Source organism: Phoxinus phoxinus (genome assembly GCF_949152265.1).
Source record: "Phoxinus phoxinus genome assembly, chromosome: 5".
Lineage (NCBI taxonomy): Eukaryota > Metazoa > Chordata > Actinopteri > Cypriniformes > Leuciscidae > Phoxinus > Phoxinus phoxinus.
The window spans coordinates 26,969,636-27,093,420 of record NC_136880.1 but is presented as its reverse complement, the minus strand read 5'-3'; the positions used below and the strand labels follow the sequence as shown (position 1 = coordinate 27,093,420).

Genomic DNA, 123,785 nt, shown 5'->3' with positions numbered 1-123,785 from the left:
TTCGTCTGTTGCAGTGTGATTTCTTCTGAGTATTTCTGACGAAATAAAACCTTTTACTTGCTTTTGCTTCCGTCCTGATTTGCATAACACTCCTGGCCTCAAGAAGTGCAGTAGCGACTGACGCTGGAGGCTGTGGTCTTTAGCATCCTTGTTAGCGCGCCTGCCTCCTAACGCCAGTTAGAAACTTGTCATCGCGTGTGCGAGTAAGACCAGTTTACCCAGCAAACACAGAACGTTGGCACAACCTTCTAACAACGTTTTAACAAAATGGCCAGAAGGTTGCTATAACTACGTTGGGTTGTGAAGGTTGTTACAGCGTTGTCACAATGTTGACATTAAACCACCGTTCAGGGCCATTGCTTAAGTTGTGTCTATGTCTTGACAACCACTGGACTACTTCATACTCGTCACTGCCCTGAAGATCGAAATCAGCCTTCTATAATTTTTACTATTTAAAGTGTACACTTGCAGGTGTTGATTATAATTAGGCTAATTTACTGATAGCCCCATTAAATAATAATAAGGATAAACTAAATTTAAAAAGTATTTAATTATCTAACATCTGACTAATTAAAAATTAACCTCAAAACATAAAATGCTAAACGGGGGCATTAAAAAAAATGTCAGAACGCCGTCTCTCAGTTGCTGAATGTCGCTCAACAACGTTGCTACAGCCCTGTCGCGTCTTAGAATTCTATGTTGTTACAATGTTGCGAGCACATAGACAGTGACGTTGCCATAGCAGAAATGCAACGTGCCACAGACGTTGCCACAGCGTAAATGTGTTTGCTGGGTATGTTTGTGTGAAATCTGTGAGCTCTTTTAAAACTGTTCAAACCAGGAAATAAACAAAGATTCTATACTATTTATAGGTTAAAATTGTGTATTAGTGACCATGTAAATTAATCTATACAAAAAGTCACGACATAGAAGCGTTTCAGTGGTTTTAGTGACTTTTGTACGGTGGCAGAGAGAGCTCAATGCGCTGCAACTAGGGCTGCACAATTGCTCACAATGAAACCACATGCGATTTGGCAAAGGCTGCGATTATTTTATGCACAGTTTGTCAGAGCAGCACGGCTGGATCAGTAGTAAATGCTGCTCCACCTGAATGCCAGAGGGCGCTCTCACGCAGACACCCCAAGTATGCCCCGCTGCAGATGTATGATAATGCACATCATTCCAGGAAATTCCTACCATTGTAGCTGAATAAACAGAAGATTAAAAAGCTTTGATTGATTAAACATGATGATTGAATAAACACACAACTGCCTTATTCTGTATAACAAGCCACATCATCTCACAAAAGGATGCTCAACTGTTGTTATGAAGTGAGTTTGGAGTAAAAGCATGTTATTAAATGTTGTCTTGTGTTGGAGAGGTTCATAAATGCTTCTCATGTTTGAAAAGATGTTTACAGAGCCACACATCAATGACAAGCTGTGCATAAAAAACAATCGCAGCCTTCGCGATTTCGAAATCGCGATAAGCCAAATCGGTTTAAGTGCGCTTACATGTAAATCGAGATTAATCGTGCAGCCCTAGCTGCAACTGAAGAAAACATGCAAATACTCAGAACACAACCAAATACAGAAACTCGCTGCAAAATAGTTGTCAGAAATACTAACAATGCACATACCATCATGGGAAAATAAACCAAAAAACTCACCTCTCTGGTGATCGACTACACCACTATCAAATAGACACTGAACAATAAGCATGTCCCAGCCAGGTTCGTCACTTGTTGGGGTCCCTTTGAAACATTTTCGTTGTGGTCTAGTGCTATTGTCAGCCAGTTTCTGTATTTGGTTGCATTGCGAGTATTTGCAGAACATTCTTAAACAGATATTTTCTTAATTTGCTGGTGTTTCTTCTGTTTGCATGCATGTGTTTGCTTCAGTTGCAGCGTGTCAAGCTCTTTCGCAGCACTTTGAGCTTTCTCGGCCACCATACTTTTGGCCTGCTATGGTCAATTTATGTGCTCCTGTCCTGCTTCTGTGTATGCATAAACATGTATTGGACTGTTGATACTAGTGGATTAAGGGTTTTGCAGCACAGTAAACCTCTCACCAAGTCCATCTAATAAAGCCTTAGAGATGCACCACAGAACAACATTTTGATTCAAGGATCGTTCTCAGTCAAAGACCAGCAACACCTGAGTCATTCACCATGCATGGCTGGGCGGTGAGAAACCTCTACTTGAAATCTGTAATTAAAAGAGTAGGCCAAGACAGAACTTATACTAATGTGGAATTATATATGAGAGATTTTGGGGGGGGGAAATGTAAATTCTTTGTCATCAAATATATATATATTTTTTTTTATAAAGTAATTAAAAGTAGTATTGATTAAATTTATTTTTTTGGCACTAGTAGCTCAGTTGTTTTTAAAATAATGTAGTAATGTTTTTCCATAACAAGATATGTTTTACAACACAGAACAGTACAGTACATCCCCATTTTGTGTGTGTGTTTGCACAAACAAGAGGAGCCAACACTGTAAAAAAAATAGAATAACATTTGTATCTTTTGTCAAATCAAATGCGATAACTAATGTGTGAAGATAACATACTATTTTGAGTTTCTGTTTATTAAACCATTCTTCTTCATTGTATTAACTCAAATTTTGAATTACAACGAACTCAAAATTTTAAGGTAAATTGCTTTTTTAAGTTAAACCAATTTTTTTTTTTTACAGTGAATTTGTTGTCTGATGACTGATGAATCAGTCACTACAGTGAATCAGTCTGATTTTGTTATATAAATTAAAGGAACACTCCACTTTTTTTGGAAATGGGCTCATTTTCCAAATCCCCTAGAGTTAAACAGTTGAGTTACCAGTTTCGAAACCATTCAGCCGATCTCCGTGTCTGGCGGTACAGTATCACTTTTAGCATAGCTTAGCATAGATCATTGAATCTGGTTAGACCGTTAGCATCTGTCTCAAAAAAATGACCAAAGAGTTTCGATATTTTTCCTATTTAAAACTTGACTTTTCTGTAGTTACATCGTATACTAAGACTAATGAAAAGATTTTCTAGGCCAATATGAATAGGAACTATCTCTCATTCCTGCGTAATAATCAAGGAACTGTGCTGCCGTACCAGCAGGCACAATGATATTACAAACTTAGTGCCCATCACATTGGAAGTTACCTAGCTAGGGACTATATTCAGGCACTGCGTAATATCACAGTTCCTTGATTAATACGCAGGAATGAGAGTATATTTCCTCGTTTTTAAGTGTTTTTTATTAATATTTAATGTAACTGCATGTGTGTTTCTTAAAATATCAATTTTGGCTCTGTTTTGTCCCCTCTCTCTAAAATGTACTTTACACACTCTCAGAATTAGCAAAAATCAATGAAGTAATGAGAAAAAAATATCCAAGAAAGTTTGAATGTGACCTTTATATTAAAAATAAGAAGTAAAAGAGCGTTTAGTACAAATCATAAAAGTGCCTGATAATGAAGACACACCCATTTTTGTCATTGCATTTGTTTGTTTGTATTTTATTTTATAATTATATAATCTTCCGATTTATATCCTTTAAAATAATAAGGTTCCCTAAAATATCTTGTAGTTAGCTACTTAGAACCATGTAATAAAGCTTTTGTACTTTTCAAAAGAATAGTTTGACTACTTGAAATGAAGCTTGGCAAGCAGCAGTTTAGTAGCCTAATCCAATCCTTTATTTGCACAGGTAATTATTCATAAAGTCTGATAATCATATATTGTGCAGTCTGCACTATGGGAGTGGGTAACTGTGGAAAGTAGAGGATGCAGGTGCCATTTGTATTCAAGTACCCTTAGGCAGATCTGTGAGCCATTCAGCATTGGGAAATGTCTGCTGCTAAGCATGAGCTCACCTGCCATGTATGAGTCGTAGTCCATCTACTAAAAACACATCCAACTGTCTTTCACCCTACCGACCAGGAAGCAGGCCTTGTGCACATTCAATTCACCTATGGCTGGCCATCAGCAGTCGATGCGGAGAAATAACAAGCTGATGAAAACACTCAGAAAGACAATCACGCATACGGCCACAGCAGCATTGCAGATGTTTCCTCGTACATGCTAAACAAAGGGGCTGAAACCAAAATAAGCAGGGGATCTCTGAAAGCTTAACCAACTGCACACTTCAGGAATGATAATTGCCCTTTAGACCAACGAAACGCCAACGAAACGCCTGGAATAGAGACCCACACTGGCACAGATCAATGCCAAATCACAAGGTGACCTTAGTGCATACAGTTAAACTCCTTTTGATATTCTGTCCGCATTGGGAAAAGGTCCCTTTTGAATTAATGATGGCATGTAACTAATGAAATGTCATCTTAAAGGGTCATCTCATCCATCAACATTACATGTTTGTGTATGTACATGCATATGCCCTCAAACTTTAAAGCATATTCGATGATCTCGATGTAATGCATTGGTGCATTATCATTGGGCCTTTCAAAAGACTGATAACATTTGCTGTACGTTCCAACATGGGCAGAACAGAGGATGTTTGATGATCTTTCCACATTCACATTCAACTGGTAGAGGTGGAAGACCATGTAAAGGCTCCTGAAACATTAGAGTCGGGCCATATATATATATATATATATATATATATATCACATTACTTTGAATTCATTGGCCTCAACATTTCTGAGACGATCGCTATGAGATTCCTGTGACATTTCATTTGTTCTCACAGTGGTGGGCAAGACTGTTAGAATTTTAAATGTGATTGATGTGCTCCAATCACCATAAAAATAGGAGCACAAATATAATGGAATACTGATGGACACAAAGCACATCCACCAAGGTCAGGAACTCCTCTCATTCTACTCCCACATTTTCAACGAGCGGCCGCTTACGAACCAAATGCAATTGCACTACATTAAAGCTGTACCCATAATCATCGCCTGCTGCCGTGCTTAAAATATTTATACATATTTGTAAAGGATATGATTTGTCAGCATGGGCAAATGGTTTAAATAGATGTACTTAGCATTTTAAATGGGATTATAATATCAGGGTGTATATTCTCTTTGTCAATCTTTCATATACCCATGAGGTCTTGCATATGTCACGAAAGCTTCATTTGCAAACATGAACAGTCTATTCACAGTAATGCATATGTAATGTTCTAATGGTTTTCAGTTTTCATTTTTTTTTTTTTTTTTATACATATCATTACTTAAGCTTATTATCATAGAGAGTAATTCATTGATCTGTCTTATATCTGGCACATAATATATGCTTGTTTAACCATCTAACATAATTCTTGACAATATTTATACAGCTGTGTAGATTTTTAGGGGTAATGTTCTGTTTTTTGTGTAATAATTGTTTTTTGTTAAAGTTCAACAAGGAGAGGAGCTCACAGACATAGGCCTACTAGTAGGGATTTCTTAAAAAAAAAAAAAAAAACTTTATACAAAGACCAAATGTTTTCAAATCGTCATCAGTGTTGTATCGTAACAGACAATAGCACACCTGATTGTTGAACTTTGACTTTTTTTTTTTTTATCTCCCAACTTTACTTTTCAGTATTTGGACATTTGCTTTTTGGCTGTTTTTGCTGTTTAACACTGACATTTTACAAGCTAAAATGTTATGGGGGCACAATTGCTTGAAATTAAAATTACTAGCTGACATTGTATGAGCCTAGCTCTTTGGAAGAGGAAATATATTTCAAGGACCTCTTTCTCATTTAGACCTTTTGCTTTCATCAAAGGGGGCTTGATGAAAACACCACAGATTCAAATGCATCCAGTATCGATTTTCTCAACTAGCCTATTTGCTTTATATGGGCAAATGCTTCTGCTTATCTCTCTACCTGCTGAAAGGGTGTATTTGTGCTGGACATTGAAGGAAAATTGCCAAGCATGAGGTTTAGATTTAATGCTTGTCGTTGAATGTTCTCCCTGCCTCTTGAGACAAAACACATTCTGTTTAATTAGTTTCAATCTGAGATTGTCTTGTCTTGTGTTTAAAAGTCACTACAAAACTGAGCTTGAAATGACAGACCTAGGTATTGATAAAATATTCTAGATTATAGTTTATTGTAATATATTAGTGGTATTTTTTTTATATTGATAATTGTATATTGGTGTTTATTTTTTAAGACATGGTTTGTGTAAAATAGTCTAGAAAATATATTTTATATAATTTATTATTGTGGTGATGAGACTAGTTTAGCGGCATTTTCATTGTATTTTAAGACCTAGGAATTTGTGCAAATTATACTGTATGCTAGAAAATATAGATATTGTGGTGATGAGATTATCATTAGTAGTATAGCCGCTGTATTTTTTAAGAACTAGGTATGTGCGCAAAATAAGCTACAAAAATAGTTTATGATGATTTTTAATAATGAATTACTCTCAGTAGTAGTAGTAGTAGGTTTAGTAATTATTGCTATGATGATTACAATTATTAAAATTGAAAGTAGTAGCTGAAAGTTTTATTTTGTTTTGTTTTATGGCAAAATCATATTTTTATTTTTTAGGCTAAATGCGCATCTGCTTATTGAGACCAATATACTGTCAGTGTAAGGACGAGAAATGCACAATAAAAAAGGAATTTCTCATCGCTAATAAGGATCGGCCTATTTCATTGTATCCTAAAACGCTAAAAGGAGGGACATAGGAAAAAGCACACTTGCAATTGGCCATAATGTTAAAATAAGAGGTTTTGGACTTTTGGTGTAGCATAGTTGTCTGTTTGAGCTCTCCTTCTTATATACAGTATATTCTTCTTAACACATACACTCCCAATAATTAAAACATTATCTATGATAATGAATAAACATTTGATTCTGAGCCATTTCCTCTGTGCCGTGGAAAAATATTCGGTAAGAGTTCAGTGTCTAGTGTTAATGAGGAATGGTGCTTCGCGTTTAACCCTAAACTGAGCCTCTAGGGACTTAACCGCACAAGTACTGGCTGCAGGATCTCTTATACTGGTATTCCCAATGGACAGTCACAACATCCCACCTTAAACCACTTCCAGCTGTTAGAAAAATGAAATAGACGTGATGTCATCATATAAGTCACACGCCACACAACTCTTGTGTAAAATGCTCTGATATTCCCAGGCCGCCCATGACCGGCCTCATAAATATTCATGTGGAGATGTGACATCTCATCAGCTTGCTGCTGAGGAACTGAATCTAGCTCTCATCTCTCTCAAATGCCCAGTTGCTGGTGGCTGGCAACTACAGCGCTTTTCAGATGCTAATACTGGATATATTTTGCTCACATCACAGACGGGTTGCTTCTGCATGTCAATCCACAAGCAATTTTAGGAGTAAATTGTTTTGATTATGGGAGCCAGTGCAATTTATCGGGTAGTTCTCTTTGAAGACTGGGACGTATTATAGAGAAAAACACAGCTTGATGTCACTGTTATTATACCAAGGTTATTACACCATAAATCGTTATGTTTTGCATTGTACTCAAAAAAAATTATATTGTTTGCAATTGACTAATTAAAAACGTTTAAACAATGACTATTGTAATCTGGTAAGTTGGTTTGTTGTTCATTAATAAAGAAAAAACAAAATGCATTGAAAACAATACATCATTTAAGATGTGGCAGAAAAAAAATCAAGTTAGTTGGTATCATGTGGTATAAGCATGAACAGCATGTATTTTTTTTAATTGAACAGCATGCATTTTAAATAAAAAAATATGAATGTCTTTACTGTCACTTTTGTTCAGTTTGATGCATCTTTGCTGAATAATTATTTGAACACATACAACAAGATGGTTAATGTACCTTTTAAACTTAGTCCTAAGGGTGTTTAACACTGCACTTATGCTGGAATGCGCCAACCACTAGTAGATGCCAGGGGTCATCAGTTGATGTAGGGGACACATCATCAATTGTGTACCTTTGCGTCATCAGGTGTTTCGGCCTTTTAAACATAATACACCCTCTGCAAAGGCAGGCCCACCCTTGCCTGATCAGGCCCGGGTGTGTGTGTCCATCATCTTGGGGCCCATCTGGGGTCTTTATGCTTGACCCAAAGCAACTGACTGTTGTGGTCTATTTATTTATGTATTTGAGCGCAGGGTGTATGTTGTGTTTATTTTTTCAGAAAAAATTTTGCCTGTGCATTCTGTGGTTTTAAGTAATCTGAAACTGAAAACTGACTAGCTGACATGGTCAAACACCTCAGCTCAGGGAAATATGTTATCTCTGGATGTTTAAAGATATTCTCGCTTTTCCCTAAATGGCTGAACAAATTAAGGAAACATATTAGGAATACATTTTGTTAGCATAATTTGCATATGGGTGTTTCTGTTTAAAGTGCTTTGACCTTTACAAAGTTGGTGAGGATTTTATTTATTTTTAAGGCCAAGGACATACATTTTGTTATGGGCTGAAGGGGCTTCTGACAATAAAATGGCTAATAAAGGTGAACAACTGAAGTTCAGAAAAGTCCGTCAAAGAAAATATTTTTATTCAAAGTGAAATGATCCCATACAAGCACCAGATAATTTTAAATGGCAAATGTTTTATATTATATTTTAACAACATCCTTCAGTTTGACATTCTTTCATTGTGTGAAACTACTACAATATGACCATTATCATTCCTATCAGTTATTCATTTCCAGTAGTTTCTCATGATGAATAGATATTATTATATTATTATTACCAAATACGAATAGTTGACCTTTGATAAATCAGTGTTCCCATGGAGACTTTCCCTAGAAGGAAGCTCATAACACTGTATTGTTATCTTTGAGTCTAATTTGTTATTTTGACTCCAATTTATTTATTTTTTTTTCAAAAAAATAAGAAGATTTGATCAGTATTCTAAATTACACATGAAATGGCAAGAAATGTCATGGGAAATTGACAACCTTTTGAAGGTGACTGACCTTATAGGGCAGATTGAGATAAATTGAGTTGTTACTGGTTCTTCTACAAGCCATTGGAACTGCATGTTTGGTTTATTTGCGGGCGGCGAGAGCTGAACCCATTTTTTCAACTGACCTAATTTATTTTTAGTTTGCATTATATATACTCCATAAGCATGCAAGCAAAATTAAACCAGGGACACAAGAGCTCTGTTCCAAAATATTTTGAGCTGCCTATACTTTGACAGCATTTTAAGACATTATAGGCACGCTTCAGTGTTCCAAAATGTAAGCAGCATATTATTTACTCTTTTAAGATATTTTGTTTTGGAATAATCGTATAGTCAATATCCTTAATGTATAAGATAATCCCAGAATGCACAGCAACGAGATCAGTGAAAAAATCCACAAAATGACAGACAAGGTAATTGAACAGAAATATAATTATTATGTCATCCAGTACCAAATAATATTGATATAATATGATTTTTTATTTTATTTTATTTTTACTATTTTACCCAATATTTATGTGTTATGCACAGTGTTGTTATTAACTAAAACTATTTTTTAAAGTATGCATTCGTTAATTTAAATAAAGCTGAAATATAACTATTTAAAAAACTTAAACAAAATTTATAAATGACAACTAACTATTAAATAATTGTTAGTTGAAGTACTAAAATTACTAAAACTAAACTGAAATAAAAATAATTTTAAGCCAAAATAAAAAAATATATAAAAATGACAAAAGCACACAACAAAATGTGTGCTTTAAAATAACAGTGGTCCTATGTATTTTATGTATCATGTTGTTAGCTAAGCAACATTCTAACTGCACACTATTAAACCAAAGACTTAAGATATAAAAAAACGGTACTCACATATATAAATGGGAGAAAGTGCAATGCGCAATATGGTGGAATAGACCTTTTTTAAAATCTTAGATTTTTAATGGGAATGAAAGCGAGGCTGTGGGGGAGTGTCATACACCTCTTCAGTGGGTTGTACTGTTATTTAATGGGTTTTTTGGGGGATTATTCTGCTGACGAAACACTGCAAAAATATCTTTCCATGAACAACATGAGCTGTGGAAAATCATAAGTGATAGCTTTACAGCTTATTTACGAGGTTGTTAATTGATGGCATTTGCTTTGTTAAAGACGTCAGCCTGCATAATTTCATCTTATTTTTTTAAAATAATCTTGTTTAAGAATTACTGGTGAAAACCTACCATAATGCTGTACAGAAAACTCAGCCAATCAGAGAGTCGAAAAAAGCAACACTCGCCAAAATATCTTGTTAGCTCCGCCCACTCCCATGAAGCACTGCGAATGGCAAAAACTAGTCGATCTCTCTCTTAAAATACTTAAATGTTTGCATACTGTACACACACACACACACATATATATATATATATATATATATTATTATTATTATTATTTTTATTTATTTTTTGCAATTAACTTAAAATAGATTGTGTATTGTATTTTGTGCACACACACACACACACACACACACACACACACACACACACACACACACACATATATATATATATATATTAACATACTCAACATTTGTAAATGAGTAGTTTTATGTTTTTAATTATGTGTTTAGTTAAGTGAAATTATGGACTTTGATTAGGCTTAGTTGGTCGTGAAGCTCAGTAGGTTTTGGAACAGAGCAAACATATTAGACTGACAAATAAAGTCATAACTCAAAGGAACATGATTTCACAAGCCAAAATGGATGCCATGTATGCTTCAGTCTGGAAACTTCCCCAGTGCTCAGATCCACCTAAGCCACTTTCCAGGATAAAAAGAGAAAAGCACCATAACAGGGCTTTAGAACATTGCAATGTTTTCCGGAGGGGTTGTATTTCCATTTCTATTTTCTCTTTTGAATTCATCCCACCAGGTGCTTGTTATATAACATACCAGGGATGCTGGGTCATTCGGGGCTACTCTCATGAAATATTGACTCCCACCTGACTTGAGTGGATATTTTTTACCTAACTTTGAAAACAAGCCAGAACATGTTAAAGTATATTATGCATATTTCATGCTGGTAATTTCAGCCTCCCTGTTGGAAGTTTTAGACTTCAAGACAGATTACGTGTAGCTCATATCAGAGTGCACAAGTACGCTGCTCAACAGTCCACTGGCATGTTTTGGTTTCCTATCAGACATTGTGATCATGTCGGACACAGTTTACTCTGGATTTGATGTGGATGCTTACAATTATGACAATCACACAATCTCAGACTTAAATATTAGACATCATGCATTACATATTCTACCGTTTGCAGACAGAATTCAAAATGCCTTTTTTATACAGATACAGAATGCTTTTAAACAGATATTCATATACTTGAATAATTAACGCTCGGGATTAAACATGTGAATGTCTTGCACAGTCTGTCGGTGGAAATTCCCCATTTGAAAATGATACTGAGCAATGTCACCGCTGCCTAGAAGGTGATGGTCTATCAAGTCAGTAGAGGGCCAAATGTCACCAAGAAAAAGTGTGACTTATAACACCCCTGCTCTTTTCAGATAAGTCTCAGGCAGGGAGGCAGGTAATTTAAACTTGCGGTCAAGCATGGCAATAACCTTTAGTATTATCAATGACACAAGTATTATTCACAAAGACAGACTGAGTGATGTCTGAGTGATGCACCTCCAGCATTATTAAAGCTGACTGAGTGTCCTCACTTTCATATCATACCAACACTGAAACTGAAGAGCTGGGGAGGATAAAGTCAAATAGATTTAAAAAGAAACACAAAAAGAGAAAGAGAAAGTTTTTGTTTAAACTAAAGTATGATGTTAGTTTTACAAACAGGATCCTAAGCAAACATGGATTCGTAATGACTTCTGGAGGGTCTCTCTTTTAAATTCTTTTAATAGCGTATACTATTCAAATTAAGTTAAGTACACTTGTTTAATAATGAAATTAGAGGCCTAATAAGAACCCTTCTCTAAATCATCAATAATTCCTCCACGAACGCTCAGCTTGATGTTTTTATCTTCATTCTCTTTTCCTCACTTATTTAAAGGTGCACTCTGTAATTATTTCCTCATTAAAAAAAGTTTTACCCCTGGAGTTAAAAAATAAATAAAAAAGTTAATACCATGTCTTGCATGAGGTGAAGACGGCTTTAAAAGCGGATTCATTTTAAATGGAGCGAGTTGCCTAATGGAAGTTGATAGGCTATTTACGTAAGATCGAATGACCAGCTGAATATTTATCCTTTTATCTTGGTATCCCCCTTTTTCTTTTTCTTTTTTCTTTAATTAAAAATGATAATGCATTTCTACAACATCATCAGTAGCTGAAAACTATTATTGGGTATGTGATGCTGCACATGAACAAAACAAACAAAAAATGAAAAGAAACAACAAAATTTGTATAGTTACTGTATTTTATATCATCATATCACTATTTTTTGTACTTGACTGCGTGTAATTGTCCCACATTAAAGTAAAGTGCGTTGGATGTGGCTGTAATGTTTGCCGTCAGTCATTTGCTGTTTTATTTGTCTATTTTCCTGCAACTATGTCAGCTCCCTAACAGTCTAATACTCTGAGAGTTAGTTATGTTGCAAATTAATGAGAGTTAGTTGACATGTAGTTGCAAAGTAACTTTTAGTTAGTAGAATGCCTAAAGTGGCATCAAAATAAAGTGTAACTTGGTAAAGTAACATTAAACAACACTGGACCCCATTCACATTCAATATATGCAATAAAAAGGAAAAAAGAAGAAGAAAGTCATACATGTTTGGAACAACATGAGGGTGGGTAAATAATGACAGACATGTCTTTTTTTGGGGGGGGGGGGGGGGGGTGAACTGTCCCTTCAAGAAGATGTTTCGAGGTGCTTCATACACAATATTTGAAGGATTACTCATGGCTTCAATATTTAAGGTAACAACACCAGCAGTGATCATAAAGCCATTTTTGGAGTGGAAAAAAGAAAGAAAAAAAATCACTCCTCTCTGGCAAAGAATGAAATGTTGATTCACAAATATGTAACGTGACAGAAAATTCTTTGAGAAATGCACTGTGAGAGAGAGAAAATCTGCTGAAGCAGAACAAATTAGGCAATTTTAAGTTCACTTGTCATGAAATTCTCTCAAGTTCACTTGTCATTTTATAGATATATTTGGTAATTTGCACAGTGGGAGACTCGATTGAATGGTTTGTGCAAATACTGCATGACTGTGTGCTCCTTTCATTACTCCCACTAACAGGTTAGGCCTCTGATCTTATTAAAGTAGTGAGGTATTCATAATAGTGTGCAGTGGTTCATGTGATACACTATTACAGTAAGTGAGCCTGAGTGAATAATTTCGGTCATCTATCTCCAGTATACAGTGTTTGTTCATATAGGTAACATTTTCATTAGGGTAAGCTCTTGTTTATATTGTGCTCGCTCACGGTGGTTTTAGACTTTTTTGAATGCCTAGATACAGTATACAGATACAGCAATACTGCATTCATGAAGTTTCACACCAGAGAAACTTCTACTTTTTGTCTGTTTTTCTCCATCTTATGTTACATACATCTGTAAAATGGATATTTTTAGAGTCAGTCCCAACTCATTTGTGCATGTTCTTGGTGGTTCATGCTGGTACGCAGCTGGCTACTGCATTGCAGCGTCACCGGACAGCCTCAAGCTGCATCTTTTACGGTCACAGAGGCGTTTGCGTGTGTCATAGTCACTTTTGTCCTATGGCTCTGTGGGACTGCGCATTAGGGCATTTCATTCTGTTTGCACTGTGGATTGCACACATCATTTTAATTATATTTCTCAATATGACTAACCATTTCTTTAGGGGTCTTCTTTTTAATTAGCAAAAATGAATGAGTACACCTTTTAAAGGGATAGTTCACCCAAAAATGAAAATTCTGTCAGTAATTACTCACCCTCATGTTGTTCCAACCCCGTAAGACTTTCGTTCATCTTCGGAACACAAATTAAGATATTTTTTGATGAAATCTGAGTGCTGTCTTACTCCTCCATAGGCTTCTTAAGGGATTTAAACTTGCTGGCCCAGAAAGTTATTAAAGACATCGTTAAAATAGTCCAAGTGACTACAGTGACTCAACCATATGTTTATCAAGCGACGAGAATGCTTTTTGTGCCCAAAAACAAACACAACTAACGACTTTATTCCACTATTCATTATATTCTCCATGGGCCTGAGTGTGTTTTCGCAGTATATCTGCGCAGCGCGTCTGTGTTGCACGTCACCACGTAGGCTCACTATTGGCCGACGCTGGTCATGTGTGTGATGCGTGTGACGTACAACACAGACGCACTGCGTAGATATAATACGCAAACACACTCAGGCCAATGGAGTGGTGGTAAAGTATGATTTCACTTTTCTAACTTAATGTAAGTTAGTGTGAAATATTGCGGTTTGAGCATAAACATCTGCAAAGTTACAACGCTCAAAGTTCAAAGCAAAGGAAGATATTTGCTTTTAAAGAAAAGGACTACAACAAACGGTTGGTAGGGACTACACGACATTCCTCCAGGGTTAGTGACATCAGCAACCCTAAAATTTACATAAACCCCGCCCCCGGGAACACCCAGTCCATGTTGAGAAGAGGAAAAGTTGTTGTATTAGAGTACATTTGTGAGTCAGCTCAAACTTCAGCATCCATCTTTTCACATGCAACAGAAAGTCACTCTGTGTGCATTTCACAACAGTTCCTATACGAGCGATTTATAGATTATCATGACAGAATATGCTAATTGAAGATATTTAACTCCACATCAGCAACATAAATTCATCAACTAACCAGTTAGAGACGTCCTGTTGCATTCTACATGTTGTCACTTCTTCTTGAGTCTCTCCATCTTTGTCTGACTCCGTTTTAACATTAAAGGAAGAACTGTATCTGTCATTTTAGTGTGTCTGTGTGAGGAAATGGAGCTGCTAACACACGCAAGCTCGTGAAACCCCGCCCTCTGCAGCAGCTCATTTGCATTTAAAGGGCCAGGCACAAAACGGTGCGTTTTTGCAAACCCTCAAAAAGTGACAACTTTAACATGCTTTATAAAAATATCTGTGGGGTATTTTGTGCTAAAACTTCACACATACACTCTGGGGACATCAGATATTTATTTTACATCTTGTGAAAATGGCATTTTACCAACCCTTTAATTTGTGTTCCGAAGATGAACGAAAGTCTTATGGGGTTGGAACAACATGAGGCTGAGTAATTACTGACAGAATTTTTGGGTGAACTAACCCTTTTAAGACAGAATGTTTCCTATAGTTAAACAAAAGAGTTACATATTTTACATTTACATATAGGCCTATACGCTTTTGTCCAAAGTGACAAACAGAACATTCTACTCATTCATTCCATTGTATGTGTATATGATAGATAGATATACAGACAGACAGACAGAAAATTATCTTGATGGACAAACCGTGCAAGTATCATAAACTTTTGATGATCACGGAGCTTTTTTCTCTCTCCAATAATCCAAAAGCCTACGGAAAAATCCTGTATGTTTTTTCTCGAGGGAACCAGTGTGATGCTAAATTATGTTTTATTAACCAAGTTGGGGAGGAGCAATTTCAGTTAATTAACACTAACACGAGTGCAGAGCATTCAGTTAATCAACGATAAGGGGTGTACAGCAGTCTTACCGCTGTTCGTTGACAGTTATCAGCATCCCTCTATCACCCTTTCTCTACACTTTTAGTTCTAACCACTTCTATACATGGGGGGAGTACTCTGGGTTCAGGACAAATTCCCAGCTCGGAGCGCTCCCCCCGGACAGCACGCCAAATCTCTAATTTGAAAAAGCTTTACTCCCTCTAATTATATGTAAGTGTGAACTCATGAAATGCCGGTTGGCTTACAAAGTGATGTCATACTTGCAACACTCTATATCAATGTCAATTCAGTATCAGCAGCTTTATTGCGTCTCTCAGGAGCTAATTACACCTCCTCCATCCCAAGCTCCTCCTCTGTCACGACACACACACAAAAGGTTGATAGTCCAAGCGCAGTTTATTAAAGGGTAATCCGTACTCACAAGCAGTCCAGGCAAGGGTCGAAATCCAAAAGGCAATCCAAAAACACAAGACATAAACAAGCAACAGGAACGGAAGTGTGGGGACAATATACAAGGATTCCACACCAAGTGATCAAACAGACAGGGTATAAATAGGCAGACACTAACAAGGTGAGTGGGAACAGCTGAGTGTGATAATGAGTCCGAAAAGGGTGATGGGGATTGTAGTCCAATAGTGACTGACACCTGTGGGGGAAAAGGACCTCTAGTGGCTACCCAGGGGACATCACCCAGACATTGTGACATAACCTCCCCTCTACGGAGCGGCTACCAGACGCTCCAAGACCCACAAAAAACAAACAAAACAAGAGTCCAGGCGGGAGGTGGAATGGTGGAGGATCAGGGGGAGGGATGGAGGGCCAGGACCATGAAGGGGAACAGGAACAAGGGGTGACGGTTTAGCCGGCGGCCAGGACGAAGCAGACAGTCCATCGGGCGGCCAGGGCGGTGAAGACCCCTCGGGCGACCAGAGCGGAGACGACCCCTCGGGCGACCAGGGCGGAGACGACCCCTCGGGCGGCCACGGCGGAGACCTTCCCTCGGGCGGCCAGGGCGGATCCGGCTGTGCAGGCGTCTGGGACGGGGCAGGTCCTTCGGGCGGCCATGGTGGAGACGACCAGGGCGAAGACGACCACTTGGGTGACCACGGCACAGGAACAGCAACAGCCACCGGCTCAGGAACAGCAACAGACACCACCGGCTCAGGAACATCAACAGACACCACCGGCTCAGGAACATCAACAGACACCACCGGCTCAGGAACAGCAACAGACACCTCCGGCTCAGGAACAGCGGCAGACGTGACGGGGCCGGCAGGGCGAGCAGCTCGGGCGGGGCCGGCAGAGCAGGATGCCTGGGCGGCGCGTCAGGGATGGCAGTCACCTCCGAGATGATCTCCGAGTTATGAGCCACCGGACAAGTCGTTGAGGAGACCTTTCTCCTCCTCCTCCGTCTCCGGACCACCGGACTCGGGACCACCAGAACTGGGACCACCGGACTCAGGACCACCGGAACTGGGACCACCGGATTTGGGACCACCGGAACTGGGATCACCGGACTCGGGACCACCGGAACAGGGATCACCGGAACAGGGACCACCGGACTCGGGACCACCGGGCTCGGGGCGGCGTCAGCATGGCGAGGCTCTGGTACATCCCACTGGCTCCGATGTATAAGGTAACTGGTAAAACCCCCAAAATCCAGGATTTCCAGTCCTTCCATCTCCCATTTAGGTAAAGGATCATCCAGGCAGCTGTTAAACAGATCCTTGAGGGTAGCATCAGTATAACCCATGCCTCTTAAAAGCATCCAAAATGACTGGGACAGGCAACCCACCGTCCGACCCTGCTGACGTAGGGCTGTTAAATTACTAAAACGCCCCCTCCTCTCCTTATAAGTGGTTGGGGGACAAATACGAAAACCCGTACTGCTGGATCTATCCATCTTGGTGGAATCCGACAAGGGTGATGGGGATTGTAGTCCAATAGTGACTGACACCTGTGGGGGAAAAGGACCTCTAGTGGCTACCCAGGGGACATCACCCAGACATTGTGACACTCTCGTCCTGTCAGGACTGGCCTCTGTTATTGCTGCTAGGTTGCTATACAATGCTAAGATATATGTACAATACAATGACAATTTTCAGAAAAGAATTACACTACGATGTCCAGAAATCTATTTCAATAGTACATTGGGTTTAATTTGTCATTTAATGAGATCTAATGATTAATGAGAACGAATAGAGAGTCTTCACAATGGCGATAGATTGAAGCACGTCCGAGTGAAGACTGTGCGCGAGCCACAAGATAAACCATGCCACTAATAGCAGCGGCAACGAGCTTAGCAGCTTGATTTAAAAAACAACCCATTTCTGTGTTTTGACAAACGAATGCCCTGCTAGTTAACTGGAGATGTTTTATTTATTTGTATTAGGTACATCCGTGCCGCGAGTTGTTTCAAAAAGTGTTGGGGAGTGGGGACAATATCGACCTTGGCAAAAACTCATATTGCTCCGCGTCCTGTCAACAATAGACGCTAGGTCAGGTGGTATTTGTAGCACAGGGGGCGGGACGTTTTACATTCTAGATAGCATTTGATTGGACAGAATATGTTATGAGAAGCTGAAGTCTGCGGTGACGTCATAAAAATCTGTGAACCATTTTAGCGGAAGTGAGGGACTGTAAGTTTTAATGCTTATATAAATTAGAATTTTGTCATTGGTTTGGAACACACCAGCTTATTCATAACCTTACGCATAACATATACTAAAAGCTAAAAAACTTCAATTTTTATTTGAGGGGGCCTTTAAGGTATTTTTATATTTCACATTAAGATGACCAAAACCAGCAACTTATAGAAAAGGACAACATTGACTCTATGTAAGTCTTATAGAACAGTTCAAAGTCTTGTCTAATGATCATAATTTTTTTGCAGTGTAGGCGCTGCTGTCCCTTACATAGTTCACAACATCCATATCTTATTTCTTAGAGACCCGTCACTGCTTTAAAGAGAGGTTTCTTTGAATATCTGCCACAAACTTCACTGCAACTTTGATCTTGTCAGTGCAGTAGATAATCTGTCAATAACGTGACTTTCTAAAACACAGCATGTTTGCTCAAATCTCATTTCAATTAAGCTATAGTGTTTATATCCTGCAGGCCTGTTTCATTGGCACATACCCCGAATCAATCAATGTTCGCACTTCAGGAAACACATTTTTCACAGCATACTTTTATTCCAGAGATTCCCATCCATGTCCATCAATATGTCACCATGAGGCTGAAGCCAGCTCTAATTAGCAGTAAAGCTTTAGCCGGGCTGTTGTTCCTGTCCTCGAGTGAAAGCCTCACATTAATGTCTCATCTTCATCTTGACACTTATGCCATGGTCTCCCACTATAATCAATGCATATAGTGAGTAGTTTATTCATGGAGGAAAGAAAAAAAATCCTATTTAAAAAATCAATGCATCCATTTGGGGGAAATATTTCATTTCATATTCAAACATTACGCTTTATTGTCTGCCACTCCAACACAATCTCATGGGAAAAGAGGTGGTGATAAAACTATTTTACAAGGTGATGATTTCACCTTCAGGTCATGGCCTAATGGTAGAGAGTCAGACTGCTAACCCTTAGGTTGTGGGTTCTATTCTCAATGCTGACAGGACCATGGCACATACAGTAACCTCAATTGCTCCCCGGGTGCCACAGCAAAAATGGCTGTCCACCACTTTTGGTATGTGTGTCCACGGTTTTTTCCTGTGTGTGTGTGTTCACTACTCAATACTTCTAATGCACTAACTTGGATGATCAGAGAACAAATTCCAAGTATGGCTTACCATACTTATCCTTCACATGCCACTTTCACTTTTGTATGGATTTGTCCGTTGTGAATCATATGGAAACATAATATTTTTAGACAAAAAAAAAGTAAGCATGATGGTCCACCGATGGTCCATGATGGTAAACAGATTATGTGCGAATAGAATTGTACAAATTCATACTACACCAATTCACCAAAACATAAAATAGATACGAAATGCCATGAGAATGTGTTGGCCACTCTGACCAAACAAAACAACGTGCACATTGTAATTACTTGCATGTATAACACTTTACTTGATACTTCCATGCAAAGTGTTTTACAGCAAGAGGGGAATCTGTGTGAACAGCATCCATGCAGTGGATTATCAGGAAGCCGTGATGATGAATTGAAACTAATGGGGGTAATTTGGCTGGAGGTTCTCGCTTGCTGGGATTTTAATTGGCACAGTTAGGACCTTAGTTTAACATCTTGTCTGAAGGACAGTGCCTTTTTATACACATATTTTATACAGTGTTTCTGTCAGAACTGGACCGTGATGCAGACTGGAGGGAGAACACCCCCTGCTGGACCCTAAAACACTTAAACGGGGTCTCCTATACTGATCAGGCTCAACCCTGCTGAACCCTTCAAGAGGTGTAGGGTGAATTGTTTTCCCACACAAACAATTAAATAGTGATTTATTTATTTTTTTAATAATAAATGCTAAGCTGCGATTCAGCTTAAGGAGAAATGTTTTATCCTGTTTTTGTAAAAAACAAAAAAGTGGAATATCAAATATTGAGCACTTATATATTTCTTTCTTTAAGTATCTCTTGCTTTTAATTACTGTAGGCTATAACAGTGTGACACTCAACTAGAAAAATTATGTTGTTCAACACAGATTTGGAATGGTCTCAAAAATCACGTAATACTTGTGAGGTAATACTGCCACCCAGAGTTCATCTGTGCTTATGCTGCCTTCTTCTATACTTTGTCATATAACATGTTATGCACTTTAAATGAAACCAGTAATTTTTGTTATGTAACTTGTTGCTCTGATATGACTTTAGACCTTGGCTGCTCTCCGTTCTGTGCGTACATATTGTTTATTGTTTATTTTTATTGATTTTATTGTTTTATTAATTCAAAAGGATACTGAAATTGAATAATAACTGAGACTGTCACATAAAACAACAAACAAACAAACTGGTTCTGAAATATTTTAAAAATGTTTTTGAAAGAAGTCTCTTTTGTTCTCCAAGGATGCATTTATTTGTTCAAAAAAATAGTGAAATAGAAATATAGTGTGCACATTATAATTACTTTTGAGTTCATTTGTGTCAGCTGTGTTTGATTAATTATGTCGTTTCAGTTTGTTATTTAAGATGCACCCTTGCCTGCGCTCAGTCACTGTTGTGTTAAGATGTGTTAGCACCGCAAGTTTGCCTGCTTTTTGAATTGGAATTAAACCTTTTGAGTTTTTGGAACCTGGTTCTTCTGTCTTCTTCAGATTACCTGCATACATCGTTACAACTTTGCTTGATACTTCCATTCAAAGTGTTCGACAGCAAGAGGGGACAGCATCCACAATGTACTAGACGTGTAGATTATCAGGAAGCTGTGTTGAATATATGTGGTACAGCTCATATATATATATATATATATAGTATATATTAATCTGTACAACATATTTGTTGGCATGACTCACAGTTTGGCTGCTCTCTGTTCCAGCGTGTCTTCATATTCCTGTTTTTGATGTTTTATTTTATTTTCACATGCAGACAAACTGCACAGTAAGCAACATGAAACAAAAGTTATAATTAAATAATAATGACTAAAAGAGCTACAAAGCTGAATGAGAGTAGGTCGATTCGCTGCTGCTTGTTATCTGTATACCTTATGAACACTAAGGGCCCTATTTTAACAATCTGAAACGCAAGTATCAAACGCGAAACGCAAGTAACTTTGTGGGCGGATCCCCGGGCGCTGTTGCTATTATACCGGCGGGGCGGGATAAATGACTCTTGCGCCCGACGCAAATCTAAAATGGGTTGGTCTGAAGTAGCTTCATTATTCATAGGTGTGGTTTGGGCGTGAAATAAACCAATCAGAGCGTCATCTCACATTCCCTTTAAGAGCAGGCGCGCTTGTTCCATGGCGGATTGCTATTATAACGGCGGATTTGCCAGCGCACGCCAGGAGCGGTTCACAGCCAAGGAGACCGACGTTCTCATCAGGGCCGTAAAAGACAGAGAAGTGACATTGTATGGGGATGGGAGAAACCCACCCAATTAAGCTTCGGTTAAACAGGCAAAATGTCGGTATTGTGTAAGATTTATGCCAATTTTTTTTCACATATTCATCGACACAACAATGATTTCCCTCGTGTGTTAATAAGTTTCCTTGTAATAATGTTGATTTGCAAAAATGAAAACTGCTGCGTCTGTTTAGATTATAGAATTAAAGTGTATGCGCGTTGTTCACACGCTACATAATGGCCAAGCATGCGCCCTTAAAATAGCATATGACTAACGCGCCACTGTCTTTAGGTTTTTCCTGGTCAGTGGGGGAATTGTTTTCTCAAACTGCAAAATAGCACCAGGGAGCGTTTGCGCCGGAACACGCCTCCTCTTTTCGCTGAACCGCCCCCGGGAGCGCAAGTTCACCGACGTGCGTCTGTGGAGGGAAAAGTCCGCTATGCGCGGGTCCAAAATAGGAATGATACATGCGTCAGTGTACAAGGTCAATTGCGCTGGGTGCAAGATATTGTGATTTATAAAAACAAACTTGACAGGAAAATTTGCACACCTGCATGGTGTGTTGCAAACTGACCCATGCGTACAAACGTTTTGGAGATGGAGCAGTTTGGCGACACCGATGGTGAGCTGGAGTTAAATGTCTTTTTGGTCACTTTTAGACAGAAAATCAAAAGACAATTATATATACAGAACGATAATGTCCGCACCAGCGAGCGCCTTGGGCCGTTTAGTGAAACTGACGCATAGCCTGACGGCAGATGAAGTAAATCCGTAAATCTTAATTATGAGTCCTAATCATACAATGCATGTTCACAATAACAGTTTAAATAAATAAAAGAATAATTTAAACAATTTTTTATTTCTGATATAAACATTTAGATCAAATATGCCATTCTAATTAATGGAGTTAAACACTTAATCTACATGAAATCATTACTGAAAAGTTACAAAAAATTAAGTCAGTAAATATAAATATTTGTTGTGGATGCAAATGCTTTTGAACAATTTTCCTCTGGAAAGCTGTGGTTTAATGTTTTAACTACAGAGATAATTGCTAATCATGATAATAGCAGATTGTCTGAGAAAATAGTTTCGTGCAAATAATGCACAACAAGGTCTATCTGTATCCATTAAAAATATAAATCAATAAAAATACTATTTGGTCAGTTGAAAAGATTGAGAAAAACTTTCTCTGAAATGTATTTTACTTTGATTTATTTTTTTCAAAAACAAGGCAAGGATAGGCTATAAATGATTTGTATTAATGTAATTTGATGCCACACTCGTAACTCACACAAACACAGCAAGTAGAGTTGAAGTCAAAATCACTTTTATTTGTCCTTTTTTACCATTTATATTGTGTTATCCTATTCTAAACAAATATGTTATGGTCTATTATTCATTATCAGTCCAAGAGTGAAATAAGTAAAATTTCAAACAACTAAATATATTTATATAAAGTAGCAGGAAAATAAAATTTTCCCACTTTTCCCACTCATTTTAAAAGTTGCTTTAACCTTCAGCATTTTACAAATTAATATTGTACAGTAAGTTCCAGTATATAGCATTGTGCTGGTAGCTGCAGTGTATATTGAAAGTTTGTGAAGGACACTTCATACAGCAAGCTGAAGTGTTTTATTTATGGAGCATCGTTTGAAAGAGAGTGAAGTCCATCCCACCTACAGCATCTCAATTACTGTATTTTTCCCTACCTACATGCTGTACAGCACAACTGTCATCCACAGATATTATAAATGATCCTCCTCTAAAAGGTTTCACCAAATGTTGCATTGCTTTGAAGTGGTCATTTGGATTTCAAGAGCAACACACAATACTGTACTCCACATAATCAGACATACAGTAGAGGTACAGTATGTTTGTGTAACCCATTAATGGAGATTACGCAACATGTGTCTTTGTACAGTAGACTTCTAGCTTTTAGTTTTACACATTCTGTAAGAAGAAGAAAATCTGCAAACCATGTAATGACATCTGCAAACCACAACATGACAATGCAATCTATAATTCGTTAAAGAAATTACATATTTCCATCAAAGCAACCACTCAAACACTCTATTGTGTGTGTGTGTGTATACAGTGTGTGTGTGTGTTATATTATACAGTTGCAATCCAAATTATTCAACCGGCAAGACATTTTGCTGCCAAGAGCAAAATTGTATCAGTAAACCATTATATAATGTTTATTAATACACATTTGAGTGATTCTGAGAACGTAAAGTTGATGAAACTGAAAAAACAAAAATCGATTGAAAATTGTCTCTTTATACATTCATATACAAAATTATTTAACCCTTAAAAGTCCAATTTTGTGCAGCATCTTTTATGTCTTATAACCTCCAAACGCTGCCTGTAAGTGCTTAGAAGCTTCTGTCACCTCTCTGCAATCTTGGCCCATTCCTTGCTTGAAAAAGCTTAGATCATTGATAATCTTTGGTTTCCACATTACAACGGCTTTCTTCAAATTCCACCAATATATGGCTTGATACTTCATAGAGTTCATGTTGTCCTTCATACAGTCAAGATTTCCACTTCCTGCAACAGCAAAGCACCCCTATAAAACTGGACCACCTCCATGTTTGACCATGGAGATGGTGTTCTTCTGCTTATAAGTTTTGCCTTTTTGCACCAGACATACCATTTGGTCAAAACACTAAAATATTCTTCCAGAACTCCACAGATCTATCCAAAGGATTTTTAGCTCAAGTCGGCCTTTTATGTTCTTGGTCAAGAGTGGCATTCAGCAAGATGTCCCAACATGAAGGCCATGCTTGTCTAGTGTTCTTCTTATGCTCTGCATGGAAATGTTTTTTCCTCCCTTCATCAGGTCACCTTGCAAGTCTTTGGCAGTAAATTTAGGTATTGTCTCAGTTTCTCTGATTAAACAGTTTATTCCCCTTTTTGAAATGATGTTTTCTTTCTTTAACACCCTCAAAGTTTTTCTGGTACAACAAAATTTAAACTTATGAATAAGGCTGCCAGCTGTGTATCTTTGAACTTTGTGTTTTGGAAATAGTATTGTAGCCATAGACTTTCTAATGTAATAAAGCAATGTGTTCTCTATAGCTTTTGTGAGAGCTCTTTAGACTTGGCCATATTTGCTACTCAGCTTTAGCACATGTATGTATGTGAAGCAGAACAAGCTAATTCAGTTTTGTTATAGAGTTTTCAAAGGCTTATGTGATTGTAATTATGTGGGATGGATATATGCACATGGTGGATAAAATGTAGAACTTTGTGTCAGGTATTTTTCAGAAATCTGCTCAGCTCTCCGCTGAGTTCTGTGGGAGCAGATTCTGCGTGGGCCTGTTGATCAGTTTAGCTGACCAATATTGTAGGCTGATCCACCTTCCTTACTGTACAGTCCATAAAGAACAAAGACAGTATTGCTTGTGAGTTCAGTTCAGTGAATCAAGCACCTTTTATATAATTTATACATGATGCCTCGTTCACACAGACAGTGATTTGATTGCTGAAGGTCAGGGATGCTCCGACCAGGATTTTTGCAGCTGATACCAACTTCTGATTTCTAGTCATCATGAGCTGATGCCGATCATTCAAGCTTTATGCAAGCTCTCTGTTGACTGTCACTGTTAACTTTTTTCCAGATAAAGTAATACCACAGATGTTGCCTTTGTTATATTATTTACAGTAATGTTGTAATTGTTGTTTTAATTACGAATAAATAAGCACAACAAATATGCATTGTACAATGAACATTTTGATAGGCCTTTAAAAACAGCTTACACAAAACACTATCAATATTAGGATACTTTGGCTTATATTAAAGAGCCTACAATACTTCAAAACATTGCAGCTCCGTTCCCTGATGGAAGGAACCAGATGTTGTGTAGAATGAGAAGCACTAGGGATTTCACTTGGGAGCCCAAACGGAATAGGCCAATGGAATTGGCATGTGGAATTTGTATGCCAGGCCTCCAAGCAAAAACAGCTACGCTCCTCACATCCTATCAATACCCAGGACAACTGGACAAACCCACATCAGGGGGACCCCCTCACCTCTACAAAGGGGTCACCTCTACTGATTTTTTAAAAGAAAGTTGTTGTTTTTTATGGCTGAGTAAACATGGTTGTTAACATTGAAAAGTGTTCTCCTTCTTATTGAGAAAGGAATACTATGGAGACCACATCTTACCCAAAGGGGAGAGGTTAATATGTGGAAAATATATCCTAAGGACTCACCAGTGGGGAGTACTAGATAGGCAAGAGAACCTGTGGGTGAGCTCCACCTGACGAGGGGTAGACTACCGGCCACAGCGACTGGTGACAGAGCTATCTTCGTCCAGGGGAAGACACTGGGCTCACTGGCTGGGAAACTGAACAGTGGAATAATACATGACATGGGATCACTGTTAAGAAACCAGTACATACGGAGCTCTAGCCAGATTACAAGGGCTCACCTGAAAAGGGGCATACCATGAGTAATGGGCCTGGTAGATGAGTTCGGCAGATGAACTCACTATCAAGCCTCTGTACTCACTACCAGGACTACCGTTTGTGTACTGAATGATGGAGAAGGGTGGTCCAAGGTTCACCATTCAAGGAAAACTCTAGCTGGTCCTAAAAACACACACATTATCACATCAGAGAGGGGAAAGGCACTAATGCAAGGACTACACCCAACCAGTTTGTCCAAGATTTACCTGTTATTACCTAAAACTCGAAACGGAACTGTTTCCATGCAGAGATGAAAAGTTTGGCTGTGATACCCCTAGTGGAGTGAGCTCTCACTCCCAATGGGCACGGTACACCTTGTGCCTGATAAGAATGGCATCCACAATCCAGTGAGCCATTCTTTATTTGGAGACATTCTTCCCCTTCTGCTGACCTCCGAAGCAGAAGTTCACTGCAGAAGTTCTGTTCAGATCACCTGTAGCTCTGCGTATGCTTGGTCTCTTCGGGCACATATCCAGACCGGGGTCTCAGGACAATGTGAGAGTCTGCCGGCCCTAATTCCAGACACAAATCACTAACAGAGAAGGCTTGTAGGTCCCCCACCCTCTTGATGGAGTGGCTGTCTTCATAGAGAGGGCACTAAGCTTAACTAATTGTTAAGGCTCAAATGGATCTTTCTGTAAGACCAAAATAAAGATCCCAAGAGGGGACGAGGTGAGGTCCTGGATGATTCCGCGATTTCTCAGCATGGGGACAGGAGAGATGTCAGTCAGTAAATGGGAATACAAAGTAACTTGGGCTACTTATTTGAAAAAGTACTCACATTACTCGTAATGAATTGCCCCAACACTGATTTTGACAATGAATCAGTTTTGTTGCTGCTTAAAATGAACATTATTCAGAAGAAAGCATTTGCAGAACAACTGCACAAAAATTGCACACTGAAAAAAATGAGTCGTTGGATCAAAGTAAAAAAATTACTTCAACTTGTTACAAGTAATTGGTTTACTTTATCTCAACTTAAAAAATTTTTTTTACTCAAATCACATTTCCATAGTCAACTGAAAGTAAAAATACTCTTTGTACCAAAGAGATTTGTTTAATTGCCACTAAATTTAAAAAAAACTTTTGGATTAACTTAATTTTTCACAATTTAAGAAAAGTTTCAGGTTTCATTTTTAGAAAATAAATACAAAACAAAATTATACATAACATGAAATATCACTGAATTTATGTTTGAAAAAAGAAGCCTTACACTCTGGAATCAAACATTTAATGGTTTATTTGTTGCAATCTTAAGACAAACTCACAAAACCCTGAATTTCCACTAAACATTTAGGCAATAATCAGTGCATGACAAAAAAAACAAAAACAACATTCAATAATAAAATAGTCAACAATGACATTTTGTAAAACAAAATCATCAATAATTTAACATACATTTGCAACAGTAAATCAAACAATGTCACATTGGACAAATGATTTTGCATTAAATTCAGCAACATTGTCAAGACTGAAGAATTCATAACGTGTAGTTTATAAAAGTTTTTGTTTAAAATAAAGTTCTTTATAGAACAAAAACATTAACAATTGACATTTCAGATGAATTGATTTCATTAAATTTAAGAGTAACTGTTAACACAGAAAACCTTAACTGTTAAAGGGGTCATGACATGTTTTTTTTAATTGTATTATTATGTTCCCTTAGGTGCAATTATAGTATTACTATAGTTTTTTTTACCAAAAACTTTTAAAATGTAGTGATTTATGACCTTTTCCCACCCTGTTTCTCATCCTCTGATTCAAACAGTCTGTTTTGGGGGTGTTTCCCCTTTAAGAGTTCAGTGTTAACGCCCACTGTTATGATTGGCTAACGTCAGTGCCTATGCATCAATATTAACGCCCCCAGCCAGAACGTTTGCGGATTCGGCGTAACTGTTTAATAGCGGGTGATGCATGCGAAGCGATGGCTCTGGCAATGATAAAACCTTATTATGTTTGAGCCAGAATCAGAGGAAAATGAACCATCACCACAACAACGAAGACTGGATCAGCCCGTGTCCACATGGAAAGTGAAACTATTTTGAATTAATAAAAAAAAATTAACCCGAGACACTTGAAAACGGATTATTGTTGCATAATTATCCAATAGCTTCATTTGCTAACAGTTTAACATTATTTAACTAATTCCAATGAAATGATAGGGTGTACCACGGACAAAAATGCATGCACAGACAGGCCATCTTAGAAGATGCAGCATTGATAAAGGCAACATTTTTAATTTTCTATCACATGTAGGCCTACTAGAAAGGCGACATATTTGCAAGATTCTCTTATACAAATGTGTTTATATTAGCCATGGTAAAAAGTAAGTTTGCGTCGTCGTTATTGAGCCCATAGTCGGCACGGACTTATCTTTGAGCAACCGTTTTCTGGCAAAGCCAAGCATCATATTGGGATTTTTTCCTCAAAACAGTCATCCTTAAATGTATAGAACACTGCCGTGACTGGGACGTCCGCAAAAAATAAAGTGCATCCATTTTTCCCTGACGACTGGATCTTTCAGCGTATTTAAAAAGTAGTTTAAAGTTTTAAATACATTACTTACAGTTTGCGTCGTCGTTGTTGAGCCCAGAATAGACGGCACGGACTTATCTTTGAGCAACAGTTTTCTGGCAAAGCTCAAAACAGTCATCCTTCAGAACAAACGCTTAAACTAATACTGCCGTGACTGAGACGTCCGCAAAAAATAAAGTGCATCCATTTTTCCCTGACGACTGGATCTTTCGCAGCGTATTCAAAGATGTTGTTTGTCCACAGCCAGGAACAGCACATCTGCGGCGTCGTAATCTCCCTGTACACAGACCCACTCGCTGTCCGTCCACTGAACACTTGTGAGGCGCGCGGCGCGCGGGCGCGACAACGATATACGAAGTGAGCGTAGTTGTCTTGCGCTTTAAGCGTAACTGTCTTCTGCTGGAGGCGGTCTATATGCAAACGCTGGTACGTCACTTCGTACCGTGACGTCACTTCTTACCATGGATCCAGAACGAGCTGTATTTAGAGCTTGATTAAATAAATGATTCGTTTATAATGGGGAGGACGTCTTAAGCTATGAAACTTGCAGGACGTTTTAATGGTACAAAGACCTCTTATGCCTGGTTCAGATTACACAATTTTTTTGTCGGTTACGATAGTCACTGTGTCAGATTACACGATTTTGAATCCTAAAATCTTGTCATGTCGTGGACAAGAAACATGTCAGACTACACGTTGCTTTCTGACCAGTCATCGCGTGCCGTCGCAGACATTCACTCGCACATATACTATGTCATATACACACGCACTCACTCTCACACGTATATACACACACACACACACACTGGGGTGAGGGACAGTCCCGAAGTTTGAAGCTTTGTCCCGCAAGTCATAAGCAGTGTCCCACATTTTAATTTTGTCTGCATCATTTTATTTAATCGTCCTTTTAAATTACAATTATACAAAAAAAAAGTTAATAAGAAAACACTGAACGTGCGCAGCCGTTATTATTGGTTCTAGCCAGAGCGGGAATTCGGGAAAACAAACACTGAGAAAAAAAAACAATTCTGCAATAGAAAAATGGATCTATCCGGAGCTCCCGAGAAGAAAAAGCGTCTTTGTTCGTAAGGAATGGGAGAAAAAAATATATACATGGTTAAAACCAGTTACAGGTGACCCTAAAAAAGGAGATTGCTGTGTAGCCACCGAAGTTTCACCATCACGCATGGAAAAGACACAAAAATAGGCTACTGAATCCGGTAAGAACGCATTTAATCTGTAGTCTTTCCTAATGGAATTTGTGTTTATTTGGAAATGTGCTTTTTAGCGATTGGATTATTATTTTCACTTAATTATTTAGATTGAATAGACCCGTGCTGTTAAAATGAGTTTTATATTAGGCTATTAGTGACGTTCACAGCGCCGGTCAGCGCCGTCATAGACTAACATTTTTATAAAGCTAGCAAAGACATCTAACGTTAATATAAAATCAATATTTATTCACCTATAATAATAGTAAGTTATCTCCCTCGTGTCCCGCGAAATCAGGTCTGACCTGCAACAGAGCAATATAGCCAGGTGGTCACCCTAGCACACACACTCACTAGCACACACTCTGTCTCGCTCGCTCACTCACTCACTCTCGTCGTGGAGGACCGAAAAAAAATCAAACATGCTAGTCTTTTTGTCGTGATGTCGTGAAGCATCGCAGACGCGACGTAGGTTGTCGCCCACTATGACACACTATACGAGATGAAACGATCAAATCTTGCGTCCCGACGCCCGTTGTCGTTTACGAATCCCCACGACACCCTGCGTCAAACGAATCGTGCCAAAATCGGGCTAAAATCGTGTAATCTGAACCAGGCATTATATACCAAAAGATCAAGGCAAATTTGGTTTCTCATGTCATGACCCCTTTAACACCGAAGTCCTTGCCCCAAAAAAGCAAACAGGTTTGGTTAGAAATTGGCATTGAATTTGTAATGGAACGTGGTCAATTTATATTTTGTACAAGCATGTACTTAGAAATAAGCTAAATGTGTATCTATTTACACACCTGAGAAATGTTAATTAAAATCTTCCCATAAAACGAAATCAATAACATTTCCGCTAATCAAGAACTACTTGTTCTGCACTGTAAAACAACGTGGTTTTCATACTGAGAAACCACAAAAAAAAAAAAAAAAAAAAAAGCATGCAGGTTCAGACTACTGGGTCTTAGAAGATTTTACTCCTGGAGCTTTGAGAAGAGGTTTTGCACCTTCCGCGACATCTGCCTGCTTTCTATGTCCATGATGATTTTTTGAATTGCCTCAAAGGTATATTTAAGTTGTTCAGGATACCTCAAGTTCAGGGCGTAAATGATGCCAAACATCATGACATAAGCAGACGCTACTGAGGACAATTCAGGCAAAATCTCCATACCATCAATGACAATGCTGCACTCCATGGGAGTGCTTAGACCATTTTCACGGAGCAGAAAGACCGCCATGGTGGCCTGTCCAAGTTCTCTTTGTGCTTCGTCTTTCTGGGCAATCTGAAAGACACACAAGCACAGAGAAAGTGAGAGACTGCAAGAGAAAGATTCAGTGTTTTTTTAAAGGAGTCATATAATGCCATTTTTGTACAAGTTAATATGATTCTTTAGGGCAGGGGTCACCAAACTCGGTCCTGGAGGGCCGGTGTCCTGCAGTTTAGCTCCAACCAGGTCCAACACACCTGTCTGAAAGTTTCTAGTATGCCTAGTGAGACCTTGATTAGCTGGTTCAGGTGTGTTTAATTGGGGTTGGAGCTAAACTCTGCAGGACAGCAGCCCTCCAGGACCGAGTTTGGTGACCCCTGCTTTAGGGTCTAAATGAAAAGTTTGTAATATACTTTAATTAAGAATTCTCATTAGTATTGTAAGAAAACACTCATTTTACCTGGTCAAAAACAGCTCTGTTTTCAGCACGCCATTATAGTGCATACCGTATGTCTTTAAATGATATTGAGCTTTGCTCACCCCGCCCAGTTTTGACAACACACATGGAGTGTTGCCTTGACAACAGTTGAGGGTATATTGTGGAGAAAGAATGGCAGCGGGAATCTGAGGATATCTTTGCAACCGTATCAATTTGAACAAGATGACGGCCCGAAGTTCAACAATTAAGTTCTCGAACAGGACGTTTCTGAATGGTTGGTTAACGTAATGTCACTTTGATCTATCTTTGTGTTTACTGGCAAGGTAGAGTAGTGAGATACGAACGCTATGCGTTTACTGATGTATACGTTAGTCCATTGACAGATTGATGTTACAGCTAATGGTCATTAAAAACCTTTTTCCGGTAAATGTAGGCTTGTAAATGCGTAACGTTATCTATGCAGTGTTAATCAGTAACTGTTATAAACCATCTACAAAAGTAAGCTTAGTGTAGTGTTACCACGTTAACTTTAACACCTGCGTACACAGTCTGTAATAACACAATAACCATAACGCGTTGTTCATTAGAAACATGGGATTATGAATTATATTGAGAACGTCGTACCGGTACATAAAAAACATGGTGTAATGTACCCTGAGTGTAAACAATAGCCGTATTCATCATGAAGCGTGCAAGCGAATCTTTGCAAAGATTAATATAAAGGTTAATAAAACGTTACACTCACGTCTTCTGGAGGTGCAGCAGGAACACAAATAACGTTAGTTGGTACAGATTATTTTTTCTTCTTAAAACCCCCTTTAAAGGGGTCATATAATGGTACATGCAGTTTTACAAGTTGATTGTACTGAAATGTGTGTTGGCAGTGCCTGCACACAACCATAAAATGATAAAAATCCATCCAGTGTTTTTTTAAATTAATCTCCTTATATGTTCGCCCCCCCTCTCAAATCAAGCCGTTCGACCTAGTGACGTGACATGGTCGGACGCCCATCCCATGATTGTTGATTGACAGCAGCGTTTCAACACAGACCCGCGTGCGTCATTGTTGATACTGGAGCACTGTCTATGAGCAGAATGCTTCTAAGCGAGATTTGCACACAAAAACAATCGGTTTCACCAACACTCAAAACCAAAATAAAGTGTTCTAACCAATCACTGACAGGGGGTGGGTGTTGTGAGCACACGACTTCAAGTGCAGCCATGCACGAGCGCAAAACCTCACAACACCCACCCCCTGTCGGTGATTGGTTAGAACACTTTATTTTGGTTTTGAGTGTTGGTGAAACCGATTGTTTTTGTGTGCAGATCTCAGAGCCTAGGCTGCCTAAAGAGACGCGTTTTTTGACGGCCTGCCTATGGGGCGGGCAGCTAGCGGACCGTTAGGAAAGATTAGATGAATGTGATCTTTTTTTTGGGCCTGAAATTGCTGATACAACCTTTAATCTTTGCAAATCGCTAGCTGACTTCACGATGGATGCAGCTATTTTTACACTCAGGTACATTACAGTTTGTTTTACATATACAACGTTATCAAAATAATTCATTATCCTACGTTTATAATGTTACGGTGTACGCACAGAACAGAGAGGCGGGGTGAGCAAAGCTCATTATCATTTAAAGACACATGCACTTAAACGGCGTGCTGAAAACAGAGCTGTTTTTGACCAGGTAAAATGAGTGTTTTCTTACAATACTAATGAGAATTTTTAATTAAAGTATATTACAAACTTTTCATTTAGACCCTAAAGAGGGTGTTACTGGTGTTCAGAAGCAACACCTGTTATTTTTTGACTAGGTGCATAACAGTAATTACCGGTGTTGTCACACGTCGATTTACGGGTTGGAAAATATCCTCACTGTCACATCCCTACTTTGACCATCCAAACACCATGACATTAAAAAGAGCTCAATTTAGTGCTGTGTGTCTAAAAGGCATTGAACAAGTACTTATGTGTTTTAGTCTTATCGTGCTCTTTTTATCAAGCACATAGCCTACCGTTCTTATTTTCACATTTATTCATGTCTGTGCTTTACTGTAAGTAACTTTAAGTACCCTGCACACTAAAAAGCTGTTATATTTTTATGCCGCAAAATAAACAACTTACCAGGACCATATCGACACAGTATATAGTCACAAAGATTTAATTAAACTTTGAACTTTTTAAAATACTAGAAATGTAAAACGTGTCCATTAATTACTTTTTCCATCATTTATTGATAAAGTGTAGGCTAACTTCTCTGATATCGACTTTGAAAAATACAAATATTAATCAGTTAACTGATCCTTGTGATTATACATGTATGGTAATAAATAAAAAAAACTCTAAATCATTTTTTAGATTACTCACCATATGTAATTTGTCCACCACAAGATGTCAGCTGATCAGAATTTTCACAGGCCGTCGTCAGTAGTCACGTGTTAGCTAAAAAAGGAACGCAAACTTGTCATCTGACTTAAAGCATATAATAACTTGTTACACCACACCAACTAAACTGTTAGGATACTTGGCTTATTTTAATGTATAAATTACTATTCATACTTTATTTCTCATTCACCATGTTTCTTTATCAATCAAATGTCAGGAACTGTAACTTATGCAATCCACTCAATGAACGCAAATCAGATAGTTACACGCAATGTATTATATAGCCTAACGTTACAATATACTGGTAAATGGGTATCTGAGCTAGGGCTGTCACGAATATTAAATTTGGTAGACGATTAGAGTTTTACCGTAGCTGTCTGAACGCGACGCAGTGTTTGTTTGAATGCCAAATGGAGAATGATTGACAGTTGCAGCGGGCGGGAAGACGAGTTTCTTCTGTCCCTTACAGTTACAAGAGTCACAACAAGCTATGAAACGGCGTAAAACCACTTAAATCAATATATTACAATTTCTGAAGGATCATGAGACAGACGTGTGATATATTTCAGATTATTTAATTATTGTGACAGGCGTATCTGAGCATTAACGTTAGTCGTGACTGCCTGTCTGGTTTTTGTCCATAGCCGGAAGGTGGCAGACATTTGACGGTTAACGAAGGCGGTCGCCTCGTAATTTTCAATGCAGAAAACCCCCAAATTTATAATGTAAAAATATAATATGAAGTAATAATCCAAAAATTATCTATTACTAAAGTTTTTATTAATGGCTATACGGCGTTTACTTAACGTTATAGCTAACTTAACGTTACACTAGAAATATAACGTTACGATGACTCTGACCAGTCTTTAAATAAAACAAACAGGCTAATGTTAACGTTACTCAACAAAACACAGGCATTAACGCATCACATTCTACTTTAATATCATACAAGTGTAAATGAACAGCGATAAAACTGAGGAAAACCCCCCGTAAAAACTTATTACTCACCAACGTGGAAAATGTATCCGCATTCCGCACCGAGATGCAGCAAAACAAGATGTCGGCCGATCAGAAAATTCTCGCCCCAAAGTCGATGACGTCAGTAGTCACGTGGTTTGAATATGAAAGTAAAATTGTCATTTGATTTAAAGCAATTAGTTTAAATTACACCCAAACACTTAGTTTTACTTCAAGACAATTACATTAATTTACATTAGATCAACGACAAGGCAGAAAAGTGAATTTATTGAGTCAGATCAAGTATAAAAAGTTATTTAACATAACAACAAGCCATATGCACTTTTTTCAGTGCAGTGATGCATAATACATCATATCATGAATGAGATTTCACGAATCAAACTCCCTCAGAATGACAACAATTTCTGACTCGGTTTTCCATGGTGTTATTATATTCTGTATGTGGGTAGAAACAAATCATATAGAACAGTGAAATCACTCACTGTAACATTATCTTCATCTTGCTGACACTCTACTGTTGTCTCACACAAGATGGATCACTTGATTGCTATATTGTATTTACCCCTGTTGGTTTTCGCTGCATTGAGTAACAGCTAATTTGCATAAATTCATATTTTCTCTAGTTTGTTGTGTTGTTGGACACAGCACCATCCTGTCACTGATGCTTATGCTGCTAGAAACCATCAGGACTCATTGAAAGTTAATGAGTTCTGGTCGCTTTGTCACTGCAGATTGATGTCAATGTGAACACTGCTTCAGACTCTATAGACATGGTAATCTGAGGCTATAGGTTCAAATCCTGGAAAATGGGCATGGACTGAATTTCTGCACCATGACCTCTTGTGTATTATTAAGACTCTATGAGAAAGAAAAAAGCTTGATCATGCAAACCGGAGACTGCAGTTTCAGGACGGCATTTCGTTTTTTAAGTAACAGTTCCAATGTTATAGCACTTACTATTCAATTATTTATTATAATTTTGTAGGAATTATTTAAAGTTTGAATCATTTAAATTTAATTGATATATTGTCCTAGCCAACCCCTAACCAAAAACAACCCTCTTGATTTTTTTTCCCCTTAGGTATTTGTTTCAACATATGAGCCCCTATATTCTGGTTTTAAATTCATTTGTTTAGCACAAAAAGTACCGGTAAGCTAGTTTCTGTATGAGACTTCTTTTTAATTAGCCTTAGCATATTGTGGCGCTTCTCTTCTGATTTGCAACCGGCTTAAAAAAAACGTGCAGTGTTTGGGCTGCAAACTTAGTTTACGAATTAGATAAATTAAAATGATAATAAAAATGAGTTTGTAAATTCAAGCAGCATAATGAACGGTTTTTAAACAGTTAAATAACTGTAAGCAGCTGACCTTGGAAGACTTGGCCACCTACACTTTTATATAAAAATATGGTGGACAGAAAATAAAAATAAAACATTTCTTTGCACCTGTATTTTTGTTTTTATAGGTTTGAATCAGGTCTCCTCTGATGGAGTAGAATTGAATTATTTAAAGTATGCATAATTCTACCTCAAAATTAAGTCTTATTATTGAAACAGAATGATACTGTGCATGCCGTTTCTCTCTATGATAAATCATCACAAATAATATGAAATAATATTTGATAAAGAGAGATCTTACTGTGTTCCAAGTTGGCTGTAGACACAGAACAAAAGCCTTTGTGAAACCAAAGTTGACAACACAAAGGAATTATTACACAACAGCAGCATTTGGCATTAAACATTTGCAAAAATTCTGCATTGAACATACAGTAATTGCTCTAGACAATGCGGAAAACTGTTAAGTTTCCACTGGGGAAATTAAAATTAATTCTCACAGCTAAGATCCAGTTTAAGACAAAGTTGCAGACTTTGGCAGGCCACAATGGAAAATATTTTTCATAAGATCCCCAACAGTGAACCCTGGTTGTGTCACTCCCGGTTGCAAGGAAGGGTGAAACTGGATCTTAGTGCAGCAGTCTTTATTGAAAACAAAATCAAACTAACAGAAATGCTTCTCAGAAATACCAAAAACAAGGACAGAACAACCGGTAAACAGCAACGACGACAGACAACTAGACAGGACTAAACACAGGGCTTAAACACTTTGAAAACGAAGGGAGAAACTAACTAGACACCTGAACTAAGGACTCGAATCAAATCTGTAACCAAGTAGACACACAGGCAGGGGATGGAGGAAGACTAAACCAGATAGATTAACCAGGAAACACAGACATGAACAGAAATGAAAAAGAGGTCAAAAAAGGAAATTCTAAACATGAACAAATAAACTCAAAATGTGACAGGTTTTCTATTTCCCAGCAACCCTCTATTATCTGTTAACCTTCAGTTCTTGGCCTTTGTGAGACTTCGAGATAGAGAGCTAAAAAAAAGTTAGGCGACCAGAAGTGCATTCATATTTTTTATTAAAATATATACTTAAAAAATGTGGATATAAAACACTTTGACAATATTCATTCACACAAGCGCCGTGTGCTGCAGCATTCTTTGTGACACTTCTATTTGATTTTAGTGTAATCTGCAGTTTTGCAAATTAAGCAAACTTCACACAAGCAAATGAAGTTGAATTGAACAACGTTTCATACAGATGTAGAAATACTCCCCTGTTCCTCTGTAAGCTTTCAGTGCTGTAATGATAATGCTGCATTTATGTTTCAACAAGGGAGCACTTCACAAGATGTGTAGAGAGGCCGAGTCTGAAACATTTCCCCACTCACATTCACTTGTAGCCAATATAACTGAAATCCCTCAATGTAAAGTCCTGTGAAGAAACAGTTCACCCAAAAATTAACATTCTGTCATTTACTCATCCTTACACCGTTCAAAACCTGTATGACTGACACATTCTGAAGACTGACTTTATAGAACTTAAATACACATATTTTGTTTTTTCTCCAGTTAATTTTGACATGATGTCAACCATGAACATGGCATTGTAGCACAACATGATTTGGGATGCTGAATTCCTGGATACGCCACCATCGTCAAAGGATGGCCCTGTCCCAAATGGCACACTTCATGTGCACTTGCGGTCTTGTGGACACAATGGCTGCCACAAATATCGTGTCTGTTAAGCCCACAAGACCGTAGGGTGTCCCATTTGTCATTTTAAGTTTCAGAAGGGTCCCCTTTGCGGCGGATATGTGCTCACGATGCACACTTTTGCCGAAGCCGCACTAAACCAAACTCAACAGCAGACGTCTACCCAACAGTCAAGGCGGCATTACGTCATGAACGTGTGACTTGGAGGAAGATCGCAAGGGCTTAGGGCTCCATTTGGGACAGGGCTGTAGAGGAACAGAAGAGTCCTTTACAATCTGTCATAAGACGGAGGCAGTCTCGTCACTGTCCATGTTTTTAAAGTCACAAACTCATTCATTCATTTTGCTCCTCTGTCAAGTTATTTTTTTCTGCTAGTGAACAAAAAACTAAATCACCATCACTTCTCTTATTAACACAAAATCACCTTACCACAACACTGTCCACAAAAAAGTCCATCATAAAAGTGAAATTCCGCTTGTGTTGGTAGAAAACAAAGGAAAAAAAAGACTTCATGTGTGAAGTATCCCTTTTTTGTTCTTCTTTCAAGTTATGCCTCCGAGCATACGATCCGATCCGAGCGTACGAGATCTGATGCCGATCCGAGCGTACGAGAATATGAATGTCATTGAATGGCAGCCTAGGTGGCAACTCCCGTATCCTTTCCAATGTACATGTCAGCAAGTTTTTTAAACTGTGGCCCCCAGTTAGAGAGGTAATCATATTCATGGTCTCCCTCAGTCACAGAGGACTCCAGAGAGCTCAGTGACTCAGCGATTGATCCATTGCCCTCATAAGCATAAGTGGCGAGAGAGTCATAGGGAGGTGCGAAAGGGTCTGTGTCGTTGTCCTGCAGTCTGCTAATAATGAAGTCTCTAACATCCGCACACTCCTTCATGGGTGAAGGTCTGTGATAGGGAAACAGCATCTCAGGGATGATGTCGCGCCGCAGCTTGTTGCTCTCGATCACCTCCGGGTGGCGCAGTGTGCCGATGTCAAAGGCTTGCGTGTCCTCCTCGCCGCCCCCCTCGTCGTTGTAGCTGACTACGTTATCCCTGACGTCCTCTTTGGAGATGATCAGCGGTTCCTTCCTCCTCTGCTTCTTTAAAGCTGAGAACAGCACCACAATCACTGGAAAAGAGTGAACAGATATGTCTTGGTCAGTATCATTATTGTTAAAGCTAGTATGAAATTGATTTATTTTTTCCTAAATGTTATTTTCTCTTATTTTTTTGTTTATTCGTAATTTTTTGTCATAACTGGATTGTCTGGAGAAATTACAGACTTTTCTCTGGTGCAGGACTTTACCAATCATGTACAGTAGTATGTTTAAACCCTGAAAGCTCAATCGACTGCAAGCTCACATTGAATCTGCCTTTATCCAATCAACAACCAATCAACACTGAGATGTATGTCACAATACAGAACAAAGATCTGTCACTACTTCCGTTACCATTGTTGGGGGGTAATACATTAAGTAGTAATGTGACTGAAATGTCACATTATGTGCAATAATGTGCAAGTTACTTTGTTTTCCCATTTATTGACTGACAGCTCTCCTGTTCCCTTGTTGAGATAAATCGTGAGTAAAGTGCAGAGGCGTTGTGTGCTCTGTGTGAACATGATGGTTATTGTAGTTCTAGACCATAGGGTATCCAAACCTGCAGCTGGAGTGCAGCATCCAGCAGATTTCAAACAGATTCAGTGAAATACAGACTCAGAATATTATGCAAACCTGCAATAATTAAATATGTTAAATAAAAATAAACCTTATGTGTTTAATCTCACTGTATTAACCAATGTCTTTTGCTGCTGATTCAAAAATGACTTTAGAGAACATCACTTCTTAATTTATTTATTGCTGAAGCAAGAGTGATGAACTTTCTTCTCCTGCGTTCTATTTTTCTGCTATCCAGAATGGCAGCACAGCTGAAAGATTTGTTCGAGCTGCGCCCTCTACTGTACAGGTTAGAATTTATTCCAGTCTGAGGCTTATTCATTCAGCTTTTGGTGTGAAAGGGCCTTTACTTTAAGGGCCCAGGGCTCCCTTGTAAAAGAGATTTGAATATCTCAATGGGACATCACCTGGTAAAATAAAGGGTAAATAAAAATAAATAAATAAATAAACTTTAGCCAAAAATATAACTTGTTTATTATTAAATAAACAAACAAGCAAGCCCCGCCTAGTTGAGAAAAAGTAACGCAAAAGTAACATAACGCATTACTTTTCATAAAAAGTACATAGTTAGTTACTTTTTTTTAGAGAGTAATGCAATATTGTAATACACTATCCTTATCACAGTCAAAAACTACGATGAAACTAAAATGAAAACATTTTCATTAATTGCATTAAAGTCCCTGTAAAGGCAATTCTAAAAAAAAAAATCTAAACACATTATAAATGTTCGAAATGTAGGCTATTGCTAAAACATATAACAAAGACTGAACTGTGAAGTACTGGAGTTAGACCGTTAAAAAGTTTTTCACCACTGCTGTGTTCCGGATTATTTGGGCGGGGCTAAAACGGTGGCTCGATGACGCACTGGAGCCACTGAGCTTCTGGCCCCGCCCCTACTTGATGACGCACTGGAGCCACTGACGCTGGCCCCTCCCCTAACAATAGAGCACATTCACATTAGTTTGCCGCTCTGTCAGTAGCCTATTATTAGTTACAGCCTACAGTTAGCTAGCTATGCCTTCGTCACGGAAATGCGTAGTAGGCCTGGATGCGATCACGTACAAAACAGATCGGTGTCCTTATTTAAATTTCCGAAAAACGATCACATCAAGAGGAGGTGGATTCATTTTGTGAAGAGCCACCTTGATGGAGATCTGAGTATCGCCGCCAAAACCCAAGGGATAGATTTATAAACTTTTGTCGGAGACAACTGGGATTCACTGATAATCCGCTGTTACTGGTGAATGTGGCCGAACCGACTATCTCCCGCCTCGGCCTTCATCCTCCCGTCCGTCGCGCCGACAACTGGTGCCATCATCGGCAGTGCGTGCCCACCAATGAGTGTAAGTTGCCTTGTGTGTTTATGTTATAATTATAGAGCTGGTAAGTCCCGCCCCTTCCGTAAAACCCAGCTGGACCTCAAAGTTGAAAAACCGTCAATGCAAGTGAATGGGAGAAAATAATTATTTTCTGGTCCCGTTTGAATTGTGCCATGAATGTGAACATATGTTGTCTGTGAATTTTTTATATAATCTTTCATGTTACAAGTTTGACAGTATATGGTATGATTCGTCGGCTAGCAGTTGTGGAAAAGACATAACGAGAAAGATTACATGTCGCCTATGTGACGTCACCCCATAAAGTTGACTTACCCGTGGTTTTCGCCAACCTCAACGATTTTGTCCTCTCCCTGAAGGAAGGCGGTGAAGTGCACCAAAGACACAGCCATGTCTAGCGGGATCCGTGAGCTAGAGCCGTGTGCTAGTGGTGTTGACGTTTCAAACGCGTCGAAAGCAGCGAAGAGTTGTAGTCCACAAAGTGCTCTCACACAAAGTCTACCTGTATCAAACTTCTACCCGCTAAATTGTAGCATTTTTCACACGAAAGATTATATAAAAAATTCACAGACAACATATGTTCACATTCATGGCACAATTCAAACGGGACCAGAAAATAATTATTTTCTCCCATTCACTTGCATTGACGGTTTTTCAACTTTGAGGTCGAGTGGGGTTTTACGGAAGGGGCGGGACTTACCAGCTCTATAGGTAGTCCACAGTTGAGTGTGGCGACTGCAGCTTTCCAGCGAGTGGGCGTGGTTTCAGCGCAGCCAGCGGACACGCCCCCAGCGTTTGAGAGCTGAGACTACTGCTAATTTTTTTCAAGATTTTGATAGTTTATTTTACGTACTTGCCGGCTTTTTTATCATTCAAATTTGGCTGGGTGGCTAATAACAGATTTTTCTGTGGTGTGACAAACTCAGAAGTTTAGTTTAGTTTTAGATACATGGTATTATAAACCTTTTGAAACCTTTACAAGTCAACTGAATTAAACAATCAACACCACTAAAGTGAAATAATAATAGACTTTGAAGAGTATCTTAACACCGTTAAGCATTTTTAAATTATACCAGTTAGCACGTTATCTTTGGAAGTCCTGAAATACTAAAACCAAAATAATAAAATAGGCCTACTGAAAAATTAAATAAACTGAAACTAAAACTAATGAAATCTAAACTACAATAAGGTTGCCATGGGTTGCGACATGAATAATATTAATAAAAAAAACTAGGACTTTGCTAAGAAGGATACAGTAAAAACTCACTAAGGAGGACAAGGATGCAGAGAAGTATCGCCACTAGCGCCCCAGTGCTGAGGCCAGCAGAGAGCAGCAACGCATCAACACTGCAGGAACGCATGTTGCCGGTGGCGTCACAGCTGCACACACGAATGGTCAAAGTGCTGGTGCTGCTCTGGATGGGGTAGTCGCTGTCGGAGATAACTACTGGCAGATAGTAGACACTCATTTCACGCCTGTTAAATCCACTTCTTCTGGTCAGGATTCTGGCTGTGTTATCTTTGGGAGAGGTGGGGGTTAAGAGAACATTCAAACAGTCAGAGCTAAAGATATTATCTCATGCGGAGTCAAACAACAGGACAAATAAAGCTGTTTTTGTTACTGCCAAAATAGAAAAAAAGATTAAACATGCGTTTTCCATAAGCTTCAAGATTTAAACGTCAAAGGAAAGATTTATTCACCTTCATTATCAAAGATGGTGAAGTTTGGATTCATTGAACTCAAGCTGAATACAAATTTGTGACCCACAAGAGGTTCGTCTGTGTCGATGGCACTGATAGTCTGTATGAGCTGAAATGGAAGACACGTTTTTGAATGCAGAATAATACGTTCTGTTTACAACCATTTTAATAATTTAATAATTCCATTTCATGGTCACACAGTCAAAAGCATATAATATAGATTTTTACATACCTGCCCAGCTTTGACATTCTCACACACAAATGTCTCATAAATCATGGCAAACTCTGGCGCATTGTCATTCACATCCAAAACTTTTATCAAGACAGGAACACGGCTTCTTTGATGAGGGTTATCTGACGAGAGTAACACAGTGTAAAATAGGCAGGAAAGATATTTTCATTCTCATACTTATTTAGGTTTAAAGAAACAGGCTGGTGACACATCATATGTGATGTGTCACCAGGCAATGCTATTTTTTATGCATGTATTTACTTACTCATCTCACTGGCCAGGACTGAGATGTTGTGCCACTTTGACACTTCCCTGTCAAGAGACTTAAGAATTGTGATGGATCCATTCTTGGGGTCGATGTGGTAGAGCCTCTCTGGGTCTGTGTGGTGATCTACTGCATATCTATGGGCAGGTTTAAGCAATAAATAAAAATAAGTTGAATAGTCACTGACATTCCCTGAAGTTTGAAGAAGGGGTGTCATTGCATAGCAGTTGTTATAAATTGGATCAGCCAGCTGCCAGGAAATGAACTGTGACTATATAAAATATGACTTCTCAACTTTTATTTCTCATCATGGTGATTTCCAAGAGCAACTTTGCATCTCACAATGTGATTTTTCTTTTGTATTGTAACCTTTTTAAAGTATTCTTAAGTTTTTAGATGGGCACTGCTCCAACACTATTTTGTACTGTAAACTAAATTAAACTCACTGGAGCAAATTTACCAAACAGTTTGCACCCAATTTTTGCATTATATGTCAGTGCAAAAACCTGCATCTCATTTGCTAGCCACCCACAATCCAGTTTCACTATCTGCATATATAGTACTGTGGCATGTGTTTTTAAATTGTCATTCGTTTCACTGCACACAAATCTTTCTATGTAAATTTACTTAAAACAAATTGTGCATTATACACCAAAAGTCACTATTGGTACATTTTCTAGACATCATGGCAGCAGTAATTCATCAAATGATAATCGAATGAAGAAGAAGAGCTTAAATTGGGCATATGTCCATATTTTTTTATATATATTTTTTTTGCAGTTTTGCAAGTCAAGTTCATTTTTGTTATGTTAAAGACTTGATTCAGGCGCTGGAGCAATGCGGCCCCAGTAAAGTATGTCAGATCCCGGTAATCTGCTGTACCTTCTACAACCTAGAGCAGAATCAGCATGCAAAACTGAGAATTGCAGCATGCAAATTACATTCAACAGATTTTTTTGGGGCGTGTTTGTGCCGTTATCTGATTTGCATAATTTATTTAATGATTCAGGTGCTGTGCAGCAGACAGTGTGCGCAAATAAACTGCTAGCAGGTGCAAAACCACTTTGATGAATTCCCTGCAGTTAGTGTTGAATTATTAAATATTTCAAGAGCTCACTGAATTGGGTAATCTGTGGCATCGGGGTCCCAGGCTGTAATAGTTCCGATTGCTGTTCCTTTTGGTGTGTCCTCATTGACCTCAAAGACATACTGAGGCCTGCTGAAGATGGGAGGCTCATCCACATCTTTGGCTGTGACCTTGATGATAGCTGTGTCCGAGAATGGGCCCAGATGAAAGAAGTTGGGGTCCTGGTGTGTGTTAGTCACCTCCACTTTCACAGTGTACACACGCTTGCTTTCATAGTCCAGTTTCTGGATGAAGATCAAAAAGAGTGGTTGTACATATTTTCACAGGGTTATACAAGATCACCTATTCATAAATATTGATACAGGTTATTACCTTTTTGACAACGATAACGCCCTCCTGGGATATCTCATCTGTAATTATATCTAGATAGTCTTTGCCGTCTCCTTCTACAATTCTGTATTTCATTTCAGCATTTTCTCCCTCGTCACCATCATTGGCTTTTATTCTGCCCACAGTTGATCCGATTTCTGCCGACTCATAAGTGCTTAGGTGGTATGAACCTTGAAAAGAAAAGAGGTTACATATATTTCAACCATTTTTAGTCTTAATTCTAAGGCTTTTATCGCTTTTAAAGTCAACATTGACCCTATTTAATTACTTAATGCATTGGTCTATTCTATTCTATTCTTAAGACAAAAAAATCCTCATTATATTTTAATTAACTTCTAATAACTAACTAATAACCAATAGCAGCAATATATATTATCTTAGTGAATTTGTTATTCAATGTACAATTTTCACAATCAGTCCCACTTTTTCTTGTTAAATATGCCATCTTTCTTGGAATTATGTCAGAAATACAATTCACAGTTAAAGAAGTTCAATATGTCAGAAAATCAATTCAAACAGAGGGGTTGCAATTCACTTTGACTTTATAAGCACTTATGAATTAGTGACATCTTACTGTAAGCAAACCGTGGCGGGCTGTCATTAACATCTGTAAGGGTAACGTTGACCATGGTGGTTCCAGACAGACCACCCATCTGTCCTGCCATGTCTTTGGCTTGAATAACAACCTGATACTCCTTCCGCACTTCCCGGTCCATACTGGAAAGAGCTATTCTGACAATTCCTGCACAGAAAACACGGATTTACCATCAAGCTTAAAACAACATATCAATAACATAGTGTAAATGTAAAATGTGCATATTTATATTATATAAAATGTATCAATAGTAATCTGTAAAAAAACAAAAACTTTTATATAGCAAAGACAATAAATTGGTAAAAAGTGACAGTAAATATTTATAATGTTACAAAGGATTTCTATTTCAAATAAATTATGTTCTTTTAAACTTTATATTCATTATTCATCAAAGAATCCAGAAAAATAATATGTACTACGGTTTAAATTTTTTTTTTTTCTTGAGCACCAAATCAGCTTTCTAGAATGATTTCTAAAGGGAGTAACACACACACACACACACTTTAAATGTATTCTTATTTTCTGATTCTGCCTTTTCGTTATAAGAACATGTAGGCCTACATGTTTATTTATTTATCTACTAATGTTTCACAGTTTAATGCAGGACCGTTTTTTTCAGTCCCAGGGAACTTATTGCATACAAAAAATAATTTATATTTTCTAATTTATTTGATTTATAGCTCTACTTTTTTTTTAAAGGGCCAGTATTTTCTGTCCCTGCTTGGGCTTGCGATTATGCCTTAATCTTAATATTTTGCATCCGTAACCTTTATATTGCTACATTTATCAAGCTTAACTTGCATTCTTCTCAGCAAAAGCAATAATACAAGCCTAGCATAGTAATTTGTTCCATTTCAAAGATTTATTCCATTTTGTGCAAAGCAAATATTCTAGCTGGATCTGTTAACCAGGCACAGCAGTGTGTGATCTTCATGCTTCAGACATTCCACATAAAAAGTAACATCCCTGTCTTACCTTGTCAAATGGCCTCAGGCATGCGTCATAGTAGTATGTCGGCAGAGAATATGTTTTCAACAAGATGTTTGGAGGACTCACCTGTCTCGGGATCCACAGAGAAGTAAGGCTGCCCTTGTAGGATGCTGTACACAAGTTTAGCACTGTTCCCGTATGTGGCATCATCTGCATCAGTGGCATTGACTTCGATTACAAAAGTACCTATAAATACGAAAAAAAAAGAAAAAAAAATGAGTTTTGAGAATAGAGATGAGAGTAAATGGAGATATGGAGATGTTCAAAAAACTGCCCTGCTTGTTTTTTCTGTTTGTTTTTTTTGGCATCAACATAAAAGAGATCAAGAATGTTGTAAAATGTCCTCATATTTGCCAAAATCTGCAATCAAAAATAAGTAACTTCACTATGACCTCTAATATTTGGTATCATACTGCATGCCAATTTGTATTTAAAGGAAGGAATTGATAAGCATCTGAGTTAATATTTCAATCGAGCATAATTGAGAAAATAACTGGGTCTGTAGAACTACGAAAGACCAACCTCTCAGCAATACAAAATTCCTTTGTAATTCCTTTGGTGGTTGTGTGTTTGGCAATATATTTACATCATATTAAATTTCTCAATTGTGAAGAACCAAGCTCTCAAAAAAGGGGTACAGTCATGAAAATAAAATAAATAGTTGGGTCATTGTTTTGTTTTCAGAACTGAATTATTAGCATTCATTATGGTTCAAAGGCTACAGTGCCTCTAACCTAGATTTACCACCGTTCCTTTTATTAGAAAATACAGATGGAATTGGTTTTGTCCTAGGGTTGTGTGTCAGAGGGTAATGAGCGCTTCATAATATGGTGACACTTTCACTTTGATTGAGGGCAATAATTTCATAAATACGATGTACAGTCCCTTATATTAGATTCCAGCTGAAAATGAGAGAAGGAAGAACATCATTAGATTTTCTTTGGGGAGACGATACCAAACAGACTGCTTCACTGCTTGAGGACTGACTTGATTGGAAACGGGATAACCAGAGGTTATTATGATATTACTGAGAAACAGCATGAATCTCCTGAATATTCATGCGCTGTGAATATGTATGGTGCAGTGTCACTGCTAGCACAGAGCCACTGATTGTGTGAGACAGTGGTGATAGATGATGTGCGAATGGGAATTAGATGTAAATAGAAAATGTGATAAGATGAGCAAATAGAATCTCTTCCATTAGACACTACATCAGGACTCAAGAGAGGCAGATCCTTGCGGGCACTGCTTTTAGTGATTACATATATTTGCATTTGACTACCTGCAGTACATATTACTCACTGTACATTCCTAGAAAACTGCTACTTTTAGGTAGATTACAGTTATACTTATAGGTAATAAGGTTATTTCTGATTATTAACAGAACCATGGCACTAGTTTAATTTACCCCTCCAACCCCCCAACATCAAATATGTCTGAACAAAGTTTTTTTTTTTAATAACTCATGTGCCATTTATTTCAGCCCGATCTCATGAAAGTGCGTACGTTAAATGTTATTTCTCGTGCCATTTTTACGGCAAAAATAGTTTTTTGCGTGCATATGATATGTAGTTTTCACGTGCATATGATACGCACTTTATGGTGTGTAATACGCACGCACTCCCCACCCCTAATCCTACCCGAGGGTTTTCACTGTGTAGCTTATGCACGCAAAAAAAAAAAACATTTTTGGCGTACAAATGGTACGAGAAATAACATTCGTCGTATAGGTACCTTCATGAGATTGTGTTGTTTATTTATATCTTTTCATTTTTAAATTCAGGGGCACGCAAAATAAAAATAAAATAAAATATTTTTTTTTTTTTTTTTTGAGTAACTGTATGTTAGTATGATAAAGTCTTAAATCAAACGCAAACAAAACGTTTTGAAAGTTCAGCTCACTTGTTTAAATGCCACACTCCATAACAATACATGCTTCAAAAACTCCTAAAGCCTCTAAAAACCAATAGGAGTGAGCATCCTTGACCTTAAAAACACTGCAGTGACAGGAATATCACACCCTGGTGCAGTATTCCAGCATGACAGTAAATGCACTTCAAATAACAACAACCAGAGAAAAAGTAATTTTCATTCGCTCACCGACGTCTGACATTTCAGGTACACTGGCAGAATAGACAGCCCTGGTGAATTTGGGCTCATTGTCATTGATGTCATGTATCTTGACAATGAATTCAGTGGCAGGCTCCAGGGGGAGGCCCGTGATCTTGTTGAAAGCCTGGGCCTGCAGTGTGTAAGAGGCCTTTTCCTCTCTGTCCAGTCTCTGTGTAGCATGTAAATCCCCAGACTTCTCATCGATACGGAATACTGTGCCTGCTCCTTCCCCGGAGAGAACATATCTGGCAGTTCCGTCCCCTATGTCTTTGTCTGAGCGAAGCTGCATGGACAGAAAGCAGACAGTGACTTAACCATGTCGCAATGCACAGATTTGAAATTTGCCAAATCATTTGTGGATATGTTTTTTTAAATCAAACACTCTAATCACTAGTAGAGTATATAGCATAAAGTCCTTCCTTCAGCAAAATGTTAATGTGATATGCTGCCATGTTTTATTAACCAGTGAACTTCAGCTAGTCTTGTTTTCGATCATGGTTAGCAGCTTAGAAGAAGAATCTTTTGAAGGGAAAGCTCTCTTGGGACAATAGAAACTCATAAAAGCCACAGACAGAGTCTTAAAGAAAGAGTCTTAAAAGTACAAGTCTTCAGAACATATTCCATTAAATACTAATGAAGCTTTTAGTCCGATTTTACCACTGTGTTTTTATTGCATTTCTAAAAATATGAAATGTTAGGCCTTTTAGTACATGAATGATTTCCATGACTTTTCATTTTAGTAGTGAATTGAAATTATTTCCATCTTTGCCCACACTGTCATCCCATCATTTAAACTGGAACTCATCACTGTCCTCTAGTTCGAATTGATTGTTGTTGGTAACTTGTTAGAAAACAAATCAATAACGCTTTGTAGTCAGTCAACACTTTTTTTGCCATTTTTTTTTAAAAATACCGTTAAAATGTAGCTTTAGGATATTTGACTTGAAATGACGTGATAATAATTACACTTTATTTGAGAAAGAAACTACAAAAGTCTTGGACTTGGATCAAAACGTTAGCAAGCAGTGAATAGATTCTATATTTGTCAATTTTTTTAGGGGAGAAAATAGCTAGCATTGAACTATCATCTTTTTTTATTTCATTATTTTTTTTTTTTATGAAGGGAAGTTTAAAAGTCATAGTATAAGAACAAGCCTAGTCAACACTCTCGAATATTAGGTAAAAGTCATCGAAAAGAGTCATTTTTTTTCTTTAAAGTCTTAGAAGGGGAAAGAAAAGATCCCCTAATTGAAAAATAACCCTGATACATCCCACCGGTTGGGTCATTTAGTTTCCCTTAAATGGGTTGATTTGCCCTAAAGCTGTTCAACTGTCACCGCCTGATGCTTAATTAAATTTTAACCTGTGGGATGAGACTATATGGGTTCCAACAGGCTTCAGTGAATAAAAAAAAAATCAAATAAGCAATTGTTTCATGCGTTTATGAGTGCAGTCCAGCATCTGGCCAGAGTCATGGCCATTTAATGCATTTATCCTGGGCTCTAAAGTCTGTTTTTAGAAAGAGCCAGTGGTCTGATTCCACCTGCTGACCACTCAAACACACTCAGCGCGTCAGCAGGATCTCATAACAAACACTTTATATAATCCGCACTAACTGATATTACATAGGAAAACACCACAAAGCGAAATGTTACAAAAGCAGCTTTTTATTTGCCTTAATATAAAAGCTATTCTGATCCTCAGGGTCCCTCAACAGTGTTCACTGCATACACATTACTCCCCCTCAGTTTAGAAATAAATGAATATATTTATATTGCAGTGCACTTATTTCAAACAATATAAATTCACATAATTTGTTCATATTACTTCCAACCCTTTAATGTTTTGTTTTTTTTCCGATTCATTTTGTTTCTGTTTCATATAAACTGGCCAAGTCACGTGATTTGAGTAAATGAGGATTATTTAGTAGCGTACGCCAGTTTTTTTTTCATTTGTTTTACGCACCAAAATTATTAAGACTACATATTTTATATATATTATTAGATTACAGTTACACTTTAATGAAAACATGCGATTGTAAAATGTGAATGACATTTATGTGTTTTTGTTGCATTTACCACCAGATGTCCTCAGCATGTGGTTAAAGCTTCTATCGATTCAAAAAAGAGTGAATCATTTTGTGATGCAAACCAATTGATTCTATTTCAGTGAGACCGCACCGCAATGATCTCTCCGAAAAAAGGGTTGTCAATAATCTGTGATGCATAAACGTAACATTACATTACAACGGAATCCGAAGTCACTATTAGTGCACAGGTGAGTGACATTTTTTTGTGCTGCCAACCAAACGACGTCAGTCACCCGATTGCAGTCCGAACTCTGTCAGAACGTTTTTACAAAATATTTAGCATTTTGCATTTTAACGGCAAATTACTCAATAGGAAACAAACGTATTGTAATCGCTCTGGAATCGGATAGTGACTCCCTTTATCTGATCGAATCGTAACCTAAATGAAGTATTATAGTCTACTTCATGCATGTGATGTGGGCAACCTCTTGACTCCTTTACACTGCAATGACTGACTGGCAAGAGATATCGATGCACACTTGTTCTCTTTGCAGTTTAATTTTATACGCTCCCTCTGATTCAGATCTCACTTGTCTCCTTGCACTAGCCAAATACAGTAATTACCATATCAAGTCCACTTAATCCAAGTGAACGTGCCCAAAGTTTAGTAGACAGGTTCCAATTGTGTACATGTGCACAGCTAACCTTTTGACTAAGTGATGCAAATGTACGCTTTTATGGTGGCATTATTAGTAGCCTATGTGCTAAACAAGAATTAAATATTTAAATAAAAATAGTATGGTTTAAACCTATTTGTCGTATTCTATACATGTCCTCCAAAGTTTGTACGTATACAACTCAGTCAGTGTTTTAATAACAGGGGCTGTGCAGCTGAATGTCAGTATGGACTCCTCTTTCATGTTTAATGTGGCATAAATATAGCATGCCTCTGAACTGCGACTTGATGAATTGCAGTCCCTTCCTTCACACAGCCACTGCAGATGGGTTGGAAGTCAATGGGGGGAATGAAAAAGAGTGAGTGAAATAGCCCATAATTGTTGATTCCTGTCAGGTCTCAGCGGAGCCACTTTGTCCTGGAAATGAGAGCGGTAAAAAACTAAACCCTGGTACAAAGTATTCTATCTCGAAACGACTCTCTCCCACTCTTATTCGCTTTCTGTCTCCCTGGGATGTGAATATTCATGCCTCAGTGAGTGTGTAATTCATATTTGCGCTACTTTATGTTCTTTGATGATGGCATCAAGTTTTCCGAAGTGCCTGCCACACAGCAACGTGTTCAAATCCAGTGTCAAACCATATAAAGCTCAGGGAAACGAAAGAGGAATGCAGAAATCAGGCATTTGCATCTCCTCCAAGCCCTGTTTTGCTAGCCAAGGAGGCTTGTTCGTTCTGAGCTTGTGTTATCATGGACTCTCACCTTGCCGACATACTGATAGTTACTTCCTGTGTATTCCTCCGACAGGAAGAACTGCCTCCACATCCAGTCTCTTTTGGATCTGTGCAGCACCATTTTATCTCCTTCCATCAGACGGTTCCAGTTGTGAAAGAGATTCCCATCATTCCTCTCTAGCAATATGACTGGAGAGCTCAGGTGCGTAAAGACCAGTGGAAGCAGCCAAAAGAAGTGATTCATTATCATTGCAGCCAATCGATCGTCACGATGACAGCGACTCCTTATGAATAAGCTAAGTAGGGTGGGCAGTGCTGAATTGAAAGCGATGTAAATGGCAACATCAGCAACCCTGACATTGTAGAATCGCCTTTGATCCTCCTTTGATTCCCTATAAAAAATAATCAAAGCAAAAAAGTTACATACAGTGTGTTGGAGGTCACTGCAGCCCTTGTCAAGATGCAACACCCGTTTCTTCTACTGTAATCCTTTTGTTGTTTGCGGAGTGTATCCCACAGGGCCTTCATGCAATATTCCATTCACAGAAGATCAAACATGTAGCAGCCTCACACAAAACTTTGCATATAACATGCCCATGCAATTAACAGAAATGCTTGCATTGGTAAACATGGCTAAAATGGCATTCTACACCAGGTCTGGGTTAAGGACAGGATAGACTGTTATCATAGGTTAACCGAAAATGGATAAATAAATAAAAAAGACTACTGTACATGTATGATATAGATATGGGTTGGGAATTTAAAATAGATTCCCATTCTGGAATCAGATACTGATTACATTTAAATTTAATTTACTGATAATGTTGTCTGTTACAGAACCATGTTGTCACCATGAAATCAAACATGACAGTATTAATATTTTATGGAAGATTGCAGTACTTATTATGATTTATCTATGCACATCATTATTATTTTTTGAAAGTTCATGTGCCCTCATAATCTTTTATCAAACTAACATCTCCCTCTCGCAGCAACATCTCTTCTCTGATGACTTGTTTACTGCCCAGAGGACAGGACAACCTGTTACTCACATGAGATCACAGCAATAGCTGTGGACAACAATCCAATCAATTTCCCAATGAAGAAAATCAAGTCCCGCTATACATTTTTTTCAGTAAGCCTTTTCACTCAAATATGTCACAATAGGGGAAGAAAAGACTATCGCAACTTCCAGTGTATGCCATATTTAAATATAAATGAATGATAATATCCTGTCTTGCCCACTCAGGTCGTGATTGTATATAGATGACTAAACTGTCCGTATTCCTGCCTGCACAATATTAAATGATGAAATAAAAGGCAATTTACATGAGTTAATAAAGATGCCAAAATATAGACTAATGGGAAAATTAAAATGTACATTTGGCAGATGCTTTTATCCAAAGCGACTACACATTTTAACATTCTTATCAGTTCTTGCTTTCCCTAGTCGAACCCATGACCTTGGCGTTGCAAGCGCCACCACTCTACTGTTTGAGCAACAGGAAAGACTTGGCATAAAAAATGTCATAATGGAAATTTTACCAACCAATCTTTCACGGTGACAGTGACCAATTATTTTCCTGTTATTCGGTCGAGACCCTCAGCATCATTATTGATCGAGATAACGTTCGCATCTCATGTGGGGTTTTTTTTTCTGCAGTCACAAACAATGATTAAACAAAGTGCAAGTGAATGAAGTAACAACCCTTATTCACAAATTGATTCTTATTCCAATGGTATCTTCTTATTCCCTTGTCCTCTTAATATGTTCCACATCCAAATCGATTTCCAGAGTGAGTACTATAGTACGGGTGTTATAACTACATCAGAGCCAAAAGAAATCAACGTACGTTGAAAAGCCTGTATGCGGAATCAATAGCAGACCTTGATTATATGTCACAGAATGACTAGGGTTGGATTCAAATGCTGGTCACACAACCTAAAAGCTCTTGCTCGCTGCCTCAAATAGTGATTGCTGCTGGCAGAGTGGCCTGCCATGTTTATTCCTGAGCTTTCTGGCTGAGTGTTTAAGCATGACAGCCGATGTGAGATACATTCAATTAACTGGGATTAAGTGAAACATTACTCACCTCCTGTTCACCTTTTAGAGAGCATTTTTCACTAGCATCTCCTTAAATGTAGCAAACAGAGTTTTAAATGTCCTTAAATGTTTAAATGTCTGTCCTGAGAGATATTTAACGCTGCTATTACTTTTCTGAACCGCTGTAAGCATACACACCAGTGTTCAACATGGCCATCAGGCTTCAGTTTAGCTGTCAAGTTACACGGCTACACACCTAAATAAATAAATAAATAAATGTGTACAGTAAATATTGATTTGAGTTTATCAGCCTAGCAGCAACACAAACACAGCAACATTACAGTAACATTAATACTGAAGTCCTACAATCGATTACTGAGGCAAGATGGCGCCAGTTGCATTTGTATTTAACGAGAGAGCAAGTCTGTATTTTGTATTGTAATAGGGCGCTAAAGAAAATTCTTTAAGCCATTGGGATCGCTTGGGTTCCTAATGGAGACCAGATTTTGAGGGAAAACATGATTTCATGACAGGTTTTTTCCCCCTAAAGATTTGAAAAACTCTTTGTGAAAGAGTTATATGGCATGAACCAAAACCAACCAACAAGGTGGATCACAACATAGGAAACTTTTTTCTAAAACGGACAAAAGGACCAATGTACAAGACTATGTTCTGAATGGCTTTAACGAGGGAAAGAACTACAATCCCATGAAGCACTGTGAACAAAATAATAAAAATACAAATGGAGAAATATAAAACTGTTGATTTAAAGATGTTACTTATGTGCGTATGTGTTGCTTAAGCAGCTGAAAGTCTGTACATTTTGAAAGACTGTCCACTTGGGATTTGAAGAAACCGAAAAAACGGACTAATTCCAGAAGAACTGTGGCAACGTCTCCAAGACGCTTGAAGAAACCTACCCTCAAAGCTACAGTACTGTGAAAAGTTTTAGCCACTTGTGCAAAAATGCTGTAAAGTGAGGATACTTTCGAAAATAATGTCATAAATAGATTTTATTTATTAATTTATCTTCTATTAACTAAATCAAATCAATATTTGGTGTGACGTGACCACTGTGATGTAAAGTCAGATTAATTTCTGTAAAAGTTCTTTCGGACAGTTTCAATGAACTGGTTCAAAAACGATCAAACAATAATGTTACTACACATTTCTTTTTTAACAACTCAGTGCCGTGTTATATCAACAACACATTCAAATAAAGTAATTTGTGTCAATGCATTTTAAAACATTCAAATAAAACGTTATTTGTGGAACGCATATCAAGCATGGTGTTAGTTCTGGCAGGTCACGTTAGTCAAGCTCGCATCAGCTGACTCTCAGCTAATCCACATCTACCTATGAATACAATGCCTATCACTGTATTCATATAAGCTCCTTAAGTATTATCAGCAGCTATCACGCTTCTCAGGAGCTAATTACCCTCCTCCATCCCCAGCTCCTCCTCTCGCCAGTCAGGATTTGGCATTCTGATTCCCCTTTAAATCAGACTGAATTCTCGAATTAGGTTGTACATTAAAATATTTGCAATACATTTCGTTGGCTCTGTTCCTGTTTACCCTAAGGGGGGTTATTGCTGCTTTCCCTGCTCTTATCCATGCTAGGCTACATGGATGCGCAGGAAGTTCTAGCCCAGAACGGAACCATACCGCCAGTCCAAACTATGCTAATGGTCAATCGTAATTGCTGATTATTGCCTGTCATTCACTTAAGTTAATGGTGTTTGTGGTCACAGTTTCTTTCCCAGATATTTGTCTGATATGACTGACCAACATTGAGTAGCTTACATCTTGGATAATATTCCTAAAAGTTTCGCACCTACAGCACACATTACAGACATGCATGAACACGGATATGTTCTACATGTCTAAAGTATATAGAAAGAATAAACCAGTCTTTTAAAATCCTTGATTTTACTTTACTTCAAATATAATCTGAATGCACAAAAAACTATTGTAAAATGTATTTACATCTCTCATCGGAAAGGTTTTTGCAGGAAGGTTTGAATAAAATTGTTTAATAAAATACGTGCCACAGGCTTGCATAGTATCGCCAACTCGCTCATCAGACTCCTCTGTAATCCTCAACAAACTTCGACAGCTGGTTGAACCGGCTGATTCGGGTCTTTTTGAGTCGTATGTGCTACTTCGGCTTGTGCGTCTTGCGTCATCAACCCAGAACTAAAGCTTGATTCAGTTAGATTAATGAACCGGCACGACCGGTTACTTATATATACCAGTTCAAAAGAACGATTCATTCAAGAACTGAACATCACCAGTGACCACCCTTTCCACAGAGTTCCACATTCCAGCTATTTCATATGCAAAGATGTTAGCCAATCATAGCAATGGGCGTTTACACTTAAGTCTCACAGCAGACTGTTCAAACTGCAGACCCTTCAAACAGACCATTCAAATCCGAGCGCTAAAATCTGGGTAGGAAAAAATGCCTTTTATTTCTAAATAATGAAAAAAAATAAGTAAAAATCATACTAACATTATAAGGGCACCCCGTGCACCTTCATTCATAGTGCTTCGTAAAAAGATACCATTAATTTTTAAAACATTAATTTTAATGTTTCTACATTATTTTGGAGATTAGTGTGGAAGTATTAGAATATAAAAACTTTAATGTTAGCTGTGATTAATCGCGATTAATAACAGAAAATTTGTGATTAATAAAACATTTTTATCGATTGTCAACAACACTAAATATACATACATACACAAATACACTCACACACACACACACACACACACACACAAATGTTTAAGTAGCTTGAGAGCAAAAGGAGACTATTCCATTATTTGTTGTGCACATGGGAGTGAGCAGGTGCTAAAGAGTTATTTAGATGTGATTTGCTTGTAGCAAATCTCTGATTGATGGACATTTCTTTGCAGAATCATGATTAATGTAATTTTCAACTAGGAATTGCACTGTTAAATATGATTATTTGATTTTAAAAAAAGTTAAAATAATGCAGGCTGCGATGGCTTGTTTTCTAACCCGCCTATAGAGGGTGTGATCTCACTCACAGAATGTACAAATAGTGTCAGCCATCTTTTTTTGGAAGCTAAGCTAACAGGCTCTTGCTCTGTGGAGAAAGCTGAGTAGTAGGGGTTACCATACATCCTTTTTCCCGGACATGTCCGGCCGTCGAGATCGTCCAAAATGTCCAGGATTCGGCTTTTGCTTTCTACAGTTGCCATTCATTGTTTACATGCACACCTTTTGTTTCAATCTAACTGAATTCATTCTGATTAGTGAATGTAGTTACATGAACGCTAAACAAGTGATCGGTTAATGTGCGTTTTAACTTTGCTAAGAAAATTCCCGCTCCTCCCTGAGTGATACGAGACCGGTGCGTCTCACAGGTGCCGCTCATCAGTAATCACGCCACCGGCCTCGCGTCGTTCTCCCGCGGCCCTCAGCCTCGTCCTGCTCGCCACAGTAAACATAATGAATGGCGACTGTAGAACGCAAAAGCCGAATCCCAGACATTTTAGGCGATCTGAAAATCCCGGACAGACTTGTCACGGAGACTCACGATAAAACAGCGTCTTTTAAGTTTCGAATCAACTAGTAGCCTAGCCTTGTTGTTTAACTGCGCTCTTACCGGTAGGCGTGGCTTGGGAGTGGCCTCGTAGGGCAGCGAAACAAGTGCATTCTGGGAGTTGTTGTCTTTCATCCACATGAGCTTGGCTTTCTACATTTTCTGGCTTTTCTCAGTCTAGAAGGCTCCAAATTAAAAAAATATTTTCACATTTCTACTACATAAATGACCCATTCTAAATACACATTCATCTTTCCAGAGGTGAAGTATCCCTTTAACAAAAGCATATGTCAATGATTAAGAACATTGTTGTTACTCTCATTAGGTCTGTCTTTAAAGGATTTTTAAGTTTGAACAAGTAATTGTTAAAAAATCAATTATAAATATATTCTTATTGCAAATAAATTACATTTTTTACTTCTGGAACCCGACTGTTGCAATGGAAATGTCAATCCTCTGAATGCCTCGATTGACCAATCAGAATCAGGTATTCCAGTGCGTCCACTTAATTTCTGACCTCTACCATCTCAGAACATTCATCACATTCCAACTTCCTTTGTCTTTGTGCACTGCAACTTCAGAACGACTAAATTTCTGTCAATATGAAAGGAATTTTCCATAAAATAGCTTCCAGTTTAACATATTTGCAGAGTGCTTAAAACTACACGTTATACTCATCATTCAGCATGACAACAGGCTATGGCTGTGTGTGTAAATGTCTTTTTGACTGTTTAATATCGTTTAATAAAGTGCTGTGTATTTCCTTGTTAGTCTTGCCCCCGGCTGGCATAAAAACCATTTCTGTTTTGTAACATGTAATCCACTTTGATTATTATTATGATTAAATGCTGCAGTTATAATTTCAACTCTTTCCATGAACCTTATTAGAATATTAATCCTAGATGTGCACCGCATAATAAGCAGCCTTTGACATCTCATGAATTTTAAGGTATACGTGGTCAGTGAATTGGCCAGGGAAACAGAAAGATGGGCATTAGATACACTCTCGGGCCGTGTCATATATCACCTATTAATTAGCATTAATGCCCGCAGCTCAGAGTCAAGTACATTTAGTCCTTGTATCTAAGCTATCGTGGAACCGAATCTTGGCTCTCTAATGACACATAATACCTTTTTTTTTTTTTTTTTCATTTTGCCTGAATACAAGTGCATATGCAAATCTAATGCAATTTTTTATGCCCATGACCGTCCTTGCCATATGTTCAGCAGCCTAAATCACCTACATAACTGCATATATTTAAGCATTAGTAATAAATATATACATTTACAGGGACTGAAGGCACTCTTATCCAGTACTTTAACATTTGACACTAACAACAAGCCACAGATGCAACAGTTTCCACTTGGGGGAGCCCAAGACCTTTTTCTCTCCTCTCTTCCCTGTATGAATCTCCCCATCACTCCATACCTCATCCTGGACGGCTCTCACAGCTGGCCTCTCCCTTGCAATATTAATGCCCTGTCTTCTTTGTTTTGAAACTTTGGTACAGATCAGATATGCACCATGTTGATCGCCTGCCTGGAGGACCGGCTTTGATTCTGCCAGGTTCACAGACTCAAGGCAATCATTTATACCCTGAGTTATTAGACAGAACACTTTCTCTGATTTCGTGTGGCTCTTATGAATGTAATGAATTCAAAAGCAGGAGCTGACGGAGGTCCTGTCTGATTAAAAAAATTACGTGTGTTGTCAGAGAAGGGCAAAAAGGAAAAGGGAGGGCTACTCGTACACAGTTGCGGATACTAGAAATGCTCACTAACAGTGCTAGATGTTTAACTGTTATGACATTCCCACTACAATTCAGATGTATTCAGACTAGAAGAACAGTCCTTGACCTCCTAAAAGGCCTTTTTATAGGTCACTTCCTCAGGTCAGGGTGTAAATGTTATTACAGTACCTCCCTGAAAAGAAATACATTGGTTGGATCTTTCACCTCATTATGAGGCAAATTGCCTCGCATTTCGAGGCAGAAAGAAATAGAGGGAGATGATATCAGGAGACCGAAACGGAGGGAGAGAGAGAGAGAGAGATGCCCTGAGTGGAAGCATGTGGGGCTTTATCTCTGTGTTGAAAGGCAATTATACATGTGACACTGGCTCAGAGGAAGTGTGCGCTTTAATTTGTGTGAAACAGTCATGCCATTATGTGTTCACGTCAGATGTATAAATCAAAGTTTACATACTGGCTTGAGTTCAGAAGCACCAAAACCTGAAAAATCTGATCTAAACCAAAGTCTAACAACAAGAGTGGTTTGCATAGTCAATGTGCAAGGACGTTTTTTAGGTAATAACATGTACACACAGACAAGAAACAATCCTTATTGGCCATACTGCACCCAGAGTGATTTGTCCACAGTCTTACATTTGACTTCCACAGTCACAAGTGGTACACACAATTGCAACGAAACGCTCATGGTTATCCATCCTACATGAACACTTTAAACACAGAGCGCTGCTTATGCAGGTTTAGTGTTCTAGCTTTGCCAACATACTCCAGAATCTGCAACACTATAGCTAAAACCCTGGGTTAAGGATCACAAACAGAGACAGTGGTGCATGAAAGCAGTTTCCTTGCGTTGGCAGTGCTATGTTTTATGTCAAGGATCAAACACGCACACAGACCTCTAAACACGTGTGCACACCTCCTTGTAAAAAGCGACGGGGCGATTAAACGCATAGGGATAGAGGAGGATTTCTAGAAACTTTAACTGCAGTGATGACTCCTGTGGGTGGTAAAGTTAAACTATATGTGCATTGGTTTAAAGAATGTCACACTTTGTTTGCACATAAATAAATTGAATTACTAATTATATAGCCATATATATATATATATATATACACAAACAAATATAAACGTCATTTTCAATTCAATTCATTACTTGAATATATAATCCAATTAATTACAGCAAATTAAAATGACAAATGAAATCAGTTAGAAAACACGTTAGATGGATAGATAGACCGAGCATAAATCAAAGGGGCAGATGACTGGCATTTCATGTAAGATTATATGACATGTAAGATTATATGGCACATATGTGGCATTATGACAGAGGGCAAAAGCCATTAAAATCTATTACATTAAAAATCAAGTCCATGATGGGGTTGTTAAAATGGAAAAATGTAATTCCATGCAGATGGAAGCATTCCAAAGTATTGTGGTTTAGATTTGAGTTTCGACTGTTGTCAGTTCCACGGCAACATTTTGGAACTAGTAATAAAATTGCAATGCTTTTTCCATGCTATTTAGATTAGCTGGCGTTATCTGAAGAGTAAAAAGCATAAGGCTCTTACCTTAACAAAACAGCCTCCTGTGCTTTTCTGAGAGCATGTCATCCTCATGGAAGTACGACGCTGGCTTCGATGCTCGCCTCTTGGCAGCGCTCAGATTCCAAGACTGACTACAGTTGTGTGTGAGACTCCAGCTGCCTCTCTCTCTTTCTCTCTCTCTCTCCCTCACTTACACATAAAGCCCTCTCTCTCTCCAGCTCTATCCTTTCTTTCTTGCTCTGCTGGACAAGGATGCAGTTTGCAGAGGGGAGCAGGCTCTGATTGGCTGCCATTCATAAGATTGTGATTGGGGATGGAGTTGACTGTGGGGTGGGGTGGGGTGGGGTGGGGTGGGGGGGGGGGGGTGAGGGGAGAGAGACCAGTGTTGGCTACAGACCAGGGCATTGAAATGAGGACAGTGGGTTTAACACAGCAGGCGTGATGACTTTCAAGAATTAAATCTTGGACTAAAAACATTGGTAAAGGGCAGGAACCCGAGGCATATCCGTGACACGCTTAAAATGGCAAATTCGAAATCAGCCTAACAACGTTTTGCAGGGGCAGTTGTTTTCATCGCACACATAAGAGCAAACATAACTGTCAGATTTTTCTGTTGAATACATAAATCAGATTACTCAGAATGCAGAAAGGGCAATACACACACACACACACATATATATGCATCATGCATGTGTGTGTATGTGTATTGTCAAGATTGATGATAATACGATTTTTTTCTTGAGAACCAAATCAGCATATTAGAAAGATTTCTAAAGGATCATGCTTAAAATTCACAGGAATAAATAAATAAAATATATTGAAATATAAAACAGTTATTTAAAATTGCAAATATTCTACAAATCTCAACAGTCGAGCCTACAGCTCAAACATTAGATGATTTTCCCAGGGAATGATAAAAATGTATACCTTGAATGCAATGTAAGCCGCTTTGGATAAAAGCATCTGCCAAATGCATAAATGTAAAATGTCAACTATGTACATAGAGTATGAGTGTGTGCAATTATAGAATTTAGAATTCAATCTGATCTGAATGTTTAGTATAAAACTATGAGGATATCATCTGAGGTGATATGAAAAAAATGAATGTAAAATTGAAAGAATGTTGCATCAAACCGTGCGTCTACTGTATGTAGATTCTCTCCAACTACAAACAGTATAATTCATACAGATCCACTTTTCACTTTCTTTGTACAAAATTGCTTAAATTTCACATACAAGTCCTCTATTGTATGTATAGCATGCAGTTTCAGGATAAGTGTCACCGTGGATAAGTGGTGGAGATGAGAGCGCATTGAATACATTCTGACTGTCTCTGAGCTAGAAAGAGCCAAGGTGGGGATGGCAAATAAAGCTTTTCATTTGAGCCCTGCTTTGATGTGCTATATGAGGTGGATCAAAGACCACACTGATGTGTCTGTCCTACGGCACAGATGCTAGGAGAAATGCCAGTCAGTGTATTGCAGAAGAATAAACAAATAAGTTTGTAATGTGCCACGTGAGCCAATAAGATTAACATTTGTTTTGACTTTTTTAACAGTCTCATCATTCAAAGTTCAAATGATGCGTATTTCAGCTGAACAGAGCTTGCTTGTACTAGAATATTTATTATATCTAACCTAAAAGGGTGAAGATGAACAATCATTTTAATTTAATCTCAATGTTTTTACAATAGAATGTATGTTTCTGTTTCACTCTGCGTAGTTTGCAACAATAAGGATCATTGTACACACTTGAGCGCAGCTAAACTATATTTGCCACAATTCAGGTGCTTCAAGGATGCTAATGTAACTGATTTAATATCTGATTCAAATGAAACCTTGCTCCATTTTTACGTTGATTTAACTGTATCCAAGTACTGTATCAATTCAATGGTTTCCTCACTATATCAATGCACAGTTGTAGTCTCAAGGTTATGTCACATGATCCTTCAGAAATCATTGTATGCTATATTTGGTGTTCAAGAAACGGTTCTTATAAATAATGTTGAAAACAGTTGTGCTGCCTAATATTAAACTATGATAAAAAAAAAAATTTTTTTTTTAAATGCAAGTCTTAATTATCACTTTTGATCATTTTTATGCATCCTTGCCAATAAATGTATTGTTTTCCTTGAACAAATCTTACTGACCCCAAATTTTTGAATGGTAGTAGTGTATACAGCTTATGTTTTATGATTATTTCAATCAACCCACAACAGTTCATCTACCATATTTGAGCACCGATTGCCTCAATGTACTAAAGGATGGATCAGTGCCAGCTACTGTTTATTGGTCCCAACGGCAAACCTGCAACCCGTGAGTAAGTGTTGTTACTCATTTCAAATATGAAGAGGGTGATGCATAAGACTTATGCGTAAATTACCTTAGCGAAAATGGCCCCTTTAGTTCTAAAGGTTACAGAGAGGGTGGAGTATTGTGCAAAACTAAATTATAAACTTGTATTGTGGTGGAGAAAAAAAAGTTGTGAAAAATATGTACAGATATTTGTAGGCAAATTTCATACTTAAAACATGCTTTCCAAGTGATGCACACTTTCAAATGCATCTAATTGAAACATGCTTAAAGGGGTGGTTGAGTATGATTTAACTTTCTAACTTTAGTTAGTGTGTAATGTTGCTGTTTGAGCATAAACAACATCTGCAAAGTTACAACGCTCAAAGTTCAAAGCAAAGGAAGATATTTGCTTTTAAAGAAATAGTTTTTTAAGGACTACAACAAACGGCTGGTTTGGACTACACAACTTTCCTCACGGGTTAGTGACATCACCAACCCTAAAATGTACATAAACCCCGCCCCTGGGAACACACAGTCCATGTTGAGAAGAGGGAGAGTTGTTGTAGTCGAGCACATTTGTGAATCTGCTCAAACTAGCATCCATCTTTTCACATGCAATAGAAAGTCACTCTGTGTGCATCTCACAACAGTTCCTATACAAGCGATTTATAGATTATCATGAAAGAATATCCTAATTGAAGATAGTTAACACCACATCAGCAACATAAATTCATCAACTAACCATTCAGAGACGTCCTGTTGCATTCTACATGTTGTCACTTCTTCTTGAGTCTCTCCATCATTATCTGAATCAGTTTAATAAACATAAAGGCAGAACAGTTTCTGTCATTTTAATGTGTGTCTGCGTGAGGTAATGGAGCTGCTAACACACGAGCTCTTGAAACCCTGCCCTCTGGGTCGGAAGCAGCAGCTAATTTGCATTTAAAGGGCCAGACACAAAACGGTGCGTTTTTGCTCACCCTCAAAAAGTGACAACTTTAACCAGTCCCTCCAGAAAAACGCGATTATGCGATTGCATGATTCAATGCATAATCCGCCAAAGTCCGCATATTTATGCGGGGGGTGCCTTTTTTCAAATACGCCGCACTTTCGCCGCATAAATTGCCGATTTCCGCGCGCAAAATATGCGGGCTTGCATGATTTCATAATTCCCGCATTTTCGTTGTAAAAAGTCACATATATCTTTGCAGAAAGTTGAAAAATGTTGCGTTTACTTCACACAAGCGCAGCCATTTGCCCTGTTGCCATGGGAACGCTATGAAGTGACGAAATTGCGCGACATCATTGAAAAGCTGCAAACCCCGTAATGCTGATGAAACCATGATGAAGCCCGCAAATCATTCTCATTTGCCAACAAACATAAACACAAAAGACCGCGCAAAGCAGTTTCGCAGTGTGTTACATGACAGTGGGGGCAAATTATTTTGTACTCCGTGCAACTGCGTGTTGGACCACAGGCGGAAGTCGACGCTGGACAACCACTTTGCCACTTTGTCATTTTTACAGAAGTTGTAGCATATTCATTTTGTAAAGCTACAGAACTTGTTCGACTCATCAATATTTTGTAAGTTTGAGCCATGTGTTTATTAAGGTCTGAAACAATACAAGATGAGAACTTAAATACTGTATTCCCAGCACTTTATGTGAGGTAGTATGCTTGCTTATCATAGGAAGTAATAAATGACTCTTTACATTAAAGTAGTAGCCTAGTGAATAGGGTGTTGGGGGAAAAAAATGTTTTTCTCTTTTTCATCAAACCGCAGTTTTTGCAAGTTCCCGCAATTTTTGCAAGTTCCCGCAATTTCATCGCATAAAATTTCATAAATATCCCGCATATTCCATCACATTTTTTAAAGAAAACGTGCCGCATAATCAAGGATTTTTGCCCGCAACAATCACTAAAAACCGCCGCTTTTTTCTGGAAGGACTGTTTAACATGTTATATAAAAATATCAGTGAGGTATTTTGAGCTAAAACTTCACACACACACTCTGGGGACATCGGAGATTTATTTTACATCTTGTGAAAAGGGCATTTTACCACCCCTTTAAAGGGTGCACTGTATCACCAGATTTTTTTTAAAAATTGAATTTAGGTACATTTGTGAACTTGTGAATAAATGGTATATATATATATATATATATATATATATATGTTTCTCAGTTCAGTATATTTTCTTTATTTAATTCAAATATCATTGCAGGAAGCCTTGCCTGTTTACATCAGCTCAAAGCCAAAGCCATCTTCTCAGAAACTAGGCTACTTTATATTTGTTTTCAGTGCAGTCTGAATTATAAATAATTTGTATTAGCTGTGAGGACAACTAGTCAGTATGGTGATGCATTCTAACAAGATTCTAAAAGCATCTCAATAATCAATCATTTGTTTTAAATATAAATACTTTAAGAAAGTTTAGTGAAAAATAATCTACTTTTTTTTTTAAATGTAGTTTTATATCTAAATGTAAAGGATCCATTGAGTTAACATCCACAAATGAATAAGCGCAAAGATTCAGGGAGCAGGCTACACTTTGAACTCCGAGAAAACACTATTTTAAGGGTAACTCTCGCCAAATTGCAACCTAGGCTATTTTTTGTTAATCTACCCGAGTCAAACATTCATGTAAAAGCATAATTAGAAGGGAAACGCCACTTCTAAGAATGACCGTATTTTCGTTTTCGGTCAAAATGCCTTTTGAATGGGAGTGCTAGGGGCACTACAATGATAGCATTAAAATCGCTATTTTTAAAACACTGAGGCTCGATACAACATGAAACTGTGCTTGAAGCATCACCAGGGGCTCTACACATGAACTCGAGCATTGACAACATTGTTTGTGTACACAAAGTTTACTAAAAAGAAAGGTTTTGCACGTCTCACTTTATCTTTAGTGTTTCCGGTGGCTGGAATTTTGTCAGTCAAAAGTAGTCGATCTCCGAACGCAACGTAATGAACTGACTCCATATGAGGAAATGTCATGAACTTGTAATTCCAATGAAAATCATGATAACTTAGACACTTAGCTCATGGCAATTTATATGGAAAAAAGCTTTCCATCTTTACTCTCTTCATGTTACGTTGCATTCAGAGATCGACTACTTTTGACTGACAAAATTCCAACCACCAGAAACACTAACTGTACAAAACCTTTCTTTTTAGTTAACTTTGTGTACACAAACAATGTAGTCAATGCTCAAGTTCATGTGTAGAGCCCCTGGTGATACTTTGAGTACAGTTTTATGTTGTGCCGAGCCTTCTTAGTGTTTTAAAAATAGCGATTTTGGTGCTATCATTGAAGTGCCCCTAGCACTCCCTTTCAAAAGGCATTTAGACCTAAAACTAAAATATTGTCAATCTTAATAGTGGCGTTTCCATTCTAATTATGCTTTTACACGAAAGTTTGACTCGGATAGATTAACAAAAAGAGCCTATAGGTTAAATTTTGGCGAGAGTTACCCGTTATGCTCCGCTGCTTTCTTCGACCCTCTCTGTCTCTGGTCCTGCTTGTGCTCACTCAGTGTGCAGTGTGAGAGGGGGAGTGGCCAGCGGCTAGAGCAGCAAAAGCCAATGTGTGCTTTAACCGATATATTTAACGATATCTTTTGCATTTCTAATCCAAACAAAGTCAAACTTGGCAGTGCACTTACTCGTGCTCGTAGCAAGACACCTTCCAAGTTTGAAATCCATCGGACTAATGGTTCGAGAGATATGCGAATAACACACAAACACATACACACACACACACACACAGACGTACCTGTAATTTATAGATAGATTAACTATCTACGTATCTAGATGAATTGACTCGATTGAATCAGACTTGTGGCTGTGGAGTTGGGTCTGCATTTAAAAAAAATCTTGTTGGAAAAAAACAGCTTGTTACCGGTAATGCTACATCCTTTTGAAAACCGCTGTAATGTTGCTGGACAATTTACTTAAGGTTTAGTTCTTGTTAGGCTAGATAAACTCAAAGTAACTAGCTCATTTTCTATTGGAAGTGCTGTCAACGCAGAAGCATGCTACCAAGAACTGATGACAGATGGATGGTGAATGAAATGTTAATGGATTCAAACTCCTTACCCCATGTCTGGGCACCATTACAGAGATAGCAATGCGGAAGCATCAACTGCTAAAATGATTGAATGTCACAGTTAAAAGTCAAAGGAAAGACAAAATGTGTAGAGAAAACAAAAGCAAAGTAATAACTATATCCCTCCTTATTTTGGTTCTTGGCATATTGCAATGTTGTAGCATGTGTTATTTCATACAACGCCTCCTCCTTTTCCTCCTGACAGTACCACGCCTCCACCTCCTTGTCTTTCTCCCTGTGTGCCTTCCCTTACATTACTCTTGGACAGTTCTTCTGCCAAGACTAATGATTGCACATGGGCAATTTTTTGTCACACCCATGGACCTGTTAGCATTTCTAGCCAATGCATAAACAGTACATTCATAATAGTAGCATTCTCTCATGTTTATTGCACCTTTTGCAGTTTTTTGCAATGTCATTCTAACAACATCAATATTGTAAGCAAACTCATGAACAGCTTCACTAACACGGCCTCAAACTGTTCCCTCATATGAGTGCTGGCCAATGCATATTTGCACACTTTGTGACGAATGCACTAAATTATGGGTTGCCAAGTGTAACCTGACTAATTTTGTGGACTGAATTAATCATTGCACTTTAATGTATTTCAAACACATTGAGACACAAGGCAGTTGCATTTTGTCAGCGAAAATGTGAAGTCAGCACTTCGTTTTGTGCATAAAACTCTAAAACTAAAAGCAATTTTGTTCATGAATTTCTTCTCATTTCATGCACATAAGGGTGAATGTACTTCGCAGATAACAGAAAAAAAACATTACATCACAAAATGCTTAATCTGACTCTATTATGTTGACATGATTATGTTGTACAGTTTCACCAAGTACTGTACAACATGTTCCTGGATCAGCATCTTTGTTAATCCTGGAACAACATAATCAACCAATCAGATTTGAGTTTAAGTTTATGTCAAGTTTAGGCTTACAACCAGGGTTAGGTGCTTCTACACCAGTATAATTCACCTATTAGTTCCCTCGGATTTTAGGGATAACTAAGGTTAGGATTAAATTTTTAGGACAGGAATGTTGTTCCAGGAACTTCAAAATATGTAAACCTGGGAATGTGTCTAACTTGGCAAAGTCAGGAAGTGCCAGAAGTTGCAATAGTGTTTTCTTCACTATTTCATGATCTAGACCAGGTGTTTTTAAACTTTTTTATGCCAAGGTCCCCCAAATGTGATGATCCTCTAGCAAGGGATCCTAAAATATAATGGCATCTATATATTATATTATATTATATTATATGCATAAAGACCCATTTGTTCTTGAAAAGTATAAAAAAAATAGAAAAACAATGAAAATGAGTAAATATTATCTGAAAAGTATACTTTAAGACACTGAATATAAAATAATGTATGTCAATAAAACTAAATAATAATTATTAATCAGATATAAACAATAATGCAACATTTTATTTTGTTTGTTTTTTCTTACATTTTTATGCTTTTTAAAATTATTTTCTTTGAACAGACCCCCTGCCACCATCTGTCCATACGTACAGTCCACACAAAGTATGCCAGATCATGGTAGTCTGCTGCATCCTCCATATCCAAGAACTCTGTACATGATGAGATACAAATTAAATACATTATGTTTTCAAGTACAGTATATTTAACATATACATTTAACATATTTTGTTGTTTGAATAACATTAATGACTCAGACAGTTATTTGAGGCTGCTGTAACTTTAAGTGAATTAATCTAATATACTGTCACACATCCGGTTTTCACCGAGCTGTTTATGATCACCATATCCGACTGTATTTACGTGAGATAGTCGACATGATGGGCCTTTTGACAAATGTGTCTGTATTTGGCCATTCAGGCGCAAAGAGAACTGAATGCGGGATTGCGTGCTGTCTGTGAGAGTGCCTCTGTTTGTGGCATTACCCGATTAACCTTTATTGAATTGGACATTAAAACAGCACAGAGATCATGCGTGCAAATAAACAGTGCTGCCATCGGCACAGTTCATTCTCTTTGAATTCCCCTTATGATGCCATTTTGAACCCTGCATCTATCATTCTTACTGTCCAACATTATCTTTCAAAAAATCAATAGTCTTGATTTATCAGTTTAAAATTGAGCCGGAATGGAAATGAATGCTCTCATGTGACACTGAGCTTTTCTCATCAACAGGTTGTGGCGGCTTTGCATAATAAATTGCAAGGCTTAGCAGACATGGCCAATTGATTAGCAAATTAAGAGGCGTTCGGTTATGTGTGCACAGACAAAGGCGTGTTTGGCGCCTGGCAATAGCTGTCGAAGATTTTGACTGATTGTTATTATTAGTGAATTTCAGTCACGCAGCACGATTTATCAGCACCGCTGTAGCATCCTGCTGACAGGACCTCTTCCTCTCCAGAAACACAGCATTAGCGGTGGATCTGACTCACCCTGTCTCTCCCTCCTGCAGGGCTTCACGTGAGGCTGTTCCGAACAGACTGACTGAATGTTACTGCCAAATTACTTCTGCTCGATTCTTATATTCATGCCGCAATGTTTCCCGTCTGTAAGGTATTTTAATATTTGGTGTGAACAACCAATTACAGATGTAAATTCATAAATCAGGCTGATGAGCATTGGGCTACGTTACGTTTGACGCTTAAATTTGACATTTCATGCCAGGGCTTAATTATATAAGAATCTGAGGCAATCCTTTCACCACAGAGGAACCCCACTAAGATCCCAATACCCCATTGATTGAAATGATAATTGTCTGTTTGCAGAAAGAGCCCAGGTGCAGTGACATTTTGCTGGTTTACCATGAGCATCAGAATTGCCCAATCAAGGCAGTGCTCCAGCTGACAGGCCTGGTGAGGAAATTACTAACACTTGAGCAACAGATGGCTTTGGCCTCCACACAGTCTGTGTGGCCATCATGGATGCTCCATTTGGGAGGGTTTTGGAGGAATTCTCTCTGTGCCGCCAGCGCTGGCTTTCTAATACAGATTGTGGTTACAGTTTCATTAGTGAGGGGTACAGTAACTTAATAACAAATGTATTGAAAATATATTGTTGAAAATATGATGGAATATCACAACGCTTAACGCACATCAGTAATATACTGAGATATAAACTGTTGCTGCTCAATTGTATGTCTGAAACTGCTGGAAAATGTTTGGAGGAGATGAAAGGGCCTGGCAGACTCATTTTACTCTCATAATCTGATATATTTCTGAGTGGCACAGGATACTCAAGAAAAAATATAGAGCGGAACTGTCTGTAATTGATTGAATCATGAAAAGTGGGCTTACTTGGAGAATGGAGCCAGGTGGCTGCAGCGGATGGCTTGAAAAGGATTGGTAATGTCACCTAAAAAGGATCCGCATTCAGAAGTGGAGTAAGTACATTTTTAAGAAAGAGTACGAAGACAGGCATTTTTTTTCTCGAAAATAAAATACTCTGATGAATGCACAATAAGACCTGGAAAGTGTATTAAGAGAGTAAATAGAGTCAATTTCATGTTGATTTCCAGTATGGATACAGTAGGGAGTGCGGTGCTGGGGACTTTTAATTTGGTGAATATGAAAGGAGGAAACATGTAGACATGTTTGATTGAATGGAGAAAGACTGTTTAGGGAAAGACCTGTAGATCTTTTGTTAAACAATTTAAATGGACAAAAGGGAGATGGAACTTTTCCCATGATCCAAGATTTACAACCATTTGTGTGGAATTTTGGTCGCAAATTATTTTTGTAAATAAAATGGTGGATTAAAGCAAAATGAACAAAAGTCTAGATGAGATCAATCTTTTTTTTTATGATGATGCAATATAGTGACTTCTTTGTAACATGATTATATTAATATTCATACAGTTTAAGGTATGTATATTTGTACAATTTTAATTATTATGTATACATTACCATTCAAAAGTTTATGTGACACTGAAGACTGAAGTAATAGTTCCTGAAAATTCAGCTTTGCCATCACAGGAATAAAATACATTTTAAAATATATTAATAGAAAAGTTCCATCATTTGCGTGACATTTACCAAAAGTGTTAGGACAATCTGACTCTACTGTGTTCTGCCCAAGGTGCAATAAAAATGTTATGTTTAAAGTTGTAGTATACTCATAATCTCTGCCCTTGTGTTGTAGGTTAATGTGAGCTGTGTGTAATGTAGTGATTAAATCAAGCACATCTTAGTGGTCGATCAATCCTCTCTCGTTTGCCCAGCTTTGAATCTGATGCTAATAGCTATTTTTGTCAGATAGTGTCTACTGCTGTTTCTTTATAGTTCAGGCCTGATGGTTTGTTCCATCTATTGATGCACTCAATATTAGCACTCTTTTTGCAGATACAGGTACTTCAAGGCAGGAAAAGAGCAGTATCAGTACAGTATATTAATTAATATGGTCTAATGGATTTTTATGGAGAACATATGTAGGCTTATTAGAAAAATGTGCCTCTAACTACAATTCACTGCAGTTTCCAGGTGAAATAGGCACTCCTGGCAGTTAAACAGCAACAGCTTTTATTCCTATTCACACAAATTATGATCATTTACAGGGCAGATTATTGATTAATGAAGACTTTTTTTGTGTGTTTCCTTGCACAATGCTATGTTATGACCTCACTGAAGAACACAGCCCACAAATGATGTAATCATTCGAATTGGTTCACCTGTTTGTGTGGAGTAGGAATTATGTCAACAATGATTCTCTGTGGTATCTCACATGCCTTTGTTTTGAATCCAGAATACAATCCCATCAGATGCTACAGCTGATGTGAGAGCTCAGACAATTCTGGTCATAGTCACACGGTCAGGGATTAAAGTATGTGTACAGCTTAAGGTTAAGGTGGGCCGCACATGGGAGTGAAGAAAAGGCTGCATGTGTGAATTTGTGAGAACTTCAAGGGCACTAAGGCGGGTAATCCCTCAGTGGTTTCTCCGTTGGTTCTCAGAACCATGAAAAATCTTTCAATCTTTTAGGGAATCATTGGGAATTTTCATGTTCTCCCAGATGGAGGCAGGGTGGTGCAGCCTGGCAATCACAACATAGCCCACTCACACCAGGAGCTCTGGGGGATTTTGTGCACATCTGCTGTTCAGCATAGCTTGCCCTTGCCCTAAGCGTCCTTCACTGCATGCTCTGATGGTGGCTCATGTAAAATGTGGGGGTTGTCTGGTATGGAAGATGCAACTTTGAGTTTTGAAGAGGTGGAGATACCTCTTCTAGTACCTACTCTAGTGTGATTACGGCAAGGTCAGACCCATCTTCATGGGTCTTGGGGGTCATCCAAATGCATAAACCGATGGCTTTGTAGAGAGCTCTGCAGTCATCTGTTCCTCAGCAGACTCAGGCTTTTAGACAAGGTTATTTTGTCAGTCATTGCGTAGGATGATAAAAAGCCTGTCCTCACTTAAAGCGAACCACGGGCTCTGCCGGCAATGCTTGCCTCCATTATTATGAGAGATTCCTCAGAGATAGAATGAAATCTTTCGTTATTGACCTTTTCAGTCTCTGAATGTTCTATGATGTTGCGCTGTGTTGTGATGCTTTCTTGAAGGCGCTTCAGATGCTCTCCGGCTAAGCTGAGGTGTTAGGGATCAGAACGGAAAGCCACTTTATATTCTCCAAGGCTGTAATTTATGTGTCTTTGTCCCCAGCAAAATATAAACTTCATTTACGAAGAGTTTTCGTGAAGGGAGTTTGAAGATAGGTGACAGATAATGTCTACTTATTTATTGTGCTTGTTATCATAATTTCTGTTCAAATTGATACAGGGTCAATAGCATTTAGGGGTGTAATATATAAAAGGAGAAAAAAATCACATTTAAAACAAATAGCAAGTTCTTAGAAAAGTACTCTGTGTATTCATGTATATGAAAAAAAGTCAATTTAATGACTTAAAGAATGTCATGTGGTGTAACCAAAGAAAAATGAATACCATATTTTCCTTAAAGGTACACTGTGTAGTTTTTTTTAAAGTATTTTATTAGCTAAAATCAATGTCTTTATTCATAAATTTTTCCTCAATGGTGTACAATTACATCTCCCAATAATCTGACTTATCCTCGTACGCAAAGAATTTCTTATCTTTATTTACATGGGACAGGTGACTCCACGGAGGCTTCCATGTCGTTCCGCCATCTCGAAAAACTATAATAGCAGAGAGGGACAAAAAGCACTAGGCTACCTCAGCTCATTTCGACAATGTGTTTTCGTTCAGAGCCAGCGTAACGTGACTGACACCAGCAGAAATGAACAAGGAGAGAGGCGTAATGCGTGTCACTACCCCGGTAAATTTGAAAGGTTGCCCTGCACGGTAGACCTACTTCATAATTCAGGATCATACTAATGCCGAGCCACAGGAGAAATGCCAAAATTGTATTTAAAAGAAAACGTGACCGGCAAATTCAAAAACCGAGGGTAAATAACGGGATAGCTTTACCCAGGTGGAAAGAGCTAATGAAGGAGAAAGACTTTGAAAGGGACTCTGAAGTTGCCTGCGTTCTTCTAGACAGGTAAGTCAATGTTACTGTCTAAAATGCAAGCTTTTTTTCATTGCTTGGTTGTGTAATTCATTCATAGGCAGCATAACAGTAGAACATGTATAGTTAAACACGACAAAGGGCTATTGTTGTTATAGCTTCTTGGTACATAACGGCTACCGTAGTTGCAACACGCATTTGAAAAAGCAAGGCACTAGAGAGCACTATTCGTTTGAATGCAAAATACCATTTCACCGCTAGATGGGAGAAATTCCTACACAATGTACCTTTAAATCTTGAATACAAACAAGTGTACACATCTTAATTGTTATTTTCATATCGCTACATGGCATTTTACAACCTTGTCATGTCAGAAAAGGTTCAAATATCTTATATTTTAAAGGGACAGTTCACCCAAAAATGAAGATTCTGTTATTGTTTACTCAACTTCAAGCTTTTTTAAACCTGTATACATTTCTTTCTTTGGCTGAACACAGACTAAGATATTTTGAAGAATGTGGGTAACCAAACAGTTGACGGTATAGCTATTGACTTCCATGATATATTTTTTTTTTCCATACTATGGAAATCAATGGCTAGCGTGCACTTTTACCACATTCTTCAAAATATCTTTGTCTGTGTTCAACAGAAGAAAGAAAGACATACAGATTATTTGTGTATCCGATTGGAATCTGATCTAAAATGATTGACCGTTTTCTGGAATATTTGCATTGGTTTCTATGGCAATGACGTTGTGATGATAGGTATAAGACAAAAAACAACTGCAACATGGAGGGGTTTGCAATACAGATGTTGCCTTATTCACAATATTATATTATGTAGCCGCCGTGCTGAACTACTGCATGAGGACTACGGTGAGGCAGCGTCAGAAATGTATAGTCATCTCCGTCGTCTCCGACGGTTTTAAAATATGTCTCTTATATTGTCATTTTCCTCTCTCCGACACTTTACAACAACACGATCTTGTTTCAGCAGCGATTTTCAGCATGTTTCCTATATGTCCTATGTTTGTAACGTGGAGTCAGAGGCGTTCGAATCCATTTGCAGTACTTTATTAGATGAACACAAACACACAGAAGATTAAACACAGGCAGGCAATGAAGCACAGGAGCGATCCAGAACTCGAGGTCAGAAACAGGCAATGGACGAGGCAGGCAGCAAATGTTCTTGAACAGAGTCTGAGGAAACAGGCAGGGATAGAGGAACCAGGGAAATCAGGAAGACTAGGACTGGGAGACAGGGAACAAACGCTGAGAAATGTATGCATGGGCAAAACAAGACTTCGCAGAGAACAAAGGGGAGAAGGGTCCAGATTAAAGGGAGCTGAGTGTGCACAGGTGACAGAGATGACAGTGATGATGATGACCAGGCAGGGAAGGACGGTGATGAGATGGTGAAGGGAGTGATGGGAAGTGCAGTCCTTAATACTGGGGGGAAAGTGGTCTGGACAGACCAGGAGGAGGCGACGCAGAGCGCTCCGTGACAATGTTCCTATATATCTGATGTTTACATTTTACATGCAGTGAGAAAGTCACATAAACCACGCAAAATCCGATCAGAGCTGTCAGACTGAAACAGATTTCCAGAAATGCGATTTGAATAGGATTTCAAATCACTCGAAAATCACTCGAAACTGATCTTTTTTTAGGGAAGTTGTGTTTTACTCTCCAAAAAAATATATTAAACATAATTTTTCATTTGTAAATTAAAAATTTGCTGCTCATAAAAGTGGTGTATTCTGTCATGTATGTAGAAATTGCATTTATAATGTACTGTATGCCTTTTTTGAATGAAATTGATACATACGACAAAAGAATGAGTGCCACATTATTAACTGTCCCCAGATTGGATTGTGTCCGATTGGTGTCCGAAACCATTGTGGACTTTATTGAGTGCACTCATTCAATCCCAAAATGCAACGCGATAACGAGTGTACAACTGATGTATGCTCAACGGCTGGAGAATACCCATAATGCACTGTCAGAGTCATGCCGAATGAATTCCCGCATCTCACCAGAATATGGCGCCTGCAGCTGAATCATCCATTTTACAAACCGCTGGTCCAATGTGGCTGCAGCGTACTATCATACAGGTATAAATTCCTTTTTACTCGATTATTAAATTGTTTCATTAAGATATTATACATGCTAGTTTCAATGACAGAATTCAAGATACATCTTTTCATTGCTCCTGGAGCTGACAATTTGCTAAGTTTCAACACCAAGCACATTTTATGCAGAAGCTCAGCCATTCCGGCGCACTCAGTGTCCGATTTCACTTTCTCTTTTTCATTCACTCCTTTTCATTCACTCCCAAGTGGACGGTGTAATGTAGAGAATAGTGAATGAGGGTTTAGGGGGCGATTTCGAACACAGCCCATGCAAGAGTCTGTACCAGTTGCTCATGTTGCATGTGCTGAATCCAGACCAGTTAGCGCCTGTAACTACATCAATATTTCACGCAATGCATGCTATGTTAAATAGTAAGATTCACTACATAATGACCCTGGAAATAATCACACCATTCCAGTCTTAGTCCAGCTGAGAATGAAATTGCTTGCACCTCCAAATTACTCATTACTGAAATGTAGTTTTCTCGCCTAATGGAGGCGCAAGGTCGGACATCATGCAGGAATGAACTATGTTGAAAACTCCAAAGGTTTTATAATAAACTTTGCAAATGGGCTGCTTGCTCAAAACCCTGTATATCTTTCAAGGTTAGCATGCCAAAACAGATTTTACATTCTGTTCCACCCAAATGAATAACACAACTAGTGAACCTTCATAATAAGTCCTGTGGAACATTAGGATTTATTGCAAGCAGATGACTACATTGAATCCCTTCCACCTTTAGTTACAAATGAAATACATTAACAAAAAGCTTTTATCCAAAACGGCTTCAAAGCGTAAGTATTAATTTAAAATCTGATTACTGTATGAGGCTAGTAATGATAAGCTGAACTTTAACAACTAGCCTAAAAGTAGTGCTACAGTACATAAAAGACTATTATAGATACACGAGAGGACTAACTAAATTGCAATAACAGTGGTGCATTTGCAGTGCGTAACAAGCTATACAATAGAATCCTTTATTTATTGTTAACTTAACATTTTTATATATTGCATGAGCTTGCATTTTATTCGTTTCTGTCATGTTCTTTCCTAGTATTAATGGTTTGCATCATGCAGTTCAGATATTTGAAGATCAGGATTTTCCAGTAATTTATCTTTATTTTTTCCTCTTTGTCTTTTATTTGAAGTACACCCTAAAGGCAAGGCATTATCAAGCTGAGGCTTTGGGTATGTGATGATCAATACCATTAATTGCTTGAGTTTATTATGCCCTCTCATATATATATATATATATATATATTTTTTTTTTTTTTTTTTTTTATTAAAATGATGTTTATCATGTAAAAGGAATGTGGAGGTTGAAATCATGTCAATGTGAAGGGAAGAAACATATGTTTTGAATGAACCGTTCTCAACCAACACGCCTGATATGCCTTTCCATGGCTTTATTACTTGACATTAGCAGATTTTTTTTTTTCATCCTAAGTGACTTATATTATACTAATTGCATGGACACCGTCTCTGGAGCGTCCTGGGGTTAAGTGCACTTTTCAACACCACAATGGTGATCGGAGATCTCATTAAGTCTCTGGTTCATGGACAACGCTCCCTCTCAGCTGCACACATTTCTGATGTCGCTCCCGCATAGAACCTAAGACAATCCGTGCGGAAGACAGAGTCAGAAATGTGTGGAAAGAAGTTTCTTGAGAGTGAGATTGCTATTAAATTAGAGCTAAACGAATAGGCAGCGTTTCAGCCGGAGTCGATCCACATGTCTGCTAATTTTCAGTATGGAACTGCATCTGTGGGAAGTCTTGAGCATGGAAATATTAAGCACTGATTAATTTGTCAGATAAGGACAATCCTAGAAGAGGATGGAGACTTTCAGTTCTTACAGGCAGAAAATGTCAGGATGGGTATAGTATGTTTGTACAGAGGCTGTGTCTCTTATGCTTCGGAAATAAAGTAAAAACAGTAATCGCGATTTATAAGTGTCGAAATCATGACGTGTATGTTTTTTAGGGGTGCACCAAAATTTCGGTCGCCGAAAATTTCGGCCGAAAATGGCATTATCGGTTTCGGGCCGAAATAAAAAAGCCAGCCGAAAATGTCAACCGAAAATGAATGTCAACCCGCGCCCTCCCATCCGCGTGCAAGCGCTTAGGTTTCACTCACGGTCGAGCTGTCACTCGTCACCCTCCCCTCCCCTCCGTGCTCAAGCAGGTTTCACTCACAGTCGAGCTGTTTGCACGCGTCTGCAAAGATTGAGCATGTCAGCGGTATGGAAGTATTTTAAAGTTTCAGATGAGGACAACCAGCGCCGCCGCTCCCACCACGCGCATCATGCGCTGTGCATAGGGCACCAAGAGATGAGAGGGCACCAAAAAATTGCGTAATGAAAAATCAATAATTATAATGCCGATATTATTACAATACAGACATCCCAAGTCTCCCGGAAGTTCCGGGAGTCTTCCGCATATTGATAGCGGCTCACTGATGCCCGCGAATTGGTTAAAATCTCCGGAATCTAGAGCGAGCGCGCCCGCGAGACAGAGACTGTGCTCCAAACCGTGTAGCGTGTGCACGGCAGAGAGGGAGCGAGAGCAATAGACAATTATGTTCACGGTTCTCTGATGTTCGTTTATGGTCAAATGACATGCAGGTAAACAAATATTTTTTAAATCTTTGATTTACTGCATAAAGCGCATGTAATATAAAATAAATATAATATATAAAATATTTTAGGTTTTGTTATGTAACTGTTAGTGGTAATACAAGTTTGATGATTATTCTATTGGGTTGTGATTTTTCATTTCAGATCCATTACAAATTAAGCAATATAAATAAATGTATATTAAAGTTTTTAAAAGAAGCCATTTTCGGTATCGGTTTCGGTTTTCGGCCAAGTGCATCCTAAATGTTCGGTATCGGTTTCGGCCCAGAATTTTCATTTCGGTGCATCCCTAATGTTTTTTATTTAAATTTTTTTTGTATCCAAGTCCCATTAATATAAATACTTTTGCTCAGAAAAAAAAGAAAAAAAAGAACAGGGAACACTTTTCAAGGGTTACTTTTGCATGTTAAGTTGTTGTCATTGTTATTGTTAGCCATTGTTAGTCATTGTTAGCCTAGTCCACCATCATTAGAAATAACGGATGCTATAATATCGATCGTCTTCATTCCCTTAGATTTCATTCCCTAATTGAAACTGCAGATAATTAATTCAAACAACATGCATTTGGTTTTGTTTTTATTTCAAATGGAAAGAAAAATATTTCTATAAACAATGTCTGGCCAGGAATTTGCTGTTTAATGTGAGATTGTAATTGAGGTAGCCAATCAATGGTCTGAAGTAATTAGAAATGACAATATCCTCAATTTGATTAGAGGCACTTACTGGCGTTTTTCAACAGCATGTGCAGGGGGAGAGAGAGCAAGAGAGACGCAGAGTGCTTGGCTAAATAGAGTGCTTTCAGAGCAATGGGCTCTGCTCGAGAGGCTTGCCAGCAGAATTTAATGTCTGTAAAAATTTCTTTTGATATCGCTCTCCAATACAACATTCTACTTTCATTTCTTCAAAGGATAGCATAACTGGGACATCTTGGCATTAAATGCAGATTTCTGCTGAGCAAGAGTGCAAAATCACAGGCTTTGTAAAGATTCAAGTGCACAGTAACCAAAACAGACTCACGACAGCTTCATCAGAAAATAAGTCACACTGTCATCTTTTTTTTTCTTTTTTTTTTTGAGTGCGTGTACAAAGGATTTTGTACGAAGTTAGTCTGATTAATTATTACAAATAAGAATTTTTTTAATTTTGTGTTTTTAAAATTGTGTTACTTTTTATGGAAAGTAACGCGTTAGGTTTTTCTCAACTGGGCTGGCCTTTCTTGTTTGTTTTTTAATAACAAAAAAAGTTATATTTTTGGCCAATTTAAAGGCTCTTTCACACCAAAAGCTAAATGAATAAGCCTCAGACTGAAGGAAATGCAAATTCCCGCCTGTACAGTAGAGGGCGCAGCTCAAACAAACCTTTCAACTGTGCTGCCATTCTGGATATCAGAAGGATAGGATGCAGTAGAAGAATGTTCAACACTTACTTCAGCATTTAAAATAAATTGGAACACAAATGTGAAAAATGTGATGTTTAAGAATATTTTTATTATTAGTATGGTTGAATTGGATCATCGGAGGTCAGCAGCAAAGACATTTATTAATAAAGTGAGATTAAATACATGAAGTGTATTTGTGTTATTTAGCATATTTAATTATTGCGGGTTTGCATCAGCTGCATAGTACACGACATGAGTGTACAGCGCGCCGAGCTGGCAACAATCACACTTTCGTCTAAACGCAGACTGGAGCTTTCAATATTGCTGCTATAGCTTCGGATGGAAAAAAAAGGGAGAAAATATTAGTGTGCAAATGATTTGGTGAAAAGCAGAGAACAGCACATCCATTCCTTTCAACAAAAAGTGTGTGTGTGTGTGTGTGTGTGTGTGTGTGTGTGTGTGTGTGTGTGTGTGTGTGTGTGTGTGTGTGTGTGTGTGTGTGTGTGTGTGTGAGAGACTCCCTTTAGAAATCATTCTAGAATGCTGATTTGGTGCTTAAGAAAAAAAAAAACATTTAAACCGTAGTAAAAAAAAAATTCTGTATTCTTTGATGAATATAAAGTTTAAAAGAACAGAATTTATTTGAAATAGCAATCCTTTGTAACATTATAAATATTTACTGTCACTTTTTACCAATTTATTGTGTCTTTGCTATATAAAAGTTTTTTTTTTAACAGATTACTATTGATACATTTTATATAATATAAATATGCACTTTTTACATTTACACTATGTTATTGATATGTTGTTTTATGCTTGATGGTAAATCAATTATGTCAACAAATATTTTGGTTAATTGAAATAAAATAGAAAATTGAACTTAAAAAAAAAAATTTCTTCGCAAAAAAAAAAAAAAAGAAAGCTAATAAAAATGAGAAACAAAAAATTACAAAAATTAAAACTGATTTATATAATTATTTTATAATATAAATACTGTAATATATATACATACTATAATACACTGTACATACATATTGTAATATATATATAAATACTATAATACTATATAAATAATACTAAAATAACACAGGCTAATATGATGGGCAAACAAAGCATCATCTTCAAAAATTCAATTACGCGTTGTCACATTGTGATGGACTGCCAGAAAAATGTAGTATTCTTTCTTATTATCTTCAAATATTAGCAAGATATGCAATTAATTTGATTGAGTAATCTACATATCATGTCATTAATGCGATTACAAATTTGAATCGGTTGACAACCCTAGTTCAAAGACAGTATACTAAAGGACCATAAAATATTAGCTGTAAAACAGATGTTTTGAAGTCAACAGCAAAAGCAATCTTGCAGTCACAGCTCTCTTTCCAGACTGACATCTGACAAGCTTGTCAAAAGCTTGTCAAATTTCTAATCCTCAGTCGTGGCTGGCACAGTGTGTCAGGTGAAAATTAGGAAGCCCAATTGCTGTATTGAGATGAAAAGCTGCCCACCAGCTGCGGCCACTGGATCCATGATGCATGTTCGTTGAGACTGACAGTAGTTACATTGTTTACAGGACAGTGGAGCCAACTGCTCAGTGCTTTGCTGAAGCAACAGACGTACTGTGCCTTTGTGTAGTTGCCTCGGAGCTTTGATTCTTTGTGTGTACATAAGCCTTGATCTTAACGCATAGATTCGTCTGATAAGCATCGAGGAAGTGGCAGCAATGTTAATGACCCGTCCGTATTCATATTCAGATCACGTATATGTCCAAGACAACATTAATGGCATGTATAAATGCCATGGGCAGCGGGTTGTTTCTTTCCACTGGTTGCTAAGTAACCTTGGTGCTGTAAGTGTGTGATTAGGTTCTCCTGAGCATCAAGTGAAAACTCACTGGATGCTCAGTGCATTTCATATTCCAATGTGAATCTCTTTATTTATTCTGTTGTTATATTTAATGGAAGACTACATTTGTAAATAGAGTGGGCTACAAACCATTGAGCCCTATATTGAAGATTTAAAGAAAAATAAATTATCGCTAACCAAACAGCATGTCAAAAAAATGTCTTGTTTGTTTTATTTGAGTGTTTTTTAAAGTTGTTTAATTAAAGCGACATATATATAATATGTATAGTGTGTTAGTGAGTATATTATGTAAAATAAAAATGAAAAATAACAAAATATGTTTTTCTTATTATCTCTTACAATTCATATTTTTTTCAACGAACTTGAAACTGAGCTTCGTAAAGGCAAAATATGTGTCTGTTGTCTTTTGTAGTTTGAAAGTCGCCCTGTAGTCAATCATTTTATCCCTTAAAACTCATCTTTGATCACCAAAATTACATATCTAAAAGTTTTTTTCCTTGAAATAAATACTTAAAATGTTAGCTTGAATGTAACTCACCCTTGCCTCATTTATTATGTGTTTCTATGAATATGCAAATTAGCCCCGCCTCCACTCACTCGCACCAGCTCAGAGATTCACTCGTTGACGATCACACATTGACGTGATTGGTTACAAGGTAGTTAATGACGTCAGAAACACCAGCCATTTTAAACCGCGATTGTGAGATAATTTCAGATTTAAAAAGTAGATTTTTACCACAATTCAATTTCTGTCTGTTCCACACACAAAGCAACTTTAAAGTCCAAAGCTGCTTTGTGTGTGTAACAGACAGAAATGTAATTCTCAATAAGCATTCTTGAGAATTCTTTGGAGAAGTAACAATTTCTGAATTTGAACTTTACAATGAATCAGTTGTCTGAATGATTCAAATTAAATCTAACTGGTCTGGTTCTCAGACTCACTGAATCAATGATCAGGTCACATTGGTTATATAGGCTCACTGAGGGCACGATTATCAGTGAACAATGACTTAAATTTCACTCTTTTCCTCACGCAAATCTTGATTTCAGAAGAACTGGAATGGAGTGTTTCTGCTTTCTCAAGACTGTGACAGAAAACAGCCATTTTAATGGGATGAACTGTGTTTAGACACAGCATGAGACTCTAATTATTTGTTAATGAACTTTGTGTCATGTTATCTGAATTTTGCAGCAGCCTGAAGAAAAGAAAAAAAAATGCTAGAGCTTCAGTTGAGGGAAAAAAAATAATGCTGTTCTTTAAAACACAGCACTAAGCTAAGGATTCATGTGAGCTTTTGCAGCAGCAATACAGCAAAACACAAACACCACTGCAAGTCTACAATCTCAGGGCCTTTAGGATCTACTTTGCTCTTTAAAGAAAAGGGTAATTTCACCAGCAGTTATTAGTCAGAGTGAAACTTCTCAAGAGTACTGAGATGAAATATCAAGACTTTTCATCAAAGTTGAGCTTTCTTCAGTTCTGGGAAAGAGCTTGTATTTACTCGCTAAGAGCTGCATTGTTTAGGGACTGTGTGAAGGACACAGCAGTCTCCATGAGAGCTTGATCCTAAACGCATTCCTTGATCTTCTCAGTGTGACCTCGAGATTTATCCACACACAAACCATTGACTATTCCCCTTGCTGTCGAGTAATCAAAGTTTAAGACCGTAAGACAGCCAAGAGCCTAGTAAGTCAATCGTTTGAAGTTTAAAGGTCACTATATATATATATATATATCGTTAATTTGTTATTTATTTTTAAATCCAGCAATGCTTTTATTTTTCATAGTTTTGACATTGGTCATTTTGAACTTTTTTGCTTAAAAATAATGCATAATTATGTAACTCAGATGTGTGTCAATGAAAGTTATAGAGATACACTTTCAACCTAGCCTAATTGTTTGTTCCTATAGATTTTCCAAGTTGTATCTTGTTTTTAAATGTACTTGTTTACCATACCAAATTTCAGATTCAGAAGCTCTCATGGTAGTTGAAAGTATTTTGTAAACATAATTATATATTTATCATCAGTATGCAGCAGATTTCTCAAGGTTGGATTGGGTAGGTCAAGGTTATCATTTACACTGAACAAGACTGCATTATGCTAACAGGGGCCACAATGCATCACAGAGAGATTTATAAGAGATGTGATTGTAAAGAGCATCCGAATAATGTCCACTAAATCACTGGAGAGGGTACATCTGAGAGGCCTGTGCTGTAGAAAGAAGGATGATAGAATGGCATTAGCATGGCCTTGATCGCTCTGATTATTCTGATCCATAATGATGTTAAAGCAGCACTGATCCCCTGGGAACGTTGTAGGCAGAGGCCAAAATTAACACCCGCTAAGTGCCGAATACAAGTGAAAATTGTCTTTGGCAAGCAAATAATACTTGGCCGTTAACTTTATTTAAAACTGTGACATCGTAAAGTGTACAATTGAAGTCAAAGGCAAGAACCTCACTGGGAAATTTACCATCAAAAGTTTAGGTTTAGTGTTGTTGTTTTTTGTTTGTTTTTTTCATATGGCAACACTTTTTGTTTAAAACAGTATTCCTTGTTTTAAACAACAAAAATATAAGGAAGAAAATAATGTGTCTTGACATTTTGTGTGACAGTTTTGTGTATCATCTTGAATTTGTTGCTGTGATTGAGATGATCTTCATTGATTGTCACAAATATGCAAAAAACAGAAAGCTAGAAAAAAAAAATGTACAGGCCATGAAAATTCTCCTTAAGAAATGTTTCACAATTTCCAAAATATATTAAGCAGCATAACTGTTTTCAACATTGATAATAATAAGAAATGTTTCTTATTATAATGATTTCTGGAGGATCATGTGACACTAAAGACATAAGTAATGGCAGCTTATTCAGCTTTGCTAAAATACAATATTTGTTTTTATATTTCAGATATGATAAAAATGTATTAATTAAATATTCTGTGCTCATATCTGAGTGTGATTCATGAGAACAATTTGTCCGATTTGTCTTTTAAGATTAAATATGGTGATGATGTAGATAAGTAGTAACACTGAGCTAATAAAACAGTTTTGGTTGAAAGAGCATATGTACTGTACTACTGTAGTACTGTAGCATTGTGACATTCTGTGATAGTATGCGCTGTATGCCACATCCTGTGGTACATGACACCTGACATGACAATTCTAATGTCAGAAAAAAAAAACTGATCATAATTTAGGTTTGTTTTGATAACTATGATTTGTTTCAATGAATGCATCAGTGCATTCATTCATTTATGAATAAATCTCTATGGGGAGATATCCACCTCGCATAGCAGCACTGTCCAGGTGTGGAGAACGAGATAGTAATTGGACAAAATTGAATTTAAATTATGTGAAATTGAAGTAAACAGGGGGTGTAAACCCAGTGTGAATTAATTCAGCTCTATCTGGTGGATTTCATCGTCAATTTTGTTCACTACAGGGACACAATTATTCTCTCAAGAGCCTGCAGATTTGACTGTGCTTACCTCTAATTCAACCTAAAGCCTGCTTTTCCCAGCCGCCAGTATGTTTACTCTTTTTCTATTGTAATCAAAAACCGCTGCTCGTGTAGGTTTAGGCCATTGCAGAACATTGCAGCATAGACTTGATGTCAGATGTCGATGCTTTGATGAATTAATTGTTGCGAAGCTAAATCAACGAGAGCTCCTCGTTGAATTCTTCCTGTGCAGGTGAATATTTTTGGTCTGTTTTTACCATCTGGTTACTTTCTGAGAACAGCTGGATGTCAGGAATAAATGCTAGCATCTCGCTTGTCCTGCGAAATATTGGCAAATGCTCAGGGATCTTCTCTACCGGGCCAATTAAGTCTTGTGTATTAGCTGCACACAGGTAGCTTGTGTGACAAGTTATTGACTTGTTTACATCTAGCTGTTCCTTTTCCAATTATATTTTGCTCATTCAATAGCTAACAATTGTGAGACTGGTCAATTACCAATATCACACGACTGTACATGTGGAGCTGGAAAAGCAGTGCACCACGCACTGTACATTTCACATGTAATGAGACATGCTCTCCTCCCTGTCTGCTCATTTTACCACCTTTGCTTTTGTTTAAAAATGTCTCCTGCCAACATCTTAGTAATAAAACAAAAGTCAATTTCAGAGGTTGAGACATGTCAGTACATGTGTCAGACATATCAGTCACTGATGGGAGTGACACCAGTAGATTTATTGTTACCAGTTTAATAAGTTCTGCTTTGACTCAGAAAGTCAGACCGTATTCGAAGTTGGACTTTCAATAATGAAACCCGAGAATCCACATCTTGGATTTTGCTGAGATGTAGGCCTATCTGTATGATGTTATGTGAACATGCAGGTGTAGTTTAAGGGCGTTTTCACAGCTGGCTCGTTTGGAACGTTTGTTTTGGAACCTGGTGTGTTTTCTCTCTTAGATAGGTTCGTTTATATGTGAAAAATGGCAATCAAGCTCCATCCTCACAAAACAAACAAACTCTGTAGCAGTTCACTTGTGGTAAGAAAGCAATACCAACGAACCAGGCCATGACATAATATATGATGGGTAATTACGTATGTTGCATGCAGTGTGTTTGGTTTTCTAATGCCTCTCCAAAAAAATCAAGGGTTAACCTGGATCAAAGACGAAGTGAAATGCCTTATTGAAATTTAGTTGTACGAACATATTGTCCAAAACACATACAAATAAAACTCATAAAGTAATGTAATGACAGCTATATACAAATTAAGCCACAATCAGCCTTTGTCTATCCATCCTGACTGATGACCGCTATGAGCCAAATCCTGGAACATAAACAAGTGCATGCTGACCAATGAGATGAGAGTTTAGTCGCACTTGACTTTTATTAATTAAATTTTTTTTTTGTCAATTTAGAAATGTTCCCTGTGAACCGAACCGAGCCGAACCAAGAGGAAATCGCAACATTGTAACAATTGTAATCCTTGTTTCGGAACAAAGCAAACCATCTACAGGTGTGAAAACGCCCTAAGATACACATTCACTTTTAAGCAGATGAAATGCATAAATTAGTCAAAGGCTTTGTTCACACTGCATGGAAAATGTTTTTATTTTTTTATTTTTCAGAAATATATAATATATATTTTTGAGCAACTGTTCAGACTGCAAGTTTTATGTAGCCTGTTTAGAATGCATTCATTTTTATGTAATTTCTTTCTTTTTTTTCTTTCTTTTTTTTTGTTAAGGCAACATAGTTTTAAAAGTAACCACTACCCTAGCAACCATTTAGAGCATGCTAGCAACCATATAGTAAAATTAGCCGGCCATATTTCGGCGCCAGAACATTGTAGAATCAAAGTGTTGTTGTTGTTGTTGTTGTTGTTGTTGTTTTTTGATATGGTAACATAGATAATCCATATCTCAGCACCACAACATTGGGACTTGGCTCTTTTGATTCGGGCAGACATCCATTCTATTAGATTCACTGTGGTAAATGTCTAGCAACAATAGGGTTGGGAATCGAAAAATCAATTCCAACTCTGGAATCGGATACTTGTTATAAAATGTAAATTTCGATTCCGTTTATCGATTTTTGATGGGTCTCCATACGAGACCGGTGCGACGCGCAGATGTCGCTCATCAGTAATCACGCCACCGGTCTCGTGCCGTCCTCCCACGGCCCTCGACCTCGTCCTGTTTGCCACACTGTTCTTTTCAACTTTCTATTCATTCAAAGAATCCAGAAAAATGTATCATGGTTTCCGCTCAAATTTAAGCAGCACATCCATTTTCAACAGTACTAACAATACAAAATGTTTCTTGAATACCAAATCAGCATCATGTGACACTGAAGAATGGAGTAATGATGCTAAAAAAAATCAGCTTTGCCATCACAGGAATAAAATATAATTTAAAATAAAATATATTTAAAAAATATTTTGCAATATTCAATGTATTTTTGATAGAATAAATGCAGTTTTGGTTAGCATAAGAGATGTAGTGTAATGTAAATGATAATAAAAACCGATGATATCAGATTTCCCACTGTAAAGAGGTTTCAAGAAGGAATATCCCATTGAAATGCAACTTAATGTACATTTGTGTCTCAGTCAGAAGTCACATCTTCACTGTTTTCATATCCTGCTCCATCAAAGTCCTTGACTTCCAGTTAGACAGTGTTTAGATAATCAAAATGTTTGTATGAAGTTTATATGCCAGTAATAATCTAACAGACCCCTGCTAGTTCAGTTTCTGCACCCCTAATCCTACCCCACAGGCTGCTATCTCCCCAAACTAATTATGCCATGTCTCCATACTGCGGCTGCTCCTTTTTCAAACACGCCACACTGTGCTGGTACAGACACACTTCTGTTCACCAGTGCCTCTTGCTTTCCTCATTACTCTCTTTTTCCTTCCTCTCTATTTCTGTGAATTATGTATGCTGTTTCTATCACTCATACTCTTCCAAAGACTTTTCTGCTGGCAATTAGTGATATTGAGGAACTGCGGAGAGAGAATGCGTCCCTTCTGAACAACAGATTCACTTTTGATTTGGGAAAGAAATCACAAATGTGTTTGTAGGTTTAAAGGGGTTTGCTTTGCATTGTGATTAAAAGCTGGCTCAGATCAAGTTAAGCTGCCTTTGAATTATTGTTCTTTCTGATATATATATATATATCAGATATTGATATATTGATATATATATATCAATGTTTGCCGTTTCCCGGTTCCCGGCTCCTTCTTCCCATAACATCTAAACTGGGTAACACTGGTGCCGAAACCCAGGAAGAAGGAGGAACGCGCTGTCAAAGAGCCCTCGCCACTGTGGGGAATCCGCGGTGCCATCGATTATGGCTGAGCAGAGTCCGTCAGCATGGGCGCTCGAGTGAGTTGCTGGGGGGTCGGTCGAGCTTGCTGCCGGCCGCCTGGGTGCTGGAGGGGCGTCTGCCGTCCGTTAGGTAGCGGAGGAGTTGCCGCCGTTCGCCGTGGGCCTGAGTCTGCTGCCTTCGCCATGATGGGGTGAAACATTGAACGGGGAATCCTGCCGACTACCCGAACACGGAGGAGCCGTCGCCGTCCACTAGGCGGCGGAGGAGTGTCGAGCCATCCACCGAGGGCTATCCAGCACCACCACCAGGCACCGTGGAGAAGATCACACAGCTGGTGGAGGACCAGATGGTAGTGCGTTGTGGGAACCGGACTAAGATTTTATTTTTCCTCTCTCGTCTCTGTCGCTCCTCATGCTTCCGTCTCCTTTTCTCTCGCCTTGTCTGTCCATACCCCCAGGTGCCGCGGCCACCGAGTCCTTCCCCCCTGGGGTGGCGTGGGGGGGGGGGGGGTCGAGCGCAGTCTTGTGGGTACCCCCCGGCCTGCGAGGGGCGATGGGGGTATGTGGCGAGCAGGATGAGGTAGAGGGCCGAGGGAGGACGGCACGAGGCCGGTGGCGTGATTACTGATGAGCGACACCTGCGTGAGACGCACCGGTCTCTGCCTCTCACGGAGGAGCGGAAGCATAAAAAGGAGGAGCGACAACAGTGGAGATCGAGAGAGGAACAAGCCTGAACTTGTGTTGTATTTTGTTTTATTTTATTACATGTGTGGTGGCAGTCGACCGTGAGGGACTGCCATCTTTACTTTCGTTTTAAAATCTTTAAATGTTTGCCTGTTCCCGCCTCCTTCTTCCCATAGCATCTGAACTGCGTTACACTGACATTGCCTGCAAGAAAATCATACATCTCACTCAAATTGACAACTTTACAGCAGGCATAATAAGCATATGCTTGAAGTTACTTTTGCAAAACAGTTTCAAAAGTTTGTTTGTTTGACTTAACAGTATTTGAATGGTCTTAAAAGGGTTTGCGATGCTAATAAGGTGTATTATTCGATTCTATCTTATTATTACATAAGATCACTTATTTTTATGGTCAGTTGAGTACTGTATTCCAAATGTTCACTCAAGCATGGTCCTTTTTTATCCAGTGTTGTGCCTCTAATATTTGTTTTTATTGACTTTTCTAGAATGTCTTCATGCTTTTCTGAGGTGAAAATGATGCAAATGTACAACAGTGGTTCACAACCGGTAAGTTGTAACCCATAAATGAAAAGTAGGTATTTTTTTATGGGTTCATGGACAGCTAAAGAAAAAAATTGTAAATGCATATAAAATGCAGATTTTTGGTGCACATTGGAGTCACAAGGTAGAAACTAGACAGATAGAAATATGCCAACATTAAAGGGACAGTTCACCCACAAATGGAAATTCTGTCATTATTTACTTACTGAAATCTGAGAGAAGTCTGTCCTTTCATTGACAGTCTATGCAACTATGACGCTTTAGAAAGTTCATAAAGAGATTGAAAAATTAATCCATTATTGAGTGTTTTATCCAAATTTTCTGAAGAGACATGATCGCTTAATTTGATGAACAGATTTGAATTTAAAACATTGATCAGCGAACACAAACAGAAGCTCAATGGTACTTTCTTGACATGCAAAAGCAAACCTCATTGGTTCTTGCTGAAGCTCAAATGTGCTGCGTAACACACTCTCACACATCAAGCAAACATGCTTGAGCTTCCGTTTACCGCAACTGTTTTGTGAGTTGATGAATGTTTATTTGTGAATAAAAGCCTAAATTCAATCTGTTCATCATATTAATCAAGTGTGTCTCTTTAGAAAATTCGGACTAAACCACTCAAGTCAATTCAAATGGATTAGTTGTACGATCTCTTTACAAACTTTTTGAACCATCAAAGTGGTAGTTGGACTGTCAATGGAGGGACAGAATTATCTCAGATTTAATTACAAATATCTTAATTTGTGTACCAAAGATGAACGAAAGTCTTTTTGGGTGAACTAACCCTTTACAGGGTTGCTTGAAATGACCTCATCCTAAAAGCCATAAACAAACTATGGTTTTACAAATTAGAAGAAACCAGTGAGAATAAACATGGGGCATGTTAACTACAATGTGTGAAATCTATTATTGGCTGCCAAGGGCATGAAACCATTCAAATGACCTTTAAAACCAAAAGTTTTTTTTCCAAAGCTTTTTATTTGAGTTTTTCTGTTCAAGTCTTGTTAATGCTCATGGTGTAATATTAATGCATTTCAGTTTTTGATTTTAAGAATTTTTATTTATTTATTTACAAACATGAAATAATTTGGAAATTTTGATACTGAAGCAAACCATTTTAGAGCAACTGCTGCATTTCAGAAGTAAATTTAATGATTTGGACCATCTTCTCATATGCTCAGTTGAATTTGTAGTAATTGAATCTTCCACCTGAGGGCAGTGCTAAATAATTTAAGAGTATTCAATTATAGTACTATCAATTAACAAAATTAATCATCATATCAGTTTCTAACTCCCTCACAGCATGAGGAGAATAGAAAGAATACATGCATCTGTAAAGGTAGAATTTGTTGCTCTCAGATAGCATTATTATTTTAATTCTTTGTTCAACCATTGATAGTCTCTTGGATACTGCACACCACCTCTCAAGGCTATGTGGAGGAATACATAAAATAGTGGTAGAAAACATAAAAATAGAGATTATTTTTAAAAAATCAATTATGTGGCCCTTGTCAGCAGGATTTTGACAGTGTAGCCCTGGGCAAGTTTTCTTTCTATTGCGTATAGCTTTGTTATTTATAAAAGAAGAGGTCATGTATATTGTACTGTGTTAAAAATGTGTATCTAAAAAGAGATAAACGGAAGCACAGAAGGCATATAAAGCAAGGTGTGTGACCCATGTATTACAGAACAGATATGAATTCATTAAAAATCCACAGAGCACTAATGTAAGTCAGATGAAGAAAAGTGTGTTAAAATGAACATTTTGGCATCTTTTACTCTCTCTCACTGACTTTTCTTCTTCTGTGGAACACAAAAGGAGAAACTATTGGTGGCTCTTATCCATGCAGTTACAAAAGGGACTGAAGCTTTCAACCTTTAAATAGGAGGCTGAAGCACCATAAAAGTGGTCCATATGATTCATTCTCTATTCTCCAAGTCTTGTGAATCATTTGATAACTTTATGTGAGAAACAGACTGAAATTTAAGTCATTTTTTAATGCTATAATGACAACCATCCTTATGTTCTCTGACACATTAGTTGGAAAAGTAGTGATATCAGATTAATCAATGGATCATTATTTGTTCATTCGGTTCACAGAATGATTCATTTAAGAATTTGACTAATCAGTAACAGTAATTATTTGTTCTAATCATTAGCCTATACCCTTTTTCCCCGCCATCGATAAACATTTCCGGCAATGTTTTCTCTGTTATATGGGGAGGCAACATTACGCATCTTCTGAAAGAGTCCTGAATCTCCGAATCGAAACACAGGCGAAAAGAAGCAGAGACAATCGATAAAAGCATTGCTTCTGCACATGTAAAATAACGTGATCATCAAACATTAAACAGCATAATAAATCAAACATTTAATTCGGTAAACATTAGGCTACCGAATGAAATATCGACCCAGGACAAGGTGATCCATTTTCCCCTACATTGTGAATCCATTTTCAAAACCGTGTTTTTGTTTTATTCTGAATCACAACGGTACACCTATAAAAAGTGTTTATATTCTGACTATTTTAGACTGGTTCGAGTCATACCACTGTGGAGTAACACAGTACCTGCGTGACTCGTCATAGACATAAACAGAGAGAAGTAGCTCCGGCTACAATGTTCTTCCGCAAGAGACATACAGTTCTGTTCTATTAACCGCTAGAGCGCCAAAAGTTACGGAGTGCAGCTTTAACCACATTCAAGTGTTGATAAAACAAGAATGCACAAAGCTGTTAGTTTAAATCAGATGCTCTGTTCTTTCTTTTGATGTATTACATTTTAAGATTTGTATACTACAAAAAATTCTGGGGGCCATAAAGGTTTTGTGGAAATTATCAAAAATGCTGGCGGTGGCTTTTAAAAAGAATCACTGGCAGGAAAAGAGTTAATGATTATTTCCTCTTTTTTTTTCCATGGCAGAAAGTCATGCAGGTTTAGAATGAGAAACTGAGTTAAAATGTTTGGTAGAACTACTCCTTTAAATATCTGACTCTCACTATATCTATATAACATTTTCATTAATTTCTCCGTAGGTTAGTTATTTCCATAAGGGTGCAATGAGATGAAATGGGTATTTTGCAGAGCAGTTCACATTAAATGCAATATTGATCTACACCCAGTACACATGAATATAAGTATGAGGGAGAGAGAGTTGGAAACTCACAAATGATCCATAATTAACTTCGCTCTGCCTGTCCTCTTCCTCTCTGCAAATGATTTGCACTTGATTCCCCGCTGTGGCTGTAAAAGTCTGAAATTATGGACCATGTTTGTGAAAGATACATTGAAACTGAGATCAAGACGCTCCTAGAAGATGGCCCTTTCAAAGTGCATGTTGTGTTAGTTTGTGAACTGATTTTTTTACAGATCTGTAACAGCTCTCTTCCTACTGGTTCACTTGAGATATCAGATTGTGAATTTCGACACGCTATTATGTGGAGGGTGTCAACATTAGTTTATTTGTTAGTATAATTTTTTCAGTCACATCAGGATTTTATTAAAGAACGTGAAGCACAAAACCCATCGGGAGGTCCCAACATCACACAATGCCACATGGTAAATAAAGATCTGAAGCTGCGATATCAAAGCCTTCCCTCGCTGCAGTCTGCAATACCATGGGACATCGACATAAATCTGTGCAGCGCTTACTGTGAGGAAACAAGAGAGCCTCATTACATTTTTTATATAGATAGATATATATATTTCGCTTGTTCTTTCCACTGTAGGTGATCCCATTTGCCACAATGATATCAGGGCTGCACGCATTGCAAACAGGGCTCGCAATTTTTTTCCGTCTGTTGAGTTCTTCTCGCACGCTCATTTACGTTGGGTTTTCATATGCTCTCATAATGTAACAGCTGGCCCAAAGGTTTTCATTTTTTATTGATGCACTCAAAAAAATGACTCTTTGGTTGAACATGATTTAATCATGGACAGTGGTTCCACGTGATTGCTTCAAGTTATTTGAACACGACTGAATCAGGTTTTTTGGACAAGACTGAATCAAGTTATTTGAACATGATTAAATCAAGTTATTTGAGCACGACTGAATCAGGTTATTTGGACATGATTAAATCAAATTATTTGGACGAGTCTAATTTTAATTGAGTTTACTCACTTCGCTTAAGTTCATCCAACATGAAGTATTTGGGTTGAGATAACATGGTTCCATCATGTGGAACCACTGTCCATGCTTGAATCATGTTCAGCCAAAGTTATTTATTTGTGTCTATTTAATAGACAGTGTTAAAATAACATACCATCAACCTAAATATAGCTTTTCTTTTAATACAATGGTGGCAGTCTAAAGATGGTACTGATTGCATCACTAGCAAACCCATTGGAGTTGCTTTTAAAGTGCTTTTAAATTCTTAGGTCCTCCACCGAAGCACATGCTGGACACTTTACCACAATGGTAACTCACCCATAAACACCTACATATAAGAAAGTCATTTAAAATACCAACATAATAGAATTTTTTTATTTTTTTATCAAAGAACACTGCACAAAGCAATTACGACAGACCAGGAGGATATTCTTAAGTATTTATTGAAATACAACATTTACTTTACAAAACATTCTCAGGCATAAAACAAAATCAGCGGGCTTTATAGTAAAAATAATTAAAATAACATTAAAACAATCTTATCAGACTTTTTCACCAAATAAGTGAAAACTGCACAAACAAGAAAATATGCTTGTTTAAAATTTCCATTTTAAAATGGTAAAAATGTGTAAATATAAAATAATATTATAATAATAAAATAACTGAAACAGAAGTTTTTAAAAAATTTAAAGGGATAGTTCACTTTGAAATTAAATGTTGGTATGTTTTATCTTACCTGAAGTGCATCCAAGATGTAGGTGTCTGTCTCTGCAGTAGTTTCAATTTTGATATTTTTAGGTCAAACTGTTCTTTGTCTGTCAGTCATATGATGCAGGTATATAGGCACTGTCTCCAAAAGCATGCAGAGAAAAGTCCCACTTAAATTCCCCATCGTAAGTGCACATTGATGGCCTAAGACACTAAACAAGCGGTTTGTGTGATAAAACGAACAGTATTTAAATAGTTTTTATCTCTTTTACACAACGACGTCCAAGTGATCTGTTTACACCGGATTTCTTCCCCAGAAACTAATCTAACCGCCTTCGATTGGACGTTGCATTTTTAAACTCAGCAGAAACGCGTGTGATTGGCTGTACGGCTCAACGCATGCCTTTGATTGACCTGAACAATGAAGCGAGTAGTGTGTCAAGATAGAAGGCTTACAAATTGGGAATAAGTGAAAACTCAACACTCCCGGATAAGTTCGCGCGAGCTTAGGCCATCAATGTGCAATTACGATGGGGAATTTTTTATTTTGGACTTTTCTCTGCATGCTTTTGGATACAGTACCTATATACCTGCATTATATGACTGACAGACAAGAACGGTTTGACCTAAAAATATCAAAATTGAAACTACTGCAGAGACAGACACCTACATCTTGGATGCACTTCAGGTAAGATAAAACATACCAACATTTAATTTCAAAGTGAACTATCCCTTTAAGTAAAATGTTTCCTATAGATTCAACAGCACTTTATGAATAAACTGAGAAGTTAGTGTACTCTAAATATGGGCATAAATAAGTGCAAAAAACAGCAGCAGTGCACTGACCAAGACTTGGTAGACATCACCACCTCATCTTCAATCAAAACATCCAGTGAGTTTAAAGACAACGTTCCTCCTCACCGATGGCGACACTGCTGCACCTGGTCAAACTCATTTTTCTAAATGCATAAAATAAAAAAAAAAGTAAAGTGTTAGTGTATGTCACCACATATCATAAAAACAACCCTTTTGAGGGCAGACATTTAAATTTTCATAAATTAAAATAAAGGCGTGAAGGATCAGAGTAGTGTTTATTCAGTAGGGTTTGTGCCCATTTAAAACCCTGTAGTAGTTTTCACAACACGTCTTCCAGAGATGTTTGTCAGAAGGATTTTATTGGGAAAAAATGTCAGGGGTTTATCGGTTGTATGTTCTAGAGCTTAAAAAATAAAAAATAAAATGTAATTTGGCATCAGTCGTTTCTTTATTACAAAGTAGAAAGTAAAGTGGTACTTAAAAAGGATAGTTCACCCCAAAATGAAAATTCTGTCATCATTTACTCACTATCACATCATACCAAACACAAGAATCTTGTTTTTTTTATATATATATATATATATATATATATATATATATATATATATATATATATATATATATCCATGGGACCATCCATCAAAAGTCTAGACAATCAGTTTAGCTTCAAGTACATAAAGACATAGCTAATCCATACGAATAAAGCAGTTTTATACAAGCCTTCCAACAAGACACAGGCTTGATTAATACATTTAATTGAGAAGCTTGAGATAGCACAAACTGAGGTTTGTGTCAAGCAAGCACGATTGAGCTTCCCTTTAAAATATTTGCATTACATGTGTGTATTGTTGAATGTATATTATGTGAATAAAAGACTAAATTAACTTACTTTCTGAAGCTTAAAAATAAAGATTTCCTAGACTTTCAATGGATAAAATATGACAAAAATGATGAAATATATTATTTATTTATTTTTCTTAAGATTAACAAAATTATGGTTTTGGAACATGAGGGTGAGTAAATCATGACCATTTTCATTTTATTTTTAGGTGCACTATCCAAGTCATGCATGTATGCTAATGTCAGCTAAAAGGATAAAGTATTCCTAAGTAAATAATGTAGTCCTGACATGTTTCCTACCTTGTGTGTCTTGAAATCATCAGCTGACTCTTCCTTTGAGATAGTAGACATGTCAGGATCGTAGTTCTAATGACATCAATGCCATTTTTGCACTTGAAGGCAAAACACAAAACAATGGTAATGTAACACAATTAAGCAACATTTATTGAGTTTATTTTTATGATTCATAAGACAACTTTCAACGACTGCAAACCTAGTATTAGCAATTACCTGACACCTTTATACAAAATCCAAGGCAAACTTCAGGATAAGTGGAAATATAACACAAATTATATATTTTTATCCATTTTAAGAAAGTATACTATAGCTAGAATATTCAAGACTTCACTGGTATTCTTCTGAAGTAATACAAAGTTACTCTGAATCATAGACAGACTGAAATTTAAGTTGAAATTGAACTTAGCCAATAGGTTCTAAATAAAAAATGGTGGCACACTTCATTACATAAAACATCATTAGTCCTTGGATGTCATGATGTTATTCATGTGGTGCAAGAAACAAAATGGTTTGATGTTAGTTGAGGTTTGCGTAATTTTTCGTTTGGGCTGTGTATGAGTTGATCAAAGATTTAAATTTAATTCTAAAAATATTGCATTTCTTCAGAAGGTTTTTTTTTTGCCACTTGTGCTGCAAGACATCTCTGAAACTGAACGATGTAACGTAACAAACAATGTATTTAAATAACTGGTCATAATATGTGACCATTTACATCTCATACAACACTAAAAACAATCAGTTTTTTTTTATTATTATGTGAATTCTAACTTTACTTACTTCGTTTTAGGCTCATAGTATTGCATCATCTTGTTGACATTGATATCACACCATCCCTCACTGCCTTTACTCTGAAAATATTTATTTACAAAGCATGAAAACAACATTGTTAGTGTGGGTTTGGGTTTCAAATTAGAAAACGTGAGAAGCAAATAACAGTCTAAAATGTTAACTAATGTTAGCAAAACAGCCATCATAATCGGTCCTCGAGCCACTTGTTCACCGAGACTTCGGCTGCTTTAGTAATAAGCATTACATGGATATGCTAGATAAAATTGACGAAACAGATCATAAAACGATTAACAAAAAGTTTTAACATTGTAATGTATGAATGGATGGGTTTGCGTTAACGTTACCTGTTGTTTATGTGGTGTGAATGACGGTTAGAGATGTAACGTTAACGTTAACGTTAGAAGATGGTCCGTCCGTCAGCCGTCTCCGTTTTAAAATAAAATAAAAATTGTTTGTCCAACTGTGAGAAATCAAACACAATATTTATTAATTTCCCACTGACAAACTGTGGTGGTGTAAAACACTGCATATTTAACGTAACACATGCCGCTAATAACTGTCTTTGATGTAACGTTAACGTAAGTTAACTTAATGGCGCGCGCGCGTTGGTTCCGTTTCTTTGCTAGCTAACATTAGCTGCTACGTACATTAGCTACTGGGATGGTTAACCTTCAGATAAAGAAGTACGACAATAAGACACAAAACGTTCAAATGTGCTTTAAATGGGGATAAAGAAGTTCGAAATGCTCACCTGTTATTTTTCTTGACCGTTAGCAGTCCTGCTGTGACCCGTGAGTGATGTGAGCGCGCAGCCAGTGTGGGGGATGGGCGCCTGGGGCCCTGGGCAAACAAACGACTGCCTGAGAGAAAATGCGCGCGTTTTTTTTTTGCTTCTTGTGAAACACTCCTGGATAATATTTTGCCATGAGTAAAAGTAGTTAAGTCTTAATGATTTATGTGGCTTTATGATTTAAATTAGATTTATGTATTTACTATTGTTTATGTTTTTATTTGATTAGCTTTTAGTTTAGTTATAAAAGAAAACGGCATAATAAAATGAGCCCTTATGCTATACAAACGTAATTTCTCAGAGACAATTATTTAAAAGAAATTAGAAATCATGGAGTAAGTAAAAAAATATATATATATAGGCTATATATATATATTGTGGTCAGGCATAGACGTAAACTATCAGATTAAATTAATTTCTGAGTTACTTGATTGGAACTTGTTCTATTAAAATGAAAACATCAAGTTAAGCCAAAGAGTAACCGTTACAAGTCAGTTTAACATGATGCAATAGTGTTTGAACATTAAACCTGATACAATGGTGTTAAATCGAAATGAATGGTTTAAACAAAGTGAACAACATCAAAGAATCATTTTTTTGAGTGTGTGCTTTAATAACATATTCCCCACTGCATGCAGTAGCATAATTTGTTCCTTTGGTTTGAAGGCATCTATCAGTTCTCTTTGTCCCATATGTGCAATGCTTTCCCCCTTGAGAATGTTAAACCTGTTACTGTTGACTTTAATTCCAGCACCTCGGGCTCTATAGTTCACTCTTGAACTCTCAAAATGATCATCTCTAGATACAGTGTGAAGAGAAGTTGTTGCTGAAAGAGTGCACTGATTCAAATTAAAGGGAAAAAAGTCAATATTTTGCTTTTGTCTTTGAGGTAAAAGTTGTCTTGGTGGTAAATACAGGTCAGGTTATTCTTGCTGGAAAAAAAACAAACATCTTAAGCCAGCCTGAGCTTGTCTTCGCTGGTTTTAGAGTAGTTTTGGGCATTTTGTCAAACTGGGAAAACAGTTCATTCTTTGTTTTCTTACACCTTGAAAATAGATGCAGTAGGCTATAGAGTGTACATACTGTACATGCATGTATGTATCGAAATTTGAACTATTTGAAATATATTTTTCATAGTATTTTAATGTATTTATTTCATGAGTATTTCACATATTTATGAATAAGGAATTCATACATTTTTGAGGATTTATGCCACATGACATTTTACAACCTTGAGTTGACCTTGCATTTATGAAAAAAAAAAGATCAAATCATTTTTCTTTCCCTGCATATTAATTGAACCCAATCACACTTATTATTATTATTATTATATTAACCCTGCACGAATTGACAACTTCCGTCAGGTTTTTATTATTTTATTGCCTTATGTGTTTTTATTGCTCTTTTAGAACTTTTATTTATTTACATTATTTTATTTATTTTATTAAAGAGATTTTCAGATGTCCACTTAAGTGGATAGTATGCGATTTTAGTTTTAACTGAAGAGATACTAACATAATGACATTCAACAAACCAATGAAAGAAATGATATAACATCGTGTAAAAACTATAAAGTATATGCAAAAAATATATATAATACAGCTTCAATTATTGCAAACGCAATTGAGTTTGTACCCCTTTCGAGCAGCAGATGAAGAACTTGAAGATGAAGAAATAAAGTTGAATGTCACATGTCTTTGAGAATGTGATTCCGTCAAAGATCTCTACAACTGGTGAAGATACAACCAACTCAGATTATGTAGAAAACGCTCACAGTCCCTCTATCAGAGTATGTTGATTTACCCTTATTAGCTGATCATTTGGATTATGTTAAAAATTGACAAATTTCTACCGTAGCTCTCCTCAGGATTTAGGATCTCCTTAGGATTAAGGGATGTAGAATATGGTCATGCAGGATAAGGCATTAGTATGTGCTTTATAAGTACTAAACAGCCAGTATTAGCAGTTCTCACTTGTTCATAGTGAGAATTTGCCTTTAGCTAAGCCAGACCCTAGACCCTTGGACCCTAAACTAAAATGTTACTATATTTTACAGTCACAGTAATAGAATGAATTGTAGCTGAAATATACTGTACCTGGTGATGCATGATGTCCAATTTAGTGGACAGGTGATTAATCAGAATTTCCTCCCAATCTAAAATCAATACTTGGAAAACTTAACAATGATATGACTCCTTAGATGTTACAGTACTTGATGCTACAACATCTCCTAGGATAAAAGGAATTGATTTATATTCTGTAGGATGTCGGCCATCTTGGTTTGGAGACAAAAAAAACTATAGGTTGATGTGCAATGCCATCAAAACCCATGCAAACGCATAAAAATGCTTTTGGAATAGCTGTCTACTGTAGGGACCTCTATGCGTGAACGTGTTAATGAATATTATAATTGCAGTAATTGGATTCAGTGTCTCACTGCATTCGTCTCCTCTGAACCTTTTTCTTTTTCTGGCTCCTGAGAAATGACTATAGCACATTCATTGACATGTGTATGTACTGTATAGTGCATGGAAACTTGCCTGCAGATGGAGTCTGCCCATATTCCCCAACTTTTTACTTCAGTAATTTTATTATAGCCCTGAAGGGAATGCAAGCATGTCACATCTCACGACCAACCAATTCTTAAACCTGGCAACAACAGTACTAGACACATTTAGGTGGGCTGTACCTGATGGAATGTCTTATCACTACACCGGAATCAGAGCAGAACTCTTTGTGAAGAAAATATCAGGATCTCTTCCAACTCCTCCCAAATGGAGCATCCATGATGGCCACTCAGACTGTGTGGAGGCCAAAGCCATCTGTTGCTCAAGTGTTAGTAATTTCCTCACCAGGCCTGTCAACTGGAGCACTGCCTTGATTGGGCAATTCTGATGCTCATGGTAAACCAGCAGGATGTCACTGCACCTGGGCTCTTTCTGTTGACAATTACCATTTTTAGTCAATGGTGGCACAGAGAGATCACAGAGTTCCTTTTGTGGTATAAGTGACTTCCTCCTATGATGAGTATGTTAATCGCACTCAAACTACCAACTTCAAATGTTAGAAATCGAGATGAAGAGTAACATTACTTTTCACTATTTCATAAGTAAATTATTATTACATTATTATTGTTGCTGCTGCTGTCAGTCTTATACCATCATTACGTAGGCAGTGCGAGATGTTTCTGTTCTCCAGCTGATCTCAACAGGAGATTGATTTCGGAGTGAAAACTGGGTTCGTCTCAATCAGCTCCCTAGTTCAGTAGTCGGGGCACTGATCAGGGCCATTTTGAGGGCTGTCTCAATCACAAAATCTGTCCAGTGCACTAAAACGTTCGCTCCCTAAAAAGTTCCACAATTCACAGTGAAAACGCCATTTCTCTACACTTACGCCAAATGCCAACTCTCTACACGAAATAATACATGTTTTTTAAAAACAAACCATTATTTAATTATATTTCAGCATAAACATACATTGCTAGACAGGTAATTAATATAATTTAGCTAACATTTATAATGTGTTAATGGCTGAATGTTGCACATAGAATGTTGCACATAGAATGTTGCACATAGAATGTTGCACATATTTATCATAATGTTTAAATTGTTTATAAATACCAGAAGTGATGTTGTACAATGAGGATGTTATCATGTTGCCAAAAATAGAGCTGTCGGTGTCCAAATGTGTAGTGAGCCAGGGTCCTTACTGTCCTTACCAATGCCCAAATTAATGTACAAGATACTGATTCTTGACCTAGGAAGCTTGGGATCTGATTGAGACGCACCCTGTAAGAAAATAGTTTTAAACTACGGAAGTCAGTAAATGGGCGAGTAAATGATGACAGAATTTCCTTTCTGGGTGGACTATACCTTTAAGAGTTATTTGCATATACATTTTTTGAATATATATTTGAATATAGAATGATGTTAATATGCATCATTTCTTTTAGAATTTTTTTTTATAGATGTTATATATCTTTTTATATATACATACAATTATATTTTATGTTACACTGTTTTGCTTCTGAAGTATGTATCTTGTTTTAAGCCCCAGTTGAGGGGTGAAAAAACTTTCAAATATATATATTTTATTGTTCATTCATTCATTTGATTTATTCAGAGTTGTAATATGATGACTTATATCGGCATGTGACTTTGGAACTTCTCCCAACACCTGTGCCTTAGGACAGCTTTTGGTGTAGTCTTTGATCCACCTCATAGGACATCAAAGCAGGGCTGAAATGAAAAAAAACTAACCTCAACTCCATCCAGCTCAGAGAGAAAGAGGAATCTATCAATTCTCTGCACTCCAATCTGAACCATATGACCACATATGACACTTCTGCTTAAGCACAGATGTATACAATGCCAAAAGTGCAGAAAGTCCCTCACAATAACTTTCGCAGGGTGACAGATATGCTTGATGAATCATCACAAGGTGTGGACAAAAGACCAGTTTCAAATCTGACCTTGCAGATATTCATTAGGAAAACAGTTTAAATTGTAGTTGTGCTGACAGAGCACAGGGGTGACACAGGGCAGGAATAAAGGTCAGCTTTACTATGATTGTAAAGATGATTCAAGGCATCCTAAAATGACAGTGTGTGCAGAGTTTCAGCTGAATAGTGTTTCTTTTCTGAGCTTATATTCATAAGGAAAAGGCACTGGATAAGAGGAGGCCCTGTTTGTCATTGATATGAAAAATACATTTTAAAGTCTCTATGCTGTAACCGTAAACAGAGGTGCAGAAATATAGATGTAGGGCCAGATTTACTAAACGGGGAAAATTAGCGTGAGAGTGTAATTCCAAAAAAGTGCTGGTGGAAAGTTATGTGCGTGATCTACTGACGACGCGCAAATTAAAGAACACAGACGCAGCCGGATCATTTCCATAATTACCAAGAGCAGCGCAAATTAGCACCTGGTTTAAGACATGTTTTTTGGGGGTGGTAAATAATGGCACAAATCCCAGTAAATTGATCAGTGCATACCTTAGTAAATCACCTTGCATGATTCATTTAAATACTCTCCTACAAAGGGGAAACTTCTACAAATGCATATGCAACAAGGTCAACCACCAAAATAACCTTGTTCATGCCTTTTCAGCCCAATTTTTTCACTGCGTCTCTTTAGTAAATCCTGATAGTAGTTTTTTTTTAACACCAAAAGAGGATTTGCACTGGCGCAAGCTGTTAAATACATCCCGTATGTCTAATTTTTGTGTTAATAGCTTTATCAAATGTATTGAAAACAATCGCTGCATCTGAAACTGCATACTGTATGGTATACTTACTTCATTTGGTTTGCAACCGTAAAAAAAAAAAGTTATATCTATATAGTATGAATGAAATCCGGATATACTACAACCGCCATTTTGTCACTTTCATGTGACCTACGGCATCAGTTGCCATTCACAAATCCTCTCCCGTGGCCTCATGGGATAGTAAAGTGTGCACTTTAGAATCTCGTTGGAAGAAGCAAGTCATCCGGGTACTTTTCACCTGTGCATTCGGACATACTATTCTGCTCACATACTGTTCCCCATATACTAAATAGTATGGAAGTAGGCATATTCGAATGCAGGAAATTATTATTTTAAACAGATGTGTACATTCTCCCTTTCTGCCATTGGTCGTTCAACAGATAGTCCCACCCCAAACTCATGGGATTGGTTGTTCCATGGTGTTTACACTTTTTTTTTTTTTTTTTTTCTTTTTTTTTTACGTATAAGTGGCTTACTTACAGTTGTATCTGCTCAATTTTTGCCATTTGTTTTATTTCACATTGTGCCAGATATTTCACTGATCTCTTTCAGTCTCTCATCTCCCTCCTGATCTCACTCACAGTATGTCAGCCAATGAGAGTCTGTGATGCAAAGAGTTTCCTTATCTAAGCCAAGAGTGGCTTGAAATGGGACTGAGGAAAGGGAAGGAAGATCATGGATTTGTGTGACAAAAGGAAGCAGAAACCTAAGATGCTTAGAAAGAGTTTTATTTTCAAATTGATACAAACAATCCAAAACTAGGCACTGCAAATAATTGTTTATTTCGGTTGCATGTAACTTGTGTACAAACATTTAATGTAAACTGTTAATTAGCATAACATAAACGTACATGATAAAGCAAAGGTTAGAAAGTGTAATATAGCTATTTCCTATTTATTAAATGTTGTACTTTAATCATTCACTTGCATGTATAAAATCGCTGAATTCTCTTTTGAGTCTTTTTCAATCTTAAATATATTTCTGAACAGCACAACTTATGCATAAGACATATAACTTATGATTCATAATGTGTTTTAGAGTAATTAATCACAAATTATTATTCATTTAATTCCCATTGACTTCCTTCAAACAATCTAACCCTATAACAATATTAACAGAATGAGCATTTGAAGGGCTTATGGCTGAATAAAATACTTCACAAGTAATGGGGGTGATGTATGCAATAGCCTGTGTGCACTTAACCATATCAGGAGCTCAAAAATAGGAGTTAATGGACCTTTGGCTTTTGAACATAAATAGAAAAACAAAGAAATAGACTAAGCTGGACTTAATGAGAGTGCTAATGCAGCCATAATTCTTGGAGCCTTGGAACTATGATGAAAAAAGTAGATGAGAGTGTGTGAAAGTGAGTGTATGAGTGGCCTTGCAGATTGCAAGAACTACATCTGCATTTTTCTCTGAGCCGGATATAGAAAGTGTTAAAATCCAATATCACTGTTATGCATTTAATACGAGTCTCTTAAATTTAGCAGATTCAATCATCAGTTTTATTTTTGCTACAGATACACATCCTTAAACATCTTGTTTTAGTATTTTGTGTAATTTGTAATTTTAGTAATTTGTTTTACAAATTTGGGAAAAATTTGTAACAATTTTTGTTCATAACCTTTTTTGTTCCTGCAATGTATCAAAGGACAATTAAGGTAACAGCTACGATATTAGAGCTGCTGATTCAGCCATTCGGATCACTTGACATTCAACACACCTGATTAGATTATTCAGATTATTCATCAGGAGATGTGGCCGCCTCAGGGATCGATTAGGAACAATGATGATAAATCACTTCCTCTGGCTGCTTCCCCACCTGAGCACCGTGGTAAAAAAAAAAGTTGCTGCAGAGGAGCTGTGTGAAAGTTTTGTACCGAATTGATCCATCTGATCCACGACAATGGAAAAGTAACATATGAGGCAAGAGATTTTCAGACAAGTATACGGAGCTATAGCCAAGCTACACTAGCTCTTCATAGGCAACCTGTTTTGAAGAGTTCTGTGGCTGTATTTAATCAGTTCTTTCTCCCAAATGCTTCTACAACTCAACCACCACTAGACTGATTTCAAGCTTGACAGATTTCAATTTATTCCTTTGATAGATTTATTTCGTGCCCACAGCAGGAGCAACACATGTCTATATCTAATAAAGAAGCTTCTGAGAAAAAAAATGGGTGGGATTCATTTTAAAGGAAAGGCCTCGGCATAAGCAACCCACATACATGCGAATGACCAGTGACAAAAGGTATCAAGCAAAGAGCAGTGTATTGGACGCAGTGCTGGGACTGTTTGAGGATCGAGAACATTACATGAATCTGAAAAGCAAGGGGATATAAAACCACAGACAAAGCATTTTAATTAGGACCTCAGTATTTTCTGGCTGACCAAACATCCTTTTCTCTAGTAATCATAATGGGTGTATCCAGTTTTATGAGGGATTGCTATGGAACAACAAGATATGATGCCCAGCTGTGTCTTATCTAACCACAGCTACATTTATTTGATTAAAAGAAAACATAAAAAAACAGTAGTATTGTGAAATATCTTTGCAATTTTCTGTAACTTTTTGTATATTTTTAAATGTAATTTATTCCTTTGGTGACAAAGCTGAGTTTTCAGCATCATTACTCCAGTCTTCAGTGTCACATGATCCTGCAGAAATCATTCTAATATGCGGATTTGGTGATCAAGAATTGTCAATGTTGAAAAACAGTTGTGCTGCTTAATATTTTTGTGGAAACACTGCAGTGTTGCCAGATTGGAAATGTCCAAGTATCGTACCAGAAGCTCAAAATGATCATATTTGGAAGAAATGTATGGTACACGAGTCAAACGGACAGAATTCAGCTATTTATCTAGACCAACAACTTTTTGACACAACCTGCAAGTCACTTTATTGCTATGACCTCGCCTTGGAAACAACTGACCTAAGCGCCTCAGCAGGAACGTAAACTTGTGCTCGTGAGAGAGAGAGTCATTCTCCACGATGATTGGCCGAGAATACGTAACGTGAGACGAGATGGAAGACATGCATAACACCAGATCACATACTCCTCACAATCATGACGGTAGACGTAGGATCCACAGATCAATGAGTATAGAAGCCCTATGATTGCAATGACCATGATTTGGAGTGTCTTCTAACCCCAGACGTTTGAATGGTGGTATATAAGACCACCATGTACAATAATGCATTTTATCTCGAGTATACTGTTAAGGAATTCAAATATATTCCAGTTATATTAGCACCATTATACAGATCCCTGTGCTGTACTGTATGTAAATCATATATTAAGGGATTTTCCTGCCATGAGAGTAATTCAAGCTTGAAGTACCACCTTCATGTTTTTGTGAGTCCACAGCAGTCATCACAGCCCTAGCTGAGCAACAGACAGAGTGCCTCTCCAAACCGCACTGATAGAGAGCACGCAAAATGAGTGAGAAATCTATAGTGTCTTTTCAATGCTTAATATATCCATCCATGTGATTTTAATTTAATGCTTTTTACTTCATAAATATTGATACAGTACATGCACTTACATAATTGAATTGCCATATATAATTCATTAATTAAATAATTTATTGTGAAACATGTAATTACTTAAAAACAGAGCTAAATGTGATATTGCCAGATAATGATTTGTCTGGAACGGTCGAATGTGGATCTACATATACACATCTATGCTCAACCACAACCTTAAAGGGATAGTTTACCCAAAAATGAAAATTCTGTCTTCATTTACTACCCTCTTGTTGTTCCAAATCTTTATATATTAATTTGTCCTGTAGAACACAAAAGTAAATATTCTGAAGAATGTTGTTGGAGTGGCGTAACTTTGTTTTAAAAAGTGGGTGGGACAAGATTGTGTGTGTTGGGGGGAGGTAGTGGTGCTAATACAATGATATATTATTTATATACATTAATAATTGTTCAGTTTTAATGGTACACTGAGTTTAATTGATCAAAGTCATGTTTAACGTTATAGTTGCATCCTTAAATATAAAATCTACTGTAGCTGATACAACATAGTGTTAGTCCTGAGTCTTCAAGTCCGTGAATGAATACATAAATCCGCTTGAACGTCTTAAAACCAATGTCGATCAGTGATTGTATATCACAAGCAGTGACACATTTGTGTGTATTCTGTTTTGTGATTTAATTTCACCGTAAGTCTCTGCAACTGTGTTAAGCGGCATCGAACACTCAGCATGATTTTAAAAATCCTCTTATTTAACAAATGAACGAAATTAATATTCTGCCAGTCAACTGGTGTTTCAAAAAGTGGTGGAGATATGTCCCACTCGAAAATGACGCCTATGGTAATCAAACGGTTTTAGTTGCCATTAGCTAGGTTTCCATCTAAAGTTGCGAATTTAACTTATGCACAATATTAAAATATTGCTACATCCAGGAGCCCACCAGCCCCTTCACACCCCCCCCCACGTGAGGTGCTGGTGATCTCTGTGTCCAGACCCTGGAGACGAAACTTCCCAGCGAGAGACGTTGTGGCCTCCTCCTGACGATCAGTGCCTGCAAGCCCCGGCACCCCCTCTCGTGCGGTGCCAGCAGTCCCAGGGTCGTAGTCCGATGTGCGTGGCGTTTGCTCCCAAGTTCTCACTCACTCCTGCCTGTATTTCCAATGCCCTCCTCAGGCCAGAGACTTCTTGCCTCAGCTGCTCCACTCGGCTAAGCAACGCCGAGGCATCCACATAGCCAAACCCGACAGGTGGCAATTCGTCCAAGTAATGTGAAACAAACCGCGGAATATTCTCATCACACTCATTTAGAACCTTCAGACAGGCCTTGATATTATTCACGTCCTTCTGTGGGCCTTTGTCCGATACAGCGTAGTGTGGTTTTCGGGCATACATCAAACAAAAGCCGCTAAGACTCCTCAATCCACTCAGATGAAAAGTTGTTAGTCAATTTCATCATGGCTTAGTGTCTTCATTTTAACCACGATGAGGTTTAACAGTTCACCCTTCACTATCACCTTCCCATTATCCGTTTTGTAGATTGCAGGTTTTGTACGGGGGCAAGCCGAGCCTCCACCAGCGGCACCCACCACCGTCGCCATTTCCGCCATTCTATTAAATAAAAATAATAGTAATAAAAATGGAAGTTGCTGCAATCTGGGAAGCCACTGTGGCTCCTTTTTTCTCCATCATAAATGACTTGAGTCTCAGAGCGCGCAGACGAAATGTAATAAACACTGTCTTTTACTGTTCGGATTCCTGTTGTTTATTGGGAATGCAGTCATACATGTGAATACAGTTCTGGGAGGTCATTATATCAAATCGTTTTGATAACTTTGGCTCAGCCATATCAGTTTGTGTGTATATGTCTTCTTATAGGATCAAATGTATCTGCTTCAATTGAGCGCATACATTTTTTATGCATTTTTTTGTTGTTGTTTTTTTGTGATATTCCAGAATGCGCTTCGAAATAGGGTGGATGGATTGTGTGGACTTTTCTGAGTGAACTATCCCTTTAATTTATAGTTTAGCGTTTGTTTTCTTTTGTTATATTTTCTAGCAAAGCATAATCATTTGTTATTGAATATTCTTGCCTAACAGCCGTGAATCACTTTTCAACAATAATGGTGGCGAATCGATAGAGCACAACCTCTCATATTGGCAGCGTTACATTTATTAGGGTAAAGTGACAAGTCTTTGCTTCCCTCCGAGATTTCAAACACCACCTTAAGTAATTTATCCCACACAGACACTGATGCAGTATAGGGCACGTAATGGAAGCTCCCTTTCTGAATTGCAGCCGTAAATCATAGTAGTGATTTCTGTTTAATTACTTAGTAAAACGAGCCGTTATTATCGTAAATATTCATTTTAATAGCACAATCAATCTGCTTCGCAAATATATACGATTGTGTTTAAGCAACCTACTGAGCCAAGAGAAAACTTAACAAGGCCGTTGATATGTTAATTAGCTTTTTTTGCAGCTGGCAGACTTAATTAAGCCGTATTAATGAAGAGGATATAGCCACATATAGTTACCGTTACAGTTGGCCTATGCAAAAGGTCAAGCGCTCGTGCGGAATTTGCAAATCTGCAACAATGTCGTGCTGAAAATACTCTGCAGATTGCTTACATGTGGCATCCTCTGAATTGCACAAGGTCGACTGGGCTGAAGCCAGAAATTCATCATGCATTTATATGACCCTCATCAGGACACGTGATATGCCGCGGGTGACTAGGTAAACTTTATAGGGCTGCGAGAAAGGTATTTTTTTTGGGTACTCACTCAAACTCTGCAGTTAGAGACCAAGGGGACTGTGATTTCGTTATGCTGATGGATTTTGCTTTCCTTGGGCAGTTTATGTACAGCAGTGAGTGACATTCATTTGGTCTGGCACACTGTTCTCTGTCTCCTGCTTCGCTGTAGCACTGCAGTTGGAGTGCATTATTTGATAGATGTGCCGAGGAGAGACTGTAAAAACATGAGTTGTGACAACGCTTAACTGTCATTGCTCTTAAGTTTTTCCTCCAAGACAGGAAAGAAGACGAAATGATTCTCCCTGAGCAGATTTTGAATTAAGTGCCTATGTGCTTATACTAACAAATGGGTCTATATGAATACGCACGGGTGTTTTTGTAGATGCTGTGTCCATTTAAAATCACCATGTCTTAATAGGGACCTTGTTAGTCAATGGCGGCCCAGTCCATCAAATAATTACACACCCGCCAAACTGACCGGCACAGCAGCGTTCAGCCCTATATACTAAAGCACATTCATTATTTTCTTCCCACTGTTGTTTGAACAACACAGAGATGTTTCCTTTCCTCCAACAGCAGGTCTGAGCAGTTGTAGGGTCAGGTGCTCCCCTCATAAGCAGGAGGCTAAAGGCTGGATGAGGCTTAATGAGCTGTCGCAGTCAGCTGCCCGAAATCCTCCAGGCCGGCACACGCTCGCTCGATCCCTTGCTTTCTTCTTTCTCTGACCTTCTACTGTCAGCAGGCCTGGCCTCAGAATCAATTCATCCTACACAGGAAGAGATTGGAGAAGTGGGACAAGAAATGGAGGTTGAATCACTGTCAAGCTTCGCTCTGAAATGTCCCTGCAGCACCCCGCATACTCGAGGGTTTCGAGAGCCGGGATATATTGAAATTTCTCTCAGATGCAGAGTTTTCAGATATATTCAGAATGTGAATAGGAGAAGTACTTGAAATAGTGTGTTGCAGGGAAATAAATCTTTCTTTTCGCTGCGATCTTTGCCACTCTATCAGGGTAAACCGGGTTCAAGTCAATATGTTCGCTTCAAATAAAGAAGAGTGACCCTAGCCGAATCATGCAACGTGTGCGCCCGATGTGTAGGTTGTTAGTTTGAGTTGAACGTGCACTTTTTTTAGTACAACCACCCCCTCTGTAATGCTGAATGTGTGCCTTATGATGTTGCTAGAAGTGCATTAGTCATTTTGAGCACTTTTAGGGCCAGATTTACTAACAGCTCGTGTCAGCGCAAACCCTCTTTTGGTGTTAAAAAATGACTGTCAGGATCTACTAAATACATGCAGTGAAAAAATTAGCGTTGCAAAAGCGTTATTGTGGCTGACTTTGTGTTTGCGACTATGTGTTTGTTGGAGAGTATTTAAATGAATCATGCAAGGTGATTTACTAAGCTTTACGCTTGTCAATTAACTGGTGTTTGCACCATTATTTACCGCCCCAAAAAAACATGTCTTAAAGGAATCCTATTATATTTTTTCGCTTTTTCATCTTTAGCTAGTCTATAATGTTGCTTTTTGAGCATAAAAAAATTCTGCAAGGTTACAAAGCTCAAAGTCCACTCCAAAGGGAGATATTTTATTCAACAGAATCCACTTTTAAAGAACTACAACAAACTTGTTGTAACTTCTTGCAGGAACGTGTGGACTACAAACCAATTGTACGCAAGCTGTAATAATGTAAAGATTATAAAAAATATTTTTTTTAACAATCAAGCATGGAAACATATTCAAGTACATGCCAAAAACAAAATCAAGACTTCATAAAAGGGCATCATTTAAACCAGACGCTAACTGGTTTGCGTTGGTCATTATGATCCGACTGTGTCTGTGTTCTTTAGGCCTTCTCCACACTAATACGTTCTCATTGGAAAATGTGTCCTTTTCTCTCCGTTTTGACCTTGACCTTAGGACCCACACAGACCACAGGGTGAGCGCCTCACTAACACCTCTACAAGCAGCAACCTGGATTTCCCAGGAGTCTCCCATCCAGGTACTAACCAGGCTCAGCCCTGCTTAGCTTCAGTGGGCAACCGGTCTTGGGCTACAGGGTGATATGGCTGCTGATGCATCGTTGCATCATGCATACAAAGACATCGTTCTTATTAACGCTATTCTAAGTTGATACATTTGAAAATGCAGTTTTTGTGTGTGGACTGTGATGACGTACACTTAGTCATGTGACGCATATAGAACCCATAGATGATTTATGTTTATACCTGTATTGTGCCTGTTATGTGCTATTTACTTAGACTGACGAGCCAGACCCACATCAAGATGTTGGTTCTGGGAACACACCATTGGCAGGGCTCAATCTGAGGGGCGGGATAAACGGTTGTCTTTCAAATTCCCTCTTCATGCAATAGGATAGCGCTACAACCAACCAGAGCAATAAAGAAAGTGATGTAGTCAGAGCGATGGAACACATCTTCCTTTTTTAAGAATGACTTCAGTGCCGTTCTTTGTTCTTTTCTCAAAGAAAAACTTAACTCCAAGTCTTCCAGAGTAGCAGCCAAATCCAAATCGATAGACCGCTGTTCGCCAGCAGTAGCCATCTTCTTTGTTTTCAAGTAGCAGGGAATTCACGCGGAACCGTCGCAACCGTCATTATGTTAAGCCCGCCCACCGACTCTATACACGATGTGATTGGCCTGAGTTTGGTTTTTCCAGCTCGCAAGTCAACGGAGAGTTGCTAGATGACACTGGCTGCATTATAAAATTTGCTGCCGCTAGGGTGCGTCTAGATTTCTAGGCTACTATTCACTTTCACACAGTTGCTAAAATATGTTACTTTGCACACTTTTCATATCACAGTCCTGCAAAGATGACAGAAAATTCACTCGCATTTGGTGTCCTGCAGAAAAACATGAGAGCAGTTGTATTTTAGACCAAACATATGGTAAATGGACTGCATTTATATAGTGCTTTAACAGACCCATGGTCACCAAAGCGCTTTACATACTGCCTCACATTCATCCATTCATACACCGACGGCGGTGTCAGCCATGCAAGGCGCCATCCAGCTCGTCGGGAGCAGCTGGGGTTAGGTGTCTTGCTCATGGACACCTCGACACTTGGTCAGGTGGAACTGGTGATAGAACCACCAACCTTCCGGTTTGTAGACAACCTACATGAACCACTGAGCCACTGCCGCCCCTATGGGTGAGTGAGTGCGTGCGTGCGACCTGGACGCATCAGTGAATGGTGAGATATTTTGCTAAATAAAATTATCCAGCCAGAAGAATTGCGTGATAACTTAAATATGTCTTGTTCTGTCTATGTCATCTCAGTGAGCTTTTTATGAGGGTTTACCCATGCGCTGGGTTAGGGTTAGGTTAGGTTAGTTTAGTTTAGTGAATCTAGCGTTTTCCGATGTTTCAGTGTGGATGAGAAAATTTTGGTAAATGCTTGAAAACGCTAGTGTGGACTTTTTTTAAAACTCTATCTGGATTAATGTAGACGTAGCCTTAATTGCACGTCGTCAGTAGATCACTGATTTTTTTAGAATTGTGCTTTGATGTTAATTTGCCCTGTTTAGTTAATCTGGCCATTAAGTGTGTGCATGTGTGTTTGTAGGGTTAAATTATCTCTGTTAATTTCTGGAGGCCGTCTGATTTTCTACAGTAAGGAATAGAAATGCAACTTTATGTTGTGGAATAATCATCGTATCATATTCTTATCACAAAAGTAGAGAAAAGAGTGTCATTTTTATGAGCTCAAGTCAATTTTATCTCCACGGCACAGGTTTAAGGACAGCTGAATTTAATTGTTTCAAGTTTTAAAATATAAATTATGTTTGCAATGGCATTTGTAAAATTGCTACGCCGAGCTCCTAGGGCTAAATTAACCCCAGGAGAATAGAGCGCATTCCTGCAGGTGCTGATTAAACCCAATCAAAGGAAGATTAAAACGGTTAAAAGAAATAAATTAAATGAAATTGGTTATGCCTCATATAAGACTTATTTTCCAAGCCTACATTTTCCTTCTTAAATAAAAATTCTGATGTTGATGTCATAAAATAAGACATTATTCAGTTGTTTAAAAAGTGCTGGGATGTCACAGCCTTTAATGAGGTGCACAGGCTCAGAGATCTGGGGCTCCCTGCATCCCATGGGAGGAATGAAGATGGGCGTTTGCTTTGGAAAAGTTTTAATGAAGCTTTAGAACTCTTTTCATAGAAACCGTTATTTTCAATGCAGGAACTCGGTGAAAAGAAATCACATTGAGCAGAAATATGGATGGAAATACTGCAGTTGGAGACATTCCTTGCTGTGAGTCATTTCTTTTCAAATATTTTCCTAACTTGCACAATAAATAAATAATTTGAATTACAATTATGGTTTGTGCTGATCAGCAGATAGTTATTTTGATGTTATGGCCAACAACCAATACATATATATAAGTTTTGGATCATGCTGCTCACTTGCAATGTAGGCACTACCCCAAATATAAAGTGGATAGTTCTAATTCGTGCTTCTATTGATTGGTCAATATGGTGTTCTATTTGTATAGTATTGTATAGTTATATTATATAATATTTTCCACAATATTTACCTTCTATTATACCATGGTCTGTCTGAATACTCGATTTTGATTGGCTAGAAGGTGTGCAATGTAGTTCCAAGTCAGTTTAATCACAGGTCTATATTAATGTGCTGTAGTCATTGAAGCACACACACACACACACACACACACATGCATACGTCACACACTCAGAGAGCAGAGGTCGCGGCGCGCACACAAAGAAACATTCTAGAGCACAGAAACTTATCAATGCTGCCCATTGACTTTTAGTAATAAAATGTCTCAGCAACGATAAGGTTAAATCACTATTTTGAAGTAATTAAACACTTTCCCCGCCAGCATTAAAAAAAAAAAAGTTACCAGACACTGCCAGCATTTGTGATAATTTACACAAAAATGTCATGGCCCTCAGAAAATTTGGTTGTTGGATTATCTTGAATATCTCTATCACAATAATTAATTTAAATAAATGCTAAAAGTCATTAATTCAAACAAATGTAATCTTACTCACTAATTTATCTGTGTCTGATTCAAAGCGGGCAGAATGCTAGATCTAACGAGCCGTAACTGAAGAAAGTAACAGTCAATCTTACCCTTCCTGTCAAATTTTGCACTGCAAACATCAATAACAGCTATACGTTTTTAATTCTTTGAGGAGTTTAACGCACTTTGCGTCGGGTTGTTTGTTGCCTCGTGGATTATCCCTTACATAACTAACTTCTATGAGCTATTCATCCCTATGCAAATGCTAGCGGATAATTATTTTGTTTCATAGAAACGTTATTATGTCATGGACTACATTTTGTCTAAGAATGTCACGTTCTGATGAATAGCACTTTTTTATAATGTGGTTAGGTTTCCTACTTAAAACCTTTTAACCATCACTATATTCACAATATATGACACCATTGCTTGAATAAGACACTGCAGGTGTGTTTATGGTGTAAATAAAAGATGCATTATGCAGTGCAGACAGCTTTGTTGATTGTAACAAGAGTGTTGGTGAGATCTCTGTACATGCACTGTCAGTGAGCTGCCACTGAACTGCAGGGCTCAGACAGCCGCGTGAGACGTGACTGACATGATGCACATACATGTTGTGACAATTACGCGTCAGCAAGGAGCAGAATGTACAATTCAGATGTCAAACAGATCCTTGCAAAACATGGCACCAGATAGCAGTGCTCTGTACGGGAAGTTTTTGTCGGGTTCAGTAACGGTTAATATTTTTGCACTTAACTAAGGTGTATTTTGCATATTGTAACTGTTAAGCTTACAACCATGTTTGGCTTGAAGCAAAGCAGGCATGTATTTGAGAGCTCCTTCACTGCTGGATGCTATGGGTTTGCTGGATTATATGAATGCAAGAGATTTCTGGACAGTGTTTATATGGCGATTTAGTGATTGTTTTCATTAAAAATGAAAAGTTCTGTTTCATATAAAAAAAATATATATATATCACACCAAAATTCTGCATATATTCTTGATTTGATTGAAAATTGTATATTTTACTTATGCACATGTACATGTACATGTGTGTACGTGTGTCACACAAGATACTGTTAACATAGCTGCAGCTTCTAAAGAGAACATGAGGATCCAGGAAGGCTGTATAGGAGCCCATATGGCCAGTCGAAAATGAGTCAGCCTGTGTAACCTTTAACAAAACTGGAGAGGGACAAAATGGAGGAGGAACTGATTTACACAGTGAGGATGATAGTTTTGATAAGTAACCCTCCATTTTTAAGTGTCCAGCAGACTTGTTGAGATTGATGAAGCGGTGAGAGGAAGAAGTTTGTGTTTGTGTAACATTAGCAACACATTAGCTGTTTGATAACAAAGTCAAGCCACAGGCTAATCATATAAATTACCATTATGATGCACAAAACACATTACCATTCATGTTTATTATTAAAGTTTAATTTGAAGGGATACAATTATTGACTGCAGGGGGACTTAAAGTGTTTTTTTTTTTTCTTATTCTTTCTCATTTGTTACTCAGATTTTTGGTAACACTCACAATAAATATCCATTTGTTAACATTAGTTAACTACATTACTTACCATGAGGTATGAAAAATACTTCTAAAGCATGTATCAATCAAAAGTTATATCAGTTCATATTATTTAATGGACCTGAGCTAACATGAACTAACAAAGAACAGTTGTATTTTTTACCAACAAACATTAACAGATTACGAAGTGGTGTAACAAACAAATTTGTCATTGTCAGTTAATGTTAGTTAATGAATTAACTAACGCTAATTAATGGGACCTTACTGTAAAGTGTTACCAGATTTTCTTATGCTGATAATAAAATGTATGTTGACAACAGTAATAATAATTGAGAAAAATCTGAGATAGAAGCATTTTAACTGGTTTCTGACTTGTCAAGACAATTCATGAGATACAATAACCGATGTCTGATGAAGACCCGTTCGATGGGTTTTTCTGATGAAAAACCGAAGTACACGGTTTTTAACTAATAAAGTTGGATTTCTTCAAGACGAGTGAGTGTTGCACCCTTTTCCAATTTGCATACTATAACAGAATCAGTTATAGAAATGGTGATGGGTTTGAAAGAAAGTGAACCTGTCCTGGTTAAATAGAATTCGTTTTTCGTATACAAACACAAACCTGGAAGCACAGATGTGGAGATTCCATCTATGAAAGTGTGAATCAACATCAGCAGTCAGTGCAGTGTACCATGTAGAAGTGTTTAGGAGAAGTGAAACAGAGGACACCTACTGTATCTCCATATGGAGTATCTCTGCAGTAAGTCCATTGAACAAAACTGCCACACATATCTAAAGCTAGTTACCACGAAACTCAATGACCTCTGACCCTAGGATCCTGTCCACTTCATTCTCATAGAGCAGGTAAGAAAACACTTTAAGAGATTATTCATATTTATGAAATATATTTTGTTTTGCAAGGAGATACACGTAATTTGACCAGGCGTTTATTTTATTTTTTTGCCTGTCAAGCCATATACTGTACAAGTAAGTGTACTGTAAGAGGTTTGCGGTACAATTACAAGCAGGACACTGAAGTAGATGTTGTAAGTTATGCATGGTGTGCTGAGTGCACTAAATTCATTTGTAAAACCTTCCTCTTTGCAGTATTTAATTGGGTCTGTGTGTCACAGCACACTTCTGGGAGTATGCTATGTTGGAAAACTATGTTCATTGTCTACTTACACTAAAAAGCTCTGTAATATTGGTGTGTTTTCAGAAACGCATTGTGTGTTGGCAATACATAATACAATTCATACTGGTTATCTAGCTTGTTAAAATGAATGACACCCCCAGTGCATTTGTTGCAAGTGCCACATTCAAGGTTTTTCAAAAATGCAGAATTCAAAGTGTCTTTTGAATGTTTAATAGAAAAAAATAAATGAAAAGTACAATGGAATGAAATAAATAGCCCCTAGGGTTATTGTAAACAATGTAGTGAACATTCTTCAGGACCTTTTGGATGCAGCAGTGTTGGCTGAAATGAAAAGATACCACAAGGATACCACAAGTCCATTCATAACCATGTATGGAAACCTTAAAACTGATGTAAACTACAACACATCCCTTCTATACAGGGAAATAAGTATTTTCAGTGACAGCTGTAATGCAACATCTTGCATAAATTTAGCTGTTAATGTGCAAATTAATGCATGCATAAACAGTTTGGGTTTGGACTCACATTGCCAAAGGTATTCTGGTGGTGGTGTGGAAAATGAGAAATGCATGGGTATGGGTACAATTTTAAAGATGCTATTCTAACTGTGTGCTTTAGATTACAGGTGAAACTCGAAAAATGAGAATATTATATCGTGCAAAAGTTCATTTATTCCAGTAATTCAACTTAAAAGGTGAAACTAATATTATTCTTATTACATGCAAAGTGAGATATTTCAAGCCTTTATTTGTTAGAATTTTGATGATTATGGCTTACAGCTTATGAAAACACCAAATTCAAAATTATAATATTGTAAAAAGGTTTTCATAGCTGTAAGTCATAATCATCAAAATTATAACAAATAAAGGCTTGAAATATCTCACTTTGCATGTAACGAGTCTATATTAGTTTCACCTTTTAAGTTGATTTACTTGAATAAATGAACTTTTGCACGGTATTGAAATTTTTCGAGTTTCACCTGTATGTAAATGAGTTTGACAGGGAAAAGGAAGGGTGGGCCACACTGTGTGTGCCTCTCTGATGCCTACAGCCAATCACAACACTGGGGTGGAGAAGCGCCAAAGTGCAATCTCCTCCTCATCGGAAAGGGATAAACACGCTCTCAACAGACACTCCTTGTTTTGAATCTCCGGTTCGTCCAGTGAGACAATAACAGATACACAGTTCTAAGTCTCCAGCCCATTACAGGGAATGCAGCAACAGATACACCTCTCTGAGTCTCCAACCTGCAAAGGTGAGACATTCATAGATTAGATACAACATTCTGAGTCTCCAGCCTGTGAAAGATGAGACGGCAAAACATCCATGCTCTGATTCTCCAGCTTGTGAGGCAGCAACATACGACCAAATTCTGAATCTCCTGTCTGGGAGGAAAGAAAGATTAAAAAACACTGAGTCTTTGTCCAGTGTGACAGTAAAACAACATGTCCAGAGTCTCCATACCAGAGAGACAAAAAGCGGATTAACTAAGTTCTGAGTCTTTAGCCCAGAGAGGCAGATGACAGAAACACATTTGCAACAAGGTTAAGCTCATGAGCAAACCTTCACCTCAAGGTACCAAGCTATCTGCGTGTTCCATATTGTTAAAGACCTACAGCATACGTCAGGGCCTCATCTATATGTTCCAGATTTTAGGACCCTTTTTGGTGCCCCAGGAGATCAGCATCCCATTGGTGTTCAAGGCTGTTGAACGGATTCCGGCTTGTTACACAGTCACCGCCATCAGACTGCTCACTCAACCAGTTGAAACGGAAAGATCACTTGGCATTGTTGTGTATTATCAGTATGTTATTTTTCTAATTTACATTAGAGCTAATACAGCTGATGCTAGTAAATAACAAATAATCTAACATATATTTGTTTGATGCATAATAAGGCTTTTTAACTTGTGGGCTAGTTGCATAGCTCTGGTTAGGGTTAGATTCTGTTGGAGCAATTCACCTTTTGGCAAGCCCATTACTTCAACCTACAGCTATACCTTTTCCAAAGCCATTCATCAAAATAATAATCATGATCTTACAATGGAATTTGTATGGACTGTTTTGTTTTTTTGGTGGTTTTGGGGACATGAAATGCATTTTAGTTCAAATTATTGTTTTTAATCATTTTTTATCATTGCAAAATACTTTTTACACATTACCTTCATCTTTTTGTTTCCTTTTCGACTGAAATACAAACTCAATCTACTGTGTAGTTACCATATACTGTACTGATTTATGGCCATGAATATAACATATCTTGTTATCTTACTATGAGAATAAAGCAATCTGTGTAAACATGCTACACAGTTTGAAATGAAAGGCAACCAATTCTCCACCTGGCAACATTAATAATTAGCAATGACATTTATTTGTCTTTACTTTGTTCCTCTGAATGGAATAAATTTCCCTTCACAATTCCTTGGTGAAAAAACACTTATGAATATATTCATAGAGGTCTCATTCTGCAGAATTTTCAGTTGCTGGGTATGAATACTGAGACTGTGTCCCAAACCTATTTTGATGAAAATACCTTTTTTTCCCACTGAATATTGTTTACCAAGGGGCTTCGTGACATTCTTCAGTCAATCTGAAATTAATCTCTCATAAATAATGAGAGATTAAACAGCAGCAAATTTGCACATTTGAAGGATCTATTAGTTTTAATCCACAGGTCTCTGTGTTGTTGTGAATTTTATGTATGTTTGTATATTAAATTCTGATTCCTGAATTCTGATGAAAGCATTTACAGCTTTATTGTTCCAAGCAGTATTTAAACAGCATGACCCCAGGCCTGACAGTAAGCCAATAGAACCTCCACTTTATTGACTGGTTAAGTATTTGCTTGAATGCATGAATGAAATAAAATAGAACCCAAACAAACAGTTTTGTGATAAACACATCACATCTCTGCAGAACTGCAAAATGATGGAACCAAGTTTAAAACAAGCCTTTTTCGTGCCCATCAGTCTACAACAGCCATGATGATAGAGTTTTAAAGGACCCCGTCTCAAAGCATTGAGGGTCATCATTTTGTTGACTAACAACAATTTAGATTTTCTTGTATCTAGTATATTTTTATCATCTAGTTATTCTTGTCTATTTTTTTTTACTCTCATTAGGCTACTTAAACATTACTATTCAAAGATTGCTGTCTCAGATTTCCCATGACGCTGCAGCAGCAAAAATTATTAGTAAAAATGTTGAGCGTTGCAACTAATACAATATTAGCTGAAGCTGAATTCAGTTTGATGAATTGACCCAGTCATAATCTTTTGAAATGAGAAAGGAGTTGAATGCTGCAACTAACCTGATTACGATATGCAATGTTTTTAAAATGATTCTCAGATCAGGTGCTTGAACACTAAAGGCACTGGAAATGTACCCTATATCAAACACTTGCTTTAGAACATCCGATTTTGTTTCAGGCATATCATTATTTTTAATGAGACCAAATTTAATATGTTTTCACCATAAATTAAATTAAAGAAGAACTAAACCAGCAATTGTTGAGATTTTTTAATTTATTATCAAACTTTGAACATGTGATATTTACATTTACTGTACGCATAATGTCACAGAACCTTATCAGTGAATAAGATATCACTCTAAAGCAATGTTGGAGTTAAAATCTTTTTGAAAAGAGGAAAAGCATTGTATAAATGTCACAGGTGGTTGCAGGAAGGCCGACGAAGATGATGAATAAAGTTCCAATATGAAGTTTAATGAGGGTAATACAAATAGCACAAAGACAGGCTGGGCAACACACTAAAGGTAACATAGAACGAAACGGAGAATGAATGTGAGGGATAAACTTATAAAGCAAAGACAAACGAGGATAATTAATAGAACACAGCTGACACTGATGAACTAATAATGACTGTAACCAAAGAGACAGATGAGTGGCGGAATCTGAACAAAGACACGTGGCAAATGACAACAAACTGAAAGTCCATGAAAACAAAACTAAACTGAACATAATGGTGACACATATATGGGATGAAGAGAACTAGTATTTCAACTATAATAAAATAGTACTACTATTATCAGAGCAGAGCTATCTGGAAGAACTAGAAAAATATATAGTTTGTATTTACTCACATCTTCAAATGTGTAATGAATCTTTTTTTTTCTTCTTCTTTTTTTTACGGTACACAGATGGCCAGATGGGAACATGTGGAGAGCAGTAAATCACGGACCTGTTGTGGGTGAAGAAAAGAGAGGCGACTCTTAGTATCCAATGAAAAGAGGTTGTTTTTGACTAGTGTTAAAAGGAAAACCAGTCTTTTCAGAGGAGAGTTATAAAATGGATATGGGAGTGCTGCCAGGTACAGGAGGGAAACAGGCTTTCACAATGTCATTTAATGGACTGTGTAGTGAGTCATAAGCTTCAGAGGAAAATTCAGCTTTTACCATGAATTGACATGAAAATACCAATAACTAGGGCTGCTCACTCTGGCCCTTCAGTGATCTGCATATATATCACCAACAAACACAGTGCATTTTCCCTTCGCTTCTGAACCTAAATAACTATAATGTGTCAAGTATGTCTACTTAAGATCTCAAACAGAATGTGGGTAGATTTAAAGTAATACGAAATGCCCTGTGTTTTAGTGGTCTGTTTATGAAACTTGGACTATCTGTCACACCTTTTACACCAGTGGTGAATATATCTCAGGCTAGGCTTATTTTTGAAAGTCAATTTTTTTATATAGGCCATACTGCAAAAAAAAAAAAAAAATCTACTGAATATTTCAACTGTTATTGCCCAAGAGAAAACAAAACAGTGACCTTCTGTGACTCAGTATTGGGCACATATTGTCACAATGGAACCTGCCTATTAAACAGCGGATTATAGGCTTTTCAGCAAACAATTTATACAGTAAACAGTTTGGAAAGAATTTGAACTAGGCATTTGTGTAACTGGACTTTGGATAACAATGAAAAGAAAGAAAACAAATAACTTTTTCGCTCTTTCATGCATAAAATGATTTTGTTTATTAATTTAACATGCTAATTGATAAATTAAATGTTATTTATATTACTTCATTTATTTGTAGATTTTTATATTATTTTCTTTAAGTAAGTGCTATAGACAACATGCCAGACTTACCAAGAGCAGGCAGCAGAGAATGTGAAGAAGCCGTTCATACTGGATGTTTGAATGCAGAATCAGCTAGACACTGTCATCCGTTTTATTATTAGTCATATGTTCTCTCCTAAAAAAAAACTTAATGTATTGATGATGTAGAACCATTGTATCTTACTGACATTGTTATGTATGATAGATTCAGGATGCATTTAGCCGTGATTAAGATCGATAATACTAGAGGTCTAAAGCTGTTAAGCCATGAGGCAATAGCATGTAACATGGACTGCATGTATCAGACTACATGATACACCCTACAACTGCAATTAAAGTTTCATTAAAATGTTGCCTCACTTTCAAATCACTTCTTTTGCATTGGGGCTATCAGTTTTGTTGTTGATGATTTCGTTGTGTGGAGCCGGGGGGGAGGATATGACACCATCAAGCTGAAGGTGGGATTGACTCTGATTGAGATGAATGTGCCAGCTGTATCACAATAGACTATAAATATTTGATGGTTTAATGTGACACTGCATCATGGGTAATTAATGGCTATAGTATTAACATTTAGATGGATTAGGCCTGCATCCCATCCTTGTCTGTTTCCTGCTGCACATCAAAAAATCAGTGCTGACACGCAAAGACATCGCTACTGACACAAACCGGTACAATGAGATGCGCAGATATTGTAAACTGTCAAGATCCAGGTGCAACAAATCACACAGACTACAGCTCTCTGCATGCACAGAACTCATAAAGTGACTCATGATGCTCAGAAGCAACATCTGTGTAAGACAGCCAATTTAAGACACAGCAGTACTGTTGAGAGATGTCCAAAACTAATGAAGATTGCATATGCAATAGGTCTTATAACGTGATGATAAAGTTTTAAACAAAGTAGGTCACATGTATTAGATTAATGGTGCAGGATCAGGACCATGGACAGCTCTTCTCGGTCTGGATGTTCAAGCCTGGAACATTTACATTTATGCATTTGGCAGACACATTTATTCAAAGTGGCTTAAAGTGCATTCAAGATGTATATTTGGTCAGTTAATGGATCCCCTGGGAATCAAACACATGACCTTGGTGTTGCTAGTGTTATGCTAGTGTTATGCTTTTTTTAATATATATATATAATTTATATGTCAATGATGATCATATAAAAAATTGTAATTGTTTTTTTAATTTATTATATTTTTAGCTACATTATTCATTGGTTAAAAAAAAAACGATAATTTGTGTTAATGTTTAACATTTTTTTATTCATTTTGTGTTTTTATTACTATTTTATTTCTTACATGAATGAAAACAAGACTGAGGGGCAGAAGTACATTGTATTGTATTATTGTGTACCAAAATACTAATTGTTCAGCTGCCGAAACATGAAGTACAAAAAAAAAAACCTTTCAGTAGACTTTTTAAACTTTTTAAAGTTGTGATGTGGAAATATTGTGATCTAGGACATTTATACAAGCGTTCACATCCACCAGCTGGAGTGATCTCCACCAGAGAGCACTCCTCCCTGGTCCATTGCCACCACTTCCTGAACTACATTTCCCATAACCCATTGCCTGAACTCACCATGTTCTGATTACCACCTGTTTATCATTATCTCATTCATGTTTGCCTATTTAAACCCGCTGTATTATTTTTTTTCTTTGCAAA

General features: G+C 37.6%; 1 protein-coding gene and 3 long non-coding RNA genes across 4 annotated transcripts; 1 reads left to right on the top strand and 3 right to left on the bottom strand.

Annotated features, from left to right (window-relative positions):
• Window positions 1-30,832: 30,832 nt before the first annotated feature.
• Window positions 30,833-35,015, bottom strand: LOC306998086. The gene is made up of 3 exons (XR_013797509.1): window positions 34,799-35,015; window positions 33,773-33,847; window positions 30,833-31,039 (listed from the first exon to the last, which is right to left on the bottom strand). It is a non-coding gene; the product is annotated as an uncharacterized lncRNA (long non-coding RNA).
• Window positions 35,016-37,174: 2,159 nt separating this feature from the next.
• On the bottom strand, window positions 37,175-60,701 carry cdh10a (cadherin 10, type 2a (T2-cadherin)). The gene is made up of 12 exons (XM_079611859.1): window positions 60,581-60,701; window positions 51,679-52,042; window positions 48,200-48,494; window positions 46,166-46,285; window positions 45,089-45,256; window positions 44,497-44,684; window positions 44,155-44,408; window positions 43,038-43,174; window positions 42,773-42,894; window positions 42,541-42,649; window positions 42,107-42,358; window positions 37,175-38,955 (listed from the first exon to the last, which is right to left on the bottom strand). The coding sequence occupies exons 2-12, from the start codon at window positions 51,898-51,900 to the stop codon at window positions 38,465-38,467; spliced, it is 2,358 nt and encodes a 785-aa protein (XP_079467985.1). The 5' UTR covers window positions 51,901-52,042; window positions 60,581-60,701; the 3' UTR covers window positions 37,175-38,464.
• On the top strand, window positions 40,552-122,232 carry LOC306998092. Its single transcript, XR_013797514.1, has 3 exons — window positions 40,552-40,845; window positions 51,724-51,852; window positions 121,187-122,232. It is a non-coding gene; the product is annotated as an uncharacterized lncRNA (long non-coding RNA).
• LOC306998568 lies at window positions 96,243-98,392 on the bottom strand. Its single transcript, XR_013797590.1, has 3 exons — window positions 97,373-98,392; window positions 97,017-97,087; window positions 96,243-96,334 (listed from the first exon to the last, which is right to left on the bottom strand). It is a non-coding gene; the product is annotated as an uncharacterized lncRNA (long non-coding RNA).
• Window positions 122,233-123,785: the final 1,553 nt, after the last annotated feature.

Excerpts from the sequence above, each read along its gene's own strand:
- cdh10a (XM_079611859.1), bottom strand. The coding sequence starts at position 51,900 with ATGATAATGAATCACTTCTTTTGGCTGCTTCCACTGGTCTTTACGCAC. Across the intron at positions 44,685-45,088 it reads CCCGCCACGGTTTGCTTACA|GTTCATACCACCTAAGCACT; the intron begins GTAAGATGTCAC and ends TTTCTTTTCAAG. Across the intron at positions 43,175-44,154 it reads GCCACAGATTACCCAATTCA|ATATGCAGTAGATCACCACA; the intron begins GTGAGCTCTTGA and ends ACCTGCCCATAG.